The sequence below is a fragment of the Hyla sarda genome, chromosome 1 (assembly GCF_029499605.1).
Source record: "Hyla sarda isolate aHylSar1 chromosome 1, aHylSar1.hap1, whole genome shotgun sequence".
Taxonomy (NCBI): Eukaryota; Metazoa; Chordata; class Amphibia; order Anura; family Hylidae; genus Hyla; species Hyla sarda.
Window position 1 is genome coordinate 256,198,518 of NC_079189.1, and position 144,179 is coordinate 256,342,696.

At 45.3% G+C, this 144,179-nt stretch overlaps 1 long non-coding RNA gene and 11 pseudogenes across 1 annotated transcript; all 12 read left to right on the forward strand.

The window, feature by feature from the left end:
• The first annotated feature begins 19,043 nt into the window (after positions 1–19,043).
• On the forward strand, positions 19,044–82,824 carry LOC130367989 (uncharacterized). Its single transcript, XR_008892248.1, has 8 exons — positions 19,044–19,179; positions 72,509–74,279; positions 74,920–75,910; positions 76,038–76,767; positions 76,920–76,986; positions 78,224–78,356; positions 78,644–78,770; positions 82,641–82,824. It is a non-coding gene; the product is annotated as an uncharacterized LOC130367989 (long non-coding RNA).
• A 14,446-nt stretch (positions 82,825–97,270) lies between these two features.
• LOC130326966 (5S ribosomal RNA) lies at positions 97,271–97,390 on the forward strand (annotated as a pseudogene).
• An 881-nt stretch (positions 97,391–98,271) lies between these two features.
• On the forward strand, positions 98,272–98,391 carry LOC130321286 (5S ribosomal RNA; annotated as a pseudogene).
• Positions 98,392–98,673: 282 nt separating this feature from the next.
• On the forward strand, positions 98,674–98,793 carry LOC130326279 (5S ribosomal RNA; annotated as a pseudogene).
• Positions 98,794–107,301: 8,508 nt separating this feature from the next.
• LOC130352467 (5S ribosomal RNA) lies at positions 107,302–107,421 on the forward strand (annotated as a pseudogene).
• An 8,672-nt stretch (positions 107,422–116,093) lies between these two features.
• Positions 116,094–116,213, forward strand: LOC130352704 (5S ribosomal RNA; annotated as a pseudogene).
• An 8,917-nt stretch (positions 116,214–125,130) lies between these two features.
• Positions 125,131–125,250, forward strand: LOC130347029 (5S ribosomal RNA; annotated as a pseudogene).
• Positions 125,251–128,231: 2,981 nt separating this feature from the next.
• LOC130329273 (5S ribosomal RNA) lies at positions 128,232–128,351 on the forward strand (annotated as a pseudogene).
• Positions 128,352–134,670: 6,319 nt separating this feature from the next.
• Positions 134,671–134,790, forward strand: LOC130352474 (5S ribosomal RNA; annotated as a pseudogene).
• Positions 134,791–135,264: 474 nt separating this feature from the next.
• LOC130318215 (5S ribosomal RNA) lies at positions 135,265–135,384 on the forward strand (annotated as a pseudogene).
• A 1,298-nt stretch (positions 135,385–136,682) lies between these two features.
• On the forward strand, positions 136,683–136,802 carry LOC130347957 (5S ribosomal RNA; annotated as a pseudogene).
• Positions 136,803–142,278: 5,476 nt separating this feature from the next.
• On the forward strand, positions 142,279–142,398 carry LOC130348901 (5S ribosomal RNA; annotated as a pseudogene).
• The last annotated feature ends 1,781 nt before the right edge of the window (positions 142,399–144,179 follow it).

The window sequence follows — 144,179 nt, forward strand, 5'->3', positions numbered from 1 at the left end:
AAAATAATAAACCACACAATGTTTGAAATTTTTTTACAAAAACTAATTCAATATGTGTGTAAGCGCATCTGTCTCCAAAAGATCAGATCACCAAAGGACCTTTTTCGATCAAAATGATGAAGCAGAGTTAATCCCTGTCCATATTTTTTTTTTCATAAAAAAATCACATGCAACAAGCGTTCCGTTGTGTAACGATTAGCATTCTGGAAAATTCAATTTTATTACCGATAAAATTATCAGTAAATAAAAAAATAAAAAAAACACTACCCAAGAGTGTTTAATTACCCCATACATTGCACCAGGAGCAGTCAAGAGTAGGCCTCAGCAGTACCCAAGAGGCTTTAATAACCCCTACCTTTGCACGATCAATTGCAAGATTGAGCAATACCAGGTTTGTTATGCCCTCAGAATTCTGAGGCCGCAGGCGCGCTCCACTGAACGGATTAGCGTGTCTCTATCTTTCATCGACCGGTGCTGGTAACCCGCTAACTCCCGGAAAGGTAAGCTGCCGCGAAGCAGGTGGTCTCCCCCGGGCACGTTTGGCTCCAGAATTTCCACTACTGCCACACCACGCTGACTGCCAACTGTGCTACCGCCTTGCTGACTCAAGGGCAACCTGCAGCTCTCTTCTCCCGATGATGAACCCCCCTTCTCCTGAGATCGAGCAATAACAGGTGTGTTATGCCCTCAGATGTCCGGGGCCGCAGGCGCGCTCCACTGAACGGATAAGGGTGTGTCCATCTTTTTTGGTAGCACCCGCAATCAAAAAATTTTTTATTCCCAGACCCAGGCATCAGGAACCCATAGATTGCCTGAAAGACACAGCCTGGAGTTGGCTGATGCACGAGTACACACCCGGGCTTCATAATCCACCCCAAAAAAATGCAAAATTTTATTGAAATTGTCTGACAAAATACCTGTTTTTTAAAAACAAGCGCTTATACAGCAGTTCAGAAGACTCTATAATGCAGGACGGTGGACCACCAAAAGACATTCTTCTCAAAAATAATAAACCACACAATGTTTGAAATTTGGTTAAAAAAATTATTACATGTGTGTAAGCGCATCTGTCTCCAAAAGATCAGATCACAAAAGGATTCTAATCGCCAAAAATTATTAAGCAGAGTTAATCCCTCTCCATATTTATTTATTTTTTTCATTAAAAAATCACACGCAACAAGCGTTTCGTTGTGTAATGGTTATCATTCTGCAAAATTCAATTTTATTACTGATAAAATTATCAGTAAATTTAACAATAACACTACCCAAGAGTGTTTAATTACCCCATACATTGCACCAGGAGCAGTCAGGAGTAGGCCTCAGCAGTACCCAAGAGGCTATAATAACCCCGTACCTTGCCTGATCAATTGCGAGATTGAGCAATAACAGGTGTGTTATGGCCTCAGATGTCCTGGGCCGCACTAGCGCTCCACTGAACGGATTAGCGTGAAACCAGTTCGTGATAGGGATCTGGGATTGCAATTATTTAACCTTAAAACGAGGAATTACCAGTAAGTGAGGGTCATAAACTGGCATTGATTAAGTCCCTGCCCTTTGTACACACCGCCCGTCGCTATAAGCGATTGGATTAGTTAGTGAGTTGGATAGTGAGGTCCTCGGATCGGCCCAGGCGGGGAAGGAGAAGGCCCTGGCAGAGCGCCGAGAATTTAACGATAATTGTTGAAATTTGCATTAAGCATGTATTTAGCTACTGCTAAGGCCCAAGGCCAGAGGCACCAGGGAGGCAAGTAGTTCCTGAAAGACACAGAATGAGTCTGGATCATGCATTTACAGTACCCAAGAGGTTTTCATAACCCCTTACATTTAAAGATCAATGATTATATTTGCATTAAGCATGTATTTAGCTACTGCTAAACTTCAAAAAATTATAGGCCCAAGGCCTGAGGCACCAGGGAGGCAAGTAGTTTGTGAAAGACACAGAATGAGTCTGGAGCAGTCATTCGCAGTACCCAAGAGGGTTTCATAACCCCTTACATTTAAAGATCAATGTTGACATTTGCATTAAGCATGTATTTAGCTACTGCTAAACTTCAAAAAATTATAGGCCCAAGGCCAGAAGCATCAGTTTTCCCCATATTAGGAGCATAGTTGTCCCCTAGATTAGGCAGCATAGATGTCACCCAGATTAGGCAGCATACATGTCCCCCAGATTAGGAGCATAGTTGTCCCCCAGATAAGGAGCATAGTTGTCCCCCAGATTAGGCAGCATAGATGTCCCCCAGATTAGGAGCATACTTGTTCCCCAGAGTAGGCAGCATAGATGTCCCCCGGATAAGGAGCATGCTTGTCCCCCAGATTTGGCAGCATAGATGTCCCCCAGATTAGGCAGCATAGATGTCACCCAGATTAGGCAGCATAGATGTCCCCCGGATAAGGAGCATGCTTGTCCCCCAGATTTGGCAGCATAGATGTCCCCCAGATTAGGCAGCATAGATGTCACCCAGATTAGGCAGCATAGATGTCACCAAGATTAGGCAGCATAGATGTCCTTCAGATTAGGCAGCATAGATGTCCCCCAGATTAGGCAGCATAGATGTCACCCAGATTAGGCAGCATAGATGTCCCCCAGATTAGGCAGCATAGATGTCCCCCAGATTAGGAGCATAGTTGTCCCCCAGATTAGGCAGCATAGTTGTCCCCCAATCATCGCGGGCCAGTCAGAGCCAATCAAAGGGCCATATGTGGCAAGCGGGCTGTACAATGCCCAGGCCTGCCCCAGAGGGTTTCATAACCAACCACAATAGAGAAAATTTTGTTGTAGGAGCATGGTTAATCTACTCAGATCCATCTGTCATTGGTGGCTAGAAATCCTGGCTGATCCATCCCTGATTCATCTTGACAAACGTCAGTCTCTCCACATTTTTTGTGGACAGACGAGTTCGCCTTGGGGTGACTATGGCCCCGGCCGCACTAAATACCCGCTCTGATTGCACACTACTGGCCGGGCAGGACAGCTTTTCCAGGACAAACTCCGCTAGTTGCGTCCATAAATCAAGTTTGGCTGCCCAGAAGTCCAGCGGATCTTCAACGGTTGTTGGCAGGGTCATGTCGAGGTAAGCGCCACCTGCTGGTTCAGGTCCTGCTCCATGTCCGCCTGCTGCTGATGAGTAGCTTCACTATGCGGCTGAAGGAAGCTACTCATCAGCGACTGTAGACTCAGGCTGCTGCTGATTGAGCCGATACTGCTCCTGTCACCCCTCCCCTCCCCAGCAGCCGTGGCAGTGGAAGGTGAGCGCAGAGGGCCCCCCTGAGTCAGACCTGCGAGTGGATGGACCATGTGGCCGATTAGCATCGGCCAACCGACTACGTAGAAGCTCCCTGAAGTAGGTCAGTTTGTCCTCCCTCTCAGTGGGTGTAAAAAAGGCCCCCATTCTGGCCCAGTAGCGAGGGTCTAATAAGGTGGAGATCGAGAAGTCATCGCACTGACGAATTTTTGACAATTCGGGGGTCACTACGCAAGCAACTCAGCATGCATCGTGCCATTTGTGACAGTGACTCGCTGGGACTACCTGCCTCCATCTCCACTGCATACTGCATACTGCCACAGTGTGTCTGGGTCTTCTGTCTCACCTCCCTTGTAATAACCCTCCAGCTCCTCTGGCTGCTCCTCCTCTCCTGTCCAATGACCAGAAACACCGGCCATCTAATCCACCGTAAACTGTGCTCCGCTCTGCCCCTCATCCTCCTCCTCCAGTTCATCCCCCACAGGACTCATGTAGCCTTCTGATGTAGGCGCAACGTCTCCATTGCCGTGACCAACCATGTTTTCAATCATTTTTTGGAGTAAATGTAGGAGTGGAATTACGTCGTTCATGGCGTAATTCGAGCGACTAACAAAAAACGTGGCTTCCTCAAAGGGCCTCAGCAAACGGCAGGTGTCACGTATGAGCTGCCACTTGTTCACATTGAAGTTACACAGGGGAGTACTCCTATCTGCTTGTATCATCAAAAAATCTGTGATGGCTTTTCTTTGTTTGTATAGTCTGTCCAACATATGGAGGGTGGAATTCCAACGTGTGGCAACGTCACAAATGAGACTATGTTGTGGGATACCGTTCTGACGCTGCAGCTCAAGCAAAGTGTGCTTGGCGGTGTACGAGTGGCTGAAATGCATGCACAGTTTCCTTGCCATTGTCAGGACATCTTGCAAATGGGGTGAAGACTTGATGAACTTCTTGACAACCAGATTCAACATGTGTGCAATGCAGGGCGAATGGTTCACACTTCCTTGTTGCAGCGCGGCCACAATATTCTTCCCATTGTCGGTCACCGTGGTTCCCATTTACAGATTTCGTGGAGTAAGCCATACTCGGATTTCTTCCCTAGTGAACTTTAGCAGTTCCTCCCCTGTGTGACTCCGTTCGCCAAGGCAAACCATGTGAAGGACGGCTTGACACCGCTGTGCCCTATACACGTGGTACAATGAAGGACCACAGAGATTTGGACGTGCAGTGGAGGCCGAGGACACGGGGAGGAGGAGGAGGCGCACACTGTAAAAGGACCAACTGCGAGAGCGTGGAGGAGGAAGCGGTGTGACCTGTCCAAGTTGCTGTTGTGGGCCGTAAAAGATATGTATTGTCCCTGCCTGTAGTTACAGCTCCACACGTCGGCGCTGCCGTGCACTTTTGAACACACCGACAGGCTCAAGGACTGGCCCACCTTCTCTTGTACAAACTTATGCAGGGCTGGTACTGCCTTCTTGGCAAAGAAATGACGGCTTGGGACTCTCCACCTCGGCTCGGCACAAGCCATCAATTCCCTGTAAGCTGCAGAGTCCACCAGTTGGAAAGGGAGGGACTGCAACACCAACAACTTGGACAGGAGCACATTCAACTTCTGCGCCGTTGGATGAGTGGGCGCATACTGTTGTCTCTTGGGCATGGCTTCGCCGATCGATTGTTGGCGGAATGGCTGACTACGAGCGGAAGAAGCAGGAGCGCAAGAAGGAGGGTTTGACACAATGCTCCCTTCGGCTGAGGTGGTGGAGCCTTGGCTGGATGACGGAGGGAGCGGATGGCCACTGGGTGATGCGGCAGGCTGGACCACTACATCGGAGCCACAGTTATCCCAGGCCGCTTTTTGGTGGCGAATCATGTGTTGACGCAGGGCCGTGGTGCCGAGATTGGGACCCTGGCCACGCTTCACTTTCTGCCGACAGATTTTGCATGTGACTACGCTATGGTCCTCCGGATTCTTTATGAAGAACAACCACACCGCAGAGTAGCTGATTTTCCCACCCGCAGTCCGCACTATTTCACTGCTCTTGGCGCCGTCTCCAGGAACCCCTGTTTCACTACCTCCCCGAATGGTAGCTTGCCGCGAAGCAGGTGGTCTCCCCCTGGCTCGTTTGGCTCCTGAATTTCCACTACTGCCACCACCACGCTGATTGCCAACCGTGCTACCGCCTTGCTGCCTCATAGACAAAGAGCAAATCTCTTTTCCTGATGATGATGAAGCCCCGGCTTCTGCACCCGGCTCCCAATTGCGATCGGCTTCATCATCATCAAAAGATGTGTGCATGTCACTGATGTAATCCTCGTGTTCCACAACAGTGTCTGCCTCAGGACCCTGAACAATTGAAACACCGCCTCCCACGTCACTCTCCGCATCACTACTTGCCCGCCTTGTGGAGCAAGCGACGCATGTCTCCTCACATTCTTGGCTGCCCATTAGATGCTGACTATCCTCTATTACATCATCCTCACTAAATAGTGGAGCTGAACCCCAAGCATGAGATACTTCTTTGGGAGAAGGAACAGCATAGGACAAAGGCAATGGGATTACGGGGACTGCTCCCGGGCCATGCCAACTGAGGGTTGTGTCTGAGGAACCCACCGACTCTTGACTGGGGTTGTCAGATGTCGCTTGTGATGATGGGGATGAGTGTGCAAACCAATTGACGAGGAGAGATGGGTCGACGACACGACCACTGGGTGTTATCGGGAGCTCAGGCCTATTGCTGCGACTCCTGCTGCCACTCGCCCCAAGTCTGCTGCCAACTCTGCCTGACGTATGTAGGCCTCTGCCCCTTCTCTGTGCACGTCCTGGCACTTCCCTGCCTGACATACTTAGTGCATTTATGAGTGTATAGAACATCAGCAGGCGATTACTTACGGCTGTCCTTTCAAAGTATATAGGCCTAGACAGAATAACAGTTACTAAATAGTACACTCCTTTGTTGTATGTATGCCCTTTGCAATGATGAGCGCACTGGTATGCGTATCTCTACGCAAAAAAAAACACTTTTTTTTTTTTAAATACACCAGCAGGTGTATACTAATGTGTGGAATAGCATTGAATCTAGCACAGAGACAGAATAACAGGTAGTAAATAGTACACTACTTGGTTCTATGTATGCCCTTTGCAATGATGAGGGTACTGTTAAGCGTATTTATACGCAGAAAAAAACTCTTTTTTTTATTGTATACACCAGCCGGTGTATACTAATGTGTGGAATAGCACTGAATTTAGCACAGAGACAGAAATACAGAAAAAAAGGTGGTATATGGTACGCTATTTGCTTGTTGCTATTTGCTATTTGCTTTCATACACCGGCAGGTGTATAACGTGTGGTATAACACTTAATTTAGCACAGAGACAGAAAAAAAGGTAGTATATGGTACGCTATTTGCTTGTATGTAGGCCCTTTGCAATGATAAGGCCACTGTTAAGCGTATTTGTATGCTGGAAAAACTTTTTTTTTTCTTTAATACACCGGCAGGTGTATAAAGTGTGGTATAACACTGAATTTAGCACAGAGACAGAAAAAAAGGGAGTATATGGTACGCTATTTGCTTGTATGTAGGCCCTTTGCAATGATAAGGCCACTGTTAAGCGTATTTGTACGCAGGAAAACCTTTTTTTTTTCTTTTATACACCAGCAGGTGAATAACGTGTGGTATAACACTTAATTTAGCACAGAGACAGAAAAAAAGGTAGTATATGGTACGCTATTTGCTTGTATGTAGGCCCTTTGCAATGATAAGGCCACTGTTAAGCGTATTTGTACGCAGGAAAACCTTTTTTTTTTCTTTCATACACTGGCAGGTGTATACCGTGTGGTATAACACTGAATTCAGCCCAGAGACAGAGTAACAGGTGAAAAATGGTAAAAGGGCACTAAAGTCCACACTAATATGACTTATTTCTGAACAGCAGCAGGACCCAACTGGGCAGCACCACAGAATTTTTTTTTTACAGGGATTAAACCCTAAATTGCACTCTGTCACACAACTGTGAGAATCAGATTTGTGGAGCAACAGAAAAAACTCAATTGGGCTGAAAAAAGAGGAGATTAGATGCTTCATACAGGTAAAACAGCTGTGAGATCAATGACGCAGGTTACTGCTATGCAGCACCTCTATGCCTGCTATATTGAGTAAGGAGAATACAAGGTTTTGCTAGAATGGTTCTCGGTCAGAACTGCAGCAACACTGTGCCCTGTATCTTTCCCTAATGCTGATGTCACCGCTACTTGTAGCGATCGGATGCTGTATAACGCCGTTGTATGCGATCAGCACACAGACGTGCAGTCACTTCCTTTCCCTATCTCGTGCATAGGAGAAATGACCAGAGGGAAGATGGCCGCCGATTATATAGGGGTGTTACATCACAGGGGTCAGTGAACACTGATAGGCTGCATCTCACATGTGATTCAGGGTCAGCCCGCCTATCTTCATTCCCGCCGCTGTTTCCCGCCCTCCCATAATCCCCTGCCCCATGTACTCACATGTGGATCCACCATCTTAGGTCTCCAATAGCCTGGAACGCTGTAAAATGTAGTTTAATGAAGCGATTTGCGCGATAGAATCGCGGCGATATTCGTATTCGTTGCGAATCGAATTTTTCATGAAAATCGTAATGAATTTGGGTTCGTCAACTTCGTTTCACTCATCTCTAATTGTATTTTAAGTTAAAAAATCATCTAGATCCCTATGTGTTCCATCTTTTTTTGTTCCTTTTCCATATGCAGTTTCATAATCCCTGAGATAAGTAGTTCTGGCCCTAGAGTGTTATATATATTAGTGTCTGTAGCATGTATTAGGAACATGTTATCATACATGTGTCTCTTTTTTACAGGTGACTGATGCCCCGTGAGAAGGTGAACGTGACGTATACACTCGTTAGCTGCAAAAAGGAACAGCGAGACAGGTAACTAATATTTATATTAATTACTGATAACAATCTGGCTAGATGTACTATCTAGACCTGCAGAGATGTTATAGTCTCTCCCTTCTACATGAAGATATATGTGTTGTTAATAAGTATATCGTCTATGGACAGCTTCTTTTATAACACAACCATATCTCAGGTACAGAGAGTAGGAACATTTATGATCCTTATTCTCTGTTTTTTTTATTTGTAGAAATCCCCTTTTTCAATATTTAATAGAATAGACTAAACTGACTGCAGAGTTTACAAGTTTATGTTAGACCAGTGTTTCCCAACCTTTTTCGGCTCAAGGCACCCCTTGGAAAAAACATTTCCACTGGGCACCCCTACCAAAGTTGACGAGCCAAAAAACAAAAGTGGAAGAGCGGCAATGCACAATATGGGGTGTAGAGGAGTGTACACTGGTGACATAGGCGGGTAGAAGAGTGTACATGGGTGATAGAGGTGTGTAGAGGAGTGTACATGGGTGGCAGAGGGGTGTAGAAGAGTGTACATGGGAGGCAGAGGGGTGTAGAGGTGTGTACATGGGTGACAGAGAAGCGTAGAGGAGTGTACATGGGTGACAGAGAAGCATAGAGGAGTGTACATGGGTAACAGAGGGGTGTAGGAGGGTGTTGTGGTTCTAAAGGTGATAATCCTGTCTGCAGCTCCACTTATTGTGGACAATCCTGCATGCTACACCAATTGTGATTTTAGAATTAGAGTAAAACAAACATGCCCCTCCCCCGACCATGTGCTCTCTTTGTTGGAGTCAAAATGGCACCAACTATATGAAAACGGAAGCAGGAAGTTCAGGCTAAATTTATAGGTCCTAAATATGTTTGTAAAACACCCAGAAACACTGATTAAGTTTTGTACAACTATGAAATAATTGTACAAGGTATTTTGGCAGAAATGTCTTGTACCGGCAGTGTATACCACCAAATTAACTGTCACTCGGTAACCAGCAAAGTTAATAACATTTAATAAAAACATTAATTAGCTAAACCAAATAAGACATACATACAAGCATTAATACAATAGTACATACTCTATGTTTAGCAAACTAGCAGGAATCTACGCAAGTGATACATGAATATTTAGTGTAGAAATGATACAATCAATATACTTATCCATCCCAGGCTAAGGAGCAGGATGCTCCTCTCTCAACGAAATTCCCAAGCAAAAGAGGCCCAAAGGCTATGTGGTTTCCTGTGATATCCCCTAATGCCCCACCCCTTTGGCCTACTCTCCTCACATAACCTGGAAAAACAGGTTCTTTAGCCCCGCCCACTGTGGCTGTGGCTAAACCAAGCTAAAACCGTGGGGGCAGGGAAATGTATACTGCATGGAAACAATGGATGTAAAAACACATAATTTCAGTGTCCATAACATTCCACCTCTTGCTTTTACATCATAATTGACGAATGTTAGGTGATTCCCTAAATTCCATGTCTGCTAGTTTACCAAACATACAACATGTATATCTCCATAAAACAAAGAAATACAAAGTAATGATATTCCCCCAGTTTCCCCATCCACCCAAATAATCCGGTGTTTGGTGTTCCATGGAGTTTTGATCGCTGTCAGTCTACATTGATGATGGTTAATGTCGCCCTCATTGTTCACTATGTAGCTGCAGCAAGGATCTAGAGCTAGGAGATTGTAAGAGCTACAGCCCTTATTTGTAGCTTCTCTTCAGACAGTTTCTTTAAAGCGTCCTCTGTGGTGTCCAGAAGCCTTTTCCAAAATGCTGGAGGGAATTCTTTGGTTCTGGGTTCTCCTGTCTCGAGATGTCATCCAAACCCAGTCTTGACGACTTGATCCTTGTCATCTTCCAACCACGGGATGCTGGGGGAATAGGTAGCCTTCTTCACTCCATTAGAAGCGTTGGTCATCTGGTCATCTCTTTGTGTTGAGCTTGGATTCTTCTGATAGGAGATCGATGGGTTGAGCGGGGTTACACTGCCACTAATCTGCTGAATGGAAAATAAACAGGTTTAGAGTCACTTTCCAACAATACAATTTTAGTATTTCCAGGCCCATCAGAGAATCTCTTCGGCCTGTGCTGATCAGTGAACCTTGGAACAACCCAACACCAGACACAGTTGAACTCCACTCTGCATATCCACACTCACTTTCCCAGCATTATTCCGACCATTGCTAACTAATATTTGAGTGTGAGTGTTACCTCAGTCCCTCTAGGCATATTGCCTTCTAGTGGGAGGAATAGCTATTGCTAAACCTCCCCCACCTCTTGAAAAAATAAATAAATAAATCAAAGTGGTTAGTTAGTTTCTTCCTAATTAGTTTTCCCCACAAATTTGGGGAGGCTCCTGTAAATGTCAACCCTAAACTAACAAATGAATTGTCATTTTTACAAGTAAGCCTATGGTATGGCCCTAGTGGGCAGAAAGAAAGTTTAGTCAGTATCTTATGTACCGCCATTTTTCCCCAAAAGACAAAACAAGTGAACACTATTTACATGCAAAAGGAAGGTGGCCCTTGTTCACTCTTTAGTCTCCCTTCCCCCGTTTGACCAACAGGGGGCATGGGATCCTCCACCTGTATATACGGTTTCTGTAAGAATATTGCTACCTGTGCACACAACTCCTTGAACACGTATTTTGTAATGTCATCTTTCATAGGATTAAACAGATGAGGTTTATATGGGAAGCTGAGAGATTTCTCTGGAAACTGTTGTTAGGAGGAGGAATGTATATTTCCCTTCCCAGTCTGTTTGGATTTACCTGGTTCCCTCTGCTTCATGTTTCCAGTAGAATAACAACTTGTAGAGATATGGCCACTATGACCACATGTAGTACATTTAGCTGAACAGTGTTTCGTTTTGTTACCATGTGCCTTACAATATCTAGCTATATGGCCTGAACCACCACATGCAAAACAAGACTTTACCCTTTTAGCCGTATTTACTATCTGGGTCTCATTTTTCATAGCTGATCTATACCGCTTCACTGCCAGAGACACACTTCTAACAACACTTACACTTCTCCAATTTGCTTTGTATTTGCCCTTATTGTTATTCAATTTCTGTTTATTACACAATTGAGAACCAACACTGGGAACTTCTACAATCTCACTCTCTAGCGCCCCCTTATTTGCAAAACAGACCTTTTCAGAGGGCAAATCTGCTGTGAAATGTGGCTGTGAATTGTGGGAAGAGGCCACACCAGACACCATTTTGGGGAACTCGCTTTTACCAATCTCATTCCTCAACTCCTGGATTTCAGCATAAGACTGAGACAATTTTTCATCAGTCTCTATACATTGGCTCTCCCATTCCAGTAACTCTGATTCCAACATGCAAATCTGCTTATCTTTATCACAAATCACCTGTGTTTTTGTCTGCAACTCTTTCTCAAGTTCCTCATTTCTTTGCACCTCACATTTTAGGGCATGTAACAAAGTCCAGCCCACTTCAGCCGCAGCTCGGCTCTCATTTTTGGGATAAACCCCTAAATCAAGCTTCAGAGCCATACCTCCTATCTCATCCCCCATCTCTGGGTAAACCGGTGCACCATAGCGTACAAGCTCTTCTGCTACAACACTCCATTTTCCCATAGTGGTAGCCCAATGTGGTACAGGCCCAAATTTGGGCCTTCTATCCTCAATCAATGAGCAAAACTTCCTTCTAATGAAGCTCATTCTCTCAGTCAGATATACTTGGAATGTGATCAGACAAAGGAACCTCAAGTACAATATCAGAGGGCAGGACAATCACCAACACATACACAAACAGGCTACACTGGGGTATCTCGTACAAACACTTGTGAATACACCCTCCCACACTAGATAATACAGTGGAGAGTTACAGCTCGCACAACTAAAGGTACAGTCACAATATAAAAACACATGTACAACAGGAGACTTTCAATATGCTTTACAGTCTGTGTCTAATAACTATCATGTATGCAATACAAACAACCATTACCTAGAAAAGCAATGCTATTAATTACCAGTGACAAATCACTAAATAACTATCATGTATGCAATAAAAGTTACCCTTAAATAAGGAACACAAAGCAACAGTCTATGAGAATCCTGTATAACTAGTACAGTGCTACACGTGATAACCACATCTAAACAGATTAACCTATGGTATCATACTACAAAATCTGTAAGGGCTTCCTCCTGTCTAAAGCAATAATCCTTAGGTCACAGTTTAAGAATAAATCTCTTGTAGACTCACTCAATTACACTGGGAACATATACTAATGTAATCAAAAGATACACCAAATTAGAAAAGTAATTAAACTATTATTGTCAACTTGGTTATTAACTGCCAATACTCAATTTCCGGCAAAATCCTGCCGACTACGCCATTTGTTGCGGTTCTAAAGGTGATAATCCTGTCTGCAGCTCCACTTATTGTGGACAATCCTGCCAACTACGCCATTTGTTGTGGTTCTAAAGGTGATAATCCTGTCTGCAGCTCCACTTATTGTGGACAATCCTGCATGCTACACCAATTGTGATTTTAGAATTAGAGTAAAACAAACATGCCCCTCCCCCGACCATGTGCTCTCTTTGTTGGAGTCAAAATGGCACCAACTATATGAAAACGGAAGCAGGAAGTTCAGGCTAAATTTATAGGTCCTAAATATGTTTGTAAAACACCCAGAAACACTGATTAAGTTTTGTACAACTATGAAATAATTGTACAAGGTATTTTGGCAGAAATGTCTTGTACCGGCAGTGTATACCACCAAATTAATTGTCACTCGGTAACCAGCAAAGTTAATAACATTTAATAAAAACATTAATTAGCTAAACCAAATAAGACATACATACAAGCATTAATACAATAGTACATATTCTATGTTTAGCAAACTAGCAGGAATCTACGCAAGTGATACATGAATATTTAGTGTAGAAATGATACAATCAATATACTTATCCATCCCAGGCTAAGGAGCAGGATGCTCCTCTCTCAACGAAATTCCCAAGCAAAAGAGGCCCAAAGGCTATGTGGTTTCCTGTGATATCCCCTAATGCCCCACCCCTTTGGCCTACTCTCCTCACATAACCTGGAAAAACAGGTTCTTTAGCCCCGCCCACTGTGGCTGTGGCTAAACCAAGCTAAAACCATGGGGGCAGGGAAATGTATACTGCATGGAAACAATGGATGTAAAAACACATAATTTCAGTGTCCATAACAGAGGGTGAACATGGGTGGCAGGGGAGCGTAGAGCAGTGTACATGGGTGACAGAGGAGCATAGAGGAGTTTACTTTGGTAACAGAGTAGTACAGAGGAGTGTACATGGGTGGCAAAGGGGTGTAGAGGAGTGTACAAGGGTGACAGTGGGAAGGAGATTAGTATACATGGGTTATAGCTGGGTGTATATGGGGGACAGTGGGGTGTAGAGGAGTGTACATGGGTGACAGGACGTAGGGGGTGACAGAGGGGTGTACATGAGTGACAGGGGTGTAGAGGGATGGCAGATGGGTGTAGAAGAGTGTGCATAGGTGATAGCAGGGGGTAGAGAAGTGTACATGTGACAGAGGGGTGTAGAGGAGTGTACATGGGTGAGAGAGGAGTGTACATGGGTGAGAGTGGAGTGTACATGGGTGAAAGGAGGGCATAAGGGGGTGACAGAGGGGTGTACATGGGTGACAGCTGGGTGTTGGGGGTGTAGTGATGTGTACATGGGTGACAGAGGAATGTAAAGGAGTGTACATGGGTAACAGAGGGGTATAGAGGGGTGTACATGGGTGACAGTAGGGTGTAGAAGAGTGTACATGGGTGACAGAGGGGTGTAGGGGATGATAGAGAGGTGTACAAGGGTGAGAGATGGTGTAGAGGGGTGACAGATGGATGTAGAATAGTGTACATAGGTGACAGAGGCGTATAGAGGAGTGTACATTGGTGACAGTGGAGAGTGGAGGAGTTTTCATGGGTGACAGAGGAGTGTAGAGGAGTGTACATTGGTAACAGAGGAGTATAGAGGAGTGTACATGGGTAACACAGGTGTGTACATGGCTGGCAAAGAGGTGTAGAGGAGTGTACATGGGTGACAGAAGGGGTGTAGGGGTAATATAGAGGTTTACATGGGTTACAGAGGGGTGTAGAGGGGTGACAGATGGGTGTAGAAGAGTGTGCATCGGTGACAGAGGGGTGTAGAGGAGTGTACATGGGAAACAGATGGGTGTAGAGGGGTGTACATGGGTGACAGGAGGGCGTTCATGGGTGACAGCGGGGTGTTAGGGGTGTAGTGGAGTGTACATGGGTGACAGAGGAGCATTGAGGAGTGTGCATGGGTGACAGAGAAGCGTAAAGGAGTGTACATTGGTAACAGAGGAATGTAGAGGAGTGCAAATGGGTAACATAGGTGTGTAGACGGCTGGCAAAGGGGTGTAGAGGAGTGTACATGGGTGACAGAAGGGGTGTAGGGGGCAATATAGAGGTGTACATGGGTGACAGAGGGGTGTAGAGTGGTGACAGATGGGTGTAGAAGAGTGTGCATGGGTGACAGAGGGGTGTAGATTGGTGTACATGGGTGACAGAATGGCGTTCATGGATGAGAGCGGGGTGTAGAGGAGTGTACATGGGAGACAGAGGGATGTAGAGGAGTGTACATGGTTGACCGGGGGTGTAGGGGGTGATAGAGGGGGGTAAATGGGTCACAGAGGGGTGTAGAGGAGTGTACAAGTGTACATAGGTGACAGAGTACAGTAGAGGAGTGTACATGGATAACAGAAGGGTGTAGAGGAGTGTACATTGGTATTAGAGGGGTGTACATCGGTGACAGAGGGGTGTAGAGGTGTGTACATGGGTGACAGAGGAGCATAGAGGAGTGTACATGGGAAACAGATGGATGTAGAGGAGTGTACATGGGTGACAGAATGGTGTTTATGGGTGACAGAGATGTGTACAGGAGTGTACATGGGAGACAGAGGGATGTAGAGGAGTGTACATTGGTATTAGAGTGGTGTACATCAGTGGCAGAGGGGATGTAGAGGAGTGTAGTGTACATGGCTGACAGTGATGCATAGAGGAGTGTACATGGGTAACAGAGGGATGTAGAGGAGTGTACATGGGTGACAGGGGGTGTAGTAGGTGATAGAGGGGGTACATGGGTCAGAGTTGGGTGTTGGGGTGTAGAGAAGTGTACATGGGTGACAGAGTACAGTAGAGGCGTGTACATGGATAACAGAGGGGTGTAAAGGAGTGTACATGGGTGACAGAGTGGCACAGAGGGTGACAGAGGGGTGTGCATGGGTGACAGAGGGGTGTAGGGGGTGAAAGAGTGGTGTACATGGGTGACAACGGAGTGTAGAATGGTGACAGATGGGTGTAGAAGAGTGTGCATGGGTGACAGAGGGGTGTAGAGAAGTGTACATGGGAAAAAGATGGGTGTTTAGAGGTGTACATGTGTGACAGAGGAGCATAGAGAAGTGTTCATTGGTAACAGAGGAGTGTAGAGGAGTGTACATGGGTAACACAGGTGTGTACATGGCTGGCAAAGGGGTGTAGAGGAGTGTACATGGGTATTAGAGGGGTGTACATGGGTGACAGAGGGATGTAGGGGAGTGTACATGGGTGACAGGGGGTGTAGGAGGTGATAGAGGGGATACATGGGTCACAGTTGGGTGTTGGGGTGTAGAGGAGTGTACATGGGTGACAGAGTACAATAGAGGCGTGTACATGGATAACAGAGGGGTGTAGAGGAATGTACATTGGTATTAGTGGGGTGTACATCAGTGGCAGAGGGGATGTAGAGGAGTGTAGTGTACATGGCTGACAGTGATGCGTAGAGGAGTGTACATGGGTAACAGAGGGATGTAGAGGAGTGTACATGGGTGACAGGGGGTGTAGGAGGTGATAGAGGGGGTACATGGGTCAGAGTTGGGTGTTGGGGTGTAGAGAAGTGTACATGGGTGACAGAGTACAGTAGAGGCGTGTACATGGATAACAGAGGGGTGTAGAGGAGTGTACATGGGTGACAGAGTGGCACAGAGGGTGACAGAGGGATGTGCATGGGTGACAGAGGGGTGTAGGGGGTGAAAGAGTGGTGTACATGGGTGACAACGGAGTGTAGAATGGTGACAGATGGGTGTAGAAGAGTGTGCATGGGTGACAGAGGGGTGTAGAGGAGTGTACATGGGAAAAAGATGGGTGTTTAGAGGTGTACATGTGTGACAGAGGAGCATAGAGAATTGTTTATTGGTAACAGAGGAGTGTAGAGGAGTGTACATGGGTAACACAGGTGTGTACATGGCTGGCAAAGGGGTGTAGAGGAGTGTACATGGGTATTAGAGGGGTGTACATGGGTGACAGAGGGATGTAGGGGAGTGAACATGGGTGACAGGGGGTGTAGGAGGTGATAGAGGGGGTACATGGGTCACAGTTGGGTGTTGGGGTGTAGAGGAGTGTACATGGGTGACAGAGTACAGTAGAGGCGTGTACATGGATAACAGAGGGGTGTAGAGGAATGTACATTGGTATTAGTGGGGTGTACATCAGTGGCAGAGGGGATGTAGAGGAGTGTAGTGTACATGGCTGACAGTGATGCGTAGAGGAGTGTACATGGGTAACAGAGGGTTGTAGAGGAGTGTACATGGGTGACAGGGGGTGTAGGAGGTGATAGAGGGGGTACATGGGTCAGAGTTGGGTGTTGGGGTGTAGAGAAGTGTACATGGGTGACAGAGTACAGTAGAGGCGTGTACATGGATAACAGAGGGGTGTAGAGGAGTGTACATGGGTGACAGAGTGGCACAGAGGGTGACAGAGGGGTGTGCATGGGTGACAGAGGGGTGTAGGGGGCGAAAGAGTGGTGTACATGGGTGACAACGGAGTGTAGAATGGTGACAGATGGGTGTAGAAGAGTGTACATGGGTGTTGGAGGGGTGTAGAGGAATGTACATGGGTGACAGAGTGGTGTACATGGGTGTTGGAGGGGTGTTAATGCGTGAAAGAGGAGTGTAGGAAAAAGTACATAGGTGGCAGAGGGGTGTAGAGGAGTGTACATGGGGACAGGGGGCATAGGGGGTTATAGAGTGGGGTTCATGGGTCACAGAGGGGTTTTGGGGAAGTAGAGGTGTGTACATAGGTGACAGAGTAGCGTAGAGGAGTGTACAATGATAACAGAGGAATAACTGGTGGGTGGTCAGAGGTGGGGGTGGACCTGGGTGACCTGGGAGGGGTGTAGGGGGCAGGCTTTAATTATTTAGTAAAACATTTTATATATCAAATAAAGGGGCTTCTCTCTGCTAGCCACCATTGTCTCCAGCCCTTCAAGCCACACCCCCACAATCATCACCCTTGCCCATCCACTCAGGAACGCTCACTTCCGCAACACCAATTCTCCCACCCTGTATATGCTTCTCTGACACCTGGACCCATGACATTCAGCCACTTCTCCCAAACACGCTTTCCTTTGTATCCTCCGTTTCCACACTCCATCCGTCAGGCTGGCTCCGCTCCCACAATCTAATTTGGAGAGATCGGGGGAGCGGAGCCAGCTCAAAGGAAAGCATGGCAATGGAGTGTGGATTTGAACTCACAATCAGCAGCAGCTCTAACCACTAGCCCGTGGGAAATGTCTGGAAAAAGGATATATAGCGACTGTGGTCTTGGTCTGTTTTGACAAAAAGAGAAATCCCACAGAGGGGGGACTGGAACCAAAGACCGAGCTACCGCTCAGGCTTGCCCTAGCTTGAGTTTGAGTCCCACAGCCCTCTGTGTGGTTTCTCTGCCAAAATAGGCCAAAACCTTGGTCACCCAACCCCCCCCCCCCCCCCATCCCCCAGCATCATGGGAGTGTATGATGTCAAGGTAAGTTGTTGGAGAGGATTGTGGAAGGTGTAGTTGGAAGTGGAGGCAGGTGCATACCTTTCCACTGATGGAGGATCCTAGCTTGGAGATCTGACAAAAGTGGTGTTGTGTCTGCTGAGGTGGGTAGATCAGAGAGACTTGGCAAAAGGTTGGCTTTTACTTATTTAGTTAAAATGTTTATTTATCAAGAGAAGGGTCTCTTCTCTACCAACCACACCCTCATCCTTGCCCACCACTTCACCAAGACTACCCACTCAGGAATGCTCACTTCCACATTGGCATCACCAAATCTACCACACAGTTTAAGCTTTGCCAACACCTGGATCCATGACCATCAGCCGCTTCTCCCTAACACACTTTCCTCAGCATCCTCCATTTCCACACTCTATCTAACTCGGAGAGATCAGGGGAAGCCCAGCAGATAGCATGGTAATGGAGTGTGGACTTGAACTCACAACCTCTGCACTCTAAAGCAGCAGTTCTAACCACTAGCCCCTGGGAGCTGCCTGGAAACAGAACATAGAGATCATGGTCTTGGCCTGTTTTGACAAAAAGAGAAAGCCCACCAAAAACCAAGAGAAAGGCTGAAACCAAAAACCAAGCTACCACTCAGGCTTGCCATAGCTAGAGTTTGAGTACCACAGCTTAGTGGTTAGAGCACCCACCTTGGAGTGCAGAGGTTGTGAGTTAGATTCCTGTAAAGCCCCTGAGTGATGGTAGCTGTTATTCTTTTTGGCACCAGTTGATTTTTAAAAATTTGCTTTCCACCGGAGTATCCCTTTACGATCTCTTTGTGGTTTGACAAAACTTACATCTAAAAAAAAAAAAGTGGGGGGACAAGAACCAGAACTGGTTCACACTCCTTAGATCACTGACATCCACTGGTTCATATACATTTGACTGGGAAAATACAGGCAATGCCATTTCCTCAGTCTCCTACCATGGGGTTCAAACCCATGATGACTGCATTCAATCGATGTAGCAGAGACATCAGGGGATTCGAACCCACAAGCTAATTTTTCCGAGGCCTCTTTAAAAATGAAAGAAGCAATATGATTGGTTGCTATTTTTCGGGATAGGTTTTGATAAATCTCCCCCAGGGTGCTGTTGTTTTGGGGCCAGGCTGCAGGGGGTGCTGGACTTATTAAGCTCCTTTCACTAGCTGGAGTCAAGATGGAAAGGAGAGGAAGCAGATCTGAGAGGAGACTGAGTGAGTTGAGGTGGCTGGGTGGGTGTTGTTTCCATGTGTTTTGTGCTTTCACAAATCATTCTGCGTCCCCTTGATATTGTTTTCTAGGTCCATCTGTGTCACTGATACCGGCAATAAGGCTAGGTTTACACTGCGTTACCACCTCTTGTTAGACATAATCATTGGCATCCTGCTGAAATGGATGCTGCCGTATATTGTAATGCAGGGCAGTGGATGCCATTAATTTCAATGGCAGAAAGGAGTCAATGTTTAAGCAGTTTGCATTATTTATTTTATTGTTTTTTATTCATTGGACTTGCACGGTCTGTTTTGTTATCCAGCTTGCTTAACCTCTTCAGGACGCAGGGCGTATGGATACGCCCTGCATTCCGAGTCCTTAAGGACGCAGGGCGTATCCATACGCCGGTGGGAATTCTGGTCCCCATCGCTAGCCGGTTAGGGACCAGAGCCGGATGCCTGCTGAAATCGTTCAGCAGGCATCGTGGCATATCGCCCAGGGGGGTCATGATGTCCCCCCATGTCGGCGATGGCCGCAGACCGCTGGACAATTCAGCCCAGCGATCTGTAGCGATTTTGGGTCAATCAGGTCTCTAGTGACCCGGAATTACCGGCTGATCGGGGCCGTCTCTGACGGCCCCGAACAGCCATAGCCAGCAAGTGTGAGGTGGCACTGGTGCCACCTCACGATCGCCCTGATTCGTCGGCCGGTTTACCGGCCGAGCAATCAGGGCACCTGCTGCGGGTGTCACTCCCGCAACCCGCTCCGCCCCTCTTCCGGAGGACGTGATCGGGTGTGGGAAGAGGACCCCGGCAGCTGGGGACCTCGATCCCCGGCGTCCCTGTTGGGAGCGGGGCCCCAGGAGCGGTGGCGGCGGTGGCGAGGAACTGACCTGGGGAGCAGCAGTTGGACGTGAGTGACAGCCTCCTGCTGTTGCTTAGCAACAGCTCCCAGCATGCAAAAAGGGCATACTGGGAGCTGTAGTTATGCAACAGCAGGAGGCAGACCACCACAATTCCCAGCATTCCCTTATGGGCATGCTGGGACTTATAGTTTTGCAACAGCTGGAGGCACATTTTTGGAACAGTGTACCTTCAGCTGTTGTATAACTACAACTCCCAGCTTGCACGAACAGCTAAAGTGCATGCTGGGAGTTGCAGTGGTGCATCTGCTGGTTGCATAACTGCAACTCCCAGCATGCCCGTTGGCTGTCGGTGACTACTGAGAGTTGTAGTTTTGCAACAGCTGAAGGCACACTGGTTGTGAAACTCCGAGTTTTTTTTTTTACCTAACTCAGTGTTTCACGACCGGTGTGCCTCCAGCTGTTGCAAACTACAACTCCCAGCATGCACCGTACATGCTGGGAGTTGTAGTTTTGCAACAGCTGGAGGCACACTGGTTGTGAAACACTGAGTTAGGTCACAAACTCAGTGATACATAACCAGTGTGCATACAGCTGTTGCAAAACTAAAATTCTTAGCATGTACAGTCTGTCAGCGCATGCTGGGAGTTGTAGTTTTGCCACAGCTGGATGTCCCCCCCCCCCCCCCTCCCCAATGTGAATGTACAGGGTACACTCACATGGGCGGAGGTTTACAGTAAGTATCCGGCTGCAAGTTTGAGCTGCAGCAAATTTTCTGCCGCAGCTCAAACTGCCAGCGAGAAACTACTGTGAACCCCTGCCCGTGCAACTGTACCCTAAAAACACTACACTAACACAAAATAAAATAAAAAGTTAAAAACACTACATATACACATACCCCTACACAGCCCCCCTCCCCTCCCCCAATAAAAATGAAAAACGTCTGGTACGCCACTGTTTCCAAAACGGAGCCTCGAGCTGTTGCAAAACAACTACTCCCAGTATTACCAAACAGCCACTGACTGTCCAGGCATGCTGGGAGTTTTACAACAGCTGGAGGCACCCTGTTTGGGAATCACTGGCGTAGAATACCCCTATGTCCACCCCTATGCAAGTCCCTAATTTAGGCCTCAAATGCGCATGGCGCTCTCACTTTAGAGCCCTGTCGTATTTCAAGGCAACAGTTTAGGGTCACATATGGGGTATCGCCGTACTCGGGAGAAATTGCCTAACAAATTTTGGGGGGTATTCTCTGCTTTTACCCTTTTTAAAAATGTAACATTTTTGGGAAACCAAGCATTTTAGGTAATTTTTTATTTTAATTTTTTTTTTTACATATGCAAAAGTCGTGAAACACCTGTGGGGTATAAAGGTTCACTCAAACTTTCTTTTTGCTGTCCTGACACCATAGGGGCTTCCTAAATGTGGCATGCCCCCAGAGCAAAATTTGCTTCCAAAAAAGCCAAATGTGACTACTCCTCTTCTGAGACCTGTAGTGCGCCAACATAGCACTTTTCACCCCCATATGTGGTGTTTTCTGAATCGGAAGAAATTGAGCTTCAAATTTTGGTGGCTATTTTTTGCTATTACCCTTTTTAAAAATGTAAAATTTTTGGGGAAACAAGCATTTTAGGTAAAAATTTTTTTTTTTACATTTGCAAAAGTCATGAAACACCTGTGGAGTATTAACCCCTTAACCCCTTAAGGATGCAGGACATATATTTACGTAGTGCGCCGGCTCCCACGATCCCGCATCATATCGCGTTGGTCCCGGCGCTCATCAACGGCCGGGACCCACGGCTAATACCACACATCGCCGATCGCGGCGATGTGCGGTATTCACCCTTTAGAAGCGGCGGTCAAAGCCGCTTCTAAAGCGAAAAAAGACGCTTCTAAAGCAAAAGTGACCCGGCTGCTCAGTCGGGCTGTTCGGGACCGCCGCGGTGAAATCACGGCATCCCGAACAGCTGGCTGGACATCGGGAGGGCCCTTACCTGCCTCCTCGGTGTCCGATCGGCGAATGACTGCTCCGTGCCTGAGATCCAGGCAGGAGCAGTCAAGCGCCGATAACACTGATCACAGGCGTGTTAATACACGCCTGTGATCTGTGTAGATCAGTGTGGGACCTATAACACTGCAAAAAAATGTTTAAAAAAAGTGTTAATAAAGGTCATTTAACCCCTTCCCTAATAAAAGTTTGAATCACCCCCCTTTTCCCATAAACAAAATAAAACAGTGTAAAAAATAAATAGAAATAAACATATGTGGTATCGCCGCGTGCGTAAATGTCCGAAATATAAAAATATATCATGAATTAAGCCGCACGGTCAATGGCGTACGCGCAAAAAAATTCCAAAGTCCAAAAAAGCGTATTTTGGTCACTTTTTATACCATAAAAAAATGAATAAAAAGTGATCAAAAAGTCTGATCAAAACAAAAATCATACCGATAAAAACTTCATATCACGGCGCAAAAAACGAGTCCTCATACTGCCCTGTACGTGGAAAAATAAAAAAAGTTATAGGGGTCAGAAGATGACATTTTTAAACGTATAAATTTTCCTGCATGTAGTTATGATTTTTTTCCAGAAGTGCGACAAAATCAAACCTATATAAGTAGGGTATCATTTTAACCGTATGGACCTACAGAGGCGTAATTTTAACCGAAATATGCGTAATTTTTACCGAAATATGCACTGCGTAGAAACGGAAGCCCCCAAAAGTTACAAAATGGCGTTTTTTCTTCGATTTTGTCGCACAATGATTTTTTTTTTTCCGTTTCGCCGTGCATTTTTGGGTAAAATGACTAATGTCACTGCAAAGTAGAATTGGCGACGCAAAAAATAAGCCATAATATGGATTTTTAGGTGGAAAATTGAAAGGGTTATGATTTTTAAAAGGTAAGGAGGAAAAAACGAAAGTGCAAAAACGGAAAAACCCTGAGTCCTTAAGGGGTTAAGGACCAGGCCATTTTACACCTTATTACCAGAGCGTTTTTTGCACATCTGACCAATGTCACTTTAAACATTAATAACTCTGGAATACTTTTAGTTATCATTCTGATTCCGAGATTGTTTTTTCGTGACATATTCTACTTTAACATAGTGGTAAAATTTTGTGGTAACTTGCATCCTTTCTTGGTGAAAAATCCCAAAATTTGCTGAAAAATTTTAAAATTTTGCATTTTTCTAACTTTGAAGCTTTCTGCTTGTAAGGAAAATGGATATTCAAAATATATATTTTTTTTTATTCACATTTCCAATATGTCTACTTTATGTTTGAATCATAAAATTGATGTGTTATTACTTTTGGAAGACATCAGAGGGCTTCAAAGTTCAGCAGCAATTTTCCAATTTTTCACCAAATTTTGGAGTGCGACAAGGGGATTTTGGAGAGTACGTTTTTCAGAAATGGTTTTTGGGGGGCATGTTGCATTTGGGAAGCCCCTATGGTGCCAGAACAGCAAAAAAAAAAAACATGGCATACCATTTTGGAAACTAGATCCCTTGGGGAAAGTAACAAGGAATAAAGTGAGCCCTAATACCCCACAGGTGTTTCACGACTTTTGCATATGTAAAAAAAAAAAAAAAAAAATTTTTTCACTAAAATTTGTTTCCCCCCAAATTTCACATTTTTGCAAGGGTTAATAGCAGAAAATACCCCCCAAAATTTGTAACCCCATCTCTTCTGAGTATGTAGGTACCCCATAAGTTGGCCTGAAGTGCACTACGGGTGAACTACAATGCTCAGAAGAGGAGGAGCACCATTGAGCTTTTGGAAAGAGAATTCGTTTGGATTGGTAGTCAGGGGCCATGTGCATTTACAAAGCCCCCCTGTGGTGCCAGAACAGTGGACCCCCCCACTTGTGACCCTATTTTGGAAACTACACTCATCACAGAATTTAATAAGTGGTGCAGTGAGCATTTACACCCCACTGGCATTTGACAGATCTTTGGAACAGTGGGCTGTGCAAATGGAAAATTAAATTTTTCATTTTCACGGATCACTGTTCCAAAAATCTGTCAGACACCTGTGGGGCATAAATGCTCACTGTACCCCTTATTACATTACATGAGGGGTGTAGTTTCCAAAATGGGGTCACATGTGTGTGGGGGGGGGTCCATTGTTCTGGTACCATGGGGGCTTTGTAAACACAAGTGGCCTTCAATTCCGGACAAATTTTCTCTTCAAAATCCCAATGGTGCTCCTTCTCTTTTGAGCATTGTAGTGCACCCATAGAGCACTTTACATCCACATATGGGGTATGTTCTTACTCATAAGAAATGGGGTTACAAATTTTGGGGGGCTTTTTTTATTTTCCTTTGTGAAAATGAAAAATTTAGGGTGACACCAGCATTTTAGTGAAAACATTTTTTTTTTTTTCATTTTCTCATCCAACTTTAATGAAAATTTGTCAAACACCTGTGGGGTGTTCAGGCTCACTACACCCCTTGTTACGTTCCGTGAGGGGTGTCGTTTTCAAAATGGGGTCACATGTGGGTATTTCTTTTTTTGGGTTTATGTCAGAACCGCTGTAAAATCAGCCACCCCTGTGCAAATCACCAATTTAGGCCTCAAATGTACATGGTGCGCTCTCACTCCTGAGCCTTGTTGTGCGTCCGCAGAGCATTTTACGCCCACATATGGGGTATCTCTGTACTCAGGAGAAATTGCGTTACAAATTTTGGGGGTCTTTTTTTCCTTTTACCTCTCGTGAAAATAAAAAGTAAAGGACAACACCAGCATGTTAGTGTAAAAAAAAATTTTTTTTTTTTACACTAACAGGCTGGTGTAGACCCCAACTTTTCTTTTTCATAAGGGGTAAAAGGGGGAAAAAAAAGCCCCCACAATTAGTAGTGCAATTTCTCCCGAGTACGGAGATACCCCATATGTGGCCCTAAACTGTTTACTTGAAATACGACAGGGCTCTGAATTGAGAGAGCGCCATGTGCATTTGAGGACTAAATTAGGGATTGCACAGGGGTGGACATAGGGGTATTCTACGCCAGTGATTCCCAAACAGGGTGCCTCCAGCTGTTGCTAAACTCCCAGCATGCCTGGACAGTCAGTGGCTGTCCGGAAATGCTGTGAGTTGTTGTTTTGCAACAGCTGGAGTCTCTGTTTTGGAAACACTGCCGTACAATACGTTTTTTATTTTTATTGGGGGGACAGTGTAAGGGGGTGTATATGTAGTGTTTTACCCTTTATTATGTGTTAGTGTAGTGTTTTTAGGGTACGTTCACACTGGCGGAGGTTTACAGTGAATTTACCGCTAGGAGTTTGCTCTGCGGCGAAAAATTTGCCGCAGCTCATACTTGAAGCAGAAAACTTACTGTAAACCCGCCAGTGTGAATGTACTCTATACGTTCACATGGGGGACAAACCTCCAGCTGTTTCAAAACTATATCTCCCAGCATGTACTGACAGACCGTGCATGCTGGCAGTTGTACTTTTGCAACAGCTGGAGGCACACTGGTTGGAAAACCTTCAGTTAGGTTCCGTTACCTAACTCAGTATTTTCCAACCAGTGTGCCTCCAGCTGTTGCAAAACTTCAACTCCCAGCATGTACTGATCACCGAAGGGCATGCTGGGAGATGTAGTTATGCAACAGCTGGAGGTACACAACTACAACTTCCAGCATGCAGAGACAGCTGTTTGCTGTTTAGGCATGCTGGGAGTTGCAGTTTTGCAACATCTGGAGAGCTATAGTTTAGAGACCACTGCACAGTGGTCTCCAAACTGTGGACCTCCAGATGTTTCAAAACTACAACTCCCAACATGCCCAGACAGCAAACTGCTGTGTGGGCATGCTGGGAGTTGTAGTTTTGCAAGATCTGGAGCTGCACAGTATAGAGATCACTGTGCAGTGGTCTCAAACTGTAGACCTCCAGCTGTTGCAAAACTGCAACTCCCAGCATGCCTAAACAGTTCTCTGGGCATGCTGGGAGTTGTAGTTTTGCAACATCTGGAGGGTTACAGTTTAGAGACCACTCTATAGTGGTCTCAGACTGTAGCCCTCCAGATGTTGCTAAATAACTCACCGGCTTCCGTCGGATCCAGGGAGCTGCGTCGCCGTCCTCTTCTTCCGCCGCTCGTCGCCCGCTGCCGCTGCTGATCGTCGCACGCTGCCGTCGCCGCTGGGTAAGTGGATCTTCGACGCTGGTCCCTGTCGGTTTCCCTGTCCTGCCCCGCCTATTGTGGGTGGGCAGAACGGGGAAACCGAAAGTAAACCCCTCCGCCCCCGATCTGCTATTGGTGGTCGCGTCTAGACCACCAATAGCAGAGATAGGAGGGGTGGCACCTCTGCCACCTCACTCCTATTGCTTCAAGGGGATCGTGGGTGTCTAGGACATCCGCGATCCCCTTTATTTTCCGGGTCACTATAGATCCGTATGACCCGGAGTAGCCGCAAATCGCAAGTGTGAATTCACGATTTGCGGCGATCGCCGACATGGGGGGGTCTGATGACCCCCCCCCCCCCCTGGGCATTTGCGTGGGGTGCCTGCTGATACATATCAGCAGTCACCCTGGCCCGATCCCCGCCCGGCGCGCGGCGGAGACCGAAAATCCCACGGGCGTACAGGTACGCCCTTGGTCCTTAAGTACCAAGGAGTAAAGGCTTGCCTGTACGCCCTTGGTCCTTAAGGGGTTAAAGGGGTACTCCGGTGAAAACCTTTTTTCTTTTAAATCAACTGGTGGCAGAAAGTTAAACATATTTGTAAATTACTTCAATTAAAAAACCTTAATCCTTCCTGTACTTATTAGCTGCTGAATGATACAGAGGAAATTCCTTTCTTTTTGGAACACTGATGACATCACGAGCACAGTGCTTTCTGCTGACATCTCTGTCCATTTTAGCAACCATGCATAGCAGATGCATAGCAGATGCATAGCAGATGCATAGCAGATGCATAGCAGATGCATAGCAGATGCATAGCAGATATATGCTAAGGGCACCATGGTGGCTCAGTGGTTAGCACTGCTGCCTTGCAGTGCTGGGGACTTGGGTTCAAATCCCACTAAGGACAACAATAAATAAAGTATTATTATTATTATAATGTCAGCAGAGAGAACTGTGCTCGTGATGTCATCAGCGAGCATTCCAAAAAGAAAAGAATTTCCTCTGTAGTATTCAACAGCTAATAAGTACAGGAAGGATTACGATTTTTTAATAGAAGTAATTTACAAATATGTTTCTGCCACCAGTTGATTTAAAAGAAAAAAGGTTTTCACCGGAGTACCCCTTTAAGGCTCACTTTATCCCATGTTACATTCCCGAGGGGTCTAGTTTCCAAAATGGTATGCCATGTGTTTTTTTTAATTTTATTTATTTTTTGCTGTTTTGACACCCTGGGGGCTTCCTAAAGGTGACATGCCCCCCAAAAACTATTTCAGAAAAATGTACTCTCCAAAATCCCCTTGTCGCTCCTTCTCTTCTGAGCCCTCTACTGCGCCCGCCGAACACTTTACATAGACATATGAGGCATGTGCTTACTCGAGAGAAATTGGGCTACAAATACAAGTAAAAATTTTCTCCTTTTACTACTTGCAAAAATTTAAAAATTGGGTCTGCAAGAACATGCGAGTGTAAAAAATGAAGATTTTTAATTTTCTCCTTCACTTTTCTGCTATTCCTGTGAAACACTTAAAGGGTTAAAACACTTACTGAATGTTATTTTGAATACTTTGGGGGGTGTAGTTTTTATAATGGGGTCATTTATGGGGTATTTCTAATATGAAGACCCTTCAAATCCACTTCAAAACTGAATTGGTCCCTGAAAAATATCGAATTTGAAAATTTAGTGAAAAATTGGAAAATTGCTGCTGAACTTTGAAGCCCTCTGGTGTCTTCCAAAAGTAAAAACTCATAAATTTTATGATGCAAACATAAAGTAGACATATTGTATATGTGAACCAAAAACTAAATTATTTTGAAAATCCATTTTCCTTACAAGCAGAGAGCTTCAAAGTTAGAAAAATGCAAAATTTTCATTTTTTTTCATCAAATTTTGGGATTTTTCACCAAGAAAGGATGCAAGTTACCATAAAATTTTACCACTTTGTTAAAGTAGAATATGTCACGAAAAAACAATCTTGGAATCAGAATGATAAGTAAAAGCATTCCAGAGTTATTAATGTTTAAAGTGACAGTGGTCAGAATTGCAAAAAACGTCCGAGTCCTTAAGGTGAAAAAGGACTAAGTCCTTAAGGGGTTAAAAGACTGAGATGACTCCCCTTCCTGCCCTTGCTGATTTTCTTTAACCCTTACTGAGCACACTTCAGATCATTTCTGTCTTAATATGGAGTAAAGTAAGGCTGTGGTATTACTAGGGAGATTTAGGAAAACATGTCTAGAGGAAGAGTGGTGCAGTCGCCCATAGCAACCAATCAGATTGCATCTTTCATTTTCCCCAGGCCTTTTTAAAAATGAATGAAGCGATCTGATTTGTTGCTATGGGCAACTGCACCACTCTTCCTCTGCGCAGGTTTTGCTAAATCTCCCCCACTATCTTTTGGACCAAAAGCGACACAGACACATCCAATTTACAACCAAAAAATAACTTTCATATTTTGCTATGTGATTTGAGGCATATTTTGGGCCAAATAAAACTAGTTCCCTGCAGCACACACTCCTCCTTCGGTCCTGTTCACACTACGGAGAATCCATGTTGAATATTTACAAGGAATTCTATCTGGATTTACCACATTCCCATTGATTTCAAAGGGTTTTGAGGCAGGGGCGTACCTAGAGCATTTGGCTCCCAGGGCGGACCCTTTGTTTGGCACCCCCCCCCCCCTTATTTACTCCCTCCTCCCCCCCCCCTTAATTACACCCCCCTCCCCCCCCTTAATTACACCCCCTCCCAGGAGCAGACTGACAACACTCGGGGCCCCCGGACCAAAAAAAAGCAAGGGCCCCTACTAGGCTCTGCAGCTCGTCAATCTTCTGCCACATCCTATTCCACCCAAATCCCACACACAATAAACTAAAATTTATATATATAAGAAACACTTTAACATAGGTAAATTTCCATGACCAATAATACTGGTATACAGGGAGTAAATATATACCACCACACAAGAATTGGATAATACCACCATATTGTACTGAATAAAACCACTATACACAGACCAGTATACTATAAAGGATCTGTATACAATATAAGTGATTATATACAGGACCATATGGCGGTAGATATCAGCTGTACACAGGATGTATATACCATATAAGTGATTACAGTTACATTTTGGGACTCACAATTACGTCTTTTCTGATCAGCGGCGTCCTCTTTCCTTTTCTTCTCCGTCCGGATAAGACCGCCATGTAGATCTCTTAACATCTGCAGGAAAAACATGTCAGAATCTGCATATATTCAGTGCCCTCCCCTCCTCTAAACAATCTTTCCATCTATAGGCCCACAAACTGTAATAATGCCCTCCTTGGTGTCCTGCACAGTAAATGGGCAGGTAGGTAGGTAGCCAGGTAAATAGGTAACTAGATCAGGATGCCAGATATGTAGGTAGGCGACAAGTTAGGTAGGTAGGAGGCTAGCTAGATAGTTAGGCAGACATGTATGAAGGCCAGGTATGTACATAGTTAGGTAGCTGGGTATGTAGGTAAGTAGTTAGGCATCCAGGTATAAAGTTAAGTAGCCCCCCTTCCCTGTAGGTATAGGCAGCAGAGTTAAACCCCCTTCCCAATAGGTATAGGAACAGAGTAAACCCCCCTTTCTCCTTAGGTATAGGCAGCAGAGCCCCCCCCCCCCCCTTTCCCCGTAGGTATAGGCAGAGTTAAAAAAAAAAAAAAAAAAAAAAAAATTCCCCCGTTTCCCATAGGTATAAGCAGAGTTAAACCCTTTTTTCCCATAGGTATAGGCAGAGTTACCCCCCTCTTCCCCCTTGGTATAGGCAGTTACCCCCCCCCCCCCTTTCCTCCCATTTCCCCATAGGTATAGGCAGAGTTACCCTCCCCCCCCTCTTTCCCATAGTTATATACAGTTACAACCCCCCCTCATTCCCATAGGTATATGCAGTTACATCCCCCCCCTTTCCCATAGTTATATGCAGTTACACCCTCCCCTTTCCCATAGGTATATGCAGTTACACACCCCTCCCCCTCTTTCCCATAGGTATATGCAGTTACACCCCCCCTTTCCCATAGGTATATGTAGAGTAACCCCCCCCCTCCCCTATAGGTATATGTAGAGTAACCCCCCCCTCCCCTATAGGTATATGTAGAGTAACCCCCCCCTCCCCTTCCCCATTGGTATATGTAGAGTAACCCCCCTCCCCCCTTCCCCATAGGTATATGTAGAGTAACCCCCCCCCTCCCCATAGGTATATGTAGAGTAACCCCCTCCCCTTCCCCATAGGTATATGTAGAGTAACCCCCCCTCCTCCCCCATAGGTATATGTAGAGCAACCCCCCTCCCCCATAGGTATATGTAGAGTAACCCCCCCCCTCCTCCCCTATAGGTATATATGTAGAGTAACCCCTCCTCCCCTATAGGTATATATGTAGAGTAACCCCTCCTCCCCTATAGGTATATATGTATAGTAACCCCCCCTCCCCCATAGGTATATATGTAGAGTAACCCCCCTCCTCCCCCATAGGTATATATGTAGAGTAACCCCCCCTCCTCCCCTATAGGTATATGTAGAGTAACCCCCCCCTCCCCATAGGTATATATAGAGTAACCCCCCTCCTCCCCCGTAGGTATATATAGAGTAACCCCCCCTCCTCCCCCGTAGGTATATATAGAGTAACCCCCCCTCCTCCCCCATAGGTATATATAGAGTAACCCCCCTCCTCCCCTATAGGTATACATGTAGAGTGACCCCCCCTCCTCCCCTATAGGTATATATGTAGAGTAACCCTCCTCCTCCCCCATAGGTATATGTAGAGTAACCCCCCCCCTCCTCCATCCCCTTCACCATAGGTGTATGCAGAGTTGAGAAAAATAAATAAAAAGGATGCTCACCTGATATCCCACGCAGCGATCTCCCCAGCAGGGGCCCACGTCTTCTTCCCTCCACAGTACAGGTGCCGGATGAGTGACGTCACCGGCACCTGTAGCCTGGGGGCGGAGGTAACGTCTCCTCTGTGTAGCTGCAGATGCGGCTCACACAGAGGAGACACCTTCTCCTGTATGTGCGTGTATCGCGCATACAGGAGAAGGTGTGGCGGAACCAACCTCGCCACTGTTCACTGGAGAAGCCTGGTTGCCCGCCTCCTACCTGCTGACTATGGCCCCTGGTAAATTTGTACTTTGAAATAACTGATTTGGGCATGTTGTATTATATTATGCTGCTACTGGCCCAATTAAGAACCATCTGGGGACATACTGTGGAGTTACTGGGTGGCCACCATTTCATTTGTCAGAGGCACATGGTGAGAACAATGGAATCTGCCTCTATCCCTGGAAATAATTGGATTTCTTTGTCCTGGGTGATAATTGGATTTCTTCCCAGTCGTCTGGGGGGAGGGAGGTATGGGTAAAGTGTGAAGGGCTTATGTTGAAGCCACTGCGATTGACTATTCTCCACTATGTTCCACAGTTTTCCTTCAGGTCCCCTAGGAGAGGGTCCACCTGGTGGAGACCTGCATAAATACCTGGCAGGTAGCCCCATTAAAGAGACCACTGCTTGACCTTCAACACGGAGCCTTGTCTCATTCTTGGGGGGGATTCACTGTATGCTGAGAGGGACTGACTGCCAGGAGTGTAAGCCGCTAGGGGAGCTTTTCCTGTTCGTCCGCTAGCAGCTATTCATGAGGTTCCAGTTTGGAGTGCTATTGTGTATCCAGCTCGGGTGTTTGGTGTTCTGCAGTAGCTGTGCCTGTCCTTCAGAAAGGGGCATATCGCCTAAACGGATTTTAACCCCGTGTCTGCGGAAATGGTCCATTACCTTGGTGGCATCGTTCCTACAGCCAGAAGGACAGCTACAGAACACCATTTCTTTGGATTTACAAATTGGGGGCAACGCATGCCCCAGTACAGCGACCCTAAAAGCAACAGGATGGAACCAGCAGTGTTATATGAGGAGGAGGACCTGGATGGCCGGGAGAGATGGGACCGAGGTCTCTCCACCGCTCCTGCAGGGAATTGGGAGCCCAGTCTCCATTCCCCAGCGGCAGTGTGATGTGCAGGGAGAGGAGAGCAGCATCCTCCCTCCCCAGTGGAGGCTGAGTTACAGGGGGCAGAGGTAGTTGTTCCTGCCCCCCAGCAGCAGAGTGAGATGCCAGGAAGGCAGTGTGAAGTCCAGGGAGAGGAGAGCAGTGTCCTCCCTCCCCAGCGGCAGTGTGATTTTTCGGAAATTGGGAGCCCAGTCTCCATTCCCCAGTGGGAGATACAGCAGGGAATTGGGAGCCCAGTCTCCATTCCCCAGCGGGAGATACAGCAGGGAATTGGGAGCCCAGTCTCCATTCCCCAGCGGCAGAGTATCCAGCAGGGAATTGGGAGCCCAGTCTCCATTCCCCAGCGGCAGAGTATCCAGCAGGGAATTGGGAGCCCAGTCTCCATTCCCCAGCGGCAGAGTATCCAGCAGGGAATTGGGAGCCCAGTCTCCATTCCCCAGCGGCAGAGTATCCAGCAGGGAATAGAGAGCTCAGTCTCCTTTCCCCAGCGGCAGAGTATCCAGCAGAGAATAGAGAGCTCAGTCTCCTTTCCCCAACAGCAGGACTCTGTGTTGGGAGGCGAGACAGTCGGTCTTCCTCCACAGAGACTGGAAGTATGTATGGGAGCGGAGCTTGCTACCCCCTCTCCCCAGCGACAGCTTGGATTATCCAAAGGGGAGACAGTCGGTCTCCAGCAACCAGGCTCCAACCAGACCACTCCTGTGGTAGTACTGGCATCAGGGCAGAGTACTGCTGGTCTCTGCCCCCTCAGCAACCCACCAAGGCAGCCTACCAGTCCCCCACACAGCCGTGGTGAGGCACCTGGACATGGACAAGATTCTCCCTTACTCAGGTGTAGTAACCAGTTATTGTGGGTGGGCTGCTGGACTAACCAGGGCACTGACCGGCAGGAGATCAGATACCCTGTTAGTCTGTCTGCAAAAGGGGAGAAGTGTGGCGGAACCAACCTCGCCACTGTTCACTGGAGAAGCCTGGTTTCCCGCCTCGTACCTGCTGACTATGGCCCCTGGTAAATTTGTACTTTGAAATAACTGATTTGGGCATGTTGTATATGCTGCTACTGGCCCAATTAAGAACCGCCTGGGACATACTGTGGAGTTACTGGGTGGCCACCATTTCATTTATTAGAGGCACATGGTGAGAACAATGGAATCTTCCTCTATCCCTGGAGATAATTGGATTTCTTTGTCCTGGGTGATAATTGGATTTCTTTCCAGTCGTCTGGGGGGAGGGAGGTATGGGTGAAGTGTGAAGGGCTTATGTTGAAGCCACTGCGATCGACTATTGTCCACTATGTTCCACAGTCTTCCTTCAGGTCCCCTAGGGGAGTGTTCACCTGATTTGTAAAGTGGAAAGGGTTTATGTTGAAGCCACTGCGATTGGCTACTGTCCACTAAGTGTTAAGTCTTCTTTCAGGTCCCCTAGGGGAGTGTCCACCTGGTGGAGACCTGCATAAATACCGGGCAGGTAGCCCCTTTAAAGAGACCACTGCTTGACCTTCAACAAGGAGCCTTGTCTCGTTCTTGGGGGATTCACTGTATGCTGAGAGGGACTGACTGCCAGGAGTGTAAGCCGCTTGGGGAGCTTTTCCTGTTCGTCCGCTAGCAGCTATTCGTGAGGTTCCAGTTTGGAGTGCTATTGTGTATCCAGCTCGGGAGTTTGGTGTTCTGCAGTAGCTGTGCCTGTCTCTCAGAAAGGGGCATATCGCCTAATTAAACGGTCCGTTACAGAAAGCACCGCTGTCTGCTGGGGATCTGAGACGAGTATCCCGGATCCTCAGTAGTGGTGGCGGCGGCGGCTGTGGCGGGTCAGTCCGCCCCTGGCACCCCCCTTGTGAGCGCCCCCACCCCCCCTTAGTACGCCACTGTTTTGAGGTGCTCAGTTCACACAGTGGAACTTCTGTCCCAGAACTTCCAACACAGGTCTGAATATTGGCAGATTAGGTTATGTTCACATGGGGCAAAAAGACATGCTGTTTTAGACAAGGAAAATGCATTGATTTCTGCGATTGTATGTGTGCTCAGTCACACCGGAGGGAACTGGGAACAGGCTGCATGTCGGCCTAGTGCTACTGTAATTGCCCACTGGCCCCTGGTTTTTGCTTATTACGCACAGGCAGGTTAGCGTTAGGTCCCACGCCATTTGAGAAACCTTGGCGTTGGTGTACGGGCTCTGGTGTTTCCTTCATATAAGGATACACTGGCGAATGTCTCAATTTTAACATCAGTGTTGAGGGATAGCCAATGTCATTGTATACGTCTACCACAGTTGTGCACCTAAATTTCTGTATTGTAATATGTCAACAAAAGTTAGATTTTATTTCCATCATTTACACTTTAAAAATAACAGGAAAAAAAAATGTCATCTGCAAAAGTTTGGACACCCTGCAGAGTGGCAAGTATCTCAGCTTGTAAACGCTTTTTGTAACCAGACAAGAGTCTTTCAATTCTTGTTTGAGGTCTCTTTGCCCATTCTTCCTTACAAAAGTCTTCCAGTTCTTTGAGATTTCTGGGCTGTCTGTCACGCAGTGCTCTTTTCAGGTCTATCCATAGATTTTCAATTATGTTGAGGTCAGGAGATTGTGAAGGCCATGGCAAAACCTTCAGTTTATGCCTCTTGATGTAATCCCCCGTGGATTTCAAGGTGTGTTTAGGATCATTATCCATTTGTAGAAGCCATCCTCTCTTTAACTTCAGCTTTTTCACAGATGGCATCAAGTTAGCATCCAAAATTTGCTGAAATTTTATTGAATCCATTTTTCCTTCTACTCGTGAGATGTTCCCTGTGCCACTGACTGCAATACAACCCCAAAGCATGATTGATCCACCCCCATGCTTAACAGTTAGACAGAGGTTCTTTTAATTAAATTCTGTTCCCCTTCTTCTCCAAACGTACCTTTGCTCATTCCGGCCAAAAAGTTCAATTTTAACCTCATCGGTCCACAGAACTTGTTTCCAAAATGCATCAGGCTTGTCTATATGTTCATTTGCAAAGTTCAAATGCAGATTTTTGTGGTGAGGATGTCGAAGAGGTTTTCTTCTGATGACTCTTCCATGAAGACCATATTTGTACAAGTATCTCTTTATAGTGGAATAGTGTACCACAACTCCAGTGTCTGCCAGATCTTTCTGGAGGGATTGTGCAGTCAAATGTGGGTTTTGAATTGTTTTTCTCACAATCCTGCGAGCTGTTCTATCTGATATTTTTCGTGGTCTTCCAGATCTTGCTTTTAACTTCCCCTGTTCCTGATGACTTCCATTTCTTAATTACATTCCGAACAGAGGATATTGACATCTGAAAACATTTAGCTATCTTCTTATAGCCTTCTCCAGCTTTGTGAGCGTCAACTATTTTCAGTTTTATATTTCTAGACAACTGCTTAGAAGAACCCATGGTGCTGATTGTTGGGGCAAGGTCAGATGAGTCTGGGCATTTAAAACCTTGGAGATTGACATCACCTGGTCTTTCCAGATGATGATTGAGAACCATCCATGAAACTGGCAGGTCTCAGCTTTGTGCATGCTATAAATTCTGCAGGGTGCCAAAACTTTTCAAACACCATTTTTTGGGTTTTCTGTTATTTTGAATGTGTAAATGATGGAAATCAAATCTAACTTTTGTTGACATATTGTAAGAATGTCTAATCTGTAATTTGATGCCTTTTGGAGATTTTTCCATCTTTCCATGGCTTCTTTATGCAAATTAATACAAATTTTTACCTGGGGTGCCCAAACTTTTAATCTCCACTGTATGTCTGTATTATTGGTTTTATTAGTGTTTGTATGTGGTATGTGGTATGTGGTATGTCTCAGAAATTTAGGGAGAGGTATGACAAACTACAGCAAAATTCCGAGGGGGCATAATGCTATTTTTCAGCGATTTGATTGAAGGAGATATTGTATGTGAGCTGCAATCCATGCTTTTTAGTCCCAATCCATCCCTGGTGTGAGGGGATTTTATTCACAGGATACAGTGTATAATGCTATTATATTTACAGGATGCAGTGTATAATGCTATTATATTTACAGGATGCAGTGTATAATGCTATTATATTCACAGGATACAGTGTATAATGCTATTATAGATACAGGATGCAGCGTATAATGCTATTATAGTTACAGGATGCAGTGTAGAATGCTATTACAGTTACAGGATGCAGTGTATAATGCTATCATATTTACAGGATGTAGTGTATAATGCTATTATATTCACAGGATACAGTGTATGATGCTATTATAGTTACAGGATGCAGTGTATAATGCTATTATAGTTACAGGATGCAGTGTATAATGCTATTATAGTTACAGGATGCAGTGTATGATGCTATTATAGTTACAGGATGCAGTGTATGATGCTATTATAGTTACAGAATGCAGTGTATAATGCTATTATAGTTACAGGATGCAGTGTAGAATGCTATTATAGAAACAGGATGCAGTGTATAATGCTATTATAGTTACAGGATGCAGTGTATAATGCTATTACAGTTACAGGATGCAGTGTATAATGCTATTTTAGTTACAGGATGCTATGTATAATGCTATTATAGTTACAGGATGCAGTGTGTGATGCTATTGTATTTACAGGATGCTATGTATAATGCTATTATAGTTACAGGATGCTATGTATAATGCTATTATAGTTACAGGATGCAGTGTATAATGCTATTATATTTACAGGATGCAGTGTATAATGCTATTATATTCACAGGATGCAGTGTATGATGCTATTATTATAGTTACAGGATGCAGTGTCTAATGCTATTATAGTTACAGGATACAGTGTATGATGCTATTATAGTTACAGGATGCAGTGTATGATGCTATTATAGTTACAGGATGCAGTGTATGATTCTATTATAGTTACAGGATGCAGTGTATAATGATATTATAGTTACAGGATGCAGTGTATGATTCTATTATAGTTACAGGATGCAGTGTATAATTCTATTATAGTTACAGGATGCAGTGTATGATTCTATTATAGTTACAGGATGCAGTGTATAATGCTATTATAGTTACAGGATGCAGTGTGTGATGCTATTATAGTTACAGGATGTAGTGTATGATGCTATTATATTCACAGGATGCAGTGTATAATGCTATTATATTGCCATTATATCCACAGTACGCAGCGTATGAGGCTATTATATTCACAGTATTCAGCGTGTTATGCTATTATATTCACAGGATGCAGTGTGTGACGCTATTATGTTTGCAGTATGTAGCCTGTAATGCTATTATATCCACCAGAGGCAGTGTGTGACGCTGTTATATCCACAGGAGGCAGTGTGTGACGTTATTATGTTTACAGTATGTAGCCTGTAATGCTATTATATCCACAGGAGGCAGTGTGTGACGCTGTTAAATCCACTGGAGGCAGTGTATGACACAGTTACATTTACAGTACGCAGCGTGTGATGCTATTATATTCACAGGATGCAGTGTATAATGCTATATTTACAGGATGCAGTGTATGATGCTATTATAGTTACAGGATACAGTGTATAATGCTATTATATTCACAGGATGCAGTGTATAATGCTATATTTACAGGATGCAGTGTATGATGCTATTATAGTCACAGGATACAGTGTATAATGCTATTATAGTTACAGGATGCAGTGTATAATGCTATTATAGTTACAGGATGCAGTGTATAATGCTATTATAGTTACAGGATGCAGTGTATAATGCTATTATAGTTACAGGATGCAGTGTATAATGCTATTACAGTTACAGGATGCAGTGTATAATGCTATTACAGTTACAGGATGCAGTGTATAATGCTATTATAGTTACAGGGTGCAGTGTATAATGCTATTATATTTACAGGATGCAGTGTATAGTGCTATAGTTACAGGATGCAGTGTATAATGCTATTATATTTACAGGATGCAGTGTATAATGCTATATTTACAGGATGCAGCGTATGATGCTATTATATTGCCATTATATCCACAGTATGTAGCCTGTAATGCTATTATATCCGCAGGATGCAGTGTGTGACGCTGTTATATCCACAGGAGGCAGTGTGTGACGCTATTATGTTTACAGTATGTAGCCTGTAATTCTATTATATCCGCAGGATGCAGTGTGTGACGCTGTTATATCCACAGGAGGCAGTGTGTGAAGCTATTATGTTTACAGTATGTAGCCTGTAATGCTATTATATCCACCAGAGGCAGTGTGTGACGCTGTTATATCCACAGGAGGCAGTGTGTGATGCTATTATGTTTACAGTATGTAGCCTGTAATGCTATTATATCCACAGGAGGCAGTGTGTGACGCTGTTATATCCACAGGAGGCAGTGTGTGACGCTATTATATTTACAGTGCGTAGCTTGTAGTGCTATTCTATTCACAGGAGGCAGTGTGTGACGCTGTTATATCCACAGGAGGCAGTGTGTGACACTATTATATTTACAGGATGCAGTGTATATTGCTATTATAGTTACAGGATGCAGCGTATAATGCTATTATATCGCCATTATATCCACAGTACGTAGCCTGTAATGCTATTATATCCACAAGATGAAGTGTGTGACGCTGTTATATCCACTGGATGGAGTGTGACGCTATTATATTTACAGTACATAGCCTCTAATGCTATTATATTCACAAGATGCAGTGTGTGACGCTGTTATATCCACAGGAGGCAGTGTGTGACGCTATTATATTTACAGTGCGTAGCTTGTAGTGCTATTCTATTCACAGGAGGCAGTGTGTGACACTGGTATATCCACAGGATGCAGCACGTGACACTAATATATTCACGGGAGGCAGTGTATGATGATATTATTATATTCAATAGTCATGGTGTGTGATCCTGTTTAAAGGGCACTATATATGATGCTATGAGGATTCCTCTAAGTGTAGAATGTGGGGTAGCAAAGAGCTGAAGACATCGGCAGAGACAATTTACCACCCCACCTGACAAGTATGTTACAGTATATCCATATGGTATCCAGGAGATAACAATACTAACATCTGTACTAGAGATGAGCGAACTTACAGTAAATACGATTCGTCACGAACTTCTCCGCTCGGCAGTTGATGACTTTTCCTGAATAAATTAGTTCAGCCTTCAGGTGCCCCGGAGACTCTCTCCTAGGACTGTATCCACCTTTTCCAGCCCACCGGAGCACCTGAAGGCTGAACTAATTTAAGCAGGAAAAGTCATCAACTGCAGAGCCAAGAAGTTTGTGACGAATCGAATTTACTGTAAGTTCGCTCATCTCTAATCTGTACTTAGAACTCAGTGTTGTGACACTTTTATTCCTCTTGAAAATGTATGTTCTTCGGTTTACCACACACCATTCCTTGTGCTGCTGTTATATTAGAGCATGCACATTTTATATTATCAAATTGTACCCACTTTGCACTCATGTAATCAAAATGTAAAGACAAATTTCCATTTGTTTGTGCTCATTTATGTCTTAAAAAACATTTTGGTGTAGTGTTGGCTTCTAAGATATTACACAAATATTTTAAGCCATGACCTCAATTTCCAGTCTTTTCGTAGCCTATGTTATTGATGCTGAAAGCATAGCCCCATGGTTAAACTAATTAATTTACCAAGACTTGCATTTGATATGCTGGCCTGAAGTTAACCTGTTGGGGATGAAGGGCGTATGCATACGCCCTTGCGTCCTGGTACTTAAGGATGAAGGGCGACCGGACCGGGGTGACTGCTGATATCTATCAGCAGGCACCCCATGCAAATGCCCAGGGGGGTCATTAGACCCCATTAGAACGTACAGGGTACATTCACATGGGCAGGTTTACAGCAAGTTTCCTGCTTCAAGTTTGGTCTGCGGCAGATTTTTCGCCGCAGCGCAAACTCCTGGCGGGAATCTCACCGTAACACGCCAGTGTGAATGTACCCTAAAAACACTACACTAACACATAATAAAGAGTAAAACACTACATATGCACCACCTTACACTGCCCCCCCCCCCCCACAATAAAAATGAAAAACATATTGTACAGCAGGGTTTCCAAAACGGAGCCTCCAGCTGTTGCAAAACAACAACTCCCAGCATTTCTGGACAGCCACTGACTGTCCAGGCATTCTAGGAGTTAAGCAACAGCTGGAGGCACCCTGTTTGGGAAGAATACACGTAGAATACCCCTATGTCCACCCCTATGCAATTCCTAATTTAGTCCTCAAATGCGCATGGCACTCTCTCACTTCAGAGCCCTGTCTTATTTCAAGGAAACAGTTTAGGGCCACATATGGGGTATTTCCGTAATCAGTAGAAATTGCACTACAATTTTGGGGGGCTTTTTCTCCTTTTAGCCCTTATGAAAAGGAAAAGTTGGGGTTACACCAGCCTGTTAGTGTAAACATTTTTATTTTTTTTACACTAACATGCTGGTGTTGCCCCATACTTTTTATTTTCACAAGCAGTAAAGGGAAAAAAAGCTCCCCCAAAATTAGTAACGCAATTTCTCCTGAGTACGAAATTACCCCATATGTGGGCGTAAAACACTCTGCAGGCGCACAACAAGGCTCAGGAGTGAGAGCGCACCATGTACATTTGAGGCCTAAATTCAGGATTTGCACAGGGGTGGCTGATTTTACAGTGGTTCTGACATAAACGCAAAAACATAAATACCCACACATGACCCCATTTTGGAAACTACACTCCCCATGGAACGTAACAAGGGGTATAGTGAGCATTTACACCCCACAGGTGTTTGACGAAATTTCATTAAAGTTGGATGGGAAAATGAAAAAAAAAAATTTCACTAAAATGCTGGTGTTACCCTAAATTTTTCATTTTCACAAGGGAAAATAAGAAAAAAAGCCCCTCAAAATTTGTAACCCCATTTCCTCTGAGTAAGAAAATACCCCATAAGTGGATGTAAAGTGCTCGGCGGGCGCACTACAATGCTCAGAAGAGAAGGAGCGCCATTGGGATTTTGAAGAGAAAACGTGTCCAGAACTGAAGGCCACATGAGTTTACAAAGCCCCCATAGTGTCAGAACAATGAACCCCCCCAACATATGACCCCATTTTGGAAACTACACCCCTCATGTAATGTAATAAGGGGTACAGTGAGCATTTACTTCCCACATGTGTCTGACAGATTTTTGGAACAGTGGTCCGTGAAAATGAAAAATTGTATTTTTCATTTGCACAGTGGGGTGTAAATACTCACTGCACCCCTTATTAAATTATGTGAGGGGTGTAGTTTCCAAAATGGGGTCACATGTGGGGGGGGGGGGTTCCACTGTTCTGGCACCACAGGGGGCTTTGTAAACGCACATGGCCCCTGACTACCATTCCAAACGAATTCTCTTTCCAAAAGCTCAATGGCGCTCTTCCTCTTCTGAGCATTGTATTTTGCCCGCAGAGCATTTTACTTCCTGACATGGGGTATTTCCATACACAGAAGAGATGGGGTTACAAGTTTTGGGGGGCATTCTCTCCCATAACCCTTTGTAAAAATGGTAAATTTGGGGAAGAAACTGCACTTTAGTGAAAATATTTTTTTTTCATTTACACATCCGATTTTAACGAAAAGTCGTCAAACACCTGCGTGGTGTTAAGGCTCACTGGTCCCCTTGTTACGTGCCTTGAGGGGTGTAGTTTCCAAAATGGTATGCCATGTGGGGTTTTCTGCTGTTCTGGCACCATAGGGGCTTCCTAAATGTGACATGCCCCCAAAAACCATTTCAGCAAAATTCACTCTTCAAAATCCCATTGTTGCTCCTTCCCTTCTGAGCCCTCTACTGCGCCCTCCGAACACTTGACATACACATATGAGGTATTTCCTTACTCGAGAGAAATTGGGTTACAAATTTTGCGGGATTTTTCTCCTATTACCACTTGTAAAAATTCAAAAACTGGGTCTACAAGAACATGCGAGTGTAAAAAATGAAGATTTTGAATTTTCTCCTTCACTTTGCTGCTATTCCTGTGAAACACCTAAAGGGTTAACAAATTTACTGAATGTCATTTTGGAGGGGTGCAGTTTTTATAATTGGGTCATTTGTCGGGTATTTCTAATAGGAAGGCCCTTCAAATCCACTTCAAACCTGAACTGGTCCCTGAAAAATTTCGATTTTGAAAATTTTGTGAAAAATTTGAAAATTGCTGCTGAACTTTGAAGCCCTCTGATATCTTCCAAAAGTAAAAAACACATGTCAACTTTATGATGCAAATATAAAGTAGACATATTGTGTTTGTGAATCAATATATAATTTATTTGGAATGTCTATTTTCCTTACAAGCAGAGAGCTTCAAAGTTAGAAAAATGCTAAATTTTCAAATTTGTCATCAAATTTTGGAATTTTTCACCAAGAAATTATGCAAGTATCGACAAACATTTACCACTACCATAAAGTAGAATATGACACGAAAAACACAGTCTCGGAATCAAATTTATAGGTAAAAGCATCCCAGAGTTATTAATGCTTAAAGTGACAGTGGTCAGATTTGCAAAAAATGCTCCCGTCCTTAGGGTTATAATGGGCTCTGTTCCCAAGGGGTTAAAGGGGTAGTCCGGCCCTAAGACATCTTATCCCCTATCCAAAGGCTAGGCGATAAGATGTCTGACCACGGGGTCCCGCCGCTAGGGACCCCCGCAATCTTGCATACAGCACCCACCTCTTTGAGCTGCACGCCGCGCTGCCAGCTCACAAACTGCCGGGTGCTGACCATGGGGCCGGAGTATCATGACATCACGACTCCGCCCCGTGTGACGTTACTCCCCGCCCCCACTATTCAAGTCTATGGGAGGGGGTGTGATGGCCCCGTTTGTGAGCTGGCAGCACTGTGTGCAGCTCAAAGAGGTGGGTGCCCTATGCAAGATTGCAGGGGTCCCCAGCGGCGGGACCCCCTGTCAGGCCCAAGGCCTGATTATTAAAATCCTATATGTGTATTATAAATTATAACTGTGTGTGACGGATTATCCAAGACATGGGTGAGAGGTCATTCAGACGGTGAATCCTATATGTATTGCATTTTATTGGGGGTCTGGCTGTTTGTTTGTATCTCCTTTGAAGTCAGAGGCCCTTTGAAGCAACAGAGATGCCCCCCTGGTGGGATCAGAGGGGAGGGGGGAATGGAGTCTCCCTCCAAAAAGGCAGATATATAATATATAACAATGCTAGACTCAGGGTGTTCAATGCTGTGCAACAAGCTGACAAGACCATCCTAAGGACAGCTGGAACTCACTCTCATGGACTGCTATACCATCATGGTGTAAGAACTTCATTTTTGTTTTCTGAACTTGTCTTGCTAAACTTTTCTATATTTTTATACCTATATGTCATTTGTTTCTGTATTTTTATATAGTCAGCACTGTGATACCTTTTTATCAGATTAAATGTTTAATTAATCAGCTCTGGTCTCTGATCTCTAAATATGAGTTCACCTTTCTGAAGGCAGCTCTGGTGGAAACACATTTATCTAAGGGTTAATTTGGTGACTTGCTGGGACTAGTAGTGGATACCCAGAGGTCTGGCGGCTTTAACCCTTGCACCATCACACTCTCTCTAGCATCTTGGCTGGACCAATAGGGTGTGATCGTGACACCCCCGTGGTCAGACATCTTATCCCCTATCCTTTGGATAGGGGATAAGATGTATTAGTGCTGGAGTACCCCTTTTAACACCTGCCATTGTAGGATTGCACTGTATTTATCAAGAGAAACATGCCCCTTCTGCGTGGAATAAGCCCCACCCACTCGAACCATGGTAGAGATTGTTAAAAATGTGCAACACAAAAAGAGAAACACAGCCGCACATCCACAGTTTGTAATTTGATCTACTTGCTTCTGAGCATAATTTCAAAAACTAAAAGGTTGTTAGTATACATTTTGATCAAAAAGTACAAGCCCACACGCCACGTCAAGGCCACCTCGTTAGAATGGGTCCCTAACCTGACACTGGCATAGCCCCCGGTGGCGACCACTGCCCCCGAGACCCCATGCCCAATGGGGGGGAGCGACCCAGTGGCCAGGCAGTCCCACTACTGCCCGACCAAGCCCCTGGCTCTGGGCCACTCCACCCCACAGACAAAGCATCACAGAAACAATGGCCGCCACTGAGAACCACACCAGTATGAAACTACCATGTGCTCACTGTCAGAGGGATGGGAGAAAGGTGGGAGGAAACCCTTATGCAGTATCCTGCTAATTAAAAACGCCTGGGCCAAATGAGAGGAGTGGAATGTGCAACACAAAAAGAGAAACACAGCCGCACATCCACCGTTTGTAATTTGGTCTACTTGTTTCTGAGTATAATTTCAAAAACTAACAGGTCGTTAGTATACATTTTGATCAAAACGTACAAGCCCACTCGCCACGTCAAGGCCACCTCGTTAGATTGTTAAAAAGTTGCAAATGTTTGCATATGCGGTATCTATGAGGTGGATAATGTGAAATTAACACTCCGTGATGCCAGGACGCCGTTAGCCAATACATGGTCCGAGGTTTGAGACAGCTTCTCCTGGGCCAGGAACGGGGCAATAAATATTTGATACAAGGTTACATATAACTGTATTTACTGAGGCAGGATAGATTGGTGCAAAGAGGAGTGCAGAGTAAACCTTTAAAGCCTATTGCCTTGCTGGGACTTGTGCCATTGCTTGTGATGTGCTGTATGGAGACTGACTTGGGATGAATAGCAATCCATGCTGACTTTGGTACTGTAGACTGACTGGAGACTATTGCTTCCTCTTCCCCAGAGTTTGGTGCTTAAAGGGTTACTCCCATAGGGGATCTTCCTTAGGATATGCGTGGGTGCAGGTTTAGATTTCTTATTAGCTTGAGGCCTCCTCAGATCACCTCACACTTCTCTATGACTTCTCAACACTGTACAACAGGAGCTCAGCTAACAACTAGCACTGGAGCTAGACTGAACTCTTAACTGAACTGGAGCAGCTCCTCCTCCCCGCCCCCCCCACCCCACACTATATTCAGGGCAATTTGGAGGATTCCCATTGGGGCAGACAGGTCACTTGATTCACTCTTCACCTTCTCGACTAACACATATCATAAAGAAACAGTAAAATGAAAATATGAACATGTCATTAGAATTCAATATATTGAGTCCTGAGTAGTGGGCCCAAGATGCCAGACAGGATGGGCAGAATACGGTATCACCACACACAAGCCATGTGGATTGTTCAACAATTTGTGACTTCTTACTGATCTGTACCAGGTTCAGAGTATAATAAATGTCCCCCTTAGTTTTCTAGTCTTGTTCATCATCGTGATGCGCTTAAAGACATCTACTAAGACAGTTAAGCACATTTTTAGTCTACCTAAACCTTTTGTCTCCAGCAAAGAAAGGAAAGGCAGCAATGCCACTCCTGTCCTTATGTCCCGTCCCCATGTCCCTTCCCCAGCACAAATGTATCTTTCTCTGTACCTGTCTGCCGGACAGTTGTCAATCTCTGCAGCTCAAGAGCAGTATGATCAGGAAATGTCCCATAGACTTGCATAAGAAATATCTCCAGACATTTTGAAGCGTTATATAAATGTATTTATATGGGGGAAGAAAAAAAATTTTATATGACACATCCAGTGGGGGAAAAAAGTATTTAGTCAGCCACCAATTGTGCAAGTTCTCCCACTTAAAAAGATGAGTGGCTTGTAATTGTCGTCATAGGTATACCTCAACTATGAGAGAAAGAATGGAGGGGGGGATACAGGAAATCACATTGTATGATTTCTAATTAATTGGTATTTTCCTTGGTAAAAGTATTTGGTCACCTACAAACAAGCAAGATTTCTGTCTCGGAGACCTGAAACTTCAAGAGTCTCCTCTGTCCTCCACTCATCACCTGTATTAATGGCACCTGTTTGAATTTGTTATGAGTATAACAACCTCAAACAGTCCCAATCCAAATTTCACTATGGCCAAGACCAAAGAGCTGTCAAAGAAACAAAATTGTAGACCTGCACCAAGCTGGGAAGACTGAATATGCAATAATCAAGCAGTTTGGTGTGAAGAAATCCCCTTTGGAGCAATTCTTAGAAAAAGGAAGACATACTAGACCACTGATAACCTCCCTTGATATGGGGCTCCTCGCAAGATCTCCCTGTGGTGTCAAAATGATCACTAGAACAGTGAGCAAAAATCCCAGAACCCCACGGGGGGACTTAGTGAATGACCTGCAGAGAGATGGGACAAAAGTAACAAAGGCTACCATCAGTAACACAATATGCCGCCAGGGACTCAAATCATGCAGTGCCAGACGTGTCCCCTTGCTTAAGCCAGTACATGTCCAAGCCTTTCTAAAGTTTGCTAGAGAGCATTTGGATGATCCAGAAGAGGAATGGGAGAAGGTCATATGGTCAGATGAAACCAAAGTAGAACTTTTTGGTAAAAACTCAACTTGTCGTGTTTGGAGGAGAAAGAATGCTGAGTTGCATTCAAAGAACACCATACCTACTGTGAAGCATGGGGGTGGGACTTTGGGGCTGTTTTTCAGCAAAGGGACCAGGACAACTGATCCGTGGTAAGGAATGAATGAATGGGGCCATGTATTGTGAAATTTTGAGTGAAAACCTCCTTCCATCAGCAAGGGCATTGAAGATGAAACAATGATCCCAAACACACTACCCGGGCAACGAAGGAGTGGCTTTGTAAGAAGCATTTCAAGGTCCTGGAATGGCCTAGCCAGTCTCCAGATCTCAACCCCATAGAAACCTTTGGAGGGAGTTGACAGTGTTGCCCAGCGACAGCCCCAAAACATCACTGCTTTAGAGGAGATCTACATGGAGGAGTGGGACAAAATACCAGCAACAGTGTGTGAAAACCTTGTTAAGACTTACAGAAAACATTTGACTTGTCATTGCCAACAAAGGGTATATAACAAAGTATTGAGATTAACTTTTTATTGACCAAATACTTATTTTTCACCATAATTTGCAAATAAATTCTTTAAAAATGAAATAATGTTATTGTATGGATGTTTTTCTCATTATGTCTCTCATAGTTGAGGTACACCTATGATGAAAATTACAGGCCTCTCTCGTCTTTTTAAGTGGGAGGACTTCTTGCACAATTGGTGGCTGACTAAATACTTTTCCCCCCCACTGTGTGTGTGTATGTGTGTAATATATATAGAGATAGAGATGGAGATATATAGATATACAGATATAGATATACATATAGATAGATTGATAGATTGATATGATAGATATGATAGATATATAGATATAGAGATATAATATATAATCTAAAGGAAAAGATCGCAGCACACAGCTAGTAGCAAATCCATGTGAAATTTATTCCATCCTCAGCACAGTACACGACTTTTCAACAATCTCACATTGTCTTAAGCATCCAATGTGCTATTGTTGAAACGTTGTACCTTTTTGTACTGTGCTGAGGATGGAATAAATTTCACTTGGATTTGCTACTACCTGTGTGCTGCTATCTTTTCCTTTGGATATTACAACTTTGGATCTTTAACCAAGGTCCAGATGATGGCGAGTACCTATTAATTGAATTGATGTGCACTTGTGTGCTGTTCTTTTCTTTCTTCTAATGTGTGTGTGTGTGTGTGTGTGTGTGTGTATGTATGTATGTATGTGTGTATATATATATATATATATATATATATATATATATATATATATATATATATATATATATATATTATTAAAAACTCCCTTAGTAGACACCTCCCAATTGTGGACAGTTTTTAATTCCCCGGCAGAGTCCCATAAGACTTATTCCCTAGTGTCCCTTAGCAGCACAATGTGAGCCAATGGGACCTTGGATTTTTTTTATAAATTTAAATAAAAAGTATAAGGACCTCCCCTAAAGGCTATATAAATGCCCTGCTCACATTAGGACAGTTAGTTTTTTTTTTTTTGTCCTTATGTGAGCATGTACGCTCCTAAGCTCCCCTTTCTCAACTTATATTTATTTTTTCTTTTAAGGTACAATTCTGTGACGGCGCCATCTCTGTCTCAGTTTCGTTGCGCGCCGCCATTATTCTGAAGACCGGAAGTCGCAGGCCGGAGCTCTAGAGCCTCTGATTCATTTCCGGCACATCCACCGTTTGTAATTTGGTCTACTTGTTTCTGAGTATAATTTCAAAAACTAACAGGTCGTTAGTATACATTTTGATCAAAACGTACAAGCCCACTCGCCACGTCAAGGCCACCTCGTTAGATTGTTAAAAAGTTGCAAATGTTTGCATATGCGGTATCTATGAGGTGGATAATGTGAAATTAACACTCCGTGATGCCAGGACGCCGTTAGCCAATACATGGTCCGAGGTTTGAGACAGCTTCTCCTGGGCCAGGAACGGGGCAATAAATATTTGATACAAGGTTACATATAACTGTATTTACTGAGGCAGGATAGATTGGTGCAAAGAGGAGTGCAGAGTAAACCTTTAAAGCCTATTGCCTTGCTGGGACTTGTGCCATTGCTTGTGATGTGCTGTATGGAGACTGACTTGGGATGAATAGCAATCCATGCTGACTTTGGTACTGTAGACTGACTGGAGACTATTGCTTCCTCTTCCCCAGAGTTTGGTGCTTAAAGGGTTACTCCCATAGGGGATCTTCCTTAGGATATGCGTGGGTGCAGGTTTAGATTTCTTATTAGCTTGAGGCCTCCTCAGATCACCTCACACTTCTCTATGACTTCTCAACACTGTACAACAGGAGCTCAGCTAACAACTAGCACTGGAGCTAGACTGAACTCTTAACTGAACTGGAGCAGCTCCTCCTCCCCGCCCCCCCCACCCCACACTATATTCAGGGCAATTTGGAGGATTCCCATTGGGGCAGACAGGTCACTTGATTCACTCTTCACCTTCTCGACTAACACATATCATAAAGAAACAGTAAAATGAAAATATGAACATGTCATTAGAATTCAATATATTGAGTCCTGAGTAGTGGGCCCAAGATGCCAGACAGGATGGGCAGAATACGGTATCACCACACACAAGCCATGTGGATTGTTCAACAATTTGTGACTTCTTACTGATCTGTACCAGGTTCAGAGTATAATAAATGTCCCCCTTAGTTTTCTAGTCTTGTTCATCATCGTGATGCGCTTAAAGACATCTACTAAGACAGTTAAGCACATTTTTAGTCTACCTAAACCTTTTGTCTCCAGCAAAGAAAGGAAAGGCAGCAATGCCACTCCTGTCCTTATGTCCCGTCCCCATGTCCCTTCCCCAGCACAAATGTATCTTTCTCTGTACCTGTCTGCCGGACAGTTGTCAATCTCTGCAGCTCAAGAGCAGTATGATCAGGAAATGTCCCATAGACTTGCATAAGAAATATCTCCAGACATTTTGAAGCGTTATATAAATGTATTTATATGGGGGAAGAAAAAAAATTTTATATGACACATCCAGTGGGGGAAAAAAGTATTTAGTCAGCCACCAATTGTGCAAGTTCTCCCACTTAAAAAGATGAGTGGCTTGTAATTGTCGTCATAGGTATACCTCAACTATGAGAGAAAGAATGGAGGGGGGGATACAGGAAATACTTTTTCCTTGGTAAAAGTATTTGGTCACCTACAAACAAGCAAGATTTCTGTCTCGGAGACCTGAAACTTCAAGAGTCTCCTCTGTCCTCCACTCATCACCTGTATTAATGGCACCTGTTTGAATTTGTTATGAGTATAACAACCTCAAACAGTCCCAATCCAAATTTCACTATGGCCAAGACCAAAGAGCTGTCAAAGAAACAAAATTGTAGACCTGCACCAAGCTGGGAAGACTGAATATGCAATAATCAAGCAGTTTGGTGTGAAGAAATCCCCTTTGGAGCAATTCTTAGAAAAAGGAAGACATACTAGACCACTGATAACCTCCCTTGATATGGGGCTCCTCGCAAGATCTCCCTGTGGTGTCAAAATGATCACTAGAACAGTGAGCAAAAATCCCAGAACCCCACGGGGGGGACTTAGTGAATGACCTGCAGAGAGATGGGACAAAAGTAACAAAGGCTACCATCAGTAACACAATATGCCGCCAGGGACTCAAATCATGCAGTGCCAGACGTGTCCCCTTGCTTAAGCCAGTACATGTCCAAGCCTTTCTAAAGTTTGCTAGAGAGCATTTGGATGATCCAGAAGAGGAATGGGAGAAGGTCATATGGTCAGATGAAACCAAAGTAGAACTTTTTGGTAAAAACTCAACTTGTCGTGTTTGGAGGAGAAAGAATGCTGAGTTGCATTCAAAGAACACCATACCTACTGTGAAGCATGGGGGTGGGACTTTGGGGCTGTTTTTCAGCAAAGGGACCAGGACAACTGATCCGTGGTAAGGAATGAATGAATGGGGCCATGTATTGTGAAATTTTGAGTGAAAACCTCCTTCCATCAGCAAGGGCATTGAAGATGAAACAATGATCCCAAACACACTACCCGGGCAACGAAGGAGTGGCTTTGTAAGAAGCATTTCAAGGTCCTGGAATGGCCTAGCCAGTCTCCAGATCTCAACCCCATAGAAACCTTTGGAGGGAGTTGACAGTGTTGCCCAGCGACAGCCCCAAAACATCACTGCTTTAGAGGAGATCTACATGGAGGAGTGGGACAAAATACCAGCAACAGTGTGTGAAAACCTTGTTAAGACTTACAGAAAACATTTGACTTGTCATTGCCAACAAAGGGTATATAACAAAGTATTGAGATTAACTTTTTATTGACCAAATACTTATTTTTCACCATAATTTGCAAATAAATTCTTTAAAAATGAAATAATGTTATTGTATGGATGTTTTTCTCATTATGTCTCTCATAGTTGAGGTACACCTATGATGAAAATTACAGGCCTCTCTCGTCTTTTTAAGTGGGAGGACTTCTTGCACAATTGGTGGCTGACTAAATACTTTTCCCCCCCACTGTGTGTGTGTATGTGTGTAATATATATAGAGATAGAGATGGAGATATATAGATATACAGATATAGATATACATATAGATAGATTGATAGATTGATATGATAGATATGATAGATATATAGATATAGAGATATAATATATAATCTAAAGGAAAAGATCGCAGCACACAGCTAGTAGCAAATCCATGTGAAATTTATTCCATCCTCAGCACAGTACACGACTTTTCAACAATCTCACATTGTCTTAAGCATCCAATGTGCTATTGTTGAAACGTTGTACCTTTTTGTACTGTGCTGAGGATGGAATAAATTTCACTTGGATTTGCTACTACCTGTGTGCTGCTATCTTTTCCTTTGGATATTACAACTTTGGATCTTTAACCAAGGTCCAGATGATGGCGAGTACCTATTAATTGAATTGATGTGCACTTGTGTGCTGTTCTTTTCTTTCTTCTAATGTGTGTGTGTGTGTGTGTGTGTGTGTGTATGTATGTATGTATGTGTGTATATATATATATATATATATATATATATATATATATATATATATATATATATATATATATATTATTAAAAACTCCCTTAGTAGACACCTCCCAATTGTGGACAGTTTTTAATTCCCCGGCAGAGTCCCATAAGACTTATTCCCTAGTGTCCCTTAGCAGCACAATGTGAGCCAATGGGACCTTGGATTTTTTTTATAAATTTAAATAAAAAGTATAAGGACCTCCCCTAAAGGCTATATAAATGCCCTGCTCACATTAGGACAGTTAGTTTTTTTTTTTTTGTCCTTATGTGAGCATGTACGCTCCTAAGCTCCCCTTTCTCAACTTATATTTATTTTTTCTTTTAAGGTACAATTCTGTGACGGCGCCATCTCTGTCTCAGTTTCGTTGCGCGCCGCCATTATTCTGAAGACCGGAAGTCGCAGGCCGGAGCTCTAGAGCCTCTGATTCATTTCCGGCAAGGCGGAAAGACCGAAGGCCGAAGACCAAAGGCAGTGTTAGATGCATCACGTCACTTCCGGCGGTGCCGGAAGATTTTTCTTTCTCTCTGGCTGTGGCGGTGTGAATTGGGAGGCTATTTCTGCAGGGTATAGATTATTTCAGCTTGCATTCAGGAGCCTTACTTATATATTTTCATATATTCTAGTTATTTTAGTTTCTTTAAAGTTAGGTCTGTACCGGAAGTGGGCGGGACCTATGTTCTGGCTCGGATTTGACTACTTTTCTAAAACTGTAGGTTTTTCCTTCCAGGGCGCTTTTTTCCCATAGTTTTATGCTTGATATTGATTTTTTTTTCTTAGATGTCCTCTATGGAATCTGGAGGGTTTAGAAGGCGTAGAGAGCCTCATGGGAAATCTTCCCATAAGCGCAGACACCTGGAATGCAGTTCTTGTAAAGTGCCTCTACCTGATGGATATGATTACCCCATCTGCCCTTCCTGACGTCCCAGACTACCACCAAACCAGGAACCATCCATGCAGGATATGTTTGTTTGGGTCAAAGAATTTGTCTTTAGTTCCATTAAGGAATTAATGGACTCCCTAGTGGTTGCCCCTCCTGCAAGCAAGAGACCTAGAAGAAGCGATACTCCTATCATCATGCATTCTGATGAGCAATTCAGAATAGTGGATGAGACTGAATCATCCAGTTCTGCAGATGAGGAAGTGCAGGGAAAGACCTACTTTCCTGCTATAAAATTCCCTAGGTTCATCAAGGCTGTGCAGTCAATAGGTGCACCAGCAGATCAAGGGAAGGTTCCTTCTACATCTAAAGGTCCTAGAGTTTTTTCTGTGCACGATACAGTGTCGGAACTTATGAATAGAGATGAGCGAATCGGAGTTGACGAACCTGAATTCGTTACGAATTTTATGAAAAATTAGGTTCGCAACAAATGCGAATATCGCCGCGATTCAATCACGCGAATAGCTTAATTAAACTTCATTTTACAGCGTTCCAGGCTACTGGAGACCTAAAATGGCGGATCCACGTGTGAGTACATGGGGCAGGGGATTATGAGAGGGTGGGAAACGGCGGCGGGAATGAAGGTAGGCGGGATGACCCTGAATCACATGTGAGATGCAGCCTATCAGCATTCATTGAGCCCTGTGATGTCAAAGCCCTATATAATCGGCAGCCATCTTTCCTCTCTTCATTTCGTCTATGCATTCAGAGATAGAGAGAACGGGACTGCGTGTGTCTGACTAGCTTATACCACAGCATTACACTGCAACTGCTAGTCACATCATCATTGGGGAAAGACAGGAGTGCAGAGTGCTTTGCTGTTCACACTGAGAAGGATCATTGATAGCTTAACCTCCTATTCACGTTATTGAGCATTGCAGCAGAGAGGGGCAGATAGCTGTCAGCTGCCTGATACAGATCAACAAGCTGCCTGAACTTTATCAACCATCTTACCACCTAATTTTTAAGCACAATTCAGTATTTTTTTGCTCCACAAATCATCTGCTGCTCAGAATTGTGTGACAGAGTGCAATTTAGGGTTTAATCCCTGGATTTTTTTTTATTGTGGTGCTGCACTGTTGGGTCCTGCTGCTGTTCACAAATACGTTCTTTTTCAGCGGACTGTAGTGCATTTGTCTGCCCTCATATGTGCATGTGAAAAACAAACCAAAAAATGTCCCTGAGGGTCTCAGGGTAATTGTATATTGAACAACCTTTAAGGGGTTGCCCCCTCTCGGGGATAAGCCCTTACTAGATACCCTCCCCTAAAAAACAACTTTTATTGAATTTATATAAAATCTTATAACCCCTTCACACGTTTTAAAATTATCAGCGATGCAGTACTGTGCTTCAGTGGGGGTATTCTATTGACCCCCTACTGTGTACGGTATCACTGGAGCTATGGTACCTAAATAGTGTATATGATTGGTGTGCTACAGTATCTGCATCACCTAACCATAGACTACCAGTCCTGTTATAATTCAAAACTGCCGCTGGTTAAAACTCAATCAGAACCTCCCCGACGTTTCGCGGATGACTCCGCTTTGTCAAGGGTTGCGAGGCTACTGAGCTCCGGACGCCCATCACTAGTTTATATAACCTCGGATCCTCCTCACTTCCGTCCCCCTCCAATAGAGTAGCGCCACATCATAATCTCCCTTATCGCGTGATTTATGGTCCAATCCGGTTCTCCTTTTACTCTTTGTTGTTATCATGTGACCAGGTGACGTATCTGATCGCATGTCTCGCGTGATCTCATTCGCTGGTGATCTCGCGCGTGTCATAGGACTTAGATTTCTTCAGCTTCTCCGACTTGCGCATAACCAGGGTCCGATCCGGGTATGTTTATTTGGCGCATGTCACTGCACTTAGAAATAATTCCGGTCTTGCACCAGCACATATGTGCATATCGTGCATATCCTTGCGCTTAGGGAATTAATTCCCTTTGCAGCCTATATTGATGTATGGGTATATTTAGACACTTAGTCCTGTTTGCATTCTTATTTAGCAGTGCAGCACAATACAGTTATAGGGTCTGTATCACTAAACTTGGGGGGGGGGGGGGGGGGCTATTCGATCATATGCTAGTATGGTTGGTTACCATATACCTATCTATATATTCAATATGTCCCTGTAGATGTTCACTGGGATAATTGTGCAGTAAATGTTTTAGTAAAATTAGTCTCTTTCATGCTAGCTGTTCTCGCATTTATCTTTAGGTTACTAAAATATACTATAGATTTTTTGGGTTCTTCTGTTAATATGTTACCAACAGTACGTTATTGCTTATTCTCATTGTAATTTTTATTTATGTTTTTGTTTTTTAGGACATCTTATGGACCGTTATTTTACCGATAGAACCTGAGGTAAGTTGTTGTTCTCTAATGTCTATATTAGGTATAGTTGAGTATATGGGTGTCCGAAGTAGTCTGTACAGGGGTTTTTGGGGGCTTTTTTTTCCTAATACCACTTTTAAAAAGGAAAAAAAATGAGGTTACCAGGACATGTTAGTGTAAAAAAATGCAGATTTTGATTTTTCTCCTCCACTTTGCTACTATTCTTGTGAAACACCTAAAGGGTTAACAAACTTTTTAAAAGTCCTTTTGAATACTTTGAGGGGTGTAGTTTTTATAATGGGGCCATTTATGGGGTATTTCTCACAGAAACACCTCTCAAATCCACTTCAAACTTAACTGGTCCCTGAAAAATTCAGATTTTGAAATTTTCGTGAAAATTTTGAAAATTGCTGCTATACTTTTGAAGCCCTCTAATGTCTTCAAAAACATGCCAACTTTATGATGTCAACATAAAGTAGACCTATTGTATTTGTGAATCAATATATAATTTATTTGGAAAATCCAAGCAGAGAGTTTCAAAGTTAGAAAAATGCTAAATTTTCAAAAATTTCATGACCTTTTGGGATTTTTCACCAAGAAAGAATGCAAGTAACAACGAAAATTTATCACTTTGTTAAAGTAGAATATGTCACGAAAAAACAGTCTCAGAATCAGAATAATCCGTAAAAGCATCTCAGAGTTATTAATGCATAAAGTGACAGTGGTCAGAATTGCAAAAAAGGGCTGAGTCCTTAAGGTGAAAATAGGCTGAGTCCCTAAGGGGTTAAATCAGTGTTTAGCAACCAGTGTGCCTCCAGCTGTAGCAAAACTAGAACTCCCAGCATGTACAGTCTCTCAGTGCATGCTGGGAGTTGTATTTTTGCAACAGCTGGAGGCACACTGGTTGCAAAACACTGAATTTGGTTGTGAAACAAAGTTTGTCACCTATGTGTCTCCAGCTTTTGCAAAACTGCAACACTCAGCATGCATTGACAGTCGAAGGGCATGCTGAAAGTTGTAGTTTTGCAACAGCTTGAGGCACACTGCTACAACTCCCAGCATGCTCTTTGGTAGTCTGTGCATGTTGGGAGTTGTAGTTATGCAACAGCTGGATGCACACTTTTTCATAGAAAAAATGTGCCTCCAGCTGTTGCATAACTACAACCCCCAGCATGCACAGACTACTAAAGGTCATGCTGCAAGTTGTTGCTAAGCAACAGCAGAAGGTGAACAGGCCTCACCTGCTGCTGTATCCTGTCGCCGGGACCGCCACCGCTGCTGCCACCGATTCTGCTGCTCTTGTCGCTGCCACCGATCCTGAGGGGACCTCCGCCGGACCAGGGCAAGGTAGGAGACCCCCACTGGCCCCGATCGCCGCCATCGTCGGCGTCCCGATCACCGCCCAGCAGGGTCGTGATTGGTCGGTTATTCTGACCGATCAATCACGTGATCGTGAGGCAGCACCTGTGCCACCTCACTCCTGCTGGGTAAGGGTGAATGGGGCTGTCTTGGACAGCCCCATTCACCCTTTTTCTCCTAGTCTCCTTGATCACTCGTGACTTGATTGACCCGGAATAGCCGCAAATCGCCGGTCTGAATTGACTCAGCAGTCACCCCGGTCCGGTCCCCGCCCGGCGAGCGGCGGGGACCGGATTTCCCATGGGAATACCCATACGCCCTTAGTCCTTAACCCCTTGGGGACGGAGCCCATTATGACCCAAAGGACGGGAGCATTTTTTGCAAATCTGACCACTGTCACTTTAAGCATTAATAACTCTGGGATGCTTTAACTTATAAATTTGATTCCGAGATTGTTTTTTCATGACATGTTCTACTTTATGGTATTGGTAAATTTTCGGTGACATTTGCATTATTTCTTGGTGAAAAATTCAAAAATTTGATGAAAAATTTAAAAATGTAGTATTTTTCTAACTTTGAAGTTCTCTGCTTGTAAGGAAAGTAGACATTCCAAATAAATTATATATTGATTTCCATATACAAAATGTCTACTTTATATTTGCATCATAAAGTTGACATGTTTTTACTTTTGGAAGACATCAGAAGGCTTCAAAGTTCAGCAGCAATTTTCCAATTTTTTTCAAAATCGGAATTTTTCAGGGACCAGTTCAGTTTTGAAGTGGATTTGAAGGGCCTTGATATTAGACATACCCCACAAATGACCATTATAAATAAAAAAAAAACTGCACCCCCTCAAAGTATCTAAAATGACATTTAGTAAGTGTGTTAACCCTTTAGGTGTTTCACAGGAATAGCAGCAAAGTGAAGGAGAAAATTCAAAATCTTCATTTTTTACACTCTCATGTTCTTGTAGACCCAGTTTTTGCATTTTTACAAGTGGTAATAGGGGAAAAATCCCCCAAAATTTGTAACCCAATTTCTCTCGAGTAAGGAAATACCTCATGTGTATGTCAAGTGTTCAGCGGGCTCAGTAGAGGGCTCAGAAGGAAAGGAGCAACAATGGGATTTTGGAGAGTGAATTTTGCTGAAATGGTTTTTGGGAGGCATGTCGCATTTAGGAAGCGCCTGTGGTGCCAGAACAGCAAAAAATACCCACATGGCATACTATTTTGGAAACTACACCCCTTAAGGAATGTAACAAGGGGTACAGTAAGCCTTATCACCCCACAGGTGTTTGACAACTTTTTGTTAAAGTTGGATGTGTAAATGAGAATTTTTTTTTTTTTTACAAAAATGCAGATTTTGCCTAAACTTTACATTTTTACAAAGGGTAATAGGAGAAAATTACCCCCAAAATTTGTAACCCAATTTCTTCTGAGTATAGAAATACCCCATGTGTGGACGTCAAGTGCTCTGCTGCTGAACTACAATGCTCAGAAGAGGAGGAGCGCCATTGAGCTTTTGGAAAGAGAATCAGTTTGCAATGGTAGTCAGAGGCCATGTGCGTTTACAAAGCCCCCCGTGGTGCCAGAACAGTGGACCCTCCCACATGTGACCCCATTTTGGAAACTACACCCCTCACAGAATTTAATAAGGGGTGCAGTGAGTATTTACACCCCACTGGCGTTTGACAGATCTTTGGAACAGTGGGATGTGCAAATTAAAAATTTTATTTTTCATTTTCACGGATCACTGTTCAAAAAACCTGTCAGATACCTGTGTGGCATAAATGCTCACTGCATCCTTTATTACATTACGTGAGGGGTGCAGTTTCCAAAATGGGGCCACATGTAGGGGGGTCCATTGTTCTGGCACTATGGGGGCTTTGTAAATACACGTGGCCTTCAATTTCGGACAAATTTTCTCTTCAAAATCCCAATGGCGCTCCTTCTCTTCTGAGCATTGTAGTTCGCCTGCAGAGCACTTTACATCCACATATGGGGTATTTTCTTACTCAGAAGAAATGGGGTTACAAATTTTGGGGGGCTTTTTTCCTATTTTCCCTTGTGAAAATGAAAAATTTAGGGTAACACCAGCATTTAGTGAAATTTTTTTTTTTTCTCATTTTCCCATCCAAATTTAATGAAAATTCTTCAAACACCTGTGGGGTGTTAAGGCTCACTATACCCCTTGTCACGTTCCATGAGGGGTGTAGTTTCCAAAATGGGGTCACATGTTGGTATTTATGTTTTTGCGTTTATATCAGCACCGCTGTAAAATCAGCCACCCCTGTGCAAATCGCCAATTTAGGCCTCAAATGTGCATGGTGCGTTCTCACTCCTGAGCCTTGTTGTATGCCCGAAGAGCATTTTACGCCCACATATGTGGTATTTCCGTACTCGGGAGAAATTGCGTTACAAATTTTGGGGGTCTTTTTTTTTTTTTTTTTTTTTTTCCTTTTACTGCTTGTGAAAGTATGGGGCAACACCAGCATGTTAGTGTAAAAAGTTTTTTTTTTTACACTAACAGGCTGGTGAAGCCCCCAACTTTTCCTTTTCATAAGGGGTAAAAGGAGAAAAAGCCCCCCAAAATTTGTAGTGCAATTTCTCCCGAGAATGGAAATACCCCATATGTGGCCCTAAACTGTTTCCTTGAAATACAACAGGGCTCCGAAGTGAGAGAGCTCCATGCGCATTTGAGGACTAAATTAGGAATTGTATAGGGGTGGACACAGGGGTATTCTATGCCAGTGATTCCCAAACAGGGTGCCTCCAGCTGTTGCTAAACTCCCAGCATGCCTGGACAGTCAGTGGCTGTCCATAAATTCTGGGAGTTGTTGTTTTGCAACAGCTGGAGGCTCCATTTTTGAAACACTGCCGTATAATATGTTTTTCATTTTTATTGGGGGGGGGGAGTATAAGGGGGGTGTATATGTAGTGTTTTACCCTTTATTACGTGTTAGTGCAGTGTAGTGTTTTTAGGGTACATGCGCACTGGCAGGTTACGGTGAGTTTCCCGCTAGGAGTTTGCGCTGCGGCGAAAAATCTGCCGCAGCCCAAACTTGAAGCAGGAAACTTACTGTAAACCTGCCCGTGTAAATGTACCCTGTACATTCACATGAGGGGGGGGGGGGGGGGGCAAACCTCCAACTGTTTCAAAACTACAGCTCCCAGCATGTACTGACAGACCGTGCATGCTGGGAGTTGTACTTTTGCAACAGCTGGAGGCACACTGGTTGGAAAACCTTCAGTTAGGTTCTGTTACCTAACTCAGTATTTTCCAACCAGTGTGCCTCCAGCTGTTGCAAAACTCTAGGGAGATCTAGTTATGCAACAGCTGGAGGTACGCAACTACAACTCCCAGCATGCCGAGACAGCTGTTTGCTGTTTGGGCATGGTGGGATTTGCAGTTTGGCAACATCTGGAGGGCTACAGTTTATAGACCACTGCACAGCGATCTCCGATTGTGGCCCTCCAGATGTTGCAAAACTCCAAATCCCAGCATGCCAAGACAGCACACAGCTTGTTTGGGCATTCAAGGAGTTGTAGTTTTGCAAGATCTGGAGTGATACGGTTTAGAGACCACTGTATAGTGGTCTCAAACTGTAGCCCTCCAGTTGTTGCAAAACTACATATTGCAGCATGCCCAAACAGCTGTCTGGGCATGCTGGGATTGTAGTTTTGCAACATCTGGAGGGCTACTGGTTAGAGACCACTATAAAGTGGTCTTAGACTGTAGCCCTCCAGATGTTGCTAGGCAACTTATCGACTTCCGTAGGTTCCAGGGAGCTGTCCTCTTCTGCGGCACGACATCGCTGCCCGCCAATCACCGTCGCCCGCTGCCGTCGGATGGGTTAGTGGATCTTCGGCGCCCGGTTCCCCGTTCTGCCCCGCCTATTGTGGGGGGGCAGGACGCGGAAAACTAAAGTTAACCCCCCCGCCCCCGATCTGCTATTGGTTGTCGCTTCTGATGACCAATAGCAGGGATAGGAGGGGTTGCACCCCTGACACCTCACTCCTATCCTTCAGGGGGATTTTAGGTGTCTTAGACAACCGCGATCCCCCTTATACATCGGGTCACCATAGACCCGTATGTCCCAAATCAGCGCAAATCGCCAGTGTGAATTCACTTGCGATTTGTGCCGATCGCCGACATGGGGGGGGGGGTGGTCTGATGAACCCCCCTGGGCATTTGCGCGCGGTGCCTGCTGATCGATATCAGCAGTCACTCCGGTCCGATCCCCGAAATTCCCACGGGCGTATGGCTACACCCTTCGTCCCCAACAGGCTAACCCCTTAAGGACCCAGCCAATTTTCACTGTAGGACCCGGCCATTTTTTGCACATCTGACCACTGTCACTTTAAGCATTAATAACTCTGGGATGCTTTTACCTTTCATTCTGATTCCGAGATTGTTTGTTTGTTTTTTTGTGACATATTCTACTTTATGTTAGTGGTAAAATTTTGTCGATACTTGCATCGTTTCCAAATTCCAAAATTTAATGAAAAAATTTAAAATTTAGCATTTTTTTAACTTTGAAGCTCTCTGCTTATAAGGAAAATGAATATTCCAAATAAATTATATATTGATTCACATATACAACATGTCTACTTTATGATTGCATCATAAAGTTGACATGTTTTTACTTTTGGAAGAGATCAGAGGGCTTCAAAGTTCAGCAGCAATTTTCCAATTTTTCACAACATTTTCAAAATCAAAATTTTTCAGGGACCAGTTCTGTTTTCAAGTGGATTTGAAGGACCTTCATATTAGAAATGCCCCACAAATGACCCCATTATAAAATCTGCACCCCTCAAAGTATTCAAAATGACATTCAAAAGGTTTGTTAACCCTTTAGGTGTTTCACAGGAATAGCAGCAAATTGAAGGAGAAAATTATAAATCTTTATTTTTTACACTGGCATGTTCATGTAGACCCAGTTTTTGAATTTTTACAAGGGGTAAAAGGAGAGAAATCTTCCTAAAATGTGTAACCCAATTTCTCTCGAGTAAGGAAATACCTCATATGTGTATGTCAAGTGTACGGCGGGCGCAGTAGAGGGCTCAGAAGGGAAGGAGCGACAATGGGATTTTGGAGAGTGAGTTTTTCTGAAATGGTTTTTGTGGGGCATGTCGCATTTAGGATGCCCCTATGGTGCCAGAACAGCAAAAAAAAAAAAAAACACATGGCATACTATTTTGGAAACGAGACCCCTCAAGGCACGTAAAAAGGGGTCCAGTGAGCCTTAACACCCCACAGGTGCTTCACGACTTTTTGTTAAAGTTGGATGTGTAAATGATTTTTTTTTTTCCACTAAGATGCTAGTTTTCCCTAAAATTTCAAATTTTTACAAGGGATAATAGGACAAAATGTCCCCCAAAATTTGTAACCCCATCTCTTCTGAGTATGGAAATACCCCAAGTGTGAACGTCAAGTGCTCTGCTGGCGCACTACAATGCTCAGAAGAGAAGGAGTCACATTTGGCTTTTGAAAAGCGAATTTTGCTGAAAAGGTTTTTTGGAGGGCATGTCGCATTTAGGAAGCCCCTATGGTGCCAGAACAGCAAAAAAAAAAAAAAAAAAAACACATGTCATACTATTTTAGAAACTGCACCCCTCAAGGAACACAACAAGGGGTACAGTGAGCCTTAAAACCTCACAAGTGTTTGACGACTTTTTGCTAAAGTCGGATGTGTAAATGGAAAAAAAAATGTTTCACTAAAATGCTGGTTTTCCCCCACATTGTATATTTTTACAAGGGGTAATAGGAGAAAATGACCCCCAAAATGTGTAACCCCATTTCTTGGAGTATGGAAATACCCAGTGTGTGGACATCAAGTGATCTGCTGGCGCACTACAATGCTCAGAAGAGAAGGAGCACCATTGAGCTTTTGAAGACAGAATTTGGTTGGAATAGAAGTCGGGGGCCATGTGTGTTTACAAAGCCCCCCGTGGTGCCAGAACAGTGGACCCCCCCATGTGACCCCATTTTGGAAACTAGACCCCTCACAGAATTTAATAAGGGGTGCAGTGAGTATTTACACCCCACTGGTGTTTGACAGATCTTTGGAACAGTGGGCTGTGCAAATGAAAAATTAAATTTTTCATTTTCACGGATCACTGTTCCAAAAATCTGTCAGACACCTGTGGGGCGTAAATGCTCACTGTACCCCTTATTACATTACGTGAGGGGTGTAGTTTCCAAAATAGGGTCACATGTGGGTATTTCTTTTTTTGCGTTTATGGCAGAACTGCTGTAAAATCAGCCACCCCTGTGCAAATCTCCAATTTAGGCTTCAAATGTACATGGTGCGCTCTCACTCCTGAGCCTTGTTGTACGCCCGCAGAGCATTTTATGCCCACATATGGGGTATTTCCGTACTAAGGAGAAATTGTGTTATAAATTTTGGGGGTCTTTTTTTCCTTTTTAACACTTGTGAAAATAAAAAGTAAACGACAACACCAGCATGTTAGTGTAAAATTTTTTATTTTTTTACACTGACAGGCTGGTGTAGCCCCCAACTTTTCCTTTTCATAAGGGGTAAAAGGAGAAAAAGCCCCCCAAAATTTGTAACGCAATTTCTCCCGAGTACAGAGATACCCCATATGTGGCCCTAAACTGTTTCCTTGAAATATGACAGGGCTCTGAAGTGAGAGAGTGCCATGCGCATTTGAGGACTAAATTAGGGATTGCATAGGGGTGGACATAGGGGTATTCTACGCCAGTGATTCCCAAACAGGGTGTCTCCAGCTGTTGCTAAACTCCCAGCATGCCTGGACATTCAGTGGCTGTCCAGAAATGCTGGGAGTTGCTGTTTGCAACAGCTGGAGGCTCCGTTTTGGAAACACTGCTGTACAATACGTTTTTCATTTTTATTGGGGGGGGGGGCAGTGTAAGGGGGTGTTTATGTAGTGTTTTACCCTTTATTATGTGTTAGTGTAGTGCAGTGTTTTTAGGGTACATTCACACGGCGCAGGTTTACAGTGAGCTTCCCGCTAGAAATTTGCGCTGCGGTGAAAAATTTGCCGCAGCTCATACTTGAAGCAGGAAACTTACTGTAAACCCGCCCATGTCAATGTACCCTGTACGTTCACAGGGGGGGGGGGGGGGGGGGGGACAACCTCCAGCTGTTTCAAAACTACAACTCCCAGCATGTACTGACAGACCGTGCATGCTGGGAGTTGTACTTTTGCAACAGCTGGAGGCACACTGGTTGGAAAACCTTCAGTTAGGTTCTTTTACCTAACTCAGTATTTTCCATCCAGTGGGCCTCCAGCTGTTGCAAAACTACAACTCCCAGCATGTACTGATCGCCGAAGGGCATGCTGGGTGATCTAGTTATGCAACAGCTAGAGGTGCGCAACTACTTTTCCCAGCATGCCGAGACAGCTGTTTCGGCATGCTGGGATTTGTAGTTTTGCAACATCTGGAGGGCTACAGATAGAGACCACTGCACTGTGATCTCCAAACTGTGGACCTCCAGATGTTGCAAAACTAAAAATCCCAGCATGCGCAGACAGCAAACTGCTGTGTGGGCATGCTAGGAGTTGTAGTTTTGCAAGATCTAGAGTGCTACAGTATAGAGATCACTGTGCAGTGGTCTCTAAACTGTAGACCTCCAGCTGTTGCAAAACTGCAAATCCCAGCATGCCCAGCAGCTGTCTGGGCATGCTGGGAGTTGTAGTTTTGCATCATCTGGAGGGCTACAGTCTCAGACTGTAGCCCTCTAGATGTTGCTAGGCAACTTACCGGCTTCCGTCGGATCCAGGGAGCCGTCCTCTTCTGCAGCCCGCGCCGATCACCGCCGCCAATCCAGTCCTGCAGCTTCCACCGATGGGTAAGTGGATCTTCGGCGTTCGGTCCCCGTCGTTTCCCCCCCTATTGTGGGTGGGAAGAACGGGGAAAACGAAAGTAAACCCTCCGCCCCCGATCTCCTATTGGTGGTCGCGTCTAGACCACCAATAGCAGAGATAGGAGGGGTGGCACCTCTGCCACCTCACTCCTATCGCTACAGGGGGATCGTGGGTGTCTTAGACAACCGTGATACCCCTTATATTCCACGTCACTGGGTCACCATAGACCCGTATGACCCGGAATCGGCGCAAATCGCAAGTGTGAATTCACTTGGGATTTGCGCCGATCGCCGACATGGGGGGTCTGACCCCCCTGGGCACTTGCATGGGGTGCCTGCTGATCGACAGGTACGCCCTGGGTCCTTAAGACCCAGGTACAGAAGGCGTATCCATACGCCCTTGGTCCTGTACGGGTTAACCCCTTAAGGACCAAGGACGTACAGGTACGTCCTTGGTCCTGCTCTCGTGATATAACGCGGGGTTACACGGTAACCCCGCATCATATCACGGCGGGCCCGGCATCATAGTGAAGCCGGGACCCGCCGCTAATAGCGCGCAGCACCGATCGCGGCGCTCAGAGCTGAGCCGCGCGGCTAAAAGTGAAAGTAAAAGCTGCCGGTTAACTCAGTGGGCTGTTCGGGATAGCCGCGGCGAAATCGCGGCATCCCGAACAGCTTACAGGACAGCGGGTTGGCCGCTACCTGCCTCCTCCTGGTGTCCGATCGCCGAATGACTGCTCAGTGCCTGAGATCCAGGCATGAGCAGTCAAGCGGCAGAAACCTCGATCACTGGTTTCCTATGAGAAACCAGTGATCAATGTGAAAGATCAGTGTGTGCAGTGTTATAGGTCCCTATGGGAGCTATAACACTGCAAAAAAAAGTGAAAAAAAAAAGTGAATGAATATCATCTAACCCCTCCCCTATTAAAAGTTTGAATCACCCCCCTTTTCCCATAAACAAAAAAGTGTAAATAAAAATAAACATATATGGTATCACCGCGTGCGGAAATGTCCGATTTATAAAAATATATCGTTCTATAAACCGCTCGGTCAATGGCGTACGCGCAAAAAAATTCCAAATCCAAAATAGTGCATTTTTGGTCACTTTTTATATCATTTAAAAATCAATAAGTCCTATCAATGCAAAAATGGTACCGTTAAAAACTTCAGATCACGGCGCAAAAAATTAGCCCTCATACCACCCCATACACGGAAAAATAAAAAAGTTATAGGGGTCAGAAGATGGCAATTTTAAACGTATTAATTTTCCTGCATGTAGTTATGATTTTTTCCAGAAGTACGACAAAATCAAACCTAAATAAGTAGGGTATCATTTTAATCGTATGGACCTACAGAATAAAGATAAGGTGTCATTTTACCGAAAAATGTACTACGTAGAAACGGAAGCCCCCAAAAGTTACAAAACAGCATTTAAAAAAAAAAATTTTTGTTGCACAATGATTTTTTTTTTCCGTTTCACCGTAGATTTTTGGGCAAAATGACTGACGTCATTACAAAGTAGAATTGGTGGCGCAAAAAATAAGCCATCATATGGATTTTTAGGTGCAAAATTGAAAGAGTTATGATTTTTTAAAGGCAAGGAGCAAAAAACGAAAATGCAAAAACGGAAAAAACCCCGGTCCTTAAGGGTTTAAAGGGGTACTTCGGGGGGGAAACTTTTTTTTTTTTTATTTGTATTTTTTTTTAATCAACTGGTGCCAGGTTAAACAGATTTGTAAATTACTTCTATTAAAAAATCTTAATCCTTCCAGTACTTATTAGCTGCTGAATACTGCAGAAGAAATTATTTTCTTTATGGAACACAGAGCTCTCTGCTGACATCATGACCACAGTGCTCTCTGCTGACATCTCTGTCCATTTTAAGAACTGTCCAGAGTAGGAGAAAATCCCCATAGAAAACATATGCTGCTCTGGACAGTTCCTAAAATGGACAGATGTCAGCAGAGAGCACTGTGGTCATGATGTCAGCAGAGAGCTCTGTGTTCCATAAAGAAAAGAATTTACTCTGTAATATTCAGCAGCTAATACTAGAGATGAGCGAACTTACAGTAAATTCGATTCGTCACGAACTTCTCGGCTTGGCGGTTGCTGACTTTTCCTGCATAAATTTGTTCAGCTTTCCGGTGCTCCGGTGGGCTGGAAAAGGTGGATACATTCCTAGGAAAGAGTCTCCTAGGACTGTATCCACCTTTTCCAGCCCACCGGAGCACCGGAAAGCTGAACTAATTTATGCAGGAAAAGTCATCAACTGCCGAGCCGAGAAGTCCGTGACGAATCGAATTTACTGTAAGTTCGCTCATCTTTAGCTAATACGTACTGGAAGGATTAAGATTTCCGCCGGAGTACCCTTTTAACCCTTTAGGGACCGAGACCATTTTGACCCTAAGGATCAGAGCATTTTTTGCACATCTGATCACTGTCAGTTTAAGCATTAATAACTGTGGAATGCTTTTACCTTTCATTCTGATTCAGAGATTGTTTTTCCGTGACATATTCTACTTTAACACAGTCGTAAATTTTTGTCGTTATTTGCATCTTTTTTTGGTGCAAAGTGGAGGAGAAAAATCAAAATCTGCATATTTTTTTTTTACACTAACATGTTCTTGTAGACCCATATTGTTTATTTTTACAAGGGATAAAAGGAGAAAAAGCCCCACAATATGTGTAACCCAATTTCTTTTGAGTAAAGAAATACCTCATATGTGGATGTAAAGTGTTTTGTGGGTGCACTAGAGGGCTCAGAAGAGAAGGAGAGACAGTGGGATTTTAAAGAGCAAATTTTGCTGAAATGGTTTTTGGGGGGCCTGTCGCATTTAGGAAGCCCTCATGGTGCCAGAACAGCAAAAAAACACCCCACATGGCATACTATTTGGAAAACTACACCCCTCAAGGAACGTAACAAGGGGTACAGTGAACATTTACACCCCACTGGCATTTGACAGATCTTTGTAACAGTGGGCTGTCCAAATTAAAAATTACATTCTTTATTTTCACGGACCACTGTTCCAAAAATCTGTCAGACACCTGTGGGGTGTAAATGTTCACTGTACCCCTTGTTATGTTCCGTGAGGGGGGTAGTTTCCGAAATGGGGTCACATGTGGGTTTTTTTGCGTTTATGTCAGAACCGCTGTAACCAGCAGCCACCCCTGTGCAAATCACCAATTTAGGCCTCAAATGTACATAGTGCGCTCTCACTCCTGAGCCATGTTGTGGGCCCGCTGAGCATTTTACGCCCACATATGGGGGATTTCCGTACTTGGGAGAAATTTGTGCTACAAATTTTGGGGGTCTTTTTTTCCTTTTACCTCTTATAAAAATGAAAAGTATGGGGCAACACCAGCATGTTGGTATAAAAAAAAAAATAATTTACACTAACATTCAGGTGTAGACCCCAACTTTTACATTTTCATAAGGGGTAAAAGGAGAAAAGGCCACCAAAGATTTGTAGCGCAATTTCTTCCGAGTACGGAGATACCCCATATGTGGCCCTAAACTGTTGCCTTGAAATACGACAGGGCTCTGAAGTGAGAGAGCGCCATGCGCATTTGAGGACTAAATTAGAGATTTTCATAGGGGTGGACCCGGATGCAAGTGTTAGGCTAGGTTCAGACTACGGAATCTCCGGGCAGAAAATATCCGCCCGGAGATTCCGAGTTCCGCCTGCGCCGACTGAATTAGTCGGCGCTAGGATTGCGCGGACACTGCAGTCTCCTATAGACTGCTATGTGTTCCGCTCGGATTTCCGCCTGAAGAAAGAGCAACCCCTTTCTTTAGGTGGAAATTTCTAAGCGGATTTTCCGCTTCACATATTCCGAAGTGTGAATTTGTGAACGGAAAACCATTCACTACACTAGACATTTTAGCAAGCGGAATTTCTGACGGAAATTTTACGTCTGAATTTCTGTCAGAAATTCCGTAGTCTGAACCTAGCCTTACACTTGCCTCCGCCACCAAAAATACTGTACGTCAGTTTTCCCCAAACACTGTGCCTCCAGCTGTTGCAAAACTCCCCATTGTGCTGCTGAGGAGACTAAGGGAAAACAAATTAACTTACTAAATTTAGTCATGTATTTGCAGCCTCCGAATAGGGGACACTGCCAATAGTGGATGCGGACACACCCAATAGGAGACAAAACAGTCCCAATAGGGGACAACCAGGCTTAATCGCTGGCCCTACCTTGTACACAGGGTCACCATCAGGGGGTACAGCCAATACTCAAATAAGGGGCCCAGGAGTTGTAGTTTAGCAACAGCTGGAGGCACCCTGATCCTAAACTTCAACTTGCATGATGGGAGCAAAACTACAACTCCCAGCATGCCCTTAAAGTGAGGACTCGCTGGGAGTTGTGGTTTTGCAACAACTGCATGCACAGGTGTAAAAATGCCACCTGCCTGCTGTTGCAAGACTACAACTCCCAGCATGGCCCATTGTAAGGGCATTCTGGGAGTTGTAGTTTTGCAAAAGCTGGAGGCACCCAGGTGTAAAAATGCCACCCGCCGCTGTTGTAAGACAACAGCTCCCAGCATGTCCTTACAGTGAGGGCATGCAGGGAGTTGTAGTTTTGCAACAGCTGGAGGCACCGAGGTGTAAAAATGCCACCCGTTGATATTGAAAGATTACAACTCCCAGCATACCCTTACAGGACATGCGGGGAGTTGTAGTTTTACACCATCTGAAGGCACCAGATGTAAAAATGCCACCCACCCGCTGTTGAAAGACTACAACTCCCAGCATGCCCTTACAGTGAGGACAAGCTGGGAGTTGTAGGTTTGCAACAGTTGGAGGCACCAGATGTAAAAATGCAACCCGCCCATTGTTGCAAGACTACATCTCCCAGCATGCCCTTACAATGAGGACATGCTGGGTGTTGTAGTTTTGTCACCATTAGCCCTGCTTGGGTGAGGCCTACTTTTATTCACTCACCACTCCAGGGCAGAACCGAACCAGCAGCAGGGATCATCAGTTTCACGATGGGCCGGCGGCCCATCCTTATTACAAGGAGATTCCCTATGAGGCAGATTTATCAAAACTTGTGTAGAGAAAGAGTGATTCAGTTGCCCGTAGCAACCATTCAGATTTTTCATTTTTCACAGGCCTCTTTAAAAATGAAAGAAACAAAGAGGCCTGTGAAAAATGAAAGAAATCTGATTGGTTGCTAGGGGCAACTGCTTCATTCTTTCCCTGCATAGGTTTTGATAAATCTCCCCCTATATGTTTATTCACCATTTATTTCTGTTCAGCACTGAAAGGGTGTTTGTGATTCCAGCTCTGGAGGAGGCGTGGCCAGCTAATTAAGGATCCTTAAATACAGCTGCTTCAGTGCAGTTCAAGCTCCATGCATGAGTGAGGACAGCTGTGCAGCAGACTTTTGGAGGGAAACTGTGACCATAGTAAGTAAGGAAGCTTGTGGTAGAATTGTGTGGAGGGCTCTTTAAGAACATGTTTCCTATGCTTTACTGATCCTCCATGTGGGATCTGTGATCTCCAGGTGTTACTGTGCAAGTTGGATCTATTAGAAATACCAGCAATGCAAAGGCCGGTATTCATCCAACCAGAGCGCCTCCAGCTGTTGTAGCTTTGCAACAGCTGGAGGCACCCCTGGCTGGGAAACACTGACCTATACTAAAGTGCAACATGCTGGGAGTTGTAGTTTTTATATGGGGCAGCTGCTGAGCTATAGGCTGTATCAGGGCATGCTGGGAGTTGTAGTTAGTAACTAATTGCAACTCCCAAAGTTAAAGTTGCATCAAAACAATAAAAAAAAAATGTACTGTCAACAATGGTGTCACTAAGGAGGACCCCCCCGCCACCTTAAGAGGAGATCCAGCCTGTGCTCCCTTAACAAGCGGGTGTAGAGTATGGGGAGGAATCTGCAGCCACTGGGAGACCATAGACCTACCTGCCTTCAATATGGTGAAAATGTACATGTATATAGTGAGTGTGTATGATGTGTGTGTGTGTGTGTGTGTGTATATACTGAACCCAGTGTATATGTGTTATGTATAGTGAGAGTGTGTATGTATGTGTGTGTATATATATATATATATATATATATATATATATATATATAATGTGCGAGGAGTCCATGTGTATGGTGAGTGTGTGGGTATGTAATGTGCGAGGAGTCCATGTGTATGGTGAGTGTGTGGGTATGTAATGTGCGAGGTGTCCATGTGTATGGTGAGTGTGTGGGTATGTAATGTGCGAGGTGTCCATGTGTATGGTGAGTGTGTGGGTATGTAATGTGCGAGGTGTCCATGTGTATGGTGAGTGTGTGGGTATGTAATGTGCGAGGTGTCCATGTGTATGGTGAGTGTGTGGGTATGTAATGTGCGAGGTGTCCATGTGTATGGTGAGTGTGTGGGTATGTAATGTGCGAGGTGTCCATGTGTATGGTGAGTGTGTGTAATGTGTATGTGTGTGTATATATATATATATATATATATATATATATATATATATATATATATATATGCAGATAAGGTCAGGCTGCTCACCACTCTCGCGTTTGCTGCACTATCTCGTGCTACGGACACCGGTACCGCTCCCGGCTTAGTAGAAATCACACAGAAAAGAAAACGTCCGGCACTCGGGAGGATGCAGGTAAAACTTGTCAATGGCTTTATTCACACGCTTAGGCAGGACACAATCTATTGTGTCCTGCCTAAGCATGTGAATAAAGCCATTGACAAGTTTTACCTGCATCCTCCCGAGTGCCGGACGTTTTCTTTTCTGTGTGATATATATATATATATATATATTAGTGCGAGGTGTCCATGTATAAAACAAAAGTTGGATTCAAAATGGCCGACATGGTCACCACCCATCTTGAAAAGTCTCCCCCCCAATCACATATACTAATGTGCCACAAACAGGAAGTTATCACCAACTATTCCCATTTTATTAAGGTGTATCCATATAAATGGCCCACCCTGTATATATAATGTGCGAGGTGTCCATGTATATAGTGAGTGTGTATATATAATGTGCGAGGTGTCCATGTATATAGTGAGTGTGTATATATAATGTGCGAGGTGTCCATGTATATAGTGAGTGTGTATATATAATGTGCGAGGTGTGTATGTATTATGTGGGAGGTGTCCGTGTGTGTTTTATATAATGTATGTGTGTATATGTAATGTGCGATGTGTATACTGGGGGACACATTTATCATTAGGTGTCTATTGTAGAAACAGATCTACCTCTTTGTCTAATTTACACTCAATTTGCGCAAATATCGAAACGTCCCCCCCCCCCCCCGCCTCGACCATGCACTCCTTCTCCACCTCACACTTTACAGAGCTGTGATATTTTTCCGCGTTGCACTGCTCACATAGCTAGAAGTGCTGGAGCAGCAGTGTGTGCGCCAAACAAAAGTTTTGCAAAAGCTGGAGACACCCTGGTTGGTAAACACTGTGTTCATGTACCAGAGCTGAGTGTGTGATCATGTTACATGTAGCAGAAATTAGTGTGCGGCATGTGTATGGAGCAGAGCTGAATGTGTTATTGTGTAAGCATGACCATGCACACACTCAACTCTGCGTCATACACATGACCACTCGCTCAGCTCTACTGCATACACATTACCCAATACAAGGGGCCTAATACATCACACTGCTGCTCAGCCAATCACCAGCTGAGGGACATCATTTTGGTCACCAATTGGCTGATCACAGTGTAACTTGTCAGACCCCAGAAGCAGAAAGACAGGGGCTGGAGGACAGGAGAGCTATATTGGCAGCATCTGGACAGCTGCAAAAGGCAAGTTAAAGGGGTACTCCAGTGGAAACCAATTTATTTTTTCTTATTTTTTTTTATTTTTATTAGCTGGTACCAGAAAGTCTTACAGATTTGTAAATGACTTCTATTTAAAAATCTTAATCCTTCCAGTACTTATCAACGGCTGTATGCTCTGCGGAAAGTTTTTTCTTTTTTAATTTATTTTCTGTCTGACCACAGTGCTGACACCTCTGACCATGTTAGGAACTGTTCAGAGCAGAAGAAATGTCCCCATAGTAAACCTCTCCTGCTCTGGACAATTCCTGACATGGACAGAGGTGTCGTCAGAGAGCACTATGGCCAGACAGAAAATAAATTCAAAAAGAAAAGCACTTCCTGTGGAGCATACAGCTGCTAAGTACTGGAAGGATTAAGATTTTCTGGCAGCAATCCGGGCATATGGGGCTCTCATAGAATGAAAGCTCGGTTCTTATTTGAAAAAGACAGTTTTACCATTAGACAGTTTTTGATTACTTCAAGCATATGGTTTTGGTCAGTAACACGAGTTCCACCAAAAAAGTGGAAATTGTTCCATTATAGTTTATTGTGGTGGTTCACTTGGCATAAAATACTAACCAAATGGGGCTCAAAAACTAACCAAAATACTGCATGTGAACCTAGCCTAAGAACGAGAAGTCTCAGTATGCTCTGACACCACTGCTTTTTTTTTTTTTGCCAGTTACCAGATGTCTGCCCCAACCGGGAGGAGCTGCTATTGGAAAGTTAAGTATCTAGATTTATCACTTCTGCCATGTCATTGTTGTATAACACTCTATCTTTATACTTCATCCAGAAGGTGTTCATTATATACCTTGTCTGTTTTTGTGATAACCGTTATGGTCAGCCCCATCTCTAGTACCGGCAGGTTAGATAGTGGCTATCTATGCATGACTTGTTCCATTGCTAACTTGGGGGAGTTATCAATGTGGCACCATGTGTAGATAGCCATAATAACTAGTTAAACCTAAAGAATCAGTTAGTGAAACTGTAGATTAGTCACCTATTGTAATAAATCTTTTCAAAATGGCAATTTGCCATATAATTCTATGGTGAATGTCAGCCCCATCTCTAGTACTAGCAGGTTAGATAGTAGCTACCTATGCATGACTTGTTGCATTGCTAACTTGGGGGAGTTATCAATGTGGCACCATGTGTGGATAGCCATAATAACTAGTTAACCCTAAATAATCCAGTTATTTCTGTTATTGTAATATACTATTCAGCATCAGTAGAACAATAGTCAGTGCCTACTAAATGAAGGTAGGAATTAATTAGGAAAGTCCTAGCTGTAAGTATGGCTGATACCTTGACTGAGGATTTGCAGCCACTATCATTGTTTGTTTTTTTACATGCAGCTTTTTTATCTTTTGTTCGTCTTTGTTGTTGTTTTTCAAGTTGCTTCATTTTCTAACAGATTTTGTGTCTTTCCCACAAGTATCTAGGTAGGTTTTTTTTTTTTTTTAGAATTCTTTTCCTGTAGAGCAAGAATATTTGATGCTGCCTGCTAGCCCTGGACACCAATACCCAAGAAAGAGTGAGACGACCATCTGCCCAGACTGGAAGGAGCTACGATGAGATGGTAAGGCCTATGCCATTGACTTGATCTAATAGCCTGTGTCTTTGTGCTTCATCCAGAAGCTGTTCTATTGTGTAAGACAACCCACACTGTCAGACCAATAAGTTATTAACTTTGACCTATGTCATATTCTTGTTCTAGAAGTATCTATCAGTTTGCTTTCTCCAGGTATTCCTTATCTTCCCTGGCTGGAATTGTGGACCTACACGTAAGTAAATAAAAGCATGTCTGTTCTTGTCAAAATGTGTTATATTTAGGGGGTAATTTGTTTAATGACTGTCTCTTGCCTTTGCCAGTCGCCGCCTACCGTGGCAGTCTTTGCCAAATTTGGCAATTTACCATATAATTCTATGGTGAATGTCAGCCACATTCCTAGTACCTGCAGGTTAGATAGTAGCTACCTATGCATGACTTGTTGCATTGCTAACATGGGGGAGTTATCAATGTGGCACCATGTGTAGATAGCCATAATAACTAGTTAACCCTCAGTTATTTCTGTTATTGTAACATACTATTCAGCATCAGTAGAACAATAGTCAGTGCCTATTAAATGAAGGTAGGAATTAATTAGGAAAGTCCTAGCTGTAAGTATGGCTGATACCTTGACTGAGGATTTGCAGCCACTATCATTGTTGTTTTTTTACATGCAGCTTTTTTATCTTTTGTTCGTCTCTTTGTTGTTGTTTTTCAAGTTGCTTCATTTTCTAACAGATTTTGTGTCTTTCCCACAAGTATCTAGGTAGGTTTTTTTTTTTTTAGAATTCTTTTCCTGTAGAGCAAGAATATTTGATGCTGCCTGCTAGCCCTGGACACTAATACCCAAGAAAGAGTGAGACGCCCATCTGCCCAGACTGGAAGGAGCTGCGTTAAAACGGTAAGATCTTTCCTATATGGTTTATGCCATAGGCTTGTTCTAATAACCTGTGTCTTTGTACCTAATTTATTCATTTATTTATCCTAATCCATTTTGCACTGTGCTATATACCCTTAAAGGAGCCCTGTAGTGTTACACTTATCCCCTATCCACAGTATAGGGCATAAGTGTCTGATTGTGGGGGGCTTCGACCACTGGGACCCCCACACAATGTCCTGTACGGGGACCCGGCGTTACTGTGGCTCTGCGCAGCTAATGCACATGTCTCTGACCTCACTGAGGTAGTCACGCCTTCTCCATACTGCATCTCCGCCTCTCCCATAGAGATACATGGAGGGGGCGTGTACGCTGTGGCAGGCCTCCTGCACGAGAGGGCCGCTGCAGAGCCGGGGCCCCATACATGAGATTGTGGGTGGTCCAGCGTTTGGACTGCCGGAATGAGACACTTATCCCCTATACTGCAGATAGGGGAGAAGTGTCTAACACTGCAGATCTCCTTCTTTTTTTCTTTTTTCTTTTTTTTAATTAACATTTAAAAGTTGCTTCATTTTCTAACAGCTTTTGTGTCTTTCCCACAAGTATCTAGGTACGTTTTTATTTTTATTTATTTTATTTATTTTTTTAAATTATTTTCCTGTAGAGCAAGAATATTTGATGCTGCCTGCTAGCCCTGGACACAAATACCCAAGAAAGAGTGAGACGACCATCTGCCCAGACTGGAAGGAGCTACGATGAGACGGTAAGGCCTATGCCATTGACTTGATCTAATAGCCTGTGTCTTTGTGCTTCATCCAGAAGCTGTTCTATTGTGAAAGACAACCCACACCTGGGAGGAGCTGCTGTCAGACCAATAAGTTACTAACTTTGACCTATGTCATATTCTTGTTCTAGAGGTATCTATCAGTTTGCTTTCTCCAGGTATTCCTTATCTTCCCTGGCTGGAATTGTGGACCTACACGTAAGTAAATAAAAGCATGTCTGTTCTTGTCAAAATGTGTTATATTTAGGGGGTAATTTGTTTAATGACTGTCTCTTGCCTTTGCCAGTCGCCGCCTACCGTGGCAGTCTTTGCCAAATTTGGCAATTTACCATATAATTCTATGGTGAATGTCAGCCACATTCCTAGTACCTGCAGGTTAGATAGTAGCTACCTATGCATGACTTGTTGCATTGCTAACATGGGGGAGTTATCAATGTGGCACCATGTGTAGATAGCCATAATAACTAGTTAACCCTCAGTTATTTCTGTTATTGTAACATACTATTCAGCATCAGTAGAACAATAGTCAGTGCCTATTAAATGAAGGTAGGAATTAATTAGGAAAGTCCTAGCTGTAAGTATGGCTGATACCTTGACTGAGGATTTGCAGCCACTATCGTTGTTTTTAACATGCTGCTTTTTAATCTTTTGTGTTTGTTCGGCTCTTTGTTTTTCAAGTTGCTTCATTTTCTAACAGATTTTGTCTTTCTCACAAGTATCTAGGTAGTTTTTTTTTTTTTTTGTTTTTTTTTTTTTAATTCTTTTCCTGTAGAGCAAGAATATTTGATGCTGCCTGCTAGCCCTGGACACTGATACCCAAGAAAGAGTGAGATGAGCATCTTACCAGACTGGAAGGAGCTACGATGAGACGGTAAGACCTATGCCATTGACTTGTTCTAATAGCCTGTGTCTTCATATTTCTGTTCTATTGTGTAAGACAACCCACACCTGGGAGGAGCTGCTGTCAGACCAATAAGTTACTAACTTTGACCTATCAGTTTGCTTTCTCCAGGTGTTGCTTATCTTCCCTGGCTGGAATTGTGGACCTACACGTAAGTAATTGAAATCATGTCTGTTTTTTCAAAATGTGTTCTATTTAGGGGGTAACTTGTTTAATTGCATAATTAAATGACTTTCTGTCTCTTGCCTTTGCCAGTTGCTGCCTACCGTGGCAGTCTTTATCAAATTTGGCAATTTACCATATAATTCTATGGTGAATGTCAGCCCCATTCCTAGTACCAGCTGGTTAGGTAGTAGCTACCTATGCATGACTTGTTGCATTGCTAACTTGGGGGAGTTATCAATGTGGCACCATGTGTCGATAGCCTTAGTAACTAGTTAAACTTAAAGAAACAGTTATTTCTGTTATCGTCATATACTATTCAGCATCAGTAGAACAAATAGTCAGTGCCTACTAAATGAAGGTAAGAATGTATTAGGAAAGTCCTAGCTGTAAGTATGGCTGATACCTCGACTGAGGATTTGCAGCCACTATCATTGTTGTTTTTAACATGCAGCTTTTTTATCTTTTGTGTTTGTTCTGCTCTTCATTATTGCTTCATTTTCTAACAGCTTTTGTCTTTCTCACAAGTATCTAGGTAGGTTTTTTTTAGAATTCTTTTCCTGTAGAGCAAGAATATTTGATGCTGTCTGCTAGCCCTGGACACTGATACCCAAGAAAGAGTGAGATGAGCATCTTACCAGACTGGAAGGAGCTACGATGAGACGGTAAGGCCTATGCCATTGACTTGTTCTAATAGCCTGTGTCTTTGTGCTTCCTCCAGAAGCTGTTCTATTGTGTAAGACAACAAACACCTGGGAGGTGCTGCTGTCAGACCAATCAGTTACTAACTTTGACCTATGTCATATTCTTGTTCTAGAAGTATCTATCAGTTTGCTTTCTCCAGGTGTTACTTATCTTCCCTGGCTGGAATTATGGACCTACACGTAAGTAAATGAAATCATGCCTGTTCTTGTCTAAATGTGTTATATTTAGGGGGTAATTTGTTTAATTACATAATTAAATGACTTTTTGTCTCTTGCCTTTTTCCATTCGCTGCCTTCTCTGGCCGTCTTTGCCAGTCGCTGCCTTCTCTGGCCGTCTTTGCCAGTCGCTGCCTTCTCTGGCCGTCTTTGCCAGTCGCTGCCTTCTCTGGCCTTCGTTGCCAGTCGCTGCCTTCTCTGGCCTTCGTTGCCAGTCGCCGCCTTCTCTGGCCTTCGTTGCCAGTCGCCGCCTTCTCTGGCCTTCGTTGCCAGTCGCCGCCTTCTCTGGCCTTTGTTGCCAGTCTGCCCCGCCTTCCCTGGCCTTTGTTGCCAGTCTGCCCCGCCTTCCCTGGCTTTTGTTGCCAGTCACCGCATTTCCTGTTCCTCATTGCCAAAAATAATAAAAAAAAGCAGCTGCAACATAGTCTAATTAACAAATAGTCTAATAAAAAAAGCCCAAGAGAGGCATATCTTTAGTGTAGGGTCCGTCCCAATGAGGTCACCTTACCGTGGTGGGACGGTACACACTATTTGGCCAAATATTATGCTAAGAACCTCTCTAGCAGTGTTGAATACATATATTTTAGAGTAAAGGGTATACTGCTGTATTTCTTTCTATTTGGGGGGAATAACAGATGGCTGTAGCCGCTATTTTACCATGAGCAGCTGGCACATAGTCTGACCACAGCTGCCGTCAGCCCTTGACTGCTGAGAAAAAAAGAGGGATTTCAATTGTATAGGGTCTGTCCCCATGAGGTCACCTTTCCATGGTGGGATGGCACTATTTGGCCAAATGGTATGCTAAGAACCTCTTCTGTTTGCAAATAAAGGCTGTGCAGTTCACGGTTATACCTTAAGCAGCTGCAACATAGTCTAATAACCACAAATCCCATCAGTTCTTGGCAGTGGTCAAAAAAATAAATAAAAATGGGGTGGTTACTTTAAAATGAGAAAATCCATAGCAATGCAAAGCTATTAGCTTGTCACTTGAAGGCATAATTGTTCAAATCACCCACCCCCACATTATGGATCCAATTTTTTGTGTTGGTAGTTCAGTGGTAGTTAAGATTTAGTCTAGGCAAACCATGTCTTACCTTTTGCGTAATTTTGGTTACTTGTTAAGCTATTGGTTCTTAGGATTGGAAACTTGCAGTATATTGATGGTCACTACAATAACTAAATATTTTTTTCCTTTTTGTAGATTTGGCAAGTTCATTCTACTACATGGTGTAGTAGTAGACCATGGCAAGAACCTTAAACTTACTACCTTACCAGTCATTGAATCTACATAAGACAAGACAAGACATGACATGACATCTAGCAAAAATAGTATGGTAGGTCAGGTTTTCAGCTTCTCACACAGAATGGCAGTACAAAGCGATCTGCTTGTCACTTGAAGGCATAACTGTCCATAAGCCCCCCATTGTGGATCCAAACCTTTTTGTGCTGGTGGATCAGTGGAAGACTGCTATTTAGGCTAGTTTTTCTTTGGTAGGAGTTTAGTTCTAAGATAGATTTAAGAGGTGCAGTATGTTATCAGGGTAACTATTTTAGCAGGAAGATGTTAATTGATTGATTGATATTTCACAGTACATCTTGTAAATTTTTGTGCTTCTTGTAGGTATGAGTTTATTCTACTACCCGGTATAGAAGACCATGTAATGAACATTCAACAACTTCCTACCTTACCATACTCAGCTCCAGACATGCTATTAGCAGAAGTCTTGACATCTTGCCAAAATCATATGGTAAGTCCTTAGGTTTTCATTTTGACTTCTTATACCCCAGTACTGTAGTATAAAGCTTTTAGCTTGTCACATGAAGTTAACTGTTAACCCCTTAAGGATCACAGGTTTTTCAGTTTTTGCACTTTCGTTTTTTCCTCCTCAGCTTTTTTAAAAATCATAACCCTTTCAATTTTGGACCTAAAAATCCATATGATGGCTTATTTTTTTGCAGTGACATCAGTCATTTTACCCAAAAATCTACGGCAAAACAGAAAAAAAATCATTGTGCGACGAAATTGAAGAAAAAAGCCATTTTGTAACTTTAGGGGGCTTCCGTTTCTATGCAGTACATTTTTCGGTAAAATGACACCTTATCATTATTCTGTAGGTCCATATGGTTAAAATGATACCCTACTTATATAGGTTTGATTTTGTTGTACTTCTGTAAAAAATCGTGAAAAATGTATACGTTTAAAATTGTCATCTTCTGACCCCTATAACTTTTATTTTTCCGCATATGGGGCAGTATGAGGGCTCATTTTTTGCACTGTGATCTGAAGTTTTTAGCGGTACCATTTTTGTATTGATCGGACTGTTTGATCGCTTATTATAAAAAAAAAAAATTTCATGAGATAAAAAGCGACCAAAAATACGTTCTTTTGGACTTTGGAATTTTTTTGCAAGTACGCCATTGACCGTGCGGTTTAATTAATGACATATTTTTATAATTCGGACATTTATGCATGCGGCGATACCACATATGTTTAGATTTATTTTTATTTATGTGTTTTTTTTTTTTTTTTAATGGGAAAAGGGGGGTCATTTGAACTTTTATTAACCCCTTAAGGACCAGGCCATTTTACACCTTAGGACCAGAGCGTTTTTTGAACATCTGACCACTGTCACTTTAAACATTAATAACTCTGGAATGCTTTTAGTTATCATTCTGATTCAGAGACTGTTTTTTCGGGACCTATTCTACTTTAACATAGTGGTAAATTTTTGTGGTAACTTGCATCCTTTCTTGGTGAAAAATCCCAAAATTTTATGAAGAAAATGAAAATTTGGCATTTTTCTAACTTTGCAGCTCTCTGCTTGTAAGGAAAATGGATATTCCAAATAAAAAAAATTATTCACATTTCCAATATGTCTACTTTATGTTTGTATCATAAAATTGACGTGTTTTTACTTTTGGAAGACACCAGAGGGCTTCAAAGTTCAGCAGCAATTTTCCAATTTTTCAGGGACCAGTTCAGGTTTGAAGTGGATTTGAAGGGTCTTCATATTAGAAATACCCCATAAATGACCCCATTATAAAAACTACACCCCACAAAGTATTCAAAATAACATTCAGTAAGTGTTTTCACCCTTTAGGTGTTTCACAGGAATAGCAGCAAAGTGAAGGAGAAAATTCACAATCTTCATTTTTTACACTCATGTTCTTGTAGACACAATTTTTGAATTTTTACAAGGGGTGAAAGGAGAAAATTTATACTTGTATTTGTTGCCCAATTTCTCTCGAGTAAGCACATACCTCACATGTCTATTTAAAGTGTTCGGCGGGCTCAGAAGCGAAGGAGCGACAAGGGGATTTTGGAAAGTACCTTTTTCTGAAATGGTTTTTGGGGGGCATGTTGCATTTAGGAAGCCCCTATGGTGCCAGAACAGCAAAAAAACACCTGGCATACCATTTTGGAAACTAGACCCCTTGAGGAACATAACAAGGAATTAAGTGAGCCTTAATACCCCACATGTGTTTCACGACTTTTGCATATGTAAAAAAAAATAAAAAATTTCACAAAAAATGTTTCCCCCTCAAATTTCACATTTTTGCAAGGGTTAATAGCAGAAAATCTCTGCGTGGCAAGGACCGGAAAACGCCAGGGCGTAAGTTTATGCCCTTGGTCCTTAAGTACCAGGGCGCAAGGCGTAACATTACACCCTTGGTCCTTAAGGGGTTAAGGAAGGGGTTAAATCACATTTATTAACTTTTTTTTTTTTTTTTTACACTTTTTTTTTTTGCAGTGTTATAGCTCCCATAGGGACCTATAACACGGCACACACTGATTGCCAGCACTGTTCACTGCAAAGCCATAGCTTTGCAATGATCAGCGTTATCAGCGGTCGATTGCTCAAGCTTACATCTCGGGCCTGGAGCGATAAATTGATGAGGGGACACGCCGGAGGCAGGTAAGAGGACCTCCGCTCGTGTCCTAGCTGATCGGGACACTGCATTTTCACTGCGGTGGTCCTGAGCAGCCGGGCAGCTTTCACTTTCATTTTAGACGCGGCGTTCAACTTTGAATGCTGTGTCTAAAGGGTTAATAGCGTGCGGCACCGCGACCGCTGCCGCATGCTGTTAGCCCCAGGTCCCGGCATCAGATACAATCCTGATCACGGCAACTACGGTGTTGACAGGGGGAGGGTGCTCCCCCTGTTCACAAACAGTGGTGCCGCAATACTATCGCTGGTCGGCATTGGTTGCTATGGCAGCAGGTAGCATGTGTCGCAAAAATGATACCAATAAAAAGTACAGATTGTCCCACAAAAAATAAGCCCTCACACAATGGCGGAAAAGAATTTTGCTCAGAAAAGGAAAGAACATAAAAAGCTATATAAAATTGGTATCGCCACAATCGTACCGACCCCCAGAATAAATATAACATCACTTTTACACACAGTGAACACCATAAAAATATTTTTTTTAAACGCCAGGAATTTTAATTTTTCACAATATTTTGGAGTTTTTCCACAAAAAATGCTGCATGTGGTAACAAAAATGCACCACTTAAGTAAAATATGTCACAAAAAACTATTTCAGAATTGCTCCGCTCAGAAAAAGCGTTCTAAAGTTATTACCCTTTTAAGAGAAACATGTCAAATTAAAAAAAAAACTGGTCATTAAGGTGTAAAATGGGTCCATCCTAAAAGAAAAACTGTCGCTCTTAGTGCGGGGGAAGCTGATCTTTCTTCTTGACATGCAAATTCACTGCTAACTGGCAAGGGCGGCTTTACTGCCTTCATCTGGCACTGTGATGTAACCACCGCCCGGCTTATGAATATTAATGTTCTCCCTCATCATCTACCTCTTCTTCCCGCTGATTTCAGGACTCCACTGCGCATGTGCTGGCTTCCTATCTACACCCGGAAGCCTCTTCAGCGCAGTCGAGTCCTGAAATCAGCGGGGAGGAGAGGGAGATGATGAGGGAGAACATGAATATTCATAAGCCCCGGGTGGTGCTGTGGGCCAGGCAGCAGTTGTACCACAGTGCCAGATGAAGGCAGTAACCCTGCCCATGCCAGTTAGCAGCTAATTTGCATATAAAGAAGATAGCGGGCGAATGGCGTGGCGGATCCGGGGACGGTATGCATCAAACTGATTAGTGTCCCCCACACTACCAGCCAGTACCGCTGGTTAGTGTGGGGGAGCAAGCTGACAGATTTCCTTTACGGCAAGTGTCTTATAATTGCATAAGGAACAATATATTTAAAAGTTTTTAGTTTGGTGGCAGGTACTCTTTAATAATCCCTCATTGGGGATCCAAGCCTTTCTGCTGGTAGATGAGTGGTAGACTACTAATTGCTTTGTTAGGAGGAGCTTAGTTTTTCAAGATGGATATTTGAGATGAGCAGCATCTTACCTCCTTTTTGATTACTTTAAATAAATTAAATGAGTCAGTGGTTCCAAAGATTGGCATATCTCCAGTTTAATGAAATTTATTTCACCAACTTACTGTTTTTGCTGTTTTGGGTTTGAAAAGTAAATGAGGGTCAGGTGGAACTGCTATTGGGAAACTCGTATTAGTTTGTTAGGTTGGCTGAAGTAACGGTTAAACTCTAAAATCAGATGAATATATAACTTTTTATTTTATTTATTTTTGTCGTCTCCAGATCCTCACTTCTGCACTTTGTTCTGTGAAGTAATCAACAGTTTCCACTATGAAAATCTCTGGCAACATGAAAACCTGCCCGGGCTCCATTGTCCCAGTTACAAAAGTTTAAACATTTTTATTTTTTTTCTTACATAAAATATACATGTCTTCTACTAAATGTGTTTTTTTTTTTTTTAACTTATTTCTTGCTATTCTGTAAATAAAATTGTATTATACTTTTTAAAGTGCCTTTGTTGGGTTCTTATGAGATCATGTTCATTAGGTGCAGTCAGTGCTGAATCCACCCACCACTACCAAATACAGCCCATATTATCACGTTGTTCCCCCCCCGTTTCACTACCTAAGGGGGGTGGGGGGTGACTGTTTGACATGCTATAGAAAAGAGTTTATTGAGGTTACGCTATCTACATTAACTATCACAGGTCCTCTTTAACCCCTTTTTAATGACACCTTTCATTTTGGTCTTGAGGCTATAGGATATTTTGATTTTTGATTCTCTTCCTCCTCCAAAGAGGGCATGTTTGCAATTTTACCATAAAACGTACGCTGCAACTAAATATTATTTATGGTGGAAAATTGAACAGAAAGTGTCATGTTAAAAATAACTTTTTTTTTTTTTTTTTTCCACATTTCTTTATTAAGTTAACATTTTGTACAGAAATGCAATGGGGCATACCCTGCATTATAAACGACAACTAAGGGCCCAAATAAGCATGTCTGAGAACAAAAACGCAAGGTTAGGCCCAGGTAACTGAGTACACCTCCCACCCCTCCCCTCCCCAAAGTTCCCATCAAATCCCCCTCTTCCCCCCCCCCCCCCCCCCCCCAATCCAGGCAGGAAAGCAAAGCAATCAGAATAGAACCTCAACTACAATAATAAATAAACATGCAGGTGAGGAATACGGTCAGGGCCAGAAATGTGATTCAAGTCTAAATGGTTTGATTCCCCTTGGAGAGAGTGTTAGGGGAAAAATATACCCTCTAGCTGTTGCATGACTACAACTCCCAGCATGCCCTTTGGACAGCCAAAGGGCATGCTCAGAGTTTTTAGTCTGCCACCTGCCCCTATACCTGCTGATCAATAATTGTTACTGATCAGCAATACATGAAATAATAAATGAAATAGAGTAACGCTCCTTTCACATTGCCGTTAGTGCAAGCAACGTATTTTCCTCCCGCTATATTCGGCCACAATAACAGGAGTTCTAACGGACGCTAGTGGAATCCCACTCAAGTGAATGGGATCCTCTTTGCCCGTTATGACTCCCGTTAGGCTCCATTACAATAACTGACATTAAGGGCAGTTAAAGTGGGGGCAAAAAAACCCTTAATGTCCGTTTGTAACGGAACCACTTACATAGTGTGAAAGAAGCCTAAGGGGGAGATTTATCAAAAACTCTCTGAAGGTAAAGTCGCTGAGTTTCCCATAGCAACCAATCAAATCTTTCATTTTTAATAGGCGTCTGAAAAATGAGTCATCTGATTGGTTGCTATGGGCAACGTTTCCTCTGGACAGGTTTTGATAAATCTCCCCTATAACACTACATTTACACACCTTTTATACGGTTACTCTCTCCCCACATAAAAATTTAGCCCGTAGGGCACTGTTATCCAAACAGGGAGCCTCCAGCTGTTGCAAAACTATAGCTCACAGCCTTTGACGGTCCAGGCATGCTGGGAGTTGTAGTTTAGCAAAAGCTGGAATCTCCCTCTTTGGGAAACACCACCCTACGGGCTATTTATATTTTTTTATGGGGAGGTAACTGTATAACGGTGCGTGTAAATGTACTGTTTTACCCACCCACCCACCAAACCCCCCCCCCCCCATGATCCAGTGATAAGGTGTCCTCTAGAACAGTGGTTCTCAACCTTTTTAGCGACTGTACCCACAAAGGCTGAAAGCATGTCTGCGGGTACTCCTCATGCGGAACTTGCGCGCGAGGGGTACCCGTGGACAAAAGGCGTGTGCTTTCCTTTATACTAATGCGATACTTAACCCCTTGTTCCATTATTCCCCCCCCTCCCTCTGATGCCCTTTTGCCATTATCCCCCCTCCATCTTAATCGCCTTATGCCATTATTATCTGATATGTCAAAAGGGAATGAGAGGAAGGGGGGAATGATGGCACAATTAATCACCCCCCATATTAATCCCCTTGTGCTTTTATTATCAGATATGGCAAAAGGGAATCCGAGGGGGTTAAATCACATTTAGTGACTTTTTTTTTTTTACACTTTTTTTTATAGCACACGGGCATTAGGATAGAGGGGGAGGGATAATGGCACAAGGGGATCAGAGGGAGGGAGGATAGTCGTCACCCCCACCCCCCTCCATATTAATCCCCTTGTGCCATTATCCCCCCCCCCCCCATCTTAATGCCCTTGTGCCATAAAAAAGTGTATAAAAAGTTACTAAATGTGATTTAACAACCCCTTACCTAATAAAAGTTTAAATCTCCCCCCTTTTCACATTTAAAAAAAATTTAAATAAAAAAGTCGTCGTGTGCGTAAATGTCCGAACTATAAAAATATAATGTTATAATCTAAAATTCCAAAGTCCAAAATTGCGTATTTTTGGTCACTTTTAGATACAGTCCTAGGACTGTATCCACCTTTTCCAGCCCACGGGAGCACCTGAAAGCTGAACTAATTTATGCAGGATAAGTCATCAACTGCAGAGCCGAGAAGTTCGTGACAAATCGAATTTACTGTAAGTTCGCTCATCTCTAGTCACTTTGGGTATCCTAAATAAATGTGTAAAAAGCGATCAAAATGTCCCATAAAAAAAAATGGTACCGATAAAAAAATTTCAGATCACGGCGCAAAAAACTGAGCCCTCATATATCCCTGTATATGGAAAAAATGAAAGCTATAGGAGTCAGAAGATGACAATTTTACACATACAAATTTTGGTGCATGTAGTTATAACTGTAAAATACTAAACTAGGTATCCTTGTAACCGTACGGACCTACAGAATAAAGATATGGTGTCATTTTTACAGGAAAGCGTACTGTATAGAACCGGAAGCCCCAAAAGTTACAAAATGGGTTGCTTTTTTTTTTTTTTTTCAATTTTGCCCCACAAATATTTATTTTTCTGGTTTCGCCTTTAAAAAGTTTTGTCATTAAAAAGTTCAATTGGTGGCGCAAAAAATAAGCCTGCATATGGATCTGTAGGTGCAAAATTGAAAGTGTTATTATTTTTAGAAGGTGATGATCAAAAAAACGAAAATGCAAAAACTGAAAAACCCTGCGTTCTTAAGGGGTTAAAATGACTTGGGTGCCATGGTTTTTGCATGGAGAAGTAGAGAAAATTCTGCAATGTGAACATAGCCGTAGCCTACGTTCACACAGCGGAAGGTCCGTGCGGAATTCCGCATAAATATTCTACATCGCACAACAGTCGCCCCTGCAGCAACATCTACTGCGGAAATCCTTATTCTGACGCCAGTAACAACATTGAACCTGTTCTGTTCTCGTGGATTCCGCTCAGAAAAGCATTGCTGTCTGAGGCGGAGCATTTGTGAGCAGTTCTAGCATGTTCTGCCAGTGCTCCACTGTGTGGAATGTCTGTATGGACATTTTCCGTGCAGACATTCCTGTGTGAACATGGCCATAGGGGGAGATTTGTCAAACCTTGTGCAGGAGCAGTTGCCCATAGCAACCAACTGGATTTCAGCTTTTATTTTTAGAAAGGCTTTAAAAAAAAATGAAAGCTGGAATCTGGTTATCATGGTCAGCTGTTCCTCTGCACAAGATTTGAAAAACGTACACTGCTGTCTGGCTGAGCTCACTCTGCGCTATTCCATATAACATGTTTTATTTGCGTAACGTATAAGGCATCAGCATTTTCTACCTTAAAACGCATGATCAGCATTGATCACGGCGTCTAAAGGGTTAAAGGGGTATTCCAGGTAAAACCTCTTTTATATATATATATATATATATATATATATATATATATATATATATATAATATATAATCAACTGGCTCCGGAAAGTGAAACAGATTTGTAAATTGCTTCTATTAAAAAATCTTAATCCTTCCAATAGTTATTAGCTTCTGAAGTTTTCTGTCTAACTGCTAAATGATGATGTCACGTCCCGGGAGCTGTGCATGATGGGAGAATACTGCACAGCTCCCAGGACGTGAGTCATCAGAGAGCAGTTAGACAGAAAACAACAACTCAACTTCAGAAGCTAATAACTATTGGAAGAATTAAGATTTTTTAATAGAAGTAATTTACAAATCTGTTTAACTTTCCGGAGCCAGTTGATATATAAAGAAAAGTTTTGGCCTGGAATACCCCTTTAATGAGCTGCGGGATTGCTTCTGATAATAGCCGTCTCTCACAGCTTATGAAATGGGCACAGCTCCTGCACTTCAAGGTCATGTAACGGTTAAACCCTTGGACGGAGCCCATTATGACCCTAAGGACGGGAGCATTTTTTTTTTTTCAAATCTGACCTCTCACTTTAAGCATTAATAAGTTTTTACTTTATAAATTTGATTCCGAGATGTTTTTTCATGACATATTCTACTTTTAGTGGTAAATTTTCGTTGATACTTGCATCATTTGTTGGTGAAAAATTCCAAAATTTGATGAGAAAATTGGAAATTTAGCATTTTTCTAACCTTGAAGCTCTCGACTTGTAAGGAAAATAGACATAGCAAATAAATTATATATTGATTCACATATATGTCCACTTTGTTTGCTTTATTAAGTTGACATTTTTTTTACTTTTGGAAGACATCAGAGGGCTTCAAACTTCAGCACCAATTTTCAAATTTTTCACACAATTTTCAAAATCTGGATTTGAAGGGCCTTCATATGAGAAATACCCCACAAATGACCCCATTATAAAAACTGCACACCTCAAAGTATTCAAAATGACATTCAGAAAGTTTAACCCTTTAGGTGTTTCACAGGAATAGCAGCAAAGTGAAGGAGAAAATTCTAAATCAGGGGTCCAGTGAGCCTTAACTCAACACAGGTGTTTGACAACTTTTCGTTAGTCGGATGTGTAAATGAAAAAAAAAAGTTTTTTCACTAAAGTGCAGTTTTTTTCCCCCCAAACTTGAACATTTTACAAAGGGTAATGGGAGAAAATGCCCCCCAAAATTTGTAACCCCGTCTCTTCTGAGTATGGAAATACCCCATGTTAGGATGTAAAATGCTCTGCGTGCAAATTACAATGCTCAAAAGAGGAGTCACATTTGGCTTTTGGAAAGCAAATTTTGCTGAAAAGGTTTTTAGGGGGCATGTCTCATTTAGGAAGCCCTTATGGGGCCAGAACAGAAAAAAAACAAAAACATATGGCATACTATTTTGGACACTACACCTCAAGGAACGTAACAAAGGGTACAGGGAGCCTTAACACCTCACAGGTGTTTGACGACTTTTTGTTAGTCGGATGTGTAAATGAAAAAAAAAATATTTTTTTTCCCTAAAATGCTTTTTTCCCCTTAATTTACATTTTTACAAAGGGTAATAGGAGAAAATGCCCCCCAAAATTTGTAACCCCATTTCTTCTGAATATGGAAATACCCCATGTGTGGACTAAAAGTGCTCTGCTGGCGCACTACACTCCATTGTTCTGGCACTATGGGGGCTTTGTAAACACACGTGGCCTTCAATTCCGGACAAAATTTCTTTCCAAAATCCCAATGGTGCTCCTTCTCTTCTGAGAATTGTAGTGCACCCGCAGAGCAGTTTACATCCACATATGGGTTATGTTCTTACTCGGCACAAAAGAGGTTACAAATTTTTTTTTTTGGGGGGGGGGGGCTTTTTTCCAATTTTCCCTTGTGAAAATAAAAAGTATGGGCAACACCAGCATGTTAGTGTATTTTTATTTTTATTTTTTTACACACTAACAGGCTGGTGTGAACCCCAACTTTTCCTTTTCATAAGGGGTAAAAGGAGAAAAAGCCCCCAAAATTTTTAGTGCAATTGCTCCCAACTACAGAAATACCTCATATGTGGCCCTAAACTGTTTCCCTGAAATACAACAGGGCTCCAAAGTATGAGAGTGCCATGTGCATTTGAGGACTAAATTAGGGATTTCATAGGGTTGGACATAGGGGTATTCTACGCCAGTGATTCTCAAACATTGTGCCTCCAGCTGTTGCTAAACTCCCAGCATGCCTGGACAGGCAGTGGCTGTCTGGAAATTCTGGGAATTGTTGTTTTGCAACAGCTGGAAGGCTCCATTTTGGAAACACTGCTGTATGATACGTTTTAATTTTTACTGGAGGGGAACAGTGTAAGGGGGTATATGTGTAGTGTTTTACCCTTTATTTTGTGGTAGTGTAGTGTTTTTATGGTACATTCACACGGGCGGGGTTTACAGTTAGTGTCCCACTTGGAGTTTGCGCTGCGGTGAAAAATTTGCTGCAGCTCAAACTTGAAGCAGGAAACTCACTGTAACTCTGCCCATGTGAATGTGCCCTGGGGGGGGGGGGGGGGGGGGGGCGGCAAGCCTGGTACTTAAGGACCTGTATGCCCGTGGGAATTTCGGTCTACCAGACCGGAGTGACTGCTGATATCGATCAGCAGGCACCCAGCATAAATGTTCAGGGGGGGGGGGTCATCAGCCCCCCCCCCCCCCCATATGTCGGCGATCTGCGCAAATCGCAAGTGAATTCACACTTGCGATTTGCGCGATTCCGAGTCATTATTGGTCTATGGTGACCTGGAAAATAAGGGGGATCGCGCTTGTCCAAGACACCCACGATCCCCCTGAAGGGACAGGAGTGAGGTGGCTGGGGTGCCACCCCTCCTATCCCTGATATTGGTGGTCTAGACGCGACCACCAATAGATCGGGGGCGGGGGGGTTAACTTTCGTTTTCCCCGTTCTGCCCACCCACAATAGGCGGGGCAGGACTGGGAAACGAAGGGGACCGGCGCTGAAGATCCACTTACCCTGCGGGCGACGATCGGTGTCGGAGATCGGCGGGGGGGGCATGTCGTGCGGCAGAAGAGGACGGCTCCCTGGATCTGACGGAAGCCGGTAAGTTGCTTAGCAACATCTAGGGGACTACAGTTTGAGACCATTATACAGTAGTCTCTACACTGTTGCCGTCCAGATGTTGCAAAACTACAACTCTTGTCATGCTGGGATTTGTAGTTTTGCAACAGCTGGAGGGGTCACAGTTTGGAGATCACTGTGCTGTGAACTGTGGCCCTCTAGATCTTGCAAAACTACAACTCCCAGCATGCCCACATAGCAGTTTGCTGTCTGGGCATGCTGGCATTTGTAGTTTTGCAACATCTGGAGGTCCACAGTTTAGAGACGACTGCACAGTGATTTCTAAACTGTAGACCTCCAGATGTTGCAAAACTGCGAATCCCAGCATGCCCAAGCAGCAAACAGCTGTCTCAGCATGCTGGGAGTTGTAGTTGCGTACCTCTAGCAGTTGCGAAACTACATCTCCCAGCATGCACTTCGACGATCAGTACATGCTAGGATTTGTAGTTTTGCAACAGCTGGAGGCACACTGGTTGGAAAATACTGAGTTAGGTGACGGAACCTAACTGAAGGTTTTCCAACCAGTGTGCCTCCAGCTGTTGCAAAAGTACAACTTCCAGCATGCACGGTCTGTCAAAATGTGTAACGCAATTTCTCCTGATTACGGAAATACCCCATATGTGGGCGTAAAATTCTCTGCTGGCGCACAACAAGGCTCAGGAGTGAGAGCGCACTATGTACATTTGAGGCCTAAATGGGTGATTTGCACAGGGGTGGCTGATTTTACAGTGGTTCTGCCATAAACGCAATAAAATAAATACCCACATGTGACCCCATTTTGGAAACTACACCCCTCACGGAATGTAACAAGGGGCATAGTGAGCCCTAACACCCCACAAGTCTTTCACGAATTTTCATTAAAGTTGGATGGGAAAATTAAAAAAATAAAATAAAATTTCACTAAAATGCTGGTGTTACCCTAAATTTTTCATTTTCACAAGGGAAAATAGGAAAAAAGCCCACCACAATTTGTAACCCCATTTCTTCTGAGTATATAAATACCCCATATGTGGATGTAAAGTGCTCTGCGGGCGAACTACAATGATCAGAAGAGGAGCGCCATTGGGATTTTGAAGAGAAAATTTGTCCGGAATTGAAGGCCACGTGTGTTTACAATGTGCCAGAACAATGGACCCCTCCCACATGTGACCCCCATTTTGGAAACTACACCCCTCACGTAATGTAATAAGGGGTACAGTGAGCATTTGCGCCCCAGAGGTGTCTGACAGTTTTCTGGAACAGCGGTCCGTGAAAATAAAAAATGTAATTTTGCATTTGCTCAGCCCACTGTTCCAAAGATCTGTCAAACTCCAGTGGGGTTGAAATACTCACTGCACCCCTTATTAAATTCTGTGAGGGGTGTAGTTTCCAAAACTTTAACAAAGTCATGAAATATCTGTGAGGTGTTAAGGCTCACTGTACCCCTTGTTACGTTCCTTGAGGGGTGTAGTTTCCAAAATAGTATGCCATGTGTTTTTTTTTTTTTTTTGCTGTTCTGGCACCATAGGGGCTTCCCAAATGCGACACGCCCCCCAAAAACCATTTCTGCAAAATTTGCTTTCAAAAAGCCAAATGTGACTCCTTCTCTTCTGAGCATTGTAGTTTGCCCGCATAGCATTTTACATCATAACATGGGGTGTTTCCATACTCAGAAGAGATGGGGTTACATATTTTGTGGGGCATTTTCTCCATTACCCTTTATAAAAAAAAATTAAAAAATGGTACCATTAAAAACTTCAGATCACGGCGCAAAAAATGAGCCCTCATACCGCCCCATACGCGGAAAAATAAAAAAGGTTATAGGTGTCAGAAGATGACCCTTTTAAACGTATTAATTTTCCTGCATGAAGTTATGATTTTTTTCCAGAAGTACGACAAAATCAAACCTATATAAGTAGGGTATAATTTTAATTGTATGAACCTACAGAATAAAGAAAAGGTGTCATTTTAACCGAAAAATATACTACGTAGAAACTGAAGCCCCCAAAACTTACAAAACGGTGTTTTTTTTTTCCCAATTTTGTGTCTGATGTTATCACAAAATTGAAAGAGTTATGATTTTTTAAAGGCAAGGAGCAAAAAACGAAAGTGCAAAAATGGATAAACCCCCGGTCCTTAAGGGGTTAATGCTTAAAGTGACAGTGGTCAGGTGTGCAAAAAACGCTCTGGTCCTACACTGAAAATTGGCCTGGTCCTTAAGGGGTTAAGGACCAAGCCCATTTTCACCTTAACCCCTTAAGGACCGGGGGTTTTTCCGTTTTTGCATTTTCGTTTTTTGCTCCTTGCCTTTAAAAAATCATAACTCTTTAAAATTTGCACCTAAAAATCCATATGATGGCTTATTTTTTGCGCCACCAATTCTACTTTGTAATGACGTCAGCCATTTTGCCCAAAAATCTATGGTGAAGCGGGAAAAAAAATCATTGTGCGACAAAATTGAAAAAAAAACGCTGTTTTGTAACTTTTGGGGGCTTCCGTTTCTACGTAGTACATTTTTTGGTAAAAATGACACCTGATATGTATTCTGTAGGTCCATACAATTAATATGATACTCTACTTATATAGGTTTGATTTTGTCGGACTTCTGGAAAAAATCATAACTACATGCCAGAAAATTAATACGTTTAAAATTGTCATCTTCTGACCCCTATAACTTTTTTATTTTTCCGTGTATGGTGCGGTATGAGGGCTCATTTTTTGCGCCGTGATCTGAAGTTTTTAACGGTACCATTTTTCATTATTTTCATTTTTCATTATTCATTTTTAAATTATATAAAAAGTGACCAAAAATGCACTATTTTGGACTTTGGAATTTTTTTGCGCGCACGCCATTGACCGAGCGGTTTAATTAATGATATATTTTTATAATTCGGACATTTACGCACGCAGTGATACCATATATGTTTATTTTTATTTTTATTTACACTGTGTTTTTTTTTTTTTTTTATTGGAAAAGGGGGGTGATTCAAACTTTTAATAGGGGAGGAGTTAAATGATCTTTATTCACTTTTTTTTTCCACTTTTTTTTTGCAGTGTTATAGGTCCCATAGGGACCTATAACACTGCAGACACTGATCTTCTATGTTGATCACTGGTTTCTCATAAGAAACCAGTGATCAACGATTCTGCCGCATGACTGCTCATGCCTGGATCTCAGGCACTGAGCAGTCATTCGGCGATCGGACAGCGAGGAGGCAGGAAGGGGCCCTCCCGCTGTCATGTCAGCTGTTCAGGATGCCGCGATTAGCCGCGGCTATCCCGAACAACCAGACTGAGCTAGTCGGGAACTTTCACTTTTAGCCGCGCGGCTCAGCTCTGAGCGCGCGGCTAAAGGGTTAATAGCGCGCGGCGCCGCGATCGGCGCTGCGCGCTATTACTGTGTAACCCCGCGTTATATCAGAAGAGCAGGACCAAGGACGTACCGGTACGTCCTTGGTCCTTAAGGGGTTAAGGACCAGGGGGTTTTCAGTTTTTGCACTTTCGTTTTTCCTCCTTACCTTTAAAAAATCATAACCTTTTCAATTTTGCACCTAAAAATCCGTATGATGGCTTATTTTTTGCACCACCAATTCTACTTTGCAGTGACATCAGTCATTTTACCCAAAAATCTACGGCGTAATGGAAAGAAAAATCATTGAGACAAAATTGGAAAAAAAACTCAATTTTGTAAATTTTGGGTGCTTCTGTTTCTATGTAGTAAATTTTTCGGTAAAAATGACACCTTCTCTTTATTCTGTAGGTCTATATGATTAAAATGATACCCTACTTATATCGGTTTGATTTTGTCGTACTTCTGAAAAAAATAACTACGTTTAAAATTGTCATTTTCTGACCCCTATAACTTTTTTATCTTACCGCGTATGGGGCGGTATGAGGTCTCATTCTTTGGGCCGTGATCTGAAGTTTTTAGCGGTACCCTTTTTGTATTGATCGGACTTGTTGATCACTTTTTATTCATTTTTTCATGATATAAAAGTGACCAAAAATGCACTATTTTGGACTTTGGAATTTTTTTGCGCGTACGCCATTGACCGAGCGATTTAACGGTTTGTTAACCGTTTAATTAACAATATATTTTTATAATTCGGACATTTCCGCAAGCAGCGATATTACATATGTTTAATTTTATTTACAATGTTTTTTTTTTCAAATGGGAAAAGGGGGGTGATTCAAACTTTTATTAGGGGAGGTGTTAAATGATCTTTATTCACTTTTTTTTTTTTTTTGCAATGTTATAGCTCCCATAGGGACCTATAACACTGCACACACTGATCTATTACAGATCACTGGTTTCTCATAGGAAACCAGTGATCGATGATTCTGCCGCTTGTCTGCTCATGCCTGGATCTCGGCATCTGTTTGCGATGCCGAGATTTCGCCGCGGCGATCCCGAACAGCTCCTTGAGCTAACCGGCATGGTTTCACTTTCACTTTAGACGCAGCGTTCAACTTTGAACGCCACGTCTAAAGGGTTAATAGCGTGCAGCGCCGCAATCACTGCCGTGTGCTATTAGCCACGGGTCACGGCCTCTAACAACCCCGGGCCCGACCCGCTATGACGTGGCCCCGCGTTATAGAAAGGGAAAGGACTCGGGACGTACCGGTACGTCCTTGGTCTTTAAGGGGTTAAGGACCAGGCCAATTTTATTTTTGCATTTTCGTTTTTTCCTTCTCTCCTTCTAAAATCCATAACTCTTTTATATTTCCATCCACAGACCCATATAAGGGCTTGTTCTTTGCGTGACCAATTGTACTTTGTAATGAAACCTCTCATTTTACCATAAAATGTACGGCGAATCAAAAAAAAAATTTTTTTTTAGGGAGGAAATTTAAGTGAAAACCAAAATTTTGCACATTTTGGAGGGGTTAGTTTTCAGTGTACAATTTACGGTAAAAATTGTGTTCTTTATTCTGTGGGTCAATATGATTAAAATGATACCCATGGCTAGATACTTTTAGATTTTTTTTAAGCGGTACAAAAATAAAAAAACTTTTTGTACAAAATCAGTAATCTATAATCGCCCTATTTTGACCACCTATAACTTTTTCATTTTTACGTATATAGGGCGGTATTTTTTTAGATACCACATTTTTTTAGATACCACATTTGCATATATAAAACTTTCAGATCATTTTTTTTATTTTTTTTTTAAATAAAATGTGACAAAAAAGCAGCATTTTTGAACTTTTTTTATTTACGTTTATGCCATTCACCGTACGGGATCATTAACATAATATTTTGATAGTTCGGACATTTAAGCACATGGCAATACCAAATATATAAAAAAAATAATTTACGCCTCTTGGGGGTAAAATGGGGAAAAAACTGACAATTTTAAATTTTATTGGGGGAGGGGATTTTTCACTTTTTTAAATTTTATTTTTAAATTTTTCAACTTTTTTTTTTTAACACTTTTTATGTCCCCATAGGGGACTATCTATAGCAATCCTGTGATTGCTAATACTGTGCAATGCTATGTATAGGACACAGCACTGCTCAGTATTATCGGTGATCTTCTGCTCTGGTCTGCTCGATCTCAGACTGAGCAGAAGACCCCGGGAGACGGCCGGAGCCAGATGGGGGGACCTCTGGCCACCATGCTGGATGATCGGATCGCCGCGGCAGCGCTGCGGGCAATCCGATCATCCATTCAAAGTTCCGCACTACCGCAGATGCCGTGATCTGTATTGATCACGGCATCTGAGGGGTTAATGGCGGACATCCGCGCAATCTCGGATATCTGCCATTACGGGCGGGTCCCCGGCTGCTGCTAGCAGCCGGGACCTGCCGTGTATGACGCGAGTACCGTTCCGATGCTCGCGCTCATACACAGGACGTAAATGTACATCCTGGTGCGGGAAGTCCCGCCAAACCAGGACGTACATTTACGTCCGTGGTCGTTAAGGGGTTAAATATAATATAAACAGGAAACGTAATATAATAATGTTTAATAAATTATTAAATGGAAATAAAATCTGTAAATGGATGCAGCTGTAATGGGTGGGTTCACACTGCACTTTTGTTTGTGTATCATGTAAGTGTTTAACGCCTTTATGACCTGGGGTTTTTCAGTTTTTGCATTTTTTTCCTCCTTACCTTTAAAAAAACCGTAACGTTTTAAATTTTGCACCTAAAAATCCATTTGATTGCTTATTTTTTGCACCACCAATTCTACTCTAATCAGCCAAAAATCTACTGTGAAACGGAAAAAAAAATCATTGTGCGACAAAATTGAAGAAAAAACACCATTTTGTAACTTTTGGGGGCTTCAGTTTCTATGCAGTAAATTTTTCGGTAAAAAAATGACACTTTATCTTTATTCTGTAGGTCCATATGATTAAAATGATTCCCTATTTACATAGGTTTGATTTTGTTGTACTTATGGAAAAAATCATAACTACATTAAGGAAAATTTATACGTTTAAAATTGTAATGTTCTGACCTCTATAACTTTTTTATTTTTCCACGTACGGGGCGGTATGAGGGCTAATTTTTGCGCCCTGATCTGAAGTTTTTTATTTTTTGTAATGATCGGACTTTTTGATAGCTTTTTATTCAATTTTTCATAATTATAAAAAGTGAGCAGAAATACACTATTTTGGACTTTGGAATTTTTTTGCACGCCATTGACTGTTTAATAAAATATTTCCTCACGTGGCCATATCACATATGGTTATTTCTATTTATTTATTTATTTATTTTTTTAAAGGGAAAGGGGGGGATTCAAACTTATTAGGGAAGGGGTTAACTGATCTTCTTTTTTTTTTTTTTTTTGCAATGTTATAGCTCCCATAGCCATCCTAAGCTGAACGCGCCTGCTCTCGTCAGATCGCAGACTGCTACCCAGCTTAGGGCCCGGTAAGTACCAGCATGGGAGACTGGCTGGGAATCCCAAATGTCGTTGACATTTTGCTCTGTTGACGCCTTCCGCTCCGATTCCGAAAAGGATTTATTGATGCTTAAATCCACAGTATACAGGGTTTGAAGCTGTCTACTGCCATCCTAAGCTGAATGCGCCTGTTTTCATCACATCGCAGACTGGTACCCAGCTTAGGGCCAGGTAAATACCAGCATGGGAGACTGGCTGGGAATCCCGGGTGCAGTTGACATTTTGCTCTGTTTCCGCCTTCCGTTCCGATTCCGAAAAGGATTTATTGATGCTTAAATCAACAGTATACAGGGTGTGAAGCTGTCAACGACCATCCTAAGCTGAACGTGCCTGCTCTTGTCAATTTGCAGACTGCTACCCAGCTTAGGGCCTGGTGAGTACCAGCATGGGAGACTGGCTGGGAATCCCGAGTGCAGTTGACATTTTGCTCTGTTGGCGCCTTACTCTCCGATTAATAAAAATATTTATTGATGCTTAAATCCACAGTATACAAGGAGTGAAGCTGTCAACGGCCATCCTAAGCTGAACGCGCATGCTCTCGTCAGATCGCAGACTGGTACAGATCTTAGGGCCCGGCAAGTACCGGCATGGGACACTGGCTGGGAATCCCGGGTGCAGTTGACATTTTGTTCTGTTGCCGCCTTCCGTTCCGATTCCGAAAAGGATTGATTGATGCTTAAATGCACAGTATAAAGGGCGAAAAGCTGTCAACGGCCATCCTAAGCTGAACGCGCCTGCTCTCTTCAGATCGCAGACTGCTACCCAGCTTAGGGCCCAGTAAGTACCGGCATGGGAGACCGGCTGGGAATCCCGGGTGCCGTTGACATTTTGCTCTATTGCCGCTCCGATTCCGAAAAGGATTTATTGATGCTTAAATCCACAGTACACAAGGTGTGAAGCTGTCGACGGCCATCCTAAGCTGAACGCGCCTGCTCTCGTCAGATCGCAGACTGGTACAGATCTTAGGGCCCGGTAAGTACCGGCATGGGACACTGGCTGGGAATCCCGGGTGCCGTTGACATTTTGCTCTGTTGCCGCCTTCCGTTCCGTTCCGATTCCGAAAAGGATTTATTGATGCTTAAATGCACAGTATAAAGGGTGTGAATCTGTCAACGGCCATCCTAAGCTGAACGCGCCTGCTCTCGTCAGATCGCAGACTGCTACCCAGCTTAGGGCCCGGTAAGTACCAGCATGAGAGACTGGCTGGGAATCCCAGGTGTCGTTGACATTTTGCTCTATTGACGCCTTCCGCTCCGATTCCGAAAAGGATTTATTGATGCTTAAATCCACAGTATACAGGGTTTGAAGCTGTCTACGGCCATCCTAAGCTGAATGCGCCTGTTTTCATCACATCGCAGACTGGTACCCAGCTTAGGGCCAAGTAAATACCAGCATGGGAGACTGGCTGGGAATCCCGGGTGCAGTTGACATTTTGCTCTGTTTCTGCTCTGATTCCGAAAAGGATTTATTGATGCTTAAATCCACAATATACAGGGTGTGAAGCTGTCAACGGCCATCCTAAGATGAACGTGTCTGCTCTTGTCAGTTTGCAGACTGCTACCCAGCTTAGGGCCTGGTAAGTACCAGCATGGGAGACTGGCTGGGAATCCCGGGTGCAGTTGACATTTTGCTCTGTTGCCGCCTTCCGCTCTGATTCCAAAAAGGATTTATTGATGCTTAAATCCACAGTATAAAGAGCGAAAAGCTGTCAACGGCCATCCTAAGCTGAACGCGCCTGCTCTCATCAGATCGCAGACAGCTACCCAGCTTACGGCCCAGTAAGTACCGGCATGGGAGACTGGCTGGGAATCCCAGGTGCCGTTGACATTTTGCTCTATTGCCGCTCCGATTCCGAAAAGGATTTATTGATGCTTAAATCCACAGTACACAAGGTGTGAAGCTGTCGACGGCCATCCTAAGCTGAACGGGCCTGCTCTCGTCAGATCGCAGACTGGTACAGATCTTAGGGCCCGGTAAGTACCGACATGGGACACTGGCTGGGAATCCCGGGTGCCGTTGACATTTTGCTCTGTTGCCGCCTTCCGTTCCGTTCCGATTCCGAAAAGGATTTATTGATGCTTAAATGCACAGTATAAAGGGTGTGAAGCTGTCAACGGCCATCCTAAGCTGAACGCGCCTGCTCTCGTCAGATCGCAGACTGCTACCCAGCTTAGGGCCCGGTAAGTACCAGCTTGGGAGACTGGCTGGGAATCCCAGGTGTCGTTGACATTTTGCTCTGTTGACGCCTTCCGCTCCGATTCCGAAAAGGATTTATTGATGCTTAAATCCACAGTATACAGGGTTTGAAGCTGTCTACGGCCATCCTAAGCTGAATGCGCCTGTTTTCATCACATCGCAGACTGGTACCCAGCTTAGGGCCAGGTAAATACCAGCATGGGAGACTGGCTGGGAATCCCGGGTGCAGTTGACATTTTGCTCTGTTTCTGCTCCGATTCCGAAAAGGATTTATTGATGCTTAAATCCACAATATACATGGTGTGAAGCAGTCAACGGCCATCCTAAGCTGAACGTGCCTGCTCTTGTAAGTTTGCAGACTGCTACCCAGCTTAGGGCCCGGTAAGTACCGGCATGGGAGACTTGCTGGGAATCCCGGGTGCAGTTGACATTTTGCTCTGTTGCTGCCTTCCTCTCCGATTAATAAAAATATTTATTGATGCTTGAATCCACAGTATACAAGGAGTGAAGCTGTCAACGGCCATCCTAAGCTGAACGCGCCTGCTCTCGTCAGATCGCAGACTGCTACCCAGCTTAGGGCCCGGAAAGCACCGGCATGGGAGACAGGCTGGGAATCCCGGGTGCAGTTGACATTTTGCTCTGTTGCCGCCTTCTGCTCCGATTCCGAAAAGGATTTATTGATGCTTAAATCCACAGTATTCAAGGCTTGAAGCTAACAACGGCCATCCTAAGCTGAACACGCCTACTCTTGTCAGATTGCAAATTGCTACTCAGCTTTGGAACCGGTAAGTTCCAGCATGGGAGACGGGCTGGGAATCCTGGGTGTAGTTGACATTTTGCTCTGTTGCCGCCTTCCGTTCCGATTCCAAAAAGGATTTATTGATGCTTAAATCCACAGTATACAAGGCGTGAAGCTGTCAACGGCCATCCTAAGCTGAACGTACCTGCTCTCCTCAGATCGCAGTCTGCTACCCAGCTTAGGGCCCGGTAAGTACCGGCATGGGAGACTGGCTTGTAATCCCGGGTGCCGTTGACATTTTGCTCTGTTGCCGCCTTCCGCTCCGATTCCGAAAAGGATTTATTGATGCTTAAATTCACATTTTAAAGGGTGTGATGCTGTTAACGGCCATCCTAAGTTGAACGTGCCTGCTCTCGTCAGATCGGAGCAGAAGGCGGCAACAGAGCAAAATGTCCCATAGGGCCCGGTAAGTACCAGCATGGGAGACTGACTGGGAAACCCGGGTGCAGTAGACATTTTGCTCTGTTGCCGCCTTCCCTTCCGTTCCGATTTCGAAAAAGAATTATTGATGCTTAAATCCACAGTATGCAAGGCGTGAAGTTGTCAACGGCCATCCTAAGCTGAACGTGCCTGCTCTCCTCAGATCGCAGACTGCTGCCCGGCAAGTACCGGCATCGGAGACTGGCTGGCAATCCAAGGTGCCATTGACATTTTGCTCTGTTGCCGCCTTCCTCTCCGATTAATAAAAATATTTATTGATGCTTAAATCCACAGTATACAAGGCGTGAAGCTGTCAACGGCCATCCTAAGCTGAACGCGCATGCTCTCGTCAGATCGCAGACTGCTACCCTGCTTAGGGCCCGGTAAGTACCGGCATGGGAGACTTGCTGGGAATCCCGGGTGCAGTTGACATTTTGCTCTGTTGCCGCCTTCCGTTCCGTTCCGATTCCGAAAAGGATTTATTGATGCTTAAATGCACAGTATAAAGGGCAAGAAGCTGTCAACAGCCTTCCTAAGCTGAACACGCCTGCTCTTGTCAGATCGCAGACTGCTACCAAGCTTAGGGCCCAGTAAGTAACGGCATGGGAGACTGGCTGGGAATCCCGGGTGCCGTTGACATTTTGCTCTATTGACGCCTTTTGCTCCAATTCCGAAAAGGATTTATTGATGCTTAAATCCACAGTATACAAGGTGTGAAGCTGTCGACGGCCATCCTAAGCTGAACGCGCCTGCTCTCGTCAGATCGCAGACTGGTACAGATCTTAGGGCCCGGTAAGTACCGGCATGGAACACTGGCTGGGAATCCCGGGTGCCGTTGACATTTTGCTCTGTTGCTGCCTTCCGTTCCAATTCCGAAAAGGATTTATTGATGCTTAAATGCACAGTATAAAGGGCGTGAAGCTGTCAATGGCAATCCTAAGCTGAACGCGCCTGCTCTCGTCAGATCGCAGACTGCTATCCAGCTTAGGGCTTGGTAAGTACCAGCATGGGAGACTGGCTGGGAATCCCGGGTGCAGTTGACATTTTGCTCAGTTGCTGCCTTCCGCTCCGATTCTGAAAAGATTTATTGATGCTTAAATCCACAGTACAAAGGGTTTAAAGGGTGTGAAGCTGTTAACGGCCATCTTAAGCTGATCGCGAATGCTCTCGTCAGATTGCAAATTGCTACTCAGCTTAGGGCCTGGTGAGTACCAGCATGGGAGACTGGCTGGGAATCTCGGGTGCCGTTGACATTTTGCTCTGTTGCTGCCTTCCGTTCCAATTCCGAAAATGATTTATTGATGCTTAAATCCACAGTATACAAGGTGTGAAGCTGTCAAAGGCCATCCTAAGCTGAACGCGCCTGCTCCCGTAAAATCGCAGACTGCTACCCAGCTTCGGGCCTGGTAAGTACCAGCGTGGGAGACTGGCTGGGAATCCCGGGTGCAGTTGACATTTTGCTCTGTTGCCGCCTTCCGCTCCGATTCCGAAAAGGATTTATTGATGCTTAAATCCACAGTGTACAAGGCGTGAAGCTGTCAATGGCCATCCTAAGCTGAACGTACCTGCTCTCCTCAGATCACAGACTGCTGCCCGGCAAGTACCGGCATGGGAGACTGTCTCTCAATCCAAGGTGCCATTGACATTTTGCTCTGTTGCCGCCTTCCTCTCCGATTAATAAAAATATTTATTGATGCTTAAATCCACAGTTTACAAGGCGTGAATCTGTCAACGGCCATCCTAAGCTGAACGCGCATGCTCTTGTCAGATCGCAGACTGGTACAGATCTTAGGGCCCGGTAAGTACCCGCATGGGACACTGGCTGGGAATCCCAGGTGCAGTTGACATTTTGCTTAGTTGCCGCCTTCCGTTCCGATTCCGAAAAGGATTGATTGATGCTTAAATGCAAAGTATAAAGGGCAATAAGCTGTCAACGGCCATCCTAAGCTGAACGCGCCTTCTCTCGTCAGATCGCAGACTGCTACCCAGTTTAGGGCCCGGTAAGTACCGGCATGGGAGACTGGCTGGGAATCCCGGGTGCCATTGACATTTTGCTCTATTTCCGCTCCGATTCCGAAAAGGATTTATTGATGCTTAAATCCACAGTATACAAGGTGTGAAGCTGTCGACGGCCATCCTAAGCTGAACGCGCCTGCTCTCGTCAGATCGCAGACTGGTACAGATATTAGGGCCCGGTAAGTATCGGCATGGGACACTGGCTGGGAATCCCGGGTGCCGTTGACATTTTGCTCTGTTGCCGCCTTCCGTACGGTTCCGGTTCCAAAAAGGATTTATTGATGCTTAAATCCACAGTATACAAGGTGTGAAGCTGTCAACGGCCATCCTAAGCTGAACGCGCCTGCTCTCGTCAGATCGCAGACTGCTACTCAGCTTAGGGCCCGGTAAGTACCAGCATGGGAGACTGGCTGGAAATCCCAGGTGTCGTTGAGATTTTGCTCTGTTGACGCCTTCCGCTCCGATTCCGAAAAGGATTTATTGATGCTTATTCCAAAGTATACAGGGTTTGAAGCTGTCTACGGCCATCCTAAGCTGAATGCGCCTGTTTTCATCACATCGCAGACTGGTACCTGGCTTAGGGCCAGGTAAATACCAGCATGGGAGACTGGCTGGGAATCCCGGGTGCAGTTGACATTTTGCTCTGTTTCTGCTCCGATTCCGAAAAGGATTTATTGATGCTTAAATCCACAGTATACAGGGTGTGAAGCTGTCAACGGCCATCCTAAGCTGAACGTGCCTGCTCTTGTCAGTTTGCAGACTGCTACCCAGCTTAGGGCCTGGTAAGTACCGGCATGGGAGACTGGCTGGGAATCCCGGGTGCAGTTGACATTTTGCTCTGTTGCCGCCTTCCTCTCCGATTAATAAAAATATTTATTGATGCTTAAATCCACAGTATACAAGGAGCGAAGCTGTCAACGGCCATCCTAAGCTGAACACGCCTGCTCTCCTCAGATCGCAGACTGCCACCCAGCCCAGGGCCCGGCAAGCACCGGCATGGGAGACTGGCTGGGAATCACGGGTGCAGTTGACATTTTGCTCTGTTGCCGCCTTCCGTCTCGATTCCGAAAAGGAGTTATTGATGCTTAAATGCACAGTATAAAGGGCAAGAAGCTGTCAATGGCCATCCTATGCTGGACGCGCCTGCTCTGGTCAGATCACAGTCTGCTACCCAGCTTAGAGCCCGGTAAGTACCGGCATGGGAGACTGGCTTGGAATCCTGGGTGCCATTGACATTTTACTCTGTTGCCGCCTTCCGCTCCGATTCCGAGAAGCATTTATTGATGCTTAAATTCACAGTATAAAGGGTGTGATGCTGTTAACGGCCATCCTAAGCTGAACGTGCCTGCTCTCGTCAGTTTGCAGACTGCTACCTAGCTTAGGGCCTGCTAAGTACCGGCATGGGAGACTGGCTGGGAATCGGCATTTCGCTCTGTTGCCGCCTTTCGCTTTGATTCCAAAAAGGATTTATTGATGCTTAAATCCACAGTATGCAAGGCGTGAAGATGTCAACGGCCATCCTAAGCTGAACGTGCCTGCTCTCCTCAGAACGCAGACTGCTGCCCGGCAAGTACCGGCATGGGAGACTGGCTGGCAATCCAAGGTGCCATTGACATTTTGCTCTGTTGTCGCCTTCCTCTCCGATTAATAAAAATATTTATTGATGCTTAAATCCACAGTATACAAGGCGTGAAGCTGTCAACGGCCATCCTAAGCTGAACGCGCATGCTCTCGTCAGATCGCAGACTGCTACCCAGCTTAGGGCCCGGTAAGTACCAGCATGGGAGACTGGCTGGGAATCCCAGGTGTCGTTGACATTTTGCTCTGTTGACGCCTTCCGCTCCGATTCCGAAAAGGATTTATTGATGCTTAAATCCACAGTATACAGGGTTTGTAGCTGTCTACGGCCATCCTAAGCTGAATGTGCCTGTTTTCATCACATCGCAGACTGGTACCCAGCTTAGGGCCAGGTAAATACCAGCATGGGAGACTGGCTGGGAATCCCGGGTACAGTTGACATTTTGCTCTGTTTCTGCTCCGATTCCGAAAAGGATTTATTGATGCTTAAATCCACAATATACAGGGTGTGAAGCTGTCAACGGCCATCCTAAGCTGAATGTGCCTGCTCTTGTCAGTTTGCAGACTGCTAACCATCTTAGGGCCTGGTAAGTACCAGCATGGTAGACTGGCTGGGAATCCTGGGTGCAGTTGACATTTTGCTCTGTTGCCGCCTTCCGCTCCGATTCCGAAAAGGATTTATTGATGCTTAAATGCACAGTATAAAGGGTGAGAAGCTGTCAACGGCCATCCTAAACTGAACGGGCCTGCTCTCGTGAGATCGCAAATTGCTACTCAGCTTTGGAACTGGTAAGTTCCAGCATGGGAGACTGGCTGGGAATCCCGGGAGTAGTTGACATTTTGCTCTGTTGCCGCCTTCCTCTCTGATTCCAAAAAGGATTTATTGATGCTTAAATCCACAGTATACAAGGCGTGAAGCTGTCAACGGCCATCCTAAGCTGAACGTACCTGCTCTCCTCAGATCGCAGACTGCTGCCCGGCAAGTACCAGCATGGGAGACTGGCTGGCAATCCAAGGTACCATTGACATTTTGCTCTGTTGCCGCCTTCCTCTCCGATTAATAAAAATATTTATTGATGCTTAAATTCACAGTATACAAGGCGTGAAGCTGTCGTCAACGACCATCCTAAGCTGAACGCGCCTGCTCTTGTCAGTTTGCAGACTGCTAACCATCTTAGGGCCTGGTAAGTACCAGCATGGTAGACTGGCTGGGAATCCCGGGTGCCGTTGACATTTTGCTCTGTTGCTGCCTTCCGTTCCGATTCCGAAAAGGATTTATTGATGCTTAAATCCACAGTATACAGGGTTTGAAGCTGTCTACGGCCATCCTAAGCTGAATGCGCCTGTATTCATCACATCGCAGACTGGTACCCAGCTTAGGGCCAGGTAAATACCAGCGTGGGAGACTGGCTGGGAATCCCGGGTGCAGTTGACATTTTGCTCTGTTTCTGCTCCGATTCCGAAAAGGATTTATTGATGCTTAAATCCACAATATACACGGTGTGAAGCTGTCAACGGCCATCCTAAGCTGAACGTGCCTGCTTTTGTCAGTTTGCAGACTGCTACCCAGCTTAGGGCCTGGTAAATACCGGCATGGGAGACTGGCTGGGAATCCTGGGTGCAGTTGACATTTTGCTCTGTTGCCGCCTTCCTCTCCGATTAATAAAAATATTTAATGATGCTTAAATCCACAGTATACAAGGAGTGAAGCTGTCAACGGCCATCCTAAGCTGAACGCGCCTGCTCTCGTCAGATAGCATACTGCTACCCAGCTTAGGGCCCGGAAAGTGCCGGCATGGGAGACAGGATGGGAATCCCGGGTGCAGTTGACATTTTGTTCTGTTGCCGCCTTCTGCTCGGATTCTGAAAAGGATTTATTGATGCTTAAATCCACAGTTTACAAGGCTTGAAGCTATCAACGGCCATCCTAAGCTGAACACGCCTGCTCCCGTCAGATTGCAGACTGCTAACCATCTTAGGGCCTGGTAAGTACCAGCATGGGAGACTGGCTGGGAATCCCGGGTGCAGTTGACATATTGCTCTGTTGCCGCCTTACGCTCAAATTCCGAAAATAATTTATTGATGCTTAAATGCACAGTATAAAGGGTGAGAAGCTGTCAATGGCCATCCTAAACTGAACGCGCCTGCTCTCGTCAGATCGCAAATTGCTGCTCAACTTTGGAACCGGTAAGTTCCAGCATGGGAGACTGGCTGGGAATCCCGGGTGTATTTGACATTTTGCTCTGTTGCCGCCTTCTGCTCTGATTCCAAAAAGGATTTATTGATGCTTAAATCCACAGTATACAAGGTGTGAAGCTGTCGACGGCCATCCTAAGCTGAATGCGCCTGCGCTCGTCAGATTGCAGACTGGTACAGATCTTAGGGCCCGGTAAGTACCGGCATGGGAAACTGGCTGGATATCCCGGGTGCCGTTGACATTTTGCTCTGTTGCCGCCTTCCGTTCCGTTCCGAAAAGGATTTATTGATGCTTAAATGCACAGTATAAAGGGTGTGAAGCTGTCAACGGCCATCCTAAGCTGAACGCGCCTGCTCTCGTCAGATCGCAGACTGGTACAGATCTTAGGGCCCGGTAAGTACCGGCATGGGAGACTGGCTGGGAATCCCGGGTGCAGTTGACATTTTGCTCTGTTGACGCCTTCCGCTCCGATTCCGAAAAGGATTTATTGATGCTTAAATCCACAGTATACAGGGTTTGAAGCTGTCTACGGCCATCCTAAGCTGAATGCGCCTGTTTTCATCACATCGCAGACTGGTACCCAGCTTAGGGCCAGGTAAATACCAGCATGGGAGACTGGCTTGGAATCCCGGGTGCCGTTGACATTTTGCTCTGTTGCCGCCTTCCGCTCCGATTCGGAAAAGGATTTATTGATGCTTAAATTCACATTTTAAAGGGTGTGATGCTGTTAACGGCCATCCTAAGTTGAACGTGCCTGCTCTCGTCAGATCGGAGCAGAAGGCGGCAACAGAGCAAAATGTCCCTTAGGGCCCGGTAAGTACCAGCATGGGAGACTGGCTGGGAAACCCGGGTGCAGTAGACATTTTGCTCTGTTGCCGCCTTCCCTTCCGTTCCGATTTCGAAAAAGAATTATTGATGCTTAAATACACAGTATAAAGTGTGTGGAGTTGTCAATGGCCATCCTAAGCTGAACGTGCCTGCTCTCATCAGTTTGCAGACTGCTACCTAGCTCAGGGCCTGGTAAGTACCGGCATGGGAGACTGGCTGGGAATCGGCATTTCGCTCTGTTGCCGCATTTTGCTTTGATTCCAAAAAGGATTTATTGATGCTTAAATCCACAGTATGCAAGGCGTGAAGATGTCAACGGGCATCCTAAGCTGAACGTGCCTGCTCTCCTCAGAACGCAGACTGCTGCCTGGCAAGTACCGGCATGGGAGACTGGCTGGCAATCCAAGGTGCCATTGACATTTTGCTCTGTTGCCGCCTTCCTCTCCAATTAATAAAAATATTTATTGATGCTTAAATCCACAGTATACAAGGCGTGAATCTGTCAACGGCCATCCTAAGCTGGACGCGCATGCTCTCGTCAGATCGCAGACTGGTACAGATCTTAGGGCCCGGTAAGTACCGGCATGGGACACTGGCTGGGAATCCCGGGTGCAGTTCACATTTTGTTTTGTTGCCGCCTTCCGTTCCGATTCCGAAAAGGATTGATTTATGCTTAAATGCACAGTATAAAGGGCGGAAAGCTGTCAACGGCCATCCTAAGCTGAACGCGCCTGCTCTTGTCAGATCGCAGACTGCTACCCAGCTTAGGGCCTGGTAAGTACCGACATGGGAGACTGGCTGGGAATCCCGGGTGCCGTTGACATTTTGCTCCGATTCCGAAAAGGATTTATTGACGCTTAAATCCACAGTATACAAGGTGTGAAGCTGTCGACGGCCATCCTAAGCTGAACGAGCCCGCGCTCGTCAGATCGCAGACTGGTACAGATCTTAGGGCCCGGTAAGTACCGGCATGGGACACTGGCTGGGAATCCCGGGTGCCGTTGACATTTTGCTCTGTTGCCGCCTTCCGTTCCGTTCCGATTCCGAAAAGGATTTATTGATGCTTAAATGCACAGTATAAAGGGTGTGAATCTGTCAACGGCCTTCCTAACCTGAACGCGCCTGCTCTCGTCAGATCGCAGACTGGTACAGATCTTAGGGCCCGGTAAGTACCGGCATGGGAGACTGGCTGGGAATCCCGGGTGCAGTTGACATTTTGCTCTGTTGACGCCTTCCGCTCCGATTCCGAAAAGGATTTATTGATGCTTAACCCCTTAAGGACCGGAGGTTTTTCCGTTTTTGCATTTTCGTTTTTTGCTCCTTGCCTTTAAAAAATCATAACTCTTTCAAATTTACACCTAAAAATCCATATGATGGCTTATTTTTTGCGCCACCAATTCTACTTTGTAATGATGTTAGTCATTTTGCCCAAAAATCTATGGTGAAGCGGGAAAAAAAATCATTGTGCGACAAAATTGAAAAAAAAAACGCTGTTTTGTAACTTTTGGGGGCTTCCGTTTCTACGTAGTACATTTTTCGGTAAAAATGACACCTGATATGTATTCTGTAGGTCCATACGATTAAAATGATCCCCTACTTATATAGGTTTGATTTTGTCGGACTTCTGGAAAAAATCATAACTACATGCAGGAAAATTTATACTTTTAAAATTGTCATCTTCTGACCCCTATAACTTTTTTATTTTTCCGTGTATGGGGCGGTATGAGCGCTCATTTTTTGCGCCGTGATCTGAAGTTTTTAACGGTACCATTTTTGCATTGATAGGACTTATTGATCACTTTTTATTCATTTTTAAATGATATAAAAAGTGACCAAAAATGCACTATTTTGGACTTTGGAATTTTTTTGCGCGCACGCCATTGACCGAGCGGTTTAATTAATGATATATTTTTATAATTCGGACATTTCCGCACGCGGTGATACCACATATGTTTATTTTTATTTTTATTTACACTGTGTTTTTTTTTTTATTGGAAAAGGGGGGTGATTCAAACTTTTAATAGGGGAGGAGTTAAATGATGTTTATTCACTTTTTTTTTTCACTTTTTTTTGCAGTGTTATAGGTCCCATAGGGACCTATAACACTGCACACACTGATCTTCTATGTTGATCACTGGTTTCTCATAAGAAACCAGTGATCAACGATTCTGCCGGATGACTGCTCATGCCTGGATCTCAGGCACTGAGCAGTCATTCGGCGATCGGACAGCGAGGAGGCAGGAAGGGGCCCTCCCGCTGTCCTGACAGCTGTTCGGGATGCCGCGATTAGCCGCGGCTATCCCGAACAGCTCGACTGAGTTGGCCGGGAACTTTCACTTTCACTTTTAGCCGCGCGGCTCAGCTTTGAGCGCGCGGCTAAAGGGTTAATAGCGCGCGGCGCCGCGATCGGCGCTGCGCGCTATTAGAGGCGGGTCCCGGCTTCACTATGACGCCGGGCCCGCCATGATATGACGCGGGGTTACTGTGTAACCCCGTGTTATATCAGAAGAGCAGGACCAAGGACGTACCGGTACGTCCTTGGTCCTTAAGGGGTTAAATCCACAGTATACAGGGTTTGAAGCTGTCTACGGCCATCCTAAGCTGAATGCGCCTGTTTTCATCATATCGCAGACTGGTACCCAGCTTAGGGCCAGGTAAATACCAGCATGGGAGACTGGCTGGGAATCCCGGGTGCAGTTGACATTTTGCTCTGTTTCTGCTCCGATTCCGAAAAGGATTTATTGATGCTTAAATCCACAATATACAGGGTGTGAAGCTGTCAACGGCCATCCTAAGCTGAACGTGCCTGCTTTTGTCAGTTTGCAGACTGCTACCCAGCTTAGGGCCTGGTAAGTACCGGCATGGGAGACTGGCTGGGAATCCTGGGTGCAGTTGACATTTTGCTCTGTTGCTTCCTTCCTCTCCGATTAATAAAAATATTTATTGATGCTTAAATCCACAGTATACAAGGAGTGAAGCTGTCAACGGCCATCCTAAGCTGAACGCGCCTGCTCTCATCAGATAGCATACTGCTACCCATCTTAGGGCCTGGTAAGTACCAGCATGGGAGACTGGCTGGGAATCCCGGGTGCAGTTGACATTTTGCTCTGTTGCCGCCTTCCGCTCCGATTCCGAAAAGGATTTATTGATGCTTAAATGCACAGTATAAAGGGTGAGAAGCTGTCAACGGCCATCCTAAACTGAACGTGCCTGCTCTCGTCAGATTGCTACTCAACTTTGGAACCGGTAAGTTCCAGCATGGGAGACTGGCTGGGAATCCTGGGTGTATTTGACATTTTGCTCTGTTGCCGCCTTCTGCTTTGATTCCAAAAAGGATTTATTGATGCTTAAATCCACTGTATACAAAGTGGAAGCTGTCAACGGCCATCCTAAGCTGAACGTACCTGCTCTCCTCAGATCGCAGACTGCTGCCCGGCATGGGAGACTGGCTGGCAATCCAAGGTGCCATTGACATTTTGCTCTGTTGCCGCCTTCCTCTCCGATTAATAAAAATATTTATTGATGCTTAAATCCACAGTATACAAGGCGAGAAGCTGTCAACGGCCATCCTAAGCTGAACGTTCCTGCTCTCGTCAGATCGCAGACTGCTGCCCAGCTTAGGGCCCGGTAAGTACCGGCATGGGAGACTGGCTTGGAATCCCGGGTGCAGTTGACATTTTGCTCTGTTGCCGCCTTCCGCTCCGATTCGGAAAAGGATTTATTGATGCTTAAATTCACATTTTAAAGGGTGTGATGCTGTTAACGGCCATCCTAAGTTGAACGTGCCTGCTCTCGTCAGATCGGAGCAGAAGGCGGCAACAGAGCAAAATGTCCCTTAGGGCCCGGTAAGTATCAGCATGGGAGACTGGCTGGGAAACCCGGGTGCAGTAGACATTTTGCTCTGTTGCCGCCTTCCCTTCCGTTCCGATTTCGAAAAAGAATTATTGATGCTTAAATACACAGTATAAAGTGTGTGAAGTTGTCAATGGCCATCCTAAGCTGAACGTGCCTGCTCTCGTCAGTTTGCAGACTGCTACCCAGCTTAGGGCCTGGTAAGTACCGGCATGGGAGACTGGCTGGGAATCCCGGGTGCAGTTGACATTTTGCTCTGTTGCCGCCTTCCGCTTTGATTCCAAAAAGGATTTATTGATGCTTAAATCCACAGTATGCAAGGCGTGAAGATGTCAACGGCCATCCTAAGCTGAATGTGCCTGCTCTCCTCAGATCGCAGACTGCTGCCCGGCAAGTACCGGCATGGGAGACTGGCTGGCAATCCAAGGTGCCATTGACATTTTGCTCTGTTGCCGCCTTCCTCTCCGATTAATAAAAATATTTATTGATGCTTAAATCCACAGTATACAAGGCGTGAGGCTGTCAACGGCCATCCTAAGCTTAACGCGCATGCTCTCGTCAGATCGCAGACTGCTACCCAGCTTAGGGCCCGGTAAGTACCGGCATGGGAAACTTGCTGGGAATCCCGGGTGCAGTGGACATTTTGCTCTGTTGCCGCCTTCCGTTCCGTTCCGATTCCGAAAAGGATTTATTGATGCTTAAATGCACAGTATAAAGGGCAAGAAGCTGTCAACAGCCTTCCTAAGCTGAACGCGCCTGCTCTTGTCAGATCGCAGACTTCTACCGAGCTTAGGGCCCGGTAAGTAACGGCATGGGAGACTGGCTGGCAATCCCGGGTGCCGTTGACATTTCGCTCTATTGACGGCTTTTGCTCCGATTCCGAAAATAATTTATTGATGCTTAAATCCACAGTATACAAGGTGTGAAGCTGTCGACGGCCATCCTAAGCTGAACGCGCCTTCTCTCGTCAGATCGCAGACTGGTACAGATCTTAGGGCCCGGTAAGTACCGGCATGGGACACTGGCTGGGAATCCCGGGTGCAGTTGACATTTTGCTCTGTTGACGCCTTCCGCTCCGATTCCGAAAAGGATTTATTGATGCTTAAATCCACAGTATACAGGGTGTTAAGACATCTGCGGCCATCCTAAGCTGAATGCGCCTGTTCTCGTCAGATCACAGACTGCTACCCAGCTTAGGGCCTGGCAAGTACCAGCATGGGAGACTGGCTGGGAATCCCGGGTGCAGTTGACATTTTGTTCGTTTTCTGCTCCGATTCCGAAAAGGATTCATTGATGCTTAAATTTACAGTATACAAGGCAAGAAGCTGTCAATGGCCATCCTAAGCTGAATGCGCCTGTTCTCGTCAGATCGCAGACTGCTACCCAGCTTAGAGCCTGGTAAGTACCAGCATGGGAGACTGGCTGGGAATCCCGGGTGCAGTTGCCATTTTGCTCTGTTTCTGCTCCGATTCCGAAAATTAATTATTTATGCTTAAATCCACAGTATACAAGGTGTGAAGCTGTGAAGCTGTCAAGCTGTCAAGCTGTCCCTGGGAATCCCGGGTGCAGTTGACATTTTAATTTGTTGCCGCCTTCCGCTCCGATTCGGAAAAGGATTTATTGATGCTTAAATCCACAATATACAGGGTGTGAAGCTGTCAATGGCCATCCTAAGCTGAGCGTGCCTGCTCTCGTCTGTTTGCAGACTGCTACCCAGCTTAGGGCCTGGTAAGTACCGGCATGGGTGCAGTTGACATTTTGCTCTGTTGCCGCCTTCCGCTCTGATTCCGACAAGGATTTATTGATGCTTAAATCCACAGTATAAAGGGCGTGAAGCTGTCATTTTTCCATCCTAAGCTGAATGCGCCTGCTCTCGTCAAATCTCAGACTGTTACCCAGCTTAGGGCCCGGTAAGTACCGGCATGGGAGACTGGCTGGAAATCCCGGGTGCCGTTGACGTTTTGCTATGATGCCGCCTTCCGCTCAGAATCCGAAAAGGATTTATTGATGCTTAAATCCACAGTATAAAGGGTATAAAGGGTATAAAGGGTATAAAGGGTATAAAGGGTGTGAAGCTGTCAACAGCCATCCTAAGCTGAGCGTGTCTGCTCTCGTCAGATTGCAGACTGCTACCCAGCTTAGGGGCTGGTAAGTACCAGCATCGGAGACTGGCTGGGAATCCAGGGTGCTGTTGACATTTTGGTCTGTTGCCGCTTTCCGCTCCGATTCCGAAAAGGATTTATTGATGCTTAAATCCACAGTATACAAGGCGTGAAGCTATCAACAGCCTTCCTAAGCTGAGCCCGCCTGCTCTCATCAGATCGCAGACTGCTACCCAGCTTAGGGATTGGTAAGTACCAGCATGGGAGACTGGCTGGGAATCCTGGGTGCTGTTGACATTTTCTCAGTTGCCGCCTTCCGCTCCGATTACGTAAAGTATTTATTGATGCTTAAATCCACAGTATAAAGGATGTGATGCTGTTAACGGCCATCCTAAGCTGAACGTGCCTGTTCTCGTCAGATTGAGGACTGCTACCCAGCTTAGGGATTGGTAAGTACCAGCATGGGAGACTGGCTGGGAATCCCAGGTGTTGTTGACATTTTGCTCTGTTGCCACCTTCCGCTCCGATTCCGAAAAGAATTTATTGATGCTTAAATCCACAGTATACAAGGCGTTAAGCTGTCAATGGCCATCCTAAGCTAAACGTGCCTGCTCTTGTCAGATCGCAGACTGCTACCTAGCTTTGGGCCCAGTAAGTACCGGCATGGGAGACTGGCTGGGAATCCCGGGTGCCGTTAACGTTTTGCTCTGTTGCTGCCTTCCGCTCGAATTCCGAAAAGGATTTATTGATGCTTAAATCCACAGTATAAAGGGTGTGAAGCTGTCAACGGCCATCTTAAGCTGAACGCGCCTGCTCTTGTCAGATCGCAGACTGCTACCTAGCTTTGGGCCCGGTAAGTACCAGCATGGGAGACTGGCTGGGAATCCCAAGTGTCGTTGACATTTTGCTCTGTTGCCGCCTTCCGCTCCGATTCCGAAAAGGATTTATTGATGCTTAAATCCACAGTATACAGGGTGTGAAGCCGTCTACGGCTATCCTAAGCTGAATGTGCCTGTTCTTGTCAGATCACAGACTGCTGCCCGGGAAAGTACGGGCATGGGAGACTGGCTGGCAATCCAAGGTGCTATTGACATTTTGCTCTGTTGCCGCCTTCCTCTCCGATTCCGAAAAGGATTTATTGATGCTTAAATTTACAGTATACAAGGCAAGAAGCTGTCAATGGCCATCCTAAGCTGAATGCGCCTGTTCTCGTCAGATCGCAGACTGCTACCCAGCTTAGAGCCTGGTAAGTACCAGCATGGGAGACTGGCTGGGAATCCCGGGTGCAGTTGCCATTTTGCTCTGTTTCTGCTCCGATTCCGAAAATTAATTATTTATGCTTAAATCCACAGTATACAAGGTGTGAAGCTGTGAAGCTGTCAAGCTGTCAAGCTGTCCCTGGGAATCCCGGGTGCAGTTGACATTTTAATTTGTTGCCGCCTTCCGCTCCGATTCTTAAAAGGATTTATTGATGCTTAAATCCACAATATACAGGGTGTGAAGCTGTCAATGGCCATCCTAAGCTGAGCGTGCCTGCTCTCGTCTGTTTGCAGACTGCTACCCAGCTTAGGGCCTGGTAAGTACCGGCATGGGTGCAGTTGACATTTTGCTCTGTTGCCGCCTTCCGCTCTGATTCCGACAAGGATTTATTGATGCTTAAATCCACAGTATAAAGGGCGTGAAGCTGTCATTTTTCCATCCTAAGCTGAATGCGCCTGCTCTCGTCAAATCTCAGACTGTTACCCAGCTTAGGGCCCGGTAAGTACCGGCATGGGAGACTGGCTGGAAATCCCGGGTGCCGTTGACGTTTTGCTATGATGCCGCCTTCCGCTCAGAATCCTAAAAGGATTTATTGATGCTTAAATCCACAGTATAAAGGGTATAAAGGGTATAAAGGGTATAAAGGGTATAAAGGGTATAAAGGGTATAAAGGGTGTGAAGCTGTCAACGGCCATCCTAAGCTGAGCGTGTCTGCTCTCGTCAGATTGCAGACTGCTACCCAGCTTAGGGGCTGGTAAGTACCAGCATCGGAGACTGGCTGGGAATCCAGGGTGCTGTTGACGTTTTGGTCTGTTGCCGCTTTCCGCTCCGATTCCGAAAAGGATTTATTGATGCTTAAATCCACAGTATACAAGGCGTGAAGCTATCAACAGCCTTCCTAAGCTGAGCCCGCCTGCTCTCATCAGATCGCAGACTGCTACCCAGCTTAGGGATTGGTAAGTACCAGCATGGGAGACTGGCTGGGAATCCCAGGTATTGTTGACATTTTGCTCTGTAGCCGCCTTCTGCTCCGATTCCGAAAAGGATTTATTGATGCTTAAATCCACAGTATACAGGGTGTGAAGCCGTCTACGGCTATCCTAAGCTGAATGTGCCTGTTCTTGTCAGATCGCAGACTGCTACCCAGCTTAGGGCCCGGTAAGTACCAGCATGGGAGACTGGCTGTGAATCCCAGGTGTTGTTGACATTTTGCTCTGTAGCCGCCTTCCGCTCCGATTCCGAAAAGGATTTATTGATGCTTAAATCCACAGTATACAGGGTGTGAAGCCGTCTACGGCTATCCTAAGCTGAATGTACCTGTTCTTGTCAGATCGCAGACTGCTGCCCGGCAAGTACGGGCATGGGAGACTGGCTGGCAATCCAAGGTGCTATTGACATTTTGCTCTGTTGCCGCCTTCCTCTCCGATTCCGAAAAGGATTTATTGATGCTTAAATGCACAGTATAAAGGGCATGAAGCTGTCAACAGCCATCCTAAGCTGAACGCACCTGCTCTCGTCAGATCGCAGCCTGCTACCCAGCTTAGGGCCCGGTAAGTACCAGCATGGGAGACTGGCTGGGAATATCAGGTTTTGTTGACATTTTGCTTTGTAGCTCTGTAGCCATTTTGCTCCGATTCCGAAAAGGATTTATTGATGCTTAAATCCACAGTATACAGGGTGTGAAGCCGTCTACGGCTATCCTAACCTGAATGCGCCTGTTCTTGTCAGATTGCAGACTGCTGCCCGGCAAGTATGGGCATGGGAGTCTGGCTGGCAATCCAAGGTGCTATTGACATTTTGCTCTGTTGCCGCCTTCCTCTCAGATTAAAAAAAATATTTATTGATGCTTAAATCCACAGTATACAAGGCATGAAGATGTCAACGGCCATCCTAAGCTGAACGCGCCTGCTCTCGTCAGATCGCAGACTGCTACGCAGCTTAGGGCCCAGTAAGTACCGGCATGGGAGACTGGCAGGGAATCCCGGGTGCAGTTGACATTTTGCTCTGTTGCGGCCTTCCGTTCCGATTTCGAAAAGGATTTATTGATGATTAAATGCACAGTATAAAAAGCATGAAGCTGTCAATGGCCATCCTAAGCTGAACTCGCCTGCTCTCGTCAGTTCGCAGACTGCTATCCAGCTTAGGGCCCGGTAAGTACTGGCATGGGAGACTGGCTGGGAATCCCGGGTGCTGTTGACTTTTTGCTCTATTGCTGCCTTCCGCTCCGATTCAGAAAATAATTTATTGATGCTTAAATGCACAGTATAAAGGGCGAGAAGCTGTCAACGGCCATCCTAAGCTGAACGCGCCTGCTCTCGTCAGATCGCAGACTGCTACCCAGCTTAGGGCCTGGTAAGTACCAGCATGGGAGACTGGCTGGGAATCCCAAGTGTCGTTGACATTTTGCTCTGTTGCCGCCTTCCGCTCCGATTCCGAAAATAATTTATTGATGCTTAAATCCACAGTATACAGGGTGTGAAGCCGTCTACGGCTATCCTAAGCTGAATGTGCCTGTTCTTGTCAGATCGCAGACTGCTGCCCTGCAAGCACGGGCATGGGAGACTGGCTGGCAATCCAAGATGCTGTTGACATCCAAGATGCCGCCTTCCTCTCCGATTCCGAAAAGGATTTATTGATGCTTAAATGCACAGTATAAAAAGCATGAAGCTGTCAATGGCCATCCTAAGCTGAACGCGCCTGCTCTCGTCAGATCGCAGACTGCTACCCAGCTTAGGGCGTGGTAAGTACTGGCATGGAAGACTGGCTGGGAATCCCAGGTGTTGTTGACATTTTGCTCTGTTGCCACCTTCCGCTCCGATTCCGAAAATAATTTATTGATGCTTAAATCCACAGTATACAAGGCGTGAAGCTGTCAATGGCCATCCTAAGCTAAACGTGCCTGCTCTTGTCAGATCGCAGACTGCTACCTAGCTTTGGGCCCAGTAAGTACCGGCATGGGAGACTGGCTGGGAATCCCGGGTGCCGTTAACGTTTTGCTCTGTTGCTGCCTTCCGCTCGGATTCCGAAAAGGATTTATTGATGCTTAAATCCACAGTATAAAGGGTGTGAAGCTGTCAACGGCCATCTTAAGCTGAACGCGCCTGCTCTTGTCAGATCGCAGACTGCTACCTAGTTTTGGGCCCGGTAAGTACCAGCATGGGAGACTGGCTGGGAATCCCAAGTGTCGTTGACATTTTGCTCTGTTGCCGCCTTCCGCTCCGATTCCGAAAAGGATTTATTGATGCTTAAATCCACAGTATACAGGGTGTGAAGCCGTCTACGGCTATCCTAAGCTGAATGTGCCTGTTCTTGTCAGATCACAGACTGCTGCCCGGGAAAGTACGGGCATGGGAGACTGGCTGGCAATCCAAGGTGCTATTGACATTTTGCTCTGTTGCCGCCTTCCTCTCCGATTCCGAAAAGGATTTATTGATGCTTAAATGCACAGTATAAAAAGCATGAAGCTGTCAATGGCCATCCTAAGCTGAACGTGCCTGCTCTCGTCAGATCGCAGACTGCTACCCACCTTAGGGCCCGGTAAGTACTGGCATGGAAGACTGGCTGGGAATCCCGGGTGACATTGACATTTTGCTCTATTGCTGCCTTCCGCTCCGATTCCGAAAATAATTTATTGATGCTTAAATCCACAGTATACAAGGTGTGAAGCTGTCGACGGCCATCCTAAACTGAACGCGCCTGCTCTCTTCAGATCGCAGACTGCTACCCAGCTTAGGGCCCGGTAAGTACCAGCATGGGAGACTGGCTGGGAATCCCAGGTGTCGTTGACATTTTGCTCTGTTGCCGCCTTCCTCTCCGATTCCGAAAAGGATTTATTGATGCTTAAATGCACAGTATAAAGGGCATGAAGCCGTCAACAGCCATCCTAAGCTGAACGCGCCTGCTCTCGTCAGATCGCAGACTGCTACCCAGCTTAGGGCCCGGTAAGTACCAGCATGGGAGACTGGCTGGGAATATCAGGTTTTGTTGACATTTTGCTCTGTAGCTCTGTAGCCATTTTGCTCCGATTCCGAAAAGGATTTATTGATGCTTAAATCCACAGTATACAGGGTGTGAAGCCGTCTACGGCTATCCTAAGCTGAATGCGCCTGTTCTTGTCAGATTGCAGACTGCTGCCCGGCAAGTATGGGCATGAGAGTCTGGCTGGCAATCCAAGGTGCTATTGACATTTTGCTCTGTTGCCGCCTTCCTCTCAGATTAAAAAAAATATTTATTGATGCTTAAATCCACAGTATACAAGGCGTGAAGATGTCAACGGCCATCCTAAGCTGAACGCGCCTGCTCTCGTCAGATCGCAGACTGCTACGCAGCTTAGGGCCCAGTAAGTACCGGCATGGGAGACTGGCTGGGAATCCCGGGTGCAGTTGACATTTTGCTCTGTTGCCGCCTTCCGTTCCGATTTCGAAAAGGATTTATTGATGATTAAATGCACAGTATAAAAAGCATGAAGCTGTCAATGGCCATCCTAAGCTGAATGCGTCTGCTCTAGTCAGATCGCAGACTGCTACCCAGCTTATGGCCTGGTAAGTACCAGCCTGGGAGACTGGTTGGGAATCCCGGGTGCAGTTGACATTTTGCTCTGTTGCCGCTTTCTGCTCCGATTCCGAAAAGGATTTATTGATGCTTAAATCCACAGTATACAAGGCGTGAAGCTGTCAACGGCCATCCTAAGCTAAACGTGCCTGCTCTCGTAAGATCGCAGACTGCTACCTAGCTTTGGGCCCGGTAAATACCGGCATGGGAGACTGGCTGGTAATCCCAGTTGCCGTTAACGTTTTGCTCTGTTGCTGCCTTCTGCTCGGATTCCGAAAAGGATTTATTGATGCCTAAATCCATAGTATAAAAGGTGTGAAGCTGTCAACGGCCATCTTAAGCTGAACGCGCCTGCTCTCGTCAGATCGCAAATTGCTACCCAGCTTAGGGCCCGGTAAGTACCAGCATGGGAGACTGGCTGGGAATCCCGGGTGCAGATGACATTTTGCTCTGTTGCCGCCTTCCGTTCTGATTCCGAAAAGCATTTATTGATGCTTACATCCACAGTATACAAGGAGTGACGCTATCAACAGCCATCCTAAGCTGAACCCGCCTGCGCTTGTCAGATTGCAGACTGCTACGCAGCTTAGGGCTTGGTAAGAAACGGCATGGGAGACTGGCTGGGAATCCTGGCTGCTGTTGACATTTTCTCTGTTGCCGCCTTCCGCTCCTATTCCTAAAATAATTTTTTGATGCTTAAATCCACAGTATAAAGCGTGAGAAGCTGTGAACGGCCATCCTAAGCTGAGCGCGCCTGCTCTCGTCAGATTGCAGACTGCTACCCAGCTTAGGGCTTGGTAAGTACCGGCATTGGAAACTGGCTGGGAATCTTGGCTGCCTTTGACATTTTCTCTGTTGCCGCCTTCCGCTCCGATTACGTAAAGTATTTATTGATGCTTAAATCCACAGTATAAAGGGTGTGATGCTGTTAACGGCCATCCTAAGATGAACGTGCCTGCTCTTGTCAGATCGCAGCCTGCTACCCTGCTTAGGGCCCGGTAAGTACCGGCATGTGAGACTGGCTTGCAATCCAAGGTGCCATTGACATTTTGCTCTGTTGCCGCCTTCCGCTCTGATTCCTAAAAGGATTTATTGATGCTTAAATCCACAGTATAAAGGGTGTGATGCTGTCAACGGCCATCCTAAGCTGAATGTGCCTGCTCTCATCAGATCGCAGACTGCTACCCAGCTTAGGGCCTGGTAAGTACCAGCAAGGAAGACTGGCTGGGAATCCCGGGTGCAGATTCCATTTTGCTCTGTTGCCGCCTTCCGTTCCGTTCCGATTCCGAAAAGGATTTATTGATGCTTAAATGCACAGTATAAAGGGCGTGAAGCTGTCATTTTTCCATCCTAAGCTGAATGCGCCTGCTCTCGTCAAATCTCAGACTGTTACCCAGCTTAGGGCCCGGTAAGTACCGGCATGGGAGACTGGCTGGAAATTCCGGGTGCCCTTGACGTTTTGCTATGATGCCGCCTTCCGCTCAGAATCCGAAAAGGATTTATTGATGCTTAAATCCACAGTATAAAGGGTATAAAGGGTATAAAGGGTATAAAGGGTATAAAGGGTGTGAAGCTGTCAACGGCCATCCTAAGCTGAGCGTGTCTGCTCTCGTCAGATTGCAGACTGCTACCCAGCTTAGGGGCTGGTAAGTACCAGCATCGGAGACTGGCTGGGAATCCAGGGTGCTGTTGACGTTTTGGTCTGTTGCCGCTTTCCGCTCCAATTCCGAAAAGGATTTATTGATGCTTAAATCCACAGTATACAAGGCGTGAAGCTATCAACAGCCTTCCTAAGCTGAGCCCGCCTGCTCTCATCAGATCGCAGACTGCTACCCAGCTTAGGGCCCGGTAAGTACCAGCATGGGAGACTGGCTGTGAATCCCAGGTGTTGTTGACATTTTGCTCTGTAGCCGCCTTCCGCTCCGATTCCGAAAAGGATTTATTGATGCTTAAATCCACAGTATACAGGGTGTGAAGCCGTCTATCCTAGGCTGAATGTACCTGTTCTTGTCAGATCGCAGACTGCTGCCCGGCAAGTACGGGCATGGGAGACTGGCTGGCAATCCAAGGTGCTATTGACATTTTGCTCTGTTGCCGCCTTCCTCTCCGATTCCGAAAAGGATTTATTGATGCTTAAATGCACAGTATAAAGGGCATGAAGCTGTCAACAGCCATCCTAAGCTGAACGCACCTGCTCTCGTCAGATCGCAGCCTGCTACCCAGCTTAGGGCCCGGTAAGTACCAGCATGGGAGACTGGCTGGGAATATCAGGTTTTGTTGACATTTTGCTTTGTAGCTCTGTAGCCATTTTGCTCCGATTCCGAAAAGGATTTATTGATGCTTAAATCCACAGTATACAGGGTGTGAAGCCGTCTACGGCTATCCTAAGCTGAATGCGCCTGTTCTTGTCAGATTGCAGACTGCTGCCCGGCAAGTATGGGCATGGGAGTCTGGCTGGCAATCCAAGGTGCTATTGACATTTTGCTCTGTTGCCGCCTTCCTCTCAGATTAAAAAAAATATTTATTGATGCTTAAATCCACAGTATACAAGGCATGAAGATGTCAACGGCCATCCTAAGCTGAACGCGCCTGCTCTCGTCAGATCGCAGACTGCTACGCAGCTTAGGGCCCAGTAAGTACCGGCATGGGAGACTGGCAGGGAATCCCGGGTGCAGTTGACATTTTGCTCTGTTGCCGCCTTCCGTTCCGATTTCGAAAAGGATTTATTGATGATTAAATGCACAGTATAAAAAGCATGAAGCTGTCAATGGCCATCCTAAGCTGAACTCGCCTGCTCTCGTCAGTTCGCAGACTGCTATCCAGCTTAGGGCCCGGTAAGTACTGGCATGGGAGACTGGCTGGGAATCCCGGGTGCTGTTGACTTTTTGCTCTATTGCTGCCTTCCGCTCCGATTCAGAAAATAATTTATTGATGCTTAAATGCACAGTATAAAGGGCGAGAAGCTGTCAACGGCCATCCTAAGCTGAACGCGCCTGCTCTCGTCAGATCGCAGACTACTACCCAGCTTAGGGCCTGGTAAGTACCAGCATGGGAGACTGGCTGGGAATCCCAAGTGTCGTTGACATTTTGCTCTGTTGCCGCCTTCCGCTCCGATTCCGAAAAGGATTTATTGATGCTTAAATCCACAGTATACAGGGTGTGAAGCCGTCTACGGCTGTCCTAAGCTGAATGTGCCTGTTCTTGTCAGATCGCAGACTGCTGCCCTGCAAGTACGGGCATGGGAGACTGGCTGGCAATCCAAGATGCTATTGACATTTTGCTCTGTTGCCGCCTTCCTCTCCGATTCCGAAAAGGATTTATTGATGCTTAAATGCACAGTATAAAAAGCATGAAGCTGTCAATGGCCATCCTAAGCTGAACGCGCCTGCTCTCGTCAGATCGCAGACTGCTACCCAGCTTAGGGCGTGGTAAGTACTGGCATGGAAGACTGGCTGGGAATCCCAGGTGTTGTTGACATTTTGCTCTGTTGCCACCTTCCGCTCCGATTCCGAAAAGAATTTATTGATGCTTAAATCCACAGTATACAAGGCGTGAAGCTGTCAATGGCCATCCTAAGCTAAACGTGCCTGCTCTTGTCAGATCGCAGACTGCTACCTAGCTTTGGGCCCAGTAAGTACCGGCATGGGAGACTGGCTGGGAATCCCGGGTGCCGTTAACGTTTTGCTCTGTTGCTGCCTTCCGCTCGGATTCCGAAAAGGATTTATTGATGCTTAAATCCACATTATAAAGGGTGTGAAGCTGTCAACGGCCATCTTAAGCTGAACGCGCCTGCTCTTGTCAGATCGCAGACTGCTACCTAGCTTTGGGCCCGGTAAGTACCAGCATGGGAGACTGGCTGGGAATCCCAAGTGTCGTTGACATTTTGCTCTGTTGCCGCCTTCCGCTCCGATTCCGAAAAGGATTTATTGATGCTTAAATCCACAGTATACAGGGTGTGAAGCCGTCTACGGCTATCCTAAGCTGAATGTGCCTGTTCTTGTCAGATCACAGACTGCTGCCCGGGAAAGCACGGGCATGGGAGACTGGCTGGCAATCCAAGGTGCTATTGACATTTTGCTCTGTTGCCGCCTTCCTCTCTGATTCCGAAAAGGATTTATTGATGCTTAAATGCACAGTATAAAAAGCATGAAGCTGTCAATGGCCATCCTAAGCTGAACGTGCCTGCTCTCGTCAGATCGCAGACTGCTACCCACCTTAGGGCCCGGTAAGTACTGGCATGGAAGACTGGCTGGGAATCCCGGGTGCCATTGACATTTTGCTCTATTGCTGCCTTCCGCTCCGATTCCGAAAATAATTTATTGATGCTTAAATCCACAGTATACAAGGTGTGAAGCTGTCGACGGCCATCCTAAACTGAACGCGCCTGCTCTCTTCAGATCGCAGACTGCTACCCAGCTTAGGGCCCGGTAAGTACCAGCATGGGAGACTGGCTGGGAATCCCAGGTGTCGTTGACATTTTGCTCTGTTGCCGCCTTCCTCTCCGATTCCGAAAAGGATTTATTGATGCTTAAATGCACAGTATAAAGGGCATGAAGCTGTCAACAGCCATCCTAAGCTGAACGCGCCTGCTCTCGTCAGATCGCAGACTGCTACCCAGCTTAGGGCCCGGTAAGTACCAGCATGGGAGACTGGCTGGGAATATCAGGTTTTGTTGACATTTTGCTCTGTAGCTCTGTAGCCATTTTGCTCCGATTCCGAAAAGGATTTATTGATGCTTAAATCCACAGTATCCAGGGTGTGAAGCCGTCTACGGCTATCCTAAGCTGAATGCGCCTGTTCTTGTCAGATTGCAGACTGCTGCCCGGCAAGTATGGGCATGAGAGTCTGGCTGGCAATCCAAGGTGCTATTGACATTTTGCTCTGTTGCCGCCTTCCTCTCAGATTAAAAAAAATATTTATTGATGCTTAAATCCACAGTATACAAGGCGTGAAGATGTCAACGGCCATCCTAAGCTGAACGCGCCTGCTCTCGTCAGATCGCAGACTGCTACGCAGCTTAGGGCCCAGTAAGTACCGGCATGGGAGACTGGCTGGGAATCCCGGGTGCAGTTGACATTTTGCTCTGTTGCCGCCTTCCTCTCCGGTTCCGAAAAGGATTTATTGATGCTTAAATGCACAGTATAAAAAGCATGAAGCTGTCAATGGCCATCCTAAGCTGAACGCGCCTGCTCTCGTCAGATCGCAGACTGCTACCCAGCTTAGGGCGTGGTAAGTACTGGCATGGAAGACTGGCTGGGAATCCCAGGTGTTGTTGACATTTTGCTCTGTTGCCACCTTCCGCTCCGATTCCGAAAAGAATTTATTGATGCTTAAATCCACAGTATACAAGGCGTGAAGCTGTCAATGGCCATCCTAAGCTAAACGTGCCTGCTCTTGTCAGATCGCAGACTGCTACCTAGCTTTGGGCCCAGTAAGTACCGGCATGGGAGACTGGCTGGGAATCCCGGGTGCAGTTGACATTTTGCTCTGTTGCCGCCTTCCGTTCCGTTCCGATTCCGAAAAGGATTTATTGATGATTAAATGCACAGTATACAAGATGTGAAGCTGTCGACGGCCATCCTAAGCTGAACTCGCCTCCTCTCGTCAGATTGCAGACAGCTACCCAGCTTAGGGCCCGGTAAATACTGGCATGGGAGACTGGCTGGGAATCCCGGGTGCTGTTGACATTTTGCTCTATTGCTGCCTTCCGCTCCTATTCCGAAAAGAATTTATTGATGCTTAAATCCACAGTATACAAGGTGTGAAGCTGTCGACGGCCATCCTAAGCTTAACGCGCCTGCTCTCGTCAGATCGCAGACTGGTACAGATCTTAGGGCACGGTAAGTACCGGCATGGGACACTGGCTGGGAATCCCGGCTGCCGTTGACATTTTGCTCTGTTGCCGCCTTCCGTTCCGATTCCGAAAAGGATTTATTGATGCTTAAATGCACAGTATAAAGAGCGAGAAGCTGTCAACAGCCATCCTAAGCTGAACGCGCCTGCTCTCGGCAGATCGCAGACTGCTACCCAGCTTAGGGCCCGGTAAGTACCAGCATGGGAGACTGGCTGGGAATCCCAAGTGTCGTTGACATTTTGCTCTGTTGCCGCCTTCCGCTCCGATTCCGAAAATAATTTATTGATGCTTAAATCCACAGTATACAGGGTGTGAAGCCGTCTACGGCTATCCTAAGCTGAATGTGCCTGTTCTTGTCAGATCGCAGACTGTTGCCTGGCAAGTACGGGCATGGGAGACTGGCTGGCAATCCAAGGTGCTATTGACATTTTGCTCTGTTGCCGCCTTCCTCTCCGATTCCGAAAAGGATTTATTGATGCTTAAATGCACAGTATAAAAAGCATGAAGCTGTCAATGGCCATCCTAAGCTGAACTCGCCTGCTCTCGTCAGATCGCAGACTGCTACCCAGCTTAGGGCCCGGTAAGTACTGGCATGGAAGACTGGCTGGGAATCCCGGGTGCCGTTGACATTTTGCTCTATTGCTGCCTTCCGCTCCGATTCCGAAAAGAATTTATTGATGCTTAAATCCACAGTATACAAGGTGTGAAGCTGTCGATGGCCATCCTAAGCTGAACGCGCCTGCTCTCGTCAGATCGCAGACTGCTACCCAGCTTAGGGCCCGGTAAGTACCAGCATGGGAGTCTGGCTGGGAATCCCAGGTGTCGTTGACATTTTGCTCTGTTGCCGCCTTTCGCTCCGATTCCGAAAAGGATTTATTGATTCTTAAATCCACAGTATACAGGGTGTGAAGATGTCTACGGCCATCCTAAGCTGAACGCGCCTGCTCTCGTCAGATCGCAGACTGCTACCCAGCTTAGGGCCCGGTAAGTACCAGCATGGGAGACTGGCTGGGAATCCCAGGTGTTGTTGACAATTTGCTCTGTAGCCGCCTTCCGCTCCGATTCCGAAAAGGATTTATTGATGCTTAAATCCACAGTATACAGGGTGTGAAGCCGTCTACGGCTATCCTAAGCTGAATGTGCCTGTTCTTGTCAGATCGCAGACTGCTGCCCGGCAAGTACGGGCATGGGAGACTGGCTAGCAATCCAAGGTGCTATTGACATTTTGCTCTGTTGCCGCCTTCCTCTCCGATTCCGAAAAGGATTTATTGATGCTTAAATGCACAGTATAAAGGGCGTGAAGCTGTCAACGGCCATCCTAAGCTGAACGTGCCTTCTCTCCTCAGATCGCAGACTGCTGCCCGGCAAGTACCGGCATGGGAGACTGGCTGGCAATCCAAGGTGCCATTGACATTTTGCTCTGTTGCCGCCTTCCTCTCCGATTAATAAAAATATTTATTGATGCTTAAATCCACAGTATAGAAGGCGTGAAGCTGTCAACGGCCATCCTAAGCTGAACGCGCCTGCTCTCGTCAGATCGCAGACTGGTACAGATCTTAGGCCCCGGTGAGTACCGGCATGGGACACTGGCAGGGAATACCGGGTGCCGTTGACATTTTGCTCTGTTGCAGCCTTCCGTTCCGATTCCGAAAAGGATTTATTGATGCTTAAATGCACAGTATAAAGGGCATGAAGCTATCAACAGCCATCCTAAGCTGAACGCGCCAGCTCTCGTCAGATCGCTGACTGCTATCCAGCTTAGGGCTTGGTAAATACCAGCATGGGAGACTGGCTTGGAATCCTGGGTGCAGTTGACATTTTGCTCTGTTGCTGCCTTCCGCTCCGATTCTGAAAAGATTTATTTATGCTTAAATCCACAGTATAAAGGCTATAAAGGGTATAAAGGGAGTGAAGCTGTCAACGGCCATCCTAAGCTGAACGCGCCTGCTCCCGTCAGATCGCAGACTGGTACAGATCTTAGGGCTCGGTAAGTACCAGCATGGGACACTGGCTGGAAATCCCGGGTGCCGTTGACATTTTGCTCTGTTGCTGCCTTCCGTTCCGATTCCGAAAAGGATTTATTGATGCTTAAATGCACAGTATAAAGAGCGTGAAGCTGTCAACGGCCATCCTAAGCTGAACGCGCCTGCTCTCGTCAGAATGCAGACTGCTACCCAGCTTAGGGCCCGGTACGTACCAGCAAGGGAGACTGGCTGGGAATGCCAGGTGTCGTTGACATTTTGCTTTGTTGCCGCCTTCCGCTCCGATTCCGAAAAGGGTATAAAGGGTATAAAGGGTATAAAGGGTATAAAGGGTATAAAGGGTTTAAGCTGTCAACGGCCATCCTAAGCTGAACGCGACTGCTCTCGTCAGAACGCAAATTGCTACTCAGCTTAGGGCCCGGTAAGTACCAGCATGGGAGACTGGCTGGGAATCCCGGGTGCTGTTGACGTTTTGCTCTGTTGACGCCTTCCGCTCAGATTCCGAAAAGGATTTATTGATGCTTAAATCCACAATATACAGGGTGTGAAGCTGTCAACAGCCATCCTAAGCTGAACATGCCTGCTCTCATCAGTTTGCAGACTGCTACCCAGCTTAGGGCCTGGTAAGTACCGGCATGGGAGACTGGCTGGGAATCCAGGGTGCAGTTGACATTTTTCTCTGTTGCCGCCTTCTGCTCTGATTCCAAAAAGGATTTATTGATGCTTAAATCCACGGTATACAAGGCATGAAGCTGTCAACGGCCATCCTAAGCTGAACGTGCCTGTTCTCCTCAGATCGCAGACTGCTGCCCGGCAAGTACCGGCATGGGAGACTGGCTGGAAATCCAAGGTGCCATTGACATTCTGCTCTGTTGCCGCCTTCCTCTCCGATTAATAAAAATATTTATTGATGCTTAAATCCATAGTATACAAAGTGTGAAGCTGTCAACTGCCATCCTAAGCTGAACGTGCCTGCTCTCGTCAGATCGCAGACTGCTATCCAGCTTAGGGCCCGGTAAGTACCGGCATGGGAGACTGGCTGGGAATCCCGGGTGCAGATGACATTTTGTTCTGTTGCCGCCTTCCGTTCCGATTCCGAAAAGGATTTATTGATGCTTAAATGCACAGTATAAAGGGCGAGAAGCTGTAAACGGCCATCCTAAGCCGAACGCGCCTGCTCTCGTCAGATCGCAGACTGGTACAGAGCTTTGGGCCCGGTAAGTACCGGCATGGGACACTGGCTGGGAATCCCGGGTGCAGTTGACATTTTGCTCTGTTGCCGCCTTCTGCTCCAATTTCAAAAAGGATTTATTGATGCTTAAATCCACAGTATACAGGGTGTGAAGCTGTCTATGGCCATCCTAAGCTGAATGCGCCTGTTCTCGTCAGATCGCAGACTGCTACCCAGCTTAGGGCCTGGTAAGTACCAGCATGGGAGACTAGCTGGGAATCCCGGGTGCAGTTGACATTTTGCTCTGTTGCTGCCTTCCGCTCCGATTCTGAAAAGATTTATTGATTCTTAAATCCACGGTATAAAGGGTATAAAGGGTATAAAGCGTATAAAGGGTATAAAGGGTATAAAGGGTATAAAGGGTATAAAGGGTATAAAGGGTGTGAAGGGTGTGAAGCTGTCAACGGCCATCCTAAGCTGAACGCGCCTGCTCTCGTCAGATCGCAAACTGCTACCCAGCTTAGGGCCCTGTAAGTACCGGCATGGGAGACTGGCTGGGAATCCCGGGTGCAGTTGACATTTTGCTCTGTTGCCGCCTTCCTCTCCGATTGAGAAAAATATTTATTGATGCTTAAATCCACAGTATACAAGGCGTGAAGCTGTCAACGGCCATCCTAAGCTGAACGCGGCTGCTCTCGTCAGATCGCAGACTGCTACCCAGCTTAGGGCCCAGTAAGTACCGGCATGGGAGACGGGCTGGGAATCCCTGGTGCAGTTGACATTTTGCTCTGTTGCCGCCTTCCGTTCCGATTCCGAAAAGGATTTTGATGCTTAAATGCACAGTATACAAAGTGTGAAGCTGTCAACGGCCATCCTAAGCTGAACGCGCCTGCTCTCGTCAGATCGCAGACTGCTACCCAGCTTAGGGCCTGGTAAGTACCGGCATGGGAGACTGGCTGGGAATCCCGGGTGCCGTTAACATTTTGCTCTATTGCCGCCTTCCACTCCGATTCCGAAAACTATTTATTGATGCTTAACCCCTTAAGGACCAGGCCATTTTATACCTTAAGGACCGGAGCGTTTTTTGCAATTCTGACCACTGTCACTTTAAACATTAATAACTCTGGAATGCTTTTAGTTATCATTCTGATTCCGAGATTGTTTTTTCGTGACATATTCTTCTTTAACTTAGTGGTAAAATTTTATGGTAACTTGCATCCTTTCTTGGTGAAAAATCCCAAAATTTGATGAAAAAAATGAAAATTTTGCATTTTTCTAACTTTGAAGCTCTCTGCTTGTAAGGAAAATGGATATTCAAAATATATTTTTTTGGGGTTCACATATACAACATGTCTACTTTATGTTTGCATCATAAAATTTATGAGTTTTTACTTTTGGAAGACACCATAGGGCTTCAAAGTTCAGCAGCAATTTTGAAATTTTTCACAAAATTTTCAAACTCACTATTTTTCAGGGACCAGTTCAGTTTTGAAGTTGATTTGAAGGGTCTTCATATTAGAAATACCCCATAAAAGACCCCATTATAAAAACTAAACCCCCTAAAGTATTCAAAAAAACATTCAGTAAGTGTATTAACCCTTTAGGTGTTTCACAGGAATAGCAGCAAAGTGAAGGAGAAAATTCAAAATCTTCATTTTTTACACTCGCATGTTCTTGTAGACCCAATTTTAGAATTTTTGCAAGTGGTAAAAAGGAGAAAATTTTTACTTTTATTTGAAACCCAATTTCTCTCGAGTAAGCACATACCTCATATGTCTATGTTAATTGTTCGGCGGGCGCAGTAGAGGGCTCAGAAGGGAAGGAGCGACAAATGGTTTTTGGGGGGCATGCCGCATTTAGGAAGCCCCTTTGGTGCCAGGACAGCAAAAAAAAACACATGGCATACCATTTTGGAAATTAGACCCCTCAGGGAACGTAACAAGGGGTAAAGTGAACCTTAATACCCTACAGGTGATTCATTACTTTTGCATATGTAAAAATATATATATATTTTTTTTACCTAAAATGCTTGGTTTCCCAAAATTTTACATTTTTAAAAAGGGTAATAGCAGAAAATACCCCCCAAAATTTGAAGCCCAATTTCTCCCGATACAGAAAACACCTCGCATGGGGGTGAAAAGTGCTCTGCTGGTGCACTACAGGTCTCAGAAGAGAAGGAGTCACATTTGGCTTTTTGAAAGCAAATTTTGCTCTGGGGGCATGCCGCATTTAGGAAGCCCCTATGGTGCCAGAACAGCAAAAAGAAAAACACATGGCATACCATTTTGGAAACTAGACCCCTCGGGGAACGTAACAAGGGGTAACGTGAACCTTAATGCCCTACAGGTGTTTCACGACTTTTGCATATGTAAAAAAAAAAAAAAATTTTTTACCTAAAATGTTTATTTTCCCAAAATGTTTACATTTTTTAAAAGGTAATAGCGGAAAATACCCCCCAAAATTTGAAGCCCAATTTCTCCCAATTCAGAAAACACCCCATATGGGGGTGAAAAGTGCTCTGCTGGCGCACTACAGGTCTCAGAAGAGGAGGAGTCACATTTGGCTTTTTGAAAGCGAATTTTGCTCTGGGGGCATGCCGCATTTAGGAAGCCCCTATGGTGCCAGGACAGCAAAAAAAAAACACATGGCATACCATTTTGGAAACTAGACCCCTTGGGGAACGTAACAAGGGGTAATTTGAACCTTAATACCCTACAGGTGTTTCACGACTTTTGCATATGTAAAAAAATATATATATTTTTTTTACCTAAAATGCTTGTTTTCCCAAAAATTTTACATTTTTTAAAAGTGTAATAGCAGAAAATACCCCCCAAAATTTGAAGCCCAATTTCTCCCGATTCAGAAAACACCCCATATGGGGGTGAAAAGTGCTCTGCTGGCGCACTACAGGTCTCAGAAGAGGAGGAGTCACATTTGGCTTTTTGAAAGCGAATTTTGCTTTGGGGGCATGCCGCATTTAGGAAGCCCCTATGGTGCCAGAACAGCAAAAAAAAACACATGGCATACCATTTTGGAAACTAGACCCCTCGGGGAACGTAACAAGGGGTAATGTGATCCTTAATACCCTACAGGTGTTTCACGACTTTTGCATATGTAAAAAAATATATATATTTTTTCCCTAAAATGCTTGGTTTCCCAAAATTTTTACAATTTTAAAAAGGGTAATAGGAGAAAATACCCCCCAAAATTTGAAGCCCAATTTCTCCCGATTCAGAAAACACCCCATATGGGGGTGAAAAGTGCTCTGCTGGCGCACTACAGGTCTCAGAAGAGGAGGAGTCACATTTGGCTTTTTGAAAGCGAATTTTGCTCTGGGGGCATGCCGCATTAAGGAAGCCCCTATGGTGCCAGAACAGCAAAAAAAAAAAACACATGGCATACCATTTTGGAAACTAGACCCCTCGGGGAACGTAACAAGGGGTAATTTGAACCTTAATACCCTACAGGTGTTTCACGACTTTTGCATATGTAAAAAAATATATATATATTTTTACCTAAAATGCTTGTTTTCCCAAAAATTTTACATTTTTAAAAAGTGTAATAGCAGAAAATACCCCTCAAAATTTGAAGCCCAATTTCTCCCGATTCAGAAAACACCCCATATGGGGGTGAAAAGTGCTCTGCTGGCGCACTACAGGTCTCAGAAGAGGAGGAGTCACATTTGGCTTTTTGAAAGCGAATTTTGCTTTGGGGGCATGCCGCATTTAGGAAGCCCCTATGGTGCCAGAACAGCAAAAAAAAAACACATGGCATACCATTTTGGAAACTAGACCCCTCGGGGAACGTAACAAGGGGTAATGTGATCCTTAATACCCTACAGGTGTTTCACGACTTTTGCATATGTAAAAAAATATATATATTTTTTCCCTAAAATGCTTGGTTTCCCAAAATTTTTACAATTTTATAAAGGGTAATAGGAGAAAATACCCCCAAAATTTGAAGCCCAATTTCTCCCGATTCAGAAAACACCCCATATGGAGGTGAAAAGTGCTCTGCTGGCGCACTACAGGTCTCAGAAGAGGAGGAGTCACATTTGGCTTTTTGAAAGCGAATTTTGCTCTGGGGGCATGCCGCATTTAGGAAGCCCCTATGGTGCCAGGACAGCAAAAAAAAAAACACATGGCATACCATTTTGGAAACTAGACCCCTCGGGGAACGTAACAAGGGGTAATTTGAACCTTAATACCCCACAGGTGTTTCACGACTTTTGCATATGTAAAAAAATATATATTTTTTTTTACCTAAAATGCTTGTTTTCCCAAAAATTTTACATTTTTTAAAAGGGTAATAGCAGAAAATACCCCCCAAAATTTGTTAGGCAATTTCTCCCGAGTACGGCGATACCACATATGTGTCCCTAAACTGTTGCCTTGAAATACGACAGGGCTCCAAAGTGAGAGCGCCATGCTCATTTGAGGCCTAAATTAGGGACTTGCATAGGGGTGGACATAGGGGTATTCTACGCCAGTGATTCCCAAACAGGGTGCCTCCAGTTGTTGTAAAACTCCCAGCATGCCTGGACAGTGAATGGCTATCTGGCAATACTGGGAGTAGTTGTTTTGCAACAGCTGGAGGCTCCGTTTTGGAAACAGTGGCGTACCAGACGTTTTTCATTTTTATTGGGGAGGGGGGTTGTATAGGGGTATGTGTATATGTTTATGCTTTTTATTTTATTGTGTGTTAGTGTAGTGTAGTGTTTTTAGGGTACAGTCACACGGGCGGGGGGTTCACAGTAGTTTCTCGCTGGCAGTTTGAGCTGCGGCAGAAATTTTGCCGCACCTCAAACTTGCAGCCGGATACTTACTGTAATCCTCCGCCCATGTGAGTGTACCCTGTACGTTCACATTGGGGGGGGGGGGGGAACATCCAGCTGTTGCAAAACTACAACTCCCAGCATGTACGGTCTATCAGTGCATGCTGGGAGTTGTAGTTTTGCAACAGCTGGAGGCACACTGGTTGTGAAACACCGAGTTTGGTAACAAACTCAGTGTTTTGCAACCAGTGTGCCTTCAGCTGTTGCAAAAGCTACAACCCCCAGCATGTACGGACAGCGGAAGGGCATGCTGGGTGTTGTAGTTATGCAACAGCTGGAGGCATACTACTTTGGCTGGGGATGCTGGGGATTGTAGTTATGCAACAGCTGGAGACACACTGGTTTGCTACTTAACTCAGTGTGCCTTCAGCTGTTGCAAAACTACAACTCTCAGCATAAGGGTATGCTGGGAGTTGTGGTGGTCTGCCTCCTGCTGTTGCATAACTACAGCTCCCAGCATGCCTTTTTTGCATGCTGGGAGCTGTTGCTAAGCAACAGCAGGAGGCTGTCACTCACCTCCAACGATCCTCGCTGCACCAGGTCAGTCCCTCGTCGTCTCCGCCGCCGCCGCTGCTCCTGGGGCCCCGATCCCAACATGGGCACCGGGGATCGGGGTCCCCAGCACCCGGGGTGCACGTCCCGCACCCGCTCACGTCCTCCGGAAGAGGGGCGGAGCGGGTTGCGGGAGTGACACCCGCAGCAGGCGCCCTGATTGGTCGGCCGGTAATCCGGCCGACGAATCAGGGCGATCGTGAGGTGGCACCAGTCTTTGACGGCCCCGTTCAGCCAATAATTCCGGGTTAACGGGTCACTGGAGACCCGATTGACCCGGAATCCGCCGCAGATCGCTGGACTGAATTGTCCAGCAATCTGCGGACATCGCCGACATGGGGGGCGATATGCCCCGATGCCTGCTGAACGATTTCAGCAGGCATCGGGCACCGGCTCCGCTCCAGATGGTTGCGGGGGGCCGGTAAAACACATGACGTTCTCATACGTCATGTGTCCTTAAGGACTCGGAAATGGAGACTTATGAGAACGTCATGTGTCCTTAAGGGGTTAAATCCACAGTATACAGGGTGTGAAGCTGGCAACGGCCATCCTAAGCTGAACGTGCCTTCTCTCGTCAGATCGCAGACTGCTACCCAGCTTAGGGCCCGGTAAGTACCAGCATGGGAGACTGGCTGGGAATCCCAGGTGTCGTCGACATTCTGCTCTGATTCCGAAAAGGATTTATTGATGCTTAAATCCACAGTATACAAGGCATGAAGCTGTCAACAGCCATCCTAAGCTGAACGCGCCTGCTCTCGTCAGATCGCAATTTGCTACTCAGCTTAGGGCCCGATAAGTACCAACATGGGAGATTGGCTGGGAATCCCGGGTGCTGTTGACGTTTTGCTCTGTTGACACCTTCCGCTCTGATTCCGAAAATGATTTATTGATTCTTAAATCCACAGTATACAAGGGATGAAGCTATCAATGGTCATCCTAAGCTGAACACGCTTGCTCCCGTCAGTTTGCGAACTGCTAAACAGCTTAGGGCCTGGTAAGTACCGGCATGGGAGACTGGCTGGGAATCCAGGGTGCATTTGACATTTTGCTCTGTTTCCGCTCCGATTCCGAAAAGGATTTTTTGATGCTTAAATCCACAGTATAATGGGTGAGAAGCTGTGAACGGCCATCCTAAGCTGAATGCGCCTGCTCTCGTCAGATCGCAGACTGCTACCCAGCTTAGGGCCCAGTAAGTACCAGCATGGGAGACTGGCTGTGAATCCCAGGTGCCGTTGAAGTTTTGCTCTGTTGCCGCCTTCCGCGCCGATTCCGAAAAGGATTTATTGATGCTTAAATCCACAGTATACAAGATGGGAAGCTGTCGACAGCCATCCTAAGCTGAACGCGACTGCTCTCGTCAGATTGCAAATTGCTACTCAGCTTAGGGCCCGGTAAGTACCAGCATGGGGGACTGGCTGGGAATCCATTGTGCCGTTGATGTTTTGCTCTGTTGCCGCCTTCCGTTTCGATTCCAAAAAAGATTTATTGATGCTTAAATGCACAGTATGAAGGGCAAGAAGCTGTAAACGGCCATCCTAAGCTGAATGTGCCTGCTCTTGTCAGATTGCAGACGGCTACCCAGCTTAGGGGCTGGTAAGTACCGGCATGGGAGACTGGCTGGGAATCCCCGGTGCAGTTGACATTTTGCTCTGTTGCCGCCTTCCGTTCCAATTCCGAAAAGGATTTATTGATGCTTAAATCCACAGTATACAAGGCGTGAAGCTGTAAACAGCCATCCTAAGCTGAACGTACCTGCTCTCCTCAGATCGCAGACTGCTGCCCGGCAAGTACCGGCATGGGAGACTAGCTGGCAATCCAAGGTGCCATTGACATTTTGCTCTGTTGCCTCCTTCCTCTTCGATTCCTAAAAATATTTATTGATGCTTAAATGCACAGTATACAAGGCGTGAAACTGTCAACGGCCATCCTAAGCTGAATGCGCCTGCTCTCGTCAGATCGCAGACTGCTACCCAGCTTAGGGCCCGATAAGTACCGGCATGGGAGACTGGCTGGGAATCCCAGGTGCAGTTGACATTTTGCTCTGTTGCCGCCTTCCGTTCCTATTCCGAAAAGGATTTATTGATGCTTAAATCCACAGTATAAAGGGTGAGAAGCTGTGAACGGCCATCCTAAGCTGAATGCGCCTGATCTCGAAGGATCGCAGACTGCTACCCAGCTTAGGGCCTGGTAAGTACCGGCATGGGTGACTGGCTGGGAATCCTGGGTGCAGTTGACAGTTTGCTCTGTTGCTGATTCCAAAAAGGATTTATTGATGCTTAAATGCACAGTATAAAGGACAAGAAGCTGTCAACGGCCATCCTAAGCGGAATGCGCCTGCTCTCGGCAGATCGCAGACTGCTACCCAGATTAGGGCCCGGTAAGTACCAGCATGGGAGACTTGCTGGGAATCCTTGGTGCCGTTGATGTTTTGCTCTGTTGCCGCCTTCTGCTTCGATTACGTAAAGTATTTAGTGATGCTTAAATCCACAGTATAAAGGGTGGGATGCTGTTAGCGGCCATCCTAAGCTGAACGTGCCTGCTCTCGTCAGATCGCAGACTGCTACTCAGCTTAGGGCCCGGTAAGTACCAGCATGGGAGACCGGCTGGGAATCCCAGGTGTCGTTAACATTTTGCTCTGTTGCCGCCTTCTGCTCTGATTCCAAAAAGGATTTATTGATGCTTAAATCCACAGTATACAGGGTGTGAAGCTGTCAACGGCCATCCTAAGCTGAACGCGCCTGCTCTCGTCAGAACGCAGACTGCTACTCAGCTTAGGGCCTGGTAAGTACTAGCTTGGGAGACTGGCTGGCAATCCAAGGTGCCATTGACATTTTGCTCTGTTTCCACCTTCTGCTCCGATTCCTAAAAGGATTTATGATGCTTAAATCCGCAGTGTAAAAGGCGTGAAGCTGTCAACGGCCATCCTAAACTGAACGCGCATGCTCTCGTCAGATCGCGGACTGCTACCCCGCTTTGGGCCCGGTAAGTACCGGCATGGGAGACTGTCTGGGAATCCAGGGTGCAGTTGACATTTTGCTCTGTTGCCGCCTTCCGTTCCGTTCCGATTCCGAAAAGGATTTATTGATGCTTAAATCCACAGTATACAAGGCATGAAGCTGTCAACAGCCATCCTAAGCTGAACGTGCCTGCTCTCGTCAGATCGCAAACTGCTACCCAGCTTAGGGCCTGGTAAGTACCAGCATGGGAGACTGGCTGGGAATCCCGGGTGCAGTTGACATCTTGCTCTGTTGACGCCTTCCGCTCTGATTCCAAAAAGGATTTATTGATGCTTTAATCCACAGTATACAAGGTTTGAAGCTGTCGACGGCCATCCTAAGCTGAACGCGCCTGCTCTCGTCAGATCGCAGACTGGTACAGATCTTAGGGCCCGGTAAGTACCGGCATGGGACACTGGCTGGGAATCCCGGGTTCAGTTGGCATTTTTCTCTGTTGCCGCCTTCCGTTCCGATTCCGAAAAAGATTTATTGATGCTTAAATCCACAATATACAGGGTGTGAAGCTGTCAACGGCCATCCTAAGCTGAACGCACCTGCTCTGGTCAGATCGCAGACTGCTACCCAGCTTAGGGCCCGGTAAGTACCAGCGTGGCAGACTGGCTGGGAATCCAAGGTGCAGTTGACATTTTGCTAAGTTGCCGCCTTCCGCTCCGATTCCGAAAAGGATTTTTTGATGCTTAAATCCACAGTATAAAGGGTGAGAAGCTGTGAATGGCCATCCTAAGCTGAATGTGCCTGCTCTCGTCAGATCGCAGACTGCTACTCAGCTTAGGGCCCGGTAAGTACCGGCATGGGAGGCTGGCTGGGAATCCCGGGTGCTGTTGATGTTTCGCTCTGTTGACGCCTTCTGCTCCGATTCCGAAAAGGATTTATTGCTGCTTAAATCCACAGTATACAAGGTGTGAAGCTGTCGACGGCCATCCTAAGCTGAACGCGCCTGCTCTCGTCAGATCGCAAATTGCTACTCAGCTTAGGGCCCGGTAAGTACCAGCATGGGAGACTGGCTGGGAATGCCAGGTGTCGTCGACATTTTGCTCTGTAGACGCCTTCTGCTCCGATTACAAAAAGGATTTATTGATGCTTAAATGCACAGTATAAAAGGCAAGAAGGTGTCAACGGCCGTCCTAAGCTGAACGCACCTGCTCTCGTCAGATCGCAGACTGCTACCCAGCTCAGGGCCCGGTAAGTACTGGCATGGGAGACTGGCTGGGAATCTCAGGTGCCGTTGATGTTTTGCTCTGCTGCCGCCTTCCGCTCAGATTCCGAAAAGGATTTATTGATGCTTAAATCCACAGTATAAAGGGTGTGAAGCTGTCAATGGCCATCCTAAGCTGTACGTGCTTGCTCTCGTCAGATTGCAGACGGCTCCCCAGCTTAGGGCCTGGTAAGTACCGGCATGGGAGACTGGCTGGGAATCCTGGGTGCAGTTGACATTTTGCTCTGTTGAGGCCTTCCGTTCCAATTCCGAAAAGGATTTATTGATGCTTAAATGCACAGTATAAAAGTCGCGAACCTGTCAACGGCCATCCTAAGCTGAACGCGCCTGCTCTCATCAGATCGCAGACTGCTATCCAGCTTAGGGCCCGGTAAGTACAGGCTTGGGAGACTGGCTGGGAATCCCGAGTGCCGTTGACATTTTGCTCCGATTCCGAAAAGGATTTATTGATGCTTAAATCCACAGTATACAAGGTGTGAAGCTGTCGACGCCCATCCTAAGCTTAACGCGCCTGCTCTCGTCAGATCGCAGACTGGTACAGATCTTAGGGCCCGGTAAGTACCAGCATGGGACACTGGCAGGGAATCCCAGGTGCCGTTGACGTTTTGCTCTGTTGCCGCCTTCCGTTCCGATTACGAAAAGGATTTATTGATGCTTAAATTCACAGTATAAAGAGCGTGAAGCTGTCAACATCCTAAGCTGAACGCGCCTGCTCTCGTCAGATCGCAGACTACTACCCAGCTTAGGGCCCGGTAAGTACCAGCATGGGAGACTGGCTGGGAATCCCAGGTGATATTGACATTTTGCTCTGTTGCCGCCTTCCGCTTCGATTACGAAAAGGATTTATTGATGCTTAAATCCACAGTATACAGGGTGTGAAAATGTCTACGGCCATTCTAAGCTGAATGCGCCTGTTCTCATCAGATCGCAGACTGCTACCCAGCTTAGGGCCTGGTAAGTAACAGCATGGGAGACTGGCTGGGAATCCTGGGTGCAGTTGACATTTTGCTCTGTTTCGATTTTGAAAAGGATTTATTGATGCTTAAATCCACAGTATACAAGGCATGAAGCTGTCAACCGCCATCCTAAGCTGAACGCACCTACTCTCGGCAGATCGCAAATTGCTACTCAGCTTAGAGCCTGGTAAGTACCAGCATGGGAGACTGGCAGGGAATCCCAGGTGCCGTTGACGTTTTGCTCTGTTGACGCCTTCAGCTCTGATTCCGAAAATGATTTATTGATGCTTAAATCCACAGTATACAAGGTGTGAAACTGTCAACGGCCATCCTAAGCTGAACGCGCCTGCTCCCGTCAGATTACAGACTGCTACCCAGCTTAGGTCCTGGTAAGTACCAGCATGGGAGACTGGCTCGGAATCCCAGGTGCAGTTGACATTTTTCTCTGTTGCCGCCTTCCGCTCCGATTCCGAAAAGGATTTATTGATGCTTAAATCCACAGTATACAAGGCGTGAAGCTGTCAACGGCCATCCTAAGCTGAACGTGCCTGCTCTCCTCAGATCACAGACTGCTGCCTGGCATGTACCGGCATGGGAGACTGGCTGGCAATGCAAGGTGCCATTTACATTTTGCTCTGTTGCCGCCTTCCTCTCCGATTAATAAAAATATTTATTGATGCTTAAATCCACAGTATACAAAGAGTGAAGCTGTCAACGGCCATCCTAAGCTGAACGCGCCTGCTCTCGTCAGATTGCAGACTGCTACCCAACTTAGGGCCCGGTAAGTAGTGTTGCTCGCGAATATTCGCAATTCGAATATTATTCGCGAATATCGCATATTCGCGAATTCGCGAATTTCGCGAATATAGCGCTATATATTCGTAATTACGAATATTAGTTTTTTTTTTTTTTTCTTTTTTTTTCTTCACAGTACACATCACAGTGATCACCCCTCTCTGCTTCCAGCTTGTGTGGTGTAAAGAAGGCTGTAATACTACTGTGTGAGACTGGCGTGCGAAAATTCGCATATACGAAAATTAGCATATGCTAATTTTCGCATATGCGAATTTCCACATATGCTAATTTTCGCATGCGCGTATTTTCGCATACGCGAAAATAAAACGAGGATATAACGGATATGCGAATATTCGCGAATATATGACGAATATTCGTCCATATATTCGCGAATATTCGCGAATTCGAATATGGCCTATGCCGCTCAACACTACCGGTAAGTACCGGCATGGGAGACTGGCTGGGAATCCCGGGTGCAGTTGACATTTTTCTCTGTTGCCGCCTTCCGTTCCGATTCCGAAAAGGATTTATTGATGCTTAAATCCACAGTATACAAGGCGTGAAGCTGTCAACAGCCTTCCTAAGCTGAACGTACCTGCTCTCCTCAGGACGCAGACTGCTGCCCGGCAAGTACTGGCATGGGTGACTGGCTGGGAATCCCGGGTTCAGTTGGCATTTTTCTCTGTTGCCGCCTTCCGTTCCGATTCCGAAAAGGATTTATTGATGCTTAAATCCACAGTATACAAGGCGTGAAGCTGTCAACGGCCATCCTAAGCTGAACGTGCCTGCTCTCCTCAGATCACAGACTGCTGCCTGGCATGTACCGGCATGGGAGACTGGCTGGCAATGCAAGGTGCCATTGACATTTTGCTCTGTTGCCGCCTTCCTCTCCGATTAATAAAAATATTTATTGATGCTTAAATCCACAGTATACAAAGAGTGAAGCTGTCAACGGCCATCCTAAGCTGAACGCGCCTGCTCTCGTCAGATTGCAGACTGCTACCCAACTTAGGGCCCGGTAAGTACCGGCATGGGAGACTGGCTGGGAATCCCGGGTGCAGTTGACATTTTTCTCTGTTGCCGCCTTCCGTTCCGATTCCGAAAAGGACTTATTGATGCTTAAATCCACAGTATACAAGGCGTGAAGCTGTCAACAGCCTTCCTAAGCTGAACGTACCTGCTCTCCTCAGGACGCAGACTGCTGCCCGGCAAGTACTGGCATGGGTGACTGGCTGGGAATCCCGGGTTCAGTTGGCATTTTTCTCTGTTGCCGCCTTCCGCTCCGATTCCAAAAAGGATTAATTGATGCTTAAATCCACAGTATCCACAGTATCCACAGTATACAAAGAGTGAAGCTGTCAACGGCCATCCTAAGCTGAACGCGCCTGCTCTCGTCAGATAGCAGACTGCTGCCCGACATGGGTGACTGGCTGGCAATTCAAGGTGCCATTGACATTTTGCTGTGTTTCCACCTTCCGCTCCGATTCCTAAAAGGATTTATGATGCTTAAATCGACAGTGTACAGGGTGTGAAGCTGTCAACGGCCATCCTTAGCTGAACACGCCTGCTCTCGTCAGATCGCCGACTGCTACCCCGCTTTGGGCCCGGTAAGTACCAGCATGGGAGACTGGCTGGGAAACCCAGGTGCAGTTGACATTTTGCTCTGTTGCCGTCTTCCGTTCCGATTTTGAAAAAGATTTATTGAAGCTTAAATCCACAGTATAAAGGGTGTGAAGTTGTCAACGGCCATCCTAAGCTGGATGCGCCTGCTCCTGTCAGATCGCAGACTGCTACCCAGCTTAGGGCCTGGTAAGTACCAGCGTGGGAGACTGGCTGGGAATCCCGGATGCAGTTGACATTTTGCTCTGTTGTCGCCTTCCGCTCCGATTCTGAAAGGGATTTATTGATGCTTAAATCCACAGTATACAAGGCGTGATGCTGTCAACGGCCATGCTAAGCTGAACGTGCCTGCTCTCCTCAGATCGCAGGCTGCTGTCCGGCAAGTATCGACATGGGAGACTGGCTGGCAATCCAAGGTGCCATTGACATTTTGCTCTGTTGCCGCCTTCCTCTCCGATTAATAAAAATATTTATTGATGCTTAAATCCACAATATACAAGGCGTAAAGATGTCAACGGCCATCCTAAGCTGAACGCGCCTGCTCTCGTCAAAGCACAGACTGCTACCCAGCTTAGGGCCCAGTAAGTACCGGCATGGGAGACTGGCTGGGAATCCCAGGTGCAGTTGATATTTTGCTCTGTTGCCGCCTTCTGTTCCGATTCCGAAAAGGATATATTGATGCTTAAATGCACAGTATAAAAAGCATGAAGCTGTCAATGGCCATCCTAAGCTGAACACGCCTGTTCTCGTCAGATTGCAGACTGCTACCCAGCTTTGGGCCCGGTAAGTACTGGCATGGGAGACTGGCTGGGAATCCCGGTTGCCGTTGACATCTTGCTCTATTGCTGCCTTCCGCTCCGATTCCGAAAATAATTTATCGATGCTTAAATCCACAGTATACAAGGTGTGAAGCTGTCGACGGCCATCCTAAGCTTAACGCGCCTGCTCTCGTCAGATCGCAGACTGGTACAGATCTTAGGGCCCGGTAAGTACCGGCATGGGACACTGACTGGGAATCCCGGCTGCCGTTGACATTTTGCTCTGTTGCCGCCTTCCGTTCCGATTCCGAAAAGGATTTATTGATGCTTAAATGCACAGTGTACAAAGTGTGAAGCTGTCAACGGCCATCCTAAGCTGAACGCGCCTGCTCTCGTCAGATCGCAGACTGGTACAGATCTTAGGGCCCGGTAAGTACCGGCATGGGACACTGGCTGGGAATCCCGGCTGCCGTTGACATTTTGCTCTGTTGCCGCCTTCCGTTCCGATTCCGAAAAGGATTTATTGATGCTTAAATGCACAGTATAAAGGACGAGAAGCTGTCAACGGCCATCCTAAGCTGAACGCGCCTGCTCTCGTCAGATCGCAGACTGCTACCCCGCTTAGGGCCCGGTAAGTACCAGCATGGGAGACTGGCTGGGAATCCCAAGTGTCGTTGACATTTTGCTCTGTTGCCGCCTTCCTATCCGATTCCGAAAAGGATTTATTGATGCTTAAATGCACAGTATATAAAGTGTGAAGCTGTCAACGGCCATCCTAAGCTGAACGCGCCTGCTCTCGTCAGATCGCAGACTGATACCCAGCTTAGGGCCTGGTAAGTACCAGCATGGGAGACTGGCTGGGAATCCCGGGTGCAGTTGACATTTTAATCTGTTGCCGCCTTCCGCTCCGATTCCGAAAAGGATTTATTGATGCTTAAATCCACAGTATACAGGGTGTGAAGATGTCTACGGCCATCCTAAGCTGAATGCGCCTGTTCTCGTCAGATCGCAGACTGCTACCCAGCTTCGGGCCTGGTAAGTACCGGCATGGGAGACTGGCTGGGAATCCCGGGTGCAGTTGACATTTTGCTCTGTTTCTGTTCCGATTCCGAAAAATTATTTATTGATGCTTAAATCCACAGTATACAAAGTGTGAAGCTGTCAACGGCCATCCTAAGCTGAACGCGCCTGCTCTCGTCAGATCGCAGACTGCTACCCAGCTTAGGGCCTGGTAAGTACCAGCATGGGAGACTGGCTGGGAATCCCGGGTGCAGTTGACATATTAATCTGTTGCCGCCTTCCGCTCCGATTTGGAAAATGATTTATTGATGCTTAAATCCACAATATACAGGGTGTGAAGCTGTCAACGGCCATCCTAAGCCTGAACGTGCCTGCTCTCCTCAGATCGCAGACTGCTGCCCGGCAGATACCGGCATGGGAGACTGGCTGGCAATCCAAGGTGCCATTGACATTTTGCTATGTTGCCGCCTTCCTCTCCGATTAATAAAAATATTTATTGATGCTTAAATCCACAAAATACAAGGCGTAAAGATGTCAACAGCCATCCTAAGCTGAACGCGCCTGCTCTCGTCAGATCGCAGACTGCTACCCAGCTTAGGGCCCAGTAAGTACCGGCATGGGAGACTGGCTGGGAATCCCAGGTGCAGTTGATATTTTGCTCTGTTGCCGCCTTCTGTTCCGATTCCGAAAAGGATTTATTGATGCTTAAATGCACAGTATAAAAAGCATGAAGCTGTCAATGACCATCCTAAGCTGAACGCGCCTGCTCTCGTCAGATCGCAGACTGCTACCCAGCTTAGGGCCCGGTATGTACTGGCATGGGAGACTGGCTGGGAATCCTGGTTGCCGTTGAAATCTTGCTCTATTGCTGCCTTCCGCTCCGATTCCGAAAAGAATTTAATGATGCTTAAATCCACAGTATACAAGGTGTGAAGCTGTCGACGGCCATCCTAAGCTTAACGCGCCTGCTCTTGTCAGATCGCAGACTGGCACAGATCTTAGGGCCCGGTAAGTACCGGCATGGGACACTGGCTGGGAATCCCGGCTGCCGTTGACATATTGCTCTGTTGCCGCCTTCCGTTCCGATTCCGAAAAGGATTTATTGATGCTTAAATGCACAGTATACAAAGTGTGATGCTGTCAACGGCCATCCTAAGCTGAACGCGCCTGCTCTTGTCAGTTCGCAGACTGATACCCAGCTTAGGCCCTGGTAAGTACCAGCATGGGAGACTGGCTGGGAATCCCGGGTGCAGTTGACATTTTAATCTGTTGCCGCCTTCCGCTCCGATTCGGAAAAGGTTTTATTGATGCTTAAATGCACAGTATAAAGAGCGTGAAGCCGTCAACGGCCATCCTAAGCTGAACGCGCCTGCTCTCGTCAGATCACAGACTGCTACCCAGCTTAGGGCCCGGTAAATACCAGCATGGGAGACTGGCTGGGAATCCCAGGTGTTGTTGACATTTTGCTCTGTAGCCGCCTTCCGCTCCGATTCCGAAAAGGATTTACTGATGCTTAAATCCACAGTATACAGGGTGTGTAGCCGTCTACGGCTATGCTAAGCTGAATGTTCCTGTTCTTGTCAGATCGCAGACTGCTGCCCGGCAAGTACGGGCATGGGAGACTGGCTGGCAATCCAAGGTGCTATTGACATTTTGCTCTGTTGCCGCCTTCCTCTACGATTCCGAAAAGGATTTATTGATGCTTAAATGCACAGTATAAAGGGCGTGAAGCTGTCAACGGCCATCCTAAGCTGAACGCGCCTGTTCTCGTCAGATCGCAGACTGCTACCCAGCTTAGGGCCCGGTAAATACCAGCATGGGAGACTGGCTGGGAATATCAGGTGTTGTTGACATTTTGCTCTGTAGCTCTGTAGACATTTTGCTCCGATTCCGAAAAGGATTTATTGATGCTTAAATCCACAGTATACAGGGTGTGAAGCCGTCTACGGCTATCCTAAGCTGAATGCGCCTGTTCTTATCAGATCGCAGACTGCTGCCCGGCAAGTACGGGCATGGGAGACTGGCTGGCAATCCAAGGTGC